The 105,000-nt window shown below is 41.6% G+C and overlaps 4 protein-coding genes across 4 annotated transcripts; all 4 read left to right on the top strand.

Annotated features, from left to right (window-relative positions):
• The first annotated feature begins 19,283 nt into the window (after positions 1-19,283).
• On the top strand, positions 19,284-32,983 carry LOC311034559 (uncharacterized protein). Its single transcript, XM_084042439.1, has 6 exons — positions 19,284-19,441; positions 25,674-25,718; positions 27,459-27,524; positions 27,630-27,777; positions 28,463-28,624; positions 29,072-32,983. The coding sequence occupies exons 1-6, from the start codon at positions 19,391-19,393 to the stop codon at positions 30,328-30,330; spliced, it is 1,731 nt and encodes a 576-aa protein (XP_083898565.1). The 5' UTR covers positions 19,284-19,390; the 3' UTR covers positions 30,331-32,983.
• Positions 32,984-39,600: 6,617 nt separating this feature from the next.
• On the top strand, positions 39,601-68,958 carry pdcd4a (programmed cell death 4a). Its single transcript, XM_084076181.1, has 11 exons — positions 39,601-40,089; positions 50,108-50,410; positions 50,886-50,983; positions 56,302-56,415; positions 56,884-57,105; positions 57,917-58,014; positions 58,420-58,534; positions 63,003-63,110; positions 63,937-64,047; positions 65,443-65,582; positions 66,690-68,958. Exons 1-11 carry the CDS (start codon positions 40,044-40,046, stop codon positions 66,739-66,741), a joined length of 1,407 nt encoding a protein of 468 aa, XP_083932307.1. The 5' UTR covers positions 39,601-40,043; the 3' UTR covers positions 66,742-68,958.
• Positions 68,959-69,655: 697 nt separating this feature from the next.
• mogs (mannosyl-oligosaccharide glucosidase) lies at positions 69,656-82,571 on the top strand. The gene is made up of 5 exons (XM_084045540.1): positions 69,656-69,793; positions 71,492-71,861; positions 72,725-72,948; positions 73,362-73,555; positions 79,765-82,571. Exons 2-5 carry the CDS (start codon positions 71,507-71,509, stop codon positions 81,533-81,535), a joined length of 2,544 nt encoding a protein of 847 aa, XP_083901666.1. The 5' UTR covers positions 69,656-69,793; positions 71,492-71,506; the 3' UTR covers positions 81,536-82,571.
• A 14,798-nt stretch (positions 82,572-97,369) lies between these two features.
• LOC311062995 (uncharacterized protein) lies at positions 97,370-99,137 on the top strand (the record flags this gene model as incomplete). Its single annotated transcript, XM_084082213.1, has 2 exons — positions 97,370-97,526; positions 97,807-99,137. The coding sequence occupies 2 exons, from the start codon at positions 97,370-97,372 to the stop codon at positions 99,120-99,122; spliced, it is 1,473 nt and encodes a 490-aa protein (XP_083938339.1). The 3' UTR covers positions 99,123-99,137.
• Between the last annotated feature and the right edge of the window lie 5,863 nt (positions 99,138-105,000).

Here is a 105,000-nt window from a genome sequence, read left to right as displayed (position 1 = left end):
CTACTTCACTTTGGCTTTTCTGACTTTTTGGACTTTCTTCTACATTTCAATATTATAGGGGGTACATACCTGTCTTGGAGCAACTGCTTGAAGTGAACTTTGTAGAATAAGTTTTTCATTTACCCTACGTGTTTACTAAGTCCCAAATGCAGTGGCAAAGTCTCACTATAAATCATAGTTTGCTGTGAATGTCACCAAGCCCCTGGCAACCTCAAGTACATCACTGTGCCAGAAATGACTTCACTACAACCCCTCGCTGGTTACTGCTCTCTTGCAAAGTGAATTTAAAACCCATGTATGCACAATGCACATAATCATTCACAAATGACAATGTTCCTCTGTTCCCCCTAAGGGAAAACTTCAATGGTCATTAGTTCATTATTATTATTTTAATTACCTCCCTCAAAGGAATTGAATGGGTTTATGTTTTCGTCCCGTTCCATTTGTGTGTTTATTTGTCATAGCTAATTAGCTAGTTAGCATAATGGGCAGAAGTGGGAATGATTGATCAGGAGGCTGCCACGAAGAGAAGATTCACTTTCGAATCGAAAAGGTCAAGGTCACAATCAAGGTCAAGGCCTGACTTTTAGCAATATAACTCGAGAACCGATGGCTGGATTTTCATGACATGAAAATTTCAGGAATAATGCACGTTGGAAAAAGCATACTCCACCCAGTTATCCAATAGCCGTTGTACCCGTTGTTAGATTACCCGTTGTACCTGTCTGTCCCTTTTTAATCCATGGAGATTTCTGTATCTGTCTGTTTGTGTCCCTTTAATGCCCCTATATGGAGTTTTGTGTCAGGCACTGCCAAATATGGAGTCTAGACCAGTGTACAACGTCATATTGACAAGCATACATACTCCATATACAGTATATATGGGGATTTGCATATTTCCATTTGGCGCATCACGCCCTCGGGTCCTATACCGATACGCATGACGAGTTTGAAGTCGGTGGGTCCCATATATGGGCATATAGTGGTCGGATCAACGGTTCTGGACAACCGGATGTCCATATATGCCTATATATGGGTGTATCGGTTGGATTGGCGGATTTGTCAACCGCCTTTCTGACCAACTCGACAGCAGGCACAGCACTCTCTCGGATCGTCTGCAACGCTCATGCTCTGAGTTTCCATACAGAGGGACACACAGGCGGACAGAGATTTCCCTCATTTAGTGTAAGAAGTAACAACTTTTTATCCAATGGAGTTGCTTAGGGAGTAGGAGATGAGTTGAGTCCATGCTCAGCCTCAGTTCTATGTTTGCAGTTTCTTAGAAAGAGTAAGTCACTTTACATAAGCAGGACTTAAGGGACTCTCGACTGTACGACAGTGTTTGACACTACCCTGATGATATGATCTGTCAAAGTCATCTACATGCATGTCAACCATTAAACGGGACATACAGTAGCTCCCTTAGATTTCTTTCTTTTTTTTCATTCTCAATCATTTATTGATTCTTTTTGGATCTCATCTAATTGACATGAACAGCAAGGGCTGTTTTGAGCCTCGGCTTGTTTCAGTGTCTTGTATATTTATGAAGCCTATTGTCTTATTCAAATAAAAGTCAAATGTATAGATCCCCAAATCTGAAATCTAACCTTTAAATATTTGTAAATTAATAATAAAAGAAAGTTAAAAAATGAATTAAAAAAGAATGATAGAGAGAGAAAAGGTTTTGCCTCGGAATTGAACAAACTCTGAGAGAAAGCAGACAAGGTAAAAATGTGTAGTTCAGTTCAGACATTGCACAGGGACAGCCTCACTTCGTCACCCAGACACATTCCTGCACTGCAGTGAATAAAGTGATTTTGATTCTGACCTCTGCCTGGGCTATTCTGGACCGCGAGCAGTCTGCAGAAGGCTGAAACTGGGCCTGATGCCCATTTGCTGTCCTCTCTACAGCTAGACACCCATCCTGGGTCGTCTGTAGTGATGAGGGTCCTCTCTCCAGGCAGCTCTTGTTTTGTGCTGGGCCTCAGACAAAAGGCCTTGTGTCAGCAGCACCAGCCACTGAGAGAAAGGCATCAGGGTCCAGGGAAGGGAAGAGGGGAGTGTGTGTGTGTGTGTGTGTGTGTGTGTGTGTGTGTGTGTGTGTGTGTGTGTGTGTGTGTGTGTGTGTGTGTGTGTGTGTGTGTGTGTGTGTGTGTGTGTGTGTGTGTGTGTGTGTGTGTGTGTGTGTGTGTGTGTGTGTGTGGGGGGGGGGGGGGGGGGGGGGGGGGGGTTGAGATGGCGATAAAAAGAGAGCGGGGAGAGAGTAACAGATTGATGGGGAGAAGAGAAGATGGTGAAAGACAGAGAGAGATGGAGGGAGGAGAGAAGGATTGGTGGAGGAATAGATAGAAGGTGATGGAGGGAGAAAGGTTCAAGTGTCAATTTATCCATTTGCAACTAAAAGACAAATAGACCCTTACGTGTCATTTGCAAACTCTCAGATTTATATAACACAGAGTATTTGACTGTGTGCGGGGTACAGAGGCCCTCAGTTTCTCTTATCCAAAGTTTGTCTAAATTCTGGTCATAGCCGTCTCTGGTCCCTGTTCTTCCACAATGTCCTCCTTTTCATTCTCTGTTGGCCTTCCTTTCTTTATGACTTTCCATTCTGTTTTCCCCTTTGTGAGCTCCCTTCCCCCATACTCTGTGTTGTTATGAATCCATGCTGTCCCTATAGCCAACGCTGATGGAACTCAATTAGCTCTGGACCCATTCTGACCCTGACTTGCATAATTTATCTGGAGATGGAGAGAATATTCAACTCCCCCTCCCCCTTTTCTATTGTATTCTATTCACTTGAACTTCTGTGTTCACTTCATACTCAGATTGTTCCCCAGTGCATATAATGAGAGTAAAACCCCCATTTAGTGTGAACCCTCACACCCTATAACTCAATATGTATCACACAAAGACAGGCACACACATGTCTTTGGCTCTCATATGACCCTAAGGTGCGGTGTGCAGAACGGCTATTCGGACCATAGTCCATACAATCTACATTGTAATTTGGTTTGAATGAGAATCAATTATGGAAGAGTACATACTTTTAGCATTTTCATATATGTCAGAAATAGTTTTATAAAATGTGCCCATAGAGCCACCCAATGTACACTTTATTTTCTCCATGTGTAAAAACCTCTAAGTTCCCTGGACCACTCCACTAGACTGGAGAGGCATGCACACAGCTTTATTACAAAACATGGACCCTTTAATTGATTTCATTAATTCCCTGCCTAACCTTTGAAACAGACAGTTTTCCTCCCTTTATGTGGATCTATTCCTCTATGCAGACTATCCTTTCCCTGTGGATATCTGCCATGTGGATATTTGCCTGTGATGTTTCTGCCCTATGTCTACCATTCTATGTGGACCTGCCAATGCGTTGCTACTTTCTTTTTGCACTTAAATGTCTAATCTCATGTACAGTACAGTAGGCCTACCTGCTGCTACGTGAACATACCAAAGTGTTTCCACTTTTTTTTTTTTTTTTTAACACATTTTTTATCCCACGATTTTGTAGCCCATTTTTTCACCCAGTGCCAATTGTCTAAGTAATCCTGGTCGCTACACTCCCTCTGCCAGCCTACGGAGAGCCGAGCTCATGCCTCCTTCAATGCATGAGAGCTAGCAAGCCGCTTCTTATCACCTGACAGGGGGGAGTTTCCCTGGTTAGACATAGCGCGTGGAAGGAACACGTTATTCCAACCAGTTCCTTTCCCCTCCATCAGGCGCCCCGGTTGAGCAGGGGGAGGCAGTATAGAGACCAGTATTACTGCATGTTTTTGTGAGGGTACCTACCCTAGGGGACACGGGGAGATCATGCAAACTCCACACAGAAAGGCCCTTTCACCAACCCCACCTACAGGGTATGGGCAACACCTTGTGTTTAACCCATTAAAACCGGGAAAGCACCTGTCATTTTTTCGTGTCGGCTGTTCAAAAATAGCAGATACACAAACTAACAGCGCGTCACTTAGTGCCACACTGCAAGCTTGTACATCTGCTATTTTTGCTGCTATACATATTTATATTTATATATATAAATATCTCTCAACATGTTTTGCTCGTGCATGTATTTCTCCCCACCTGCAGTTCCAGCTTTGGCCACTGGGGTGGCGGCTTCAAAAAACACTCTGGGGGCTTGGTTCGTCCCCCTTTTTCTTCTTCTCCCTTTCTGAAAACAACAAAATTATGAAAAGAAATTCTACCCACTTCTATCACATGTAATCCTGTGATTTGACAATAAAGTTGATTCTTGATTTTTTTATTCTTGAACTTAACCTTAATTTGAATCCCAAAACACCTCTGCAATTACTGTATGTGAAAACATGTAATTGTCTTACAATTGAAATCCCTTTTCTTAGATTTTTTTCTATCCTCTAGTATGAGTATATTTGGTTCTCGAGCTTTTGCAAACACGCACACACGCTTGCACGCACGTACGTGCTCACACACACACACACACACACACACACACACACACACACACACACACACACACACACACACACACACACACACACACACACACACACACACACACACACACACACACACACACACACACACACGTTTGAGCAGTAGACAAGGCCATACCCTCACATCACTCAGCAGGTAGGAGTATGTGTAGGGGTAGAGGCCCCTTTTGCTGCCTGCCAGAAAAAAAATGGCTTGATTATGAAGTTAAGGTCTCTGAGAGAAATGACCCAAAAAGAGTAATTGTTACGGGTCACTTATCTTTAGCAATTTATCTCTGAAAGTTCAGGTTTCACAAACCTATCAAACAGTTTGGAACTTTTTTTGTTTTTTGTTTTACATTTTATCTGTCAGTACCTTTTATTAATTTCCACTTATGTTTTTGTAGGAACAAAATGGGCAATTTCACCTTGTTTTTATCCTTTAAGTTTGGATGGTTTAGAAAGCTGAGCCAGAGTCAGCCAAGAGGACAGATGGAATTTGGTCCCAGGTCAGCTATGTGGCTCTGCAAAGCCTAATTTATAATTTGTCGCATGGCCGCATCGCTCGATGAAAATCTTTTTTTTCAGATGAAATAGGTTTCTTTTTTTGAACAAGAAGGTCGTGCAACACAATATAAATTAGCCCTTAAACATATAATGATTAGGTTGATAATATATAATATAATAGAACTGGGAGCAGCAATGGCCGACAAGAACCGATGGAAAGACGTGGCATCTAGGATCTCGACGACAGTCGAAGGATGATGATGATTATATAATAATAATAGTACTATACAACTACTACTACTACTACTATTAATAATAATAATAATAATAATACTACATGAGATTTATATACCGCTATTCAAGATACCTAAAGTCGCTTTACAAAAGCAAAACAAAACAACTGTATTAAGACAAAGGAACTAGAATAGACAAACAAGTTTATTTGTCAAAATAACATTGTCGTTACACTGTTACAAGTTATATTGCATTGACATGTTTCTGTCAACCATAAACCATACAATAGAGTTTTTGACATTTTGTGTAAATGCTTTAAATGTTCCTGATGTGCTAATCTCTAAACAACTTCCTGTAAAATTACAAGCTTGGTCACAGGGATGCAAAGTAGTAGCCATAAAGCTTCAAATTAAAGTTAACAAGGCAAACAACAATCATGCATTTAACCCCTTACGCACTATATACTTCGTCTTATGACCAACAGTGAAACTATAAGCTCACAATGTGACGCGATTGTGACACATTGTGAGCCTGTATTGGCTATTTGTGCTATTTTGAAAATGTAAAAACAAAAACCTTTTGAAGATTTTTGAAGATTTTGATACATGGCCAAATTAGGGACGCCATGGTGAAAGAGGTTAAAGGTCAGATATGTCATGACAAGGGTTTAGATTTAATTTCTGCAGATGATGCATTACACACTTTTGTACCATCAGTAACTTTAGTGAGCCACCAGGAGATAACCTTTGAAGTTATTTTTTCCTCAGGAAGTTGCTCTTCTCTGCCCCCGTAGCAGATTTGTTTGTTTCTTTTAACGGTCTGTTGCTGAAATAGACGGGCTTCTGCACTTTGTTTGTTTAGACTTTCTATGGCAGAAGCCTTTGATACTCCTTGTATAAGTATTCCTGTAAATTTCAGGAAGCATGGTGAGGTAGCATAATAACTAGCATGAACGCTTCTCACATGCTGTTTTGGTTGTTTCACTCAACAACACTGTAATCATGTGTGTGTGTGTGTGTGTGTGTGTGTGTGTGTGTGTGTGTGTGTGTGTGTGTGTGTGTGTGTGTGTGTGTGTGTGTGTGTGTGTGTGTGTGTGTGTGTGTGTGTGTGTGTGTGTGTGTGTGATGCACGGGCACACATGATGTGCTTTTGCCTGTATGCATGCATGCGCTTATGCACGTGTGTGTCTAGGTCTGTATTCCCCTCATTAAGTTAACTATGGTTGACTTGCCAAGGCTTGTCATGAGACCTCTGCCTAGGCTAATAGGCTATGGTGCCAAACATGGTGGGTGTGTGTGTGTGTGTGTGTGTGTGTGTGTGTGTGTGTGTGTGTGTGTGTGTGTGCGTGTGCGTGTGCGTGTGCGTGTGCGTGTGCGTGTGCGTGTGCGTGTGCGTGTGCGTGCGCGTGCGCGTGTGCGCGCATGCACGTGTGTGCGTGCGTGTATGAGACACACTTCTGAGGAGTATGGCCCTGTTATTTCATCCTAGTTTCAAAAAGAGAGACAGACGTGTAGAGGTGCTGTGTAGTCATGTTTGTCCTCTCCCTGCACACAACTCTTGTTTGTTTCCTTCCCACTCAGTACAGAGGGGATTATGTTTTCCACCTATGTGAAAAACATCTCAAAGAGTGTGTCAAACAGGCAGGGTTAAATGACAGCCAACACTAGAAAAGCCAGTTTTTATTTCCTTCTGTGCTTGATGGAATGCAATGTGAGCTGAAGTCAGTGCAAAGAAATATGTATTTTAAGTCTTCTTTTTTTGACAAGTAGGTCATCAGCAGCACTACCAGCAGCTCGGAATTGAGCAGATTCTGGGTGTGACCACTACACTCCTTCCTGCTTGTCTCTTTGCCTGGCCGATTGAAAATGAATTGTGGTTTATGCAAAGACAAAGGCATATATCTCCTCAACTGTGGGTTTTGAGATCTCCGGTGTCAACAACAACAAAAGCATCACCTCTGCAGAGTTCCTGCTAGCTTGTCAATGGTGCAGGCTTATGCAAAGAGACACCAACTCAGTATTTCGCAGGTTCAGTGTGTGACCTTCTTGCCATAGAACAGTGGTTCTCAAACGTTTTCAAGCCAAGGACCCTCAAATTGATATATATTTGGCCGCAGACCCCCATCTGAAAATGTTTTGTGCCAGGGACCCCCAGAAGAGAAGATTTGTGTTAAAAATGTGAAAACTGGCCCGGATCGCTGGCCTAGCGATCCGGGCTCTGATGGGTCGCGGGTTCGAGTCCCGTTCCTGACGACCTGGGGGTCCCCGGACCCCACTTTGAGAACCACTGCCATAGAATATGACTCATATTTTTATAATGGCTGTCTCTCTATGGAGCCAAATACCCCTGGACATGCATTGGCATAAACAAGATGGGCCCAATAACAGCTTGGCTTACATAGTGGTTCTTGGACGTCATGTTGATGATATCATTTTGACACTGTGATGTCATGACACTGTGACGTCTTATTGACTTCAGTTATTTTCCTCTCCTTTGACTGGCAGTATAAAGTACAAAATATGTATAAATAGATATTGCCCGAGATTTACTTTGGCCTACTGGCATCGTGCACATGAAATTTGTCTCTGATCGGTTCATTGGTTTGCGAGATTAGCTGCAGACTTACAGACACACATGACACACACCCTCTTCTACTGTAGATGTCTCGCTGCATAGGCACCACGGCGTAAACAATATATCTCACTATAAGTCACATGGTCTTTTCACATGAGAGGCCTCACTTACATTTAGGCAATTGGCAATAATCTACAGTGTGAGCTTGTACTGCCCATAGGTCTCTGTGACTGCATGTGATGTTTCCCCACACAACCTGTTTCTTGCGTTTCAACATCTCCCACTATACAGTGTGTTGACTGTTGACACTTACTCTGACACCATGGATTACAGTTTCTGTCCCTAAATCACAGCATTAAGCAACCTGGTAGTTTCCACTAGTAAGAACTAAGTGAGTCATAGGAATTGTAAGAACCTGTTAATGCCTCTTGCATTAGGGTAAGAATACATGGCTTTGCTGTCAGGTGGAAACCTGTCCAAAACCGTTACTTTTCAGGAAATGGATAAATTAACCTGCCAAACATAACTTAAATATTTATCAAACCCACAGACAGACTTAATTACTTTCAAACTGGCGTCCCTATTTTGGGCATGTCTTTATAGGTGAACATTTTCGAGAGAAAAAAAATAAGCGAGAATAGCAGATCTACAAGCTTACAATGTGTGGCATTGTGATGCAGTCATACATCAAAGTATAAAATATTGATTTATGAAAAAGAAAAAGCATGAAAAAGCATGAAAATATTAAATCTGTTTTCTGCCGACAGCAACGATAGGTAATATATATCCGACTACTACTGTCACTGTCTGAAACGCATCACTGCTGGACACAAAAAACACCCACAACTCAACACATGATCTCCTCACATGACTTAGATGAGAGGTGTCATAAACTTTAAGCTTAGAAGTACAGTATAACCGCATAGATGAATCACAACTATAGCTTTCAGTCTACTCCTCTGCAATGTGATGTATAGCTACGTAATGTGTTTTTTCCCAAAGCATGACAGAGGAGTGATTGTATTTGGCTTTGTGTAACCACTTGAAGACAATGACAAATGTTTATGATTTCTAAATTAAGCCTATGATTGCTGTGCAAACATGTTTTTTTATGTTCTCTATATCAGTAGACAGTGCTGTCTGACAGCTGTGTCATATTAGCACAGTTACAGCTGATTTACAGTGCCTCTGATAACATTCTGCACCGTCAAGCCAAGTCAAGCTTTATTTGTACGGCATATGTCATAACACAGTCAAGCTCAATGTACTTCACTCGAAAACATAAAAAAAACATACAATAAAAATTGTGTAATACTTTCAACATACTTACTTAGAAGAAGTACCATGTCTTGGGTTTGAAGATCTCTGGAAAGCTTTGCATTTTGTTTGGCCATTATAGCTTGCTGGAAATATGCAATAGATACAGCATGGAACATTTTCCATTGCACTTGTTTGGATCTAATTTCATTTTGGAACCCTATACTCCAGCACTGGTTGCTCTCCTATCTGCAGATCTATTTACCTACCCAGTACGGGTATGTATGGGGCCTCTCACAAGGGGATTAGGAGCCATGTGTCCTGTGTCTGGCTTCAGAGGGCCCTGTCTTAGCATGTTAATGCTGACCCTGGTGACTTTAGACCACATTAGACCTCACTAGAACACTCAGAGGGGGTCAATACGGCACCGAAATGATCTGGTATTAAATGAATCAGTTGTTTTACACAACTACCGTACTGTTAACCCTGCAATACTTGAATTCCCAATAACTGATTCCCAATTCCCAATTCCATACCTGATACCTGATAGTGCTATTTACCAACCATTGTAGTAGCATTGTACTACATTGTCTTGTCTGTTATTACAGCGTGGCTATGCAGGAGGCTAGCCGTCTACTGTATAATCTGGTCGGTCTGTGTGTGTTAGTGTGTCCAAAGCTATCTTGCGAACTGCTGGACAGATCGGTGCCAAATTTCATGTACACCCTGTCAGAAGTCCCAATACAGAGTATTTTTCTATTGTGATATTGGTCATTTTCCTTAAGTTTTATTTAAGCTTGGTCAGGAGGTGAACAGAGGAGGGGGTGGCTCATCAGGACACATGCCACAGTAGCCTCTTCCCATTATATACCTTGGTCTACATTAGTCCAGTGTTTCCCAAACAATGGGTTGGGACCCATTTTTGGGTTGTCAACCCATTTTTATGGGTCACAAGGAAATATCCTAATTTTAATTTCAGAAACTTAAAAAAAGATGTAACACATTGTAAGCTTGTAGATCAGCTATTTTCACTATTAAATACTGCTTAAATGGTACGTTCTTGTAAGTTTGGGTCTCGGGGAAACTGTGTTAAAGCAAGTTTCAAAGTAAACTATTTTACCAAGCAAACTTAAGACCAATCGCTGAACTTTTAGCTGGTTGTTGGACCAGTTAAGAGCGGCTGCCTTCAGGGCGCTCCCATAGCTGAATGGTTTAGTGGCCATATAATTGGTTGTGGTTGGCGGTTTGGGGACCTGTGTTGCATGTAATCCCTCTCTTTCTCTGCCCTGACTTTCCTATCTATTTCATTGCCCTAGGAGAAATGCCCAAACAAAAGTATGTTTAGAAAGAGCTGCAGTGGCGCCCCCGTGGTGTAGAGGTAAAGTTCCTACCCACAACCATGGAGACTGTGCTTCGATTCCGATTTCCGTCACAGTGCTTCTGGCTTGACTGGGCGCTCCAATGAATTGGTTGTGTTTGCGGGTGGTAAGCTGAATGGGGAGGGTGTACTCTATCGCTGCGCTAGCAGTCTCGCGTAGCCAGACAACTATTCCACAATCTCCGAATGCTATATAGAATCTGGAACTACACCTCCCGAAATCTGTGAGAGGAAGCTGGCACTTCCGTTCATGAAAAATATTTTAAAATATCTTTACAATTTATTTTTGAATTTCCATTTCTGCTTAGCATCAAGCTATATATGCTTAGATGATTTTGATTTATATTAGGATACATTTGTGCGACTGTAAAGACAAAACGGCAGTGGGGAGGAGGCTTCACATCCGCTTTATATTTTAATGATCAGAGCTTCCGAGTTCCAGACTGTATGACCGGAAACATTTGAAAATTGTGGGAGGCAACAGTCTAGCCACGCGAGACTACTGCACTAGCGACTCCTACAGGTTGGTCAGCACGCTAGTTCAGGAGGGAACGGAACTGGGAGGGATAGCGTGTTCCTCCACTCCAAGCGCATTATGCCATCCTAGTGAAACTCCTCACTGTCATCTGAAAAAAGACGCGACTGGTGACTCCATATTGGAGGAGGTTGTCTATACTCTCCCCAAGACCAACAAGTTGGGGTTTGCAGTGACTATACAATTGAGAAGTTTTTTACTGTAATTCTGAAATCTTCCTTTTATGCTGTGATTCTAAAAGAAAATAAAGAATACGAATAAAGACATTCTTGTTGCTCATACCAACCTACAGGCCCCAGGTAAGAAGCATAACTCGGAGACCTCTCCACCCAACTCTGCCCTTAACTGACGCCCTTATATCCTTTGATTACACATACACATACACATACACTGGCATTTTGAAACGTCACATATCAACCAGGAACTGGGTATAAGCTGAGAATGTGGTGAGAGGAGATAAAATAAAATAATCTGATTTGGTGCATCTAGCTAGTTTACTTGCTGCTTCTTCCATCCAGAGCGATCCAGAGAGAGTGGTTCATGTTTCAGGTGCACCAAGGGCTCTGGAGAATGCTCTCCAGAAAGATTGTGTGGGGTGTGCTGCAATAAAATAAAAAATGTATCAGGCTTATGAAACCATATACAGTAGCACAAAACCAGGCATAGTTCAGAATAGCATGGCACCTCTGTACAAGTAATAGCCGGAGGAGGTTGAATTTGTGTTGACCTGAGATAGCAGCAATGAGTTGAATGGTTAGCTGAGTAGTGATTTGTGATTGAGTCATCTGGTGGGATCAGCTGATGAGCTGTCAGATGGTTCAGCTGGACCAATCAGCTGATGCATGACTTTAGTGTTCTAGCCTGAACTAACCCATAGACATACAGTATATGAACCAATCTTGGAGTTCCATTTGATAGTTGCACGCCTTGTGCTTTTCTTTTGCCTATATGTCTCCTGAATGCCATCATTGTCAATAACCTACTCTAAATAACTACTCTAATTCACAAATGGGTTTCAGAATAAAACAACAAACAGCATAATGGGAACCATATATTGTCCTTTCTCTTTGAAAGGAGAATCTAAAGTGTAATGTACCACTCAAGCCGGATTTATATTTAGTTGCACACAGGTGTCGTGTACTGAAATTAGCATATCTACAAGCTCACAACTAACCCGCCATATTAAGATTCTGGACTTAAAACCGAATGGAACTGAACAGAAGACCGAGCTAGTATGAAACTGTGAGATAACGTTCAGTACACTATGATAGGCATATTTCCATTAGGACGCAAACAGAGGTGCATTAATTGGCCTATTTCACTGACAGAGTGTGAGCATGATGTCTCTTCCTTCTCCTACACAGATTCTGATGGGAACATCCTTTTCTGTCGCATATTAAGCATCTTATTTTTGACAGCATCACAGTTTGCCTGCCACTGATGGCATACAACTTTTCACACTATAGCTTGTGTCTGTTTCGTCATTCAGCCCCAGCTTGTCACAAGATGCAAATGCTGTCACAGAGGAGGATAAAGACAAACTCTATATGCATAGACAAGGGTGCAAGCATTCATTACGTTTTAGTAATTCATTAGCTGATGTTCATATAAAATGCTATTCAGAGCAACTGCAACAACAAGACATGCTTCAAATCCTCGATCACACAGATTGCAAGCAGTTTATAATAAGGAGTTCCAGGGTCACAGCCATTGTGCCCAGGGAATGTTCCTGTGGGCCTAGAACTCTCATGTACGAGAGGGATAGAAGAATCATTCTTAGCATTTAAAACATGTGGTTTTGAGAGTAAATGACTATTATAGGCCAGGATAGGGAGGAAGCATGTTGGAACAGAGAGCAGAACCCTGGATCATCTGAGGACAAAGGTTGTCCTGGGTGAACGCAGGCCTGATAAGTCACAGAGTTGTCACGCTCATCATAACTCATTGAAGCCAGTCTCTCTGTATGTCTGTCTGTGTCTTTCTTATCTCTCTGTCTCTCTTTCCAAAACACTACACACAAACAGTGGCGGCGAGAAGGACTCAGAGGTTTTATTTAAATAAAAGTACCAATATCACAATATAAAAAAAAATACCATACTGTTACAAGTAAAATTCCTGTTTTAAAAATTTTACTTGTGTCTGGCTTCAGAATATACTTACAGTACCAAAGTAAAATCTTCAAGATCACAACACGTTGCGATGTGACATGTTGTGAGCTTGTAAATCGGCTATTTCCGAATAGCCGAAGTATAAAATAGGGCTTAAGTGGTTAACGCCTGTTTTGTACTAAAGGAGCGCTTCATCCATTTTCAACTTTATATTTTTTCTTCATATAATTGGTCCTTACTAACGCTCAATTTGTGTCATCTTATAGTGAGTGTCAATAAGTGTTTGTGTCTACTCTACTGTGTCTCATTGGTGGTGAGCTTTGGACAGTTCAGAAAGCTGCCTACCAGTGACAGTGACAGCAGTAATAGAAACTACAGTCTTTCTCTTCCTGGATAATTAGCATGCTGAAATAGAAGCCATTGTTCTTGCATTAATACAAAAATGTGTTTGAAATGACCAAACCTCTCAAGCAATGATGTCAAGGCAAGTTTCTGAACTGTCCACAGCCCTCCTAGTACGAAGTACTTCGTTACTTTCCACCACTGCACAAAGATTTTCACAAAAACACATGTGCACGCACGCACGTACACACTTTTGCACAAAAATATATTCCTGGCCTGATCCTCTCTATTACACCTCTGTAAATCAAGTCTAACAGACACCGTATCCAAACTGCTCAAACTGTCAGTGGCTTGGACTCAACTGTAATCAAATTCCACATCAACAGCCTTGACGTTAGAATACTGTTTCCACTGGAATGGGGTTGCATATGTAATGAATTTAGATTTTTTTTTTGTAATGCATGCTTAGGTTAAAATTACATTGCTACAATATAGGCCATAACAACAACAACAACAACAACAACATCTAAACAGTAAATCCTTTGCACGCCTATCATTGGTGACAGATAAGTAGAAGACAAGCTACTGAGACAAGCTCTTCAAGACCTTGCAAAACTTTCAAAACTCCCACATGTGCATTTAAAAAAATGTTTTGTTTAAATTCAAAAAGTGCAACACAGTATGTGGTTTTTCTTTTCTTTTTTTCCTTTCTTCTTTGAACAAACCAGCATACTGGACTGCTGTCCATGCAATATGCTGTATTCACAATTTCTTTAGATAAATCAAAAGGGAAAATAGCATAACACAGCAAACCATACAAGGACAGACATGTATAGAGATCTCCATATATGGCCATTAAAGGGAAACAAGTAGACAGACAAATACAGAGATATCCATATATGGGCACAAAAGGGACACAGACAGACAGATGGTTATAACGGGTACTATGACACCGGGTATAGCAGGGTATTGCATTACAGGGTGGGGCATGCATTCCCTATTTTCATCGTTCCCAACTTGCATCGTTCCCAACTTGCATCGTTCCCAAGTAGACCGGTGCCCGACGCACAGGTCTACTTATGGTTTAAGGCTACTAATGGCTAAAACCACTTAAGTGGTTAAAACCCACCACTCAAGCCACACAATTCCCTGTTGACCTCAGGTCACAGCAACTGACCTGCGTCTGTCTCCTCTGTATCTTCACAGTATATCTCACATCAATCTGGGAACCAATTTTGAAGAAAAAAAACAGGAACTTGGTTTCGCTCCTCCCCTTTCTTTGTCCACTTCCTCCCGGGTGCACCTGTTTATTCCTACTAACAACAACATTACATGTTTAAGGCAGTGGTGCTGACAGAATCTGTCTTGAGAGATTAATTTCACATAAGAAACCTCCAACTAGTGTGGGAGTCCCATAAACTGTACCTATATGCATTGCACGTCATCACTTGTTACATGAAAGAACTGTGAGGGGGCTTACTTTTTTTTATCAACAATGATTAAGTATTCTTAAAATAAAATATGAATAAATAACTTAAAATGACATATGCCCAAAATAGGGACACCAGGTTGAAAGTGGTTAAAGGGAAATAATGTAATCAACTTTCTTAGCAAGTTGGGGTGATGTTTGCCTGCTGTTTGGAACCATTTCCTCACTGTGGGTAGAAAGAGCGGGGTGGGGGGCAGAGAGGGAGGGAGGGAGGGAGGAAGGGCGAAGGTGAAGTGTGAGCCAGAGCTTCTACTGAAGCTTTTGGTACTAGGGCCTTTTAAAGTGAGTCAAGGAGAGAGAGAGAGAGAGAGAGAGAGAGAGAGAGAGAGAGAGAGAGAGAGAGAGAGAGAGAGAGAGAGAGAGAGAGAGAGAGAGAGAGAGAAAGGGGGTGGGAGAAAGAGAAGGGGGTGGTAGATAGGAGGGTGGCTTATGGGCACTGTATAGTGTGTGTCATTTCAACTGTTGGTGGGTGAAAGGAAATAAGAAGTGCGTGCTACTGTGTGCATATGCAAGTGTCAGCATGCGCCTGTGAGTGTGTGTGTGTGTGTGTGTGTGTGTGTGTGTGTGTGTGTGTGTGTGTGTGTGTGTGTGTGTGTGTGTGTGTGTGTGTGTGTGTGTGTGTGTGTGTGTGTGTGTGTGTGTGTGTGTGTGTGCGTGTGCGTGTGTGTGTGTGTGTGTGTTTGTGACAGCTCAGTGGAATTGTGATTTTGTGTCATTGTTTGCCTTAACTAACAAGCTGAAGCTGACCAAACAATCTTCAGTGTTTTGTCAAATCACAGCACCCTGTGGCCAGAAGACCTTCTGGTTTGAATGTCTTTCTTACAATCCTTCTTGTGTGTTTAATATGAAGAATCATGGATGTTAAATGTTAATATAGTTCCAATCCCATCGAGAGCTACAGTATGATGAGTATCCATGGAGAAGATCAAGCAACACTTTGGATAATATGGAGATGAACATTTTAGTAATCTCTTCAGTTTTTGCTGCATTTGTATGACAGTTTTGATACCTGGCTTTTTCCATAGGTTTGATCAAAAAACAACATCTTGCTTCCCAGTGTCCAGGGAAATTGGATTGAGGATTGGGCCTTTAACCACTTGAACCCCAGAACCCTATTCTGGGGGGAACATAAGCCAAATGTAAAAAGTAAAAACTACAGAGCCAACTCTGGTACAGTTTACTAAGTCTAGGTACTTGCTGGTTGTGGAGAGGGTCCACAAAATTGTGAGAAAAATAGGATTTCAAAAATAGTGTTGATACATTCTGTACACAGTAGAATGTCAATAAAAAGTGTGAGACTGATAGTTATATTTGCTCAAAACACTACCTTTTTAAACTAAAATTAAAACATATTTATTCCTATTGCGCAAACATTAAAATCCGGGGGTACTTCAGTTTAACCTCTTTGAGACAGAAGTGCTCAGAAAAGGTTGAGAACCTTGTGGTCTGGAGGGTTTAAGTGGTTAACTTGAAAACCACACGGACAACCCTCCAGAGTCACAACAAGTCTTGGAGTAATTATGCACTGCAGATAAATATATCAAAGGTGTACTGTATATGCTCATTGAATGTGGCACATTGGCATGGCACAGACTGGGCAATTAAATATTTCGATACGTGGATCACTGGCTCGTTTCAGGCCTGAAAATCCATCTATCAGGAGACCACAAGGTAAACTACATTTTCCCATAGAAGGGAGGTGACATTCACTGGTGACATTTTCCCCTTTTTCTCCTTTGTACATAATGGTGTTTTGTATTTGTCGATGATATGTATTTTTGTGTTATTTTTGATTAATTGAATACTATAGGACCACAATGGAAACAAGTCCCCAGGACTTCTTTTGTGTTATCCTTTTAGACAAAATGTCTGACTGTACCTCTTGCTGTTTACATTTCTGACTAATAAAGTATTCAATCAATCAAAAAGGGTTCTATTTAGCGCTCATTAACACCCATGGGTGGTTGCCTTCTGACACCTCTCGGTAAAGCAACACGCCCTGCTTGTTATTACTGCCTTTAATCTATACCTATGACCAGGGTTGAGCTCTAGGGGGTACGGGCGGGTACGGCGTACCCTTAGTTCTGAGACTGTGGGGGCTGGGGGCTCGCGCGTGCTCCACATGCACTCACCGTCAGCGGCGGTCGTTAACACCTTAAAGTTTAAACAATAGCCTCTGAAGGTTCGCGCCGTCAGTGGCGAGACATTCTCAATAGCGTCTACCTGGCTGCTTTGCATAACATTAGGCTACTGGAGAAAAGCCATGGACTTGAATTGAATGTGCACTGCAGAGTGTGAGGGGGATTGCTTAGCAGAGCACCCAGTTCTCTGAGACAAGACAAAGACAAGGTGTCTGATTATTTTAACTGCTTATGTGTGGGTGAGTCTATGTAAAGGGATTTTATATAAAACTAAAAGGAAAATAAAATAATTGATTAATTGAAACAAAAATAAAAACAACAAATTAACAATGCAACAAAATAATAAGAAATATAAATACATTAATAATCACATGTTGAATACAGTATTAGTAAGTGGCTATGTGCACATGCCTGCGCACGTGCGCGCGCACGTGACGTCATAAAATACAGTACCCTTAGTTCAAAAATCCACAGCTCACCACTGCCTATGACATAATGGGGCTGACGCACACATTCATAAGCTAAAAATAATGAGGAGGAGTTGGCTGTTCCGCTGTTTGGAACTTGGTTGTCATGAGGGTTTCAACCAGGCACTAGATGAGGAGAGAAAAATAGGTGGGGCAGGGCAGGGGGATATAGCTCTCTCTCTCTCTCTCTCTCTCACTCACTCACACTCACACACTCTCTCTCTCTCTCTCTCTCTCTCTCTCTCTCTCTCTCTCTCTCTCACACACGCACACGCGCACGCGCACACGCACGCGCACACGCACACACACACACACACACACACACACACACACACACAAACACACACACACACACACACACACACACACACACACACACACACACACACACACACACACACACACACACGGCATAACAAGCTATAAATGAACTGAACCATAGTTCTCTGTTAAGTTGGTAAGATGAATGTCATCATTGAATAACTTTCCATGTCTGATAAAAATAAGTCAGTCAGTGGAATTTCACTGTATTTACGAAGTAGCAACAGCAGGTCATGGGTCATGGGTCATGTCATGGGTCATGGGCAAGTCAAGTCTCACAGACTTTAGAAAAACAGCCCAGAAAAAGAAAAAACAAAACAAGTCATTAACCTGGTCCTCCGCTGCCATCCAGTGGTGAACACTCGTAAAGGCACAAGGTTAATGGCACATTGTAGTGGCCCAGGTAGCGTGTTGACCATGGTTTGGACGGTTTGGTGTCACTGTGGCATTGAAAAGAGCAAGAAATAGGCCAACACACTGTTTCCCAAACAGTGGGACAGTGGATCGGCACCCATTTGTGGTGCGGGTCCATTTGTATGGGTCTCGAGTAAATATCCCCTTTATTTCCTCCATTTTGTTTTCAATCAGTTCAAAAGATTAAAACAAAATTCCCCCAAAAAACTGAACTTTTCATGAATTAAGCCCGATTTGTATTATACGTCAACTCTTTCTTGAACCTATGCTCTTGAACCACAAAACAGGCCAGTGAATGGCAGAGGTTTCTGTGTCACTCTTGCCAATTGCCATCACACCTGGCATAGTGGCGTTGTCAAATTTCCTCAGGTGGGTGCACCTCATTCAGTCGCCCCCCCCTTCCCACACACACATATGTTTCGCAAAATAAAATAAAATAAAATAAAATAAAATAAAATAAAATAAAATAAAATAAAATAAAATAAAATAAAATAAAATAAAATAAAATAAAATAAAATAAAATAAAATAAAATAAAATAAAATAAAATAAAATCAATGAATGAATGAATGCCAATGGATGAATGGATGGATGGATGGATGGATGGATGGATGGATGACTGGATGAAATATAAGACAAAGTAAACCAGACTGAAAAAGTAATCGTGTATAGTAGTAGGACCATGATAGGACATTCATCATCAGGTAGGCTAATTTACTATTTGCACTAATGACCTCTGCGGCTGTTGCTAGGAGCTCTGTCCAATCAAAGCACGCAGCTTCTCTTCCACCAACAACACGGTGACATCATGCTCGCCCCCCGCCCCCCGCCCCCGTGTATAAACTATCACACACATCCCGTCTCCTCTGTCATATCTTTACACACGCCACAGTTCCGACTCTTTTTTTTTTACTGTAATCAATGGTATCGGTTCCGTTCCATAATGTGGGTTGGGCTGCTGGGAGGGGGAATGGCGGAGAGGGAGGTCGCAGCCACGGGAAGAGAGAGTGAGTGAGTGAGTGAGTGAGTGAGTGAGTGAGTGAGTGAGAGAGAGAGAGAGACATGGGGGGCTCGGCAGAAGAATCAGATCCAGGTCCTTCTTCTTTTCTGTTGTTTTGTTTTGATTTTTAGCTCCGTGTCCAGTCCGTCTCCCTCCCTCCTCCCCGCCATGGATCCAGAGAAGACGCTGACATTCTGCCTCGGGTTGAAGGCTGAGGAGGTAAGGAAGGAAGGAAGGAGGACGTTGTCTTTTTACAACTACATGATGTAAACATCTGCACGTCACATACAAACTGCATCAGGCTGTAGTTTCCATTGGCCTGGGCTGGGAGTTGTTGGCAAACAGTTTAGCCTACCCTTATTTGCGAAGGCCTACTTCTTTACTTAAGCTGTTTTGCGAGAAGGCTTTTTTTTTTTTAAGTAATATTTGCTGCAAAGAATTGTATTTTTTGCACTCATTTGAGATTTCAGACCCACACTGGCACTGCAGCAATATATTAGCAATATGGTACTAGGACCAGCTGTGTTTTGCATTTGATTCCTTGAGGTCAACAGGCATGTAATGTGATAATCTCCTTGCCTACTGAGAATTGTGCCTACTTGCCGACTACTGCCACACTTCCACGTGAAGCTGATTTATACCCTTTATTTGCACTTGTGTGTGGATAAATTGCCACAATGCACCAAGGAATTAACCTATATTTATGCAGCCCATAATTAAAAGAGGTTTCCCTGGCAGGCGGTGGTATTGAAGCTAATTTACAGTTGAGCCAAGGAATACCAGAGGAATTCCATACTGCTGATTCAGAGATGAAATACTGTAGCACTGAGATTTGTTTCAAATGTAAAGTGCAATATAAATAAAATGTTTTATTATTATTATTATTATCATCATTATTATTATTATTATTATTATTATTATTATTATTTAAACTTGCTTATGTCATATTTGTTACATTGTACAGTCAAGGCCATGATTACTGTCATCGTGTTGTGACTCCCTGCTTTCTTTAGGTCATTTCTGTATGGGAACTTTATTGTACATTTATATTTGTCACTTTGTCTACAAGCCAATTTCTTTTCTTTTCTTTTTTGCTACTCTAAAGCATTTTACTAGAATATTTGCTTGAATTCCACACATGGCCTGCCTTCAAAGTAGGGGATAACAACAACACGTATGTCTGTATACAGATAATGTATATAGATATTAGATAATGTGTTAAAAGGAGAGTTTAAAAAAGATTTTCTTTTCCCTGACATAGATCTTCTGTGGCTACTTTGGTTATGGCCTTGGATACACAAGATATGACAAAGTCCCCCTTACCTCCCACACACATTCAGAGGCATGTGTGCAGGCAAACATGCACATGCTTTCTCCCAGTCACATTTGCATACCGTATGCGTTCGTGCGTATACGGTGGACAATCACATAATGTTCACACATGCATACCTGGCTGGCATGTGTGCATGTATATACTGTAGGTGTCTACACAAGTGCATGTATAGTTAGTGCATGATTGTATGTGCATGCATGACACATGCATAAACGCACACACGCACGCACGCGCATGCATGCACACACACACACACACACACACACACACACACACACACACACACACACACACACACACACACACACACATGCTCACATACTGTACATATTTATGGTCGCACATACTCGTACACTCACATGTGCATACATGCAAAGGTGCAAGCCTTCATGCGTTGGGTGTGAGGAAGTGAGGAAACGTGTGCTTGTGAATGTGCTGTTGTGGCTTTACCTCAAAGACCTTTGATTGGGCCCCGCCGAGGTGCTAGAGAAAAGCCTGTGGTTTCCGAGTGGTCTCCAAGGATGCCTGAATGATCATAAAACATAGCTTGTACACGATGCTGGTGGTCTGAACCACAGGAACTCACTCAACACTACATCGATGGGCTACAACAAGACAGGATGGTGGTTAGAGGTTAGAAGGGTGATGTGGCGGGTTCACACACACTGGACGCGGAAGCATTGCAAAGTGAAATTCTCGCATGAACAGGATCATGGCTGTTCACAACGGTACATGTTTGCAGACAGATTAAATCCTGGCAGTAACTGGTGAACCTTTTGAGGTGTCCTTGAGCAAGACACTGAGGAACAAGTGCCCAGCTTGGATAATGGATATTGTCATGTCGCCCCCCCCCACCCCCCCCCCCCCCCCATTTAGTTGTTATTTCAATTGATTCCTCCCCACACACATTTGTGTGTTGTCACTGCTGTTGTATCCTCACCTGCCAGTGAGGAGCACCCAATGGGAGAGTGATCTTTTTATATAACTAGATTCTGACAGGTCCCGGAAAAGACGCGCTGTGATTGGCCAGTAATCACTTTGAGTGGTAGTTGGGGTAAACGCTCACCCCAAAACATGATTTACGATTCTGTGCCTATCGGTACATAACGTGAACGGCGCTAAGCCGGCTCAAGCGAACTTCACAACGTTCGGCACAACGACTCGCTCGCTTTAGCTCGCTCAGCGGTGCCTCTCATGGCTCAAGTTCGCTTGAGACGGCGCGCCGCCGTCACGGTCCAAAACAATACTTTATCGGCAAAAATAAATTCTGTCGATCAAAAACATCTTGCACCATCTACTTGCTCTAATATTGCTCTAATTGAAAGAGTGAGTAGGATTTGTCTGTCTTGCTTCTTGTCCTAGCACTTCCCTCATACAGACTCTTTCTAGGGTCATAGGAATATTATCAGGGTTAGGGTTAGTTTGACAAATCTGGGAACTCATTTGGTAATAAAAAGGAAGAAAACTTTGTCTTTGTTTTTGCCTCTGGGGGCACAACCTCCTTTTTGTGATAAACAGGAACTTTGATTTGTCTCCTCCCCTTTTTTTGTCCACTATTTAACAAATAGCTGCGCTAGGGTGCAAATTTGTGATGGCCCAATTTTGTGTTTTCTTCCAAACAATTTGTGCTACTACTCCTGCAAATTTGGTCCAAACCTCATACAAATTGGTACACATTTATCAGTCATGTGGAACTTTTCTATTGCCCGGATCTGTATAGGGCGCAGCGGAGTAACTAAATTATTTTTCTTCATGGTGAAATATTTTACATTTTGGCCAAAAGGTGTATTTTAGATGTGAGGTGGGGGGCTCAGTGTTCCCACTTAGTAGAGTTGGCTTTCAACTCCATAAAACCGTCTTTGTTTTGGTGAGTAGCGAAAGTGCATTTTTTATTTTTTACTGCAGACGAGAGGTTGTGCAGCCTGTGGTGCGAGCGCAAAGAATCGAAAGTACCATAGCCTTAAGGAGAACTCCTTCTAGGCTATGGATAGCACGCACCATACCCTTGCACCACCTGAGTGCCCATCAGCATTTGCTAAAGATGAAGATTTTTATGATTGGCTGCACATTTCAAGAGTATGTTACAGCCATCAAGTGTGTGTTTAACCATTTTAGTCTTTATTGAAGACCCCCGGTCCATCCGAATCGTTTTTATCCACCAGCACCCTCCAGGGTCCCCAGCTGTGCAAAAACCTGTCAATGGTTGAAAAACAAACAGTTGACAACTCATCTTTTTAAACCAGGATTGATTGCAATCAGCTGAAAGTATTGCTACCAAATTGCCTTGCGTCACAAAACCATCACTTCTAAGTGAAATAACTACCAGAAGTTCTGTTCTGTTGTTCTTGTGTTTTGTTTTTATTGTGTATTCTATATGTTACCTCTATTTCTTTCTATTTGCCTTTACTCACTACTTTTCCTAAGTAGGGCTGGCTTAGATGAAGTCAATGTTTTGCTCCTGGTCACATGGGTCGGCTGTTGCTCACCACAACATCAGATCAGTTTCTGGCAGAAGGCTGACGTGCCTGTGCAGTGAGCGCTGTGCACCTACTGCTGCAGTCCCAGAGATGCTCATAGGCCTGCGTCCTGCGTCTCTGACGCACCATATTGAAAAAGGACGCATTCACGGCACCCTCGTTGCGTCCATGGGACGCACTACAATTTAGCGGAAATTACCGCGGATTTGAAGGCCATCCGTGGATTTCAAAGCCGTCCGCGGATTACAAGGCATAGTGCAGAAAACAAGAAAAATCTCGGTAAAACACCGCCGTATGGAGAAGTATTCTCTCTCTGTCTCAGGGCATTGCGAGCTGCTGCTAGAGGGAGAGAGTGAAAGTGCTGCGCAACTTACAGCCCAACTTCGAAGCAAGTTAACGATGGCTCGTTGACCCCAATTTGACCACTAGGCAATCAACACTGAACAGCACTAATTAATGGCAGCTGTGATTCTTGTGTCTTTCCGTGCAGCCAGATATCAAATAATTCCCTGTAGAGCAGGGGTCTTCAGTGTTTTCAGGCCAAGGACCCCCTAGTTGAGAGAGAGATGAAGCAGGGACCCCCTCTATATTGTATAAAATTGTGTTTCAGATACATTTTTGCTGCTCTTTTTTCCCTTTACACACCTATAACTCCAAAAATAGCCGATCTACAAGCTCACAAGTGTGAGCTTGTAGATCTGCTATTTTTGGCTAAAGTTCTCCTCAGAAAAGGGATACTAGGATTCAAGTGGTTAATGTAAAAAAAAAAATCAAGTACTACAAGTACTACAAGTACTAGTTGTCGGATTTGGAATTGTGTACTTTTCTTTCAGATACATGTTCTACATGAATATAACCATATAAGATGAAACACGAGTTAAACGCTGTGCATTTTTGTGGGACCCATAAAATGTCCCTGGGACCCATCTAAAAGACCACCCTTGCATCCCAGGACCCATTGCATTGAAAACCTAGCAACATCACTGCAGTCCCCTGATTTATTCTGATCCGCTTCATTAGTTGCTTTCCAACCTACTTTATCTTGCAGTATTGTGTGTTATGCAATACAGAACCTGCATATTAGGATATCTTGCATGTGCTCGTGAGCACACGCAAGCATGTATTTGGTATAAAGTGGTTCTCAATACAGACTAGTCAACAGCTACCTCCAAACAAAAGTGTTCCCATTATTGCTGGGCTTCAGGGTCCATTGTTAAAAGAATCTAAACTCGGTGCCCTCAGAGGCTTCATGCTAGCATTGTGTGTTTGACACTGGCCCCTGAGATAGGCATTTTGCTTTTCTCTGTCATGCAAGAGCTCTGTGTGACACTCACAAAGACGGAAGCCACGCAGTGGAGTGCGAATTGTTTCAACAGGGTGTCGCATATATGGGGATGATGTAGCGTTAACAGTCCAGCAAGTTTTTCTACCACTTTAGCCTTCTGAGATACTTGGCACAGACTGGATTAGTGATTTTTTACTGCAGACTCTTGGACAAATCGTCTTGGGATTGTGATATGACACTTTGTTCTTCTGTGTGACACAGGCTTAGCCTTGAACAGGATAGGTAGGTCTGTGCGAGTTTGACATGGCCTATCAAGAAGGAGAATTAATTATGGTGCTATGTTCCGTTGCTTGATGCTATCTACAGTACCTGTCTGTCTGTCTGTCTGTCTGTCTGTCTGTCTGTCTGTCTGTCTGTCTGTCTGTCTGTCTGTCTGTCTGTCTGTCTGTCTGTCTGTCTGTCTCTGTCTGTCTCACTATTTTATTTCATAGATTACAGAGAGATAGTGAGAGAGAGAAGGGGGGGGGGGGACGTACACACTTACATGCATGAGGTTGGCCATCCGGGATGTTTCTATATTTTGAGGTTTCGGTGCCATGTCTATCAGTCTGTCTGTCTGGTATCTTGTGAGAAGATGCAGGCTCAGATAGAAGAGTCATTGTCCTCTTGTATCCTTGAGGAGGCAGGACTGTTACATCCCCAGCCTGCTGGCTGGGGAATGGGCTTCTAAACAGTTCTCTGCATGCCTTATTACTATAATAACACAGGTAATAACTTTCTACTGGAGAAAACAGATCAGTGTTTTATAACAAGGGTTACAGACCAATAGTGTCCTCATAGGAAAAATGTGGGAGTAGGCCTACAGTATGTGATCATTTCTAAATCACTGACATTATCAAACAGTAGACATTTCTGTAATCCATTGACGTTTGTGTAATGAGGATGTGCTAGGATAAGAAATAGTGTTGCAAGAAAAGATGATTATAGAAAAATACATACCTGTATTTTAATTAAGACAATGGTATGTTAGAGTGAGCTGAGGGGGGGGGGGGGGTGGCAGCATCAATAGTGTTAGTTAGTTTTCAACCTCATGCTCTCATATCGCTCTTCTTTGTCCCTTTCGCGTTGGTGCTCCAAGTATCTCTCTCTCTCTCTCTCTCTCTCTCTCTCTCTCTCTGTCTCTCTCTCTCTCTGTCTCTCTCTCTCTGTCTCTCTCTTTCCCCCTCTCTCTATTTTCCCTTCCCTCTGCTCTCTGGTGTATGCCCGGCCTGCACCCCTACTCCCCATCCACCATTTTAAAATGTCAGCTGTATTAACAGTGGTATTAACTGTTGCATTTCCTTCTCACCTCCACAGATGACTATGTCCCTGCAGGGTCTGGATGGCACAGAGGCCACTACGGTAGGAAGGCACACTGTTTTATACATGAATTGATGATTATCTTAACTGAGGCATTTCTGCTTTGACAATAGTGAACCACTTTCAACCAAATCTTCAAATCTTCAAAATGTTTGAAAATAACCTACAGTACAAGCTCACAGCGTATCACAATGTGTCACATGACAGGAGTTAAACCTATGACGATGCAAATAAGATTGACTTCACATGGAACGTGCACACTAGCTGTCTGAACCACCAGGACAACCCTAAACGGCTAAACAACTCACACGCTAAAAGGAGACTAGTAACGTATTGGCTACAGAGCAACAATTCTGCTGTGCTAAAGCATAATGACATTAGAGTAATTAGAGGACTTATCCTAGGGCATTATGAGGTTCTGGCCTCTTCAAATCACTAGTACTAAATAATAATTCTTCTAAGATAGAGCATTGACTGCATTGTTTTATTTTATATAATTTGCTTATTTCAAGCATGCCTGTTTATGGAATGACATACTGTAGTATAAGGCTGGGTGATATCACTTCAAATCAATGTCACGATTATTTCAAACTTTAGCAAAAATAGCAGATCTACAAGCTAACGACACAACGTATTGTGAGCTTGTAGATTGGCTACTTTTTTTTTTACATGCTACCATTGTACAACAAAGTATAATACAGGGCTTAAGTGATTAATCAGACTATTATTGATTATAAAAAATCTATTCGAATTATTTTGTGTCAATTTGTTGATATACTGTATAAGAAATAACAAAACAGTCATTAAAAAACCTGCTTCTCGATTATTTGATTAACCTATATGAGCAAGACTACGTTAGTTATTGGTCCTAAATTGTAAATTGGTTCTAGATTGTAAATTTCAAATGTCCGTTTCGATATATTTATTAAGTGCCCAGCCTACTATAGTAAGCTATATATGTGTGTTTGTAAGAGCGTTACGTGTACACATGCTTTTCTGGTATGTCTCTGTGGAGCACATGGAGACCAGTCCCTAGCAACTGTGGTTGATATGGCAATAAAGTGAGTCTTGAATTACATTAGTGAACATTGCTCAGGCTCATGTATGGTAAATAAAGATGAAGATGATAATTCTTCATCACATTATAATTCTGGTTTTGCCAGTGTCTATGTAGGCCCCCCTCAACCCAAACTTAAGATCCTTAAAGAGGGATTACACTCATAATCCATATTATGTTAGTTCCAGGCTTCAGTTTAAAATTATAAATATTTATTCTACCACTGTCAACTACCAGGCGTTCTGCCTGGTCCAGCCTTCAGGGACTAATGACTCTTGATCACACTGGCATTTGTTTTCCATATTTTTATGACTAGACTTACACTGTATATATTCCCTTTTTCTTCTTTTTTTTTACCCTGCTGATTTAACATCCTTAAAGGAGCACATCACCCATTTTCAACCATATCTTCATATAATTTGGTTATCACTAATGTTACGCCCGGGACAGTCACACACGCTGACACTGGTTTAGTAAATGAATAGAAAGATATATCTATAAACTGTAAACAGCACTAGTAGTAATATCATACTGTACCAATTTGTTTTACAGCATCACATTAAGGTCTAATTCATATTACATCGCATCATGTTTTTCTGTTGAGTGACACAGTCATACAATTAAGTATAAATCACCTTTAATCCACCTTTCTGGGAGTGACTTTCCAATGACCAAACTGTAAATGTAAAATTCACAAATTCACAATTCTCAATTTCTTATTTCAGACAGTGACAGCTTCTCAAAATGATGCTGACATGGGTACAAGCTCTGACATGGGTACAATTAATAAGGTGGGTACCCCCAAAATTTCAGACATAACTGCTCTAAAATACAGTTCAACTGCCCAAGTGATTTATTTTGGTAGTTATACTGTCGTGTGGCATTTTGTCCACCAGGGGGTGAAGTTTCACGGGGGCTCTGGAAGTCAGCCTATAGTAAGTCCTAAGTACTGCCCTGGGGTCAACAACAACCCAGGCTACCTGTGTGAGACAGGGCACTGCTGTGGAGAGACTGGCTGCTGCACCTACTACTATGAACTCTGGTGTAAGTCAACTGACCATGCTTCTTTGTATAAACAAGTCTAAGCATGCAAGGGAATATCCTTTTAGTTAAGAATTTTTTGAACTCCCCCCTTTGTATGAAATACACTGAGTAGGTGCTCCATGTGAGAGAAATATCGCTGCAACCACAAGTGGTGGCTGCAGTTAGGTTGCTGTCACAAGGCATCAAGAAACAAGCAATCATGTTTCTTGACTGATTAACATGGAAATTCAGCAGATAGGCTGCGATTGGCACCAAAGGCACAATGACCAACTAAATATCTGTAGAATTGTGTGTGTGTGTGTGTGTGTGTGTGTGTGTGTGTGTGTGTGTGTGTGTGTGTGTGTGTGTGTGTGTGTGTGTGTGTGTGTGTGTGTGTGTGTGTGTGTGTGTGTGTGTGTGTGCGTGCGTGTGCGTGTGCGTGTGCGTGCACGTGCGTGGAGCCCTGATTGAACAATATATAGGAGGCTCAAAGCAACAACCTGAGCTGGTAATAATCATGGATAACAGCATCTAGCTAACTCACAGCCATTTCTCATGTAGTTTGTCATTTCCCACGGCACCGGTTACAGGGCAGCTTTATTATTGTATACAGACTGAAGCCATCGTTCATTCATTCTCTAAAGAGCTCACACTCCTGTGTTTACATTGGTTCATGTTTGGTCTTTGTTAACTGTGTTTACTGCAGGGTTCTGGTTGCTGTGGACCATTCTGATCCTGTTCAGTTGTTTCTGTGCATATCGGCACCGGCGAGCCAAGCTCCGTATCCAGCAACAGCAGAGGCAGAGAGAAATCAACCTAATTGCATACAACGGAGCCTGCAACTACCCGACCTCCATGCTCGACCTCAGTACGTTTACATACATTAGGCTCCTCTGAATATAGTGAGATTTTAGGCATTAAGCTTATCCAGACTTAAATGAAGGGGAGGTAAGGGATCAGTGTCTTCCTCAAAGATGATTGATAGGAGTCATGGGCTGCAGTGGGGATTGAACCCTGCATGCGTGGATGGAGATAATCATGAAATATGGTGGGAAAGAAGGTCAGTGAAATAAGTAAACTTAAACAGAGAAGAGGAAATCAAAAGAGAAGAGAGAGAGAGAGAAAGAGAGAGAGGGGGGGTGAGAAAGGGAGAGGGAGGGACAGAGAGAGAGTAAGAGTTAGAAAGAGAGAGCAAGAATTGCAGTGTGTGTATGAATGGACAAGTAGGAAAGGGACAGAGGGAGAAATTGTTTCAATTCCAACTTCCTGAATGGAAATAGAACCTCCCTGATCTGACACTTGTCTCATGACGCAGGTTTCTTGGCGTCCTTCAAGCTTCCCTCCTATGAGGAGGTGGCAGCCCAGCCGAGCACGCCTCCTCCGCCCTACAGCTCCGTCTTCGCCCTGCAGGGAGGCAGCTCCATGGGGGGGCCGAGCTCCTCCTACTCCCACCACCCTCACTACCACCCTCATCTACCCCACCACCCCCATCGACACCCACCCGCGTGCCCCCCCTACCTGGGCCCTGCAGCCCCACTGGGTCCTAGCGGAATGACCTCCTCCCAGAGCTCCGACAACTACACCAGCTGCTCCTGTGAGTCCTGCTCCCTCACCTCGCCCTCCAGCACCTCCTTCTCTGTCCAGGTGACGGACGAGACCTACGACAGCAGTCGCGGGACCACTCCCAGCGAGGCCGGGGCGGAGCGGGCCGTGGCGCCCAGGGTCGGGGCTTCTTTCGATGCCGCCGCCTTTGCGTCCATCCCTTCCCCGCCTCCTTTGCAAGCTCCGCCGGATCTCATACCCGCCACCACTCCCGATGTTGTGCCCGTGTTCAGGCGCCCGGTACACGGTGGCGGCGGCGAAGGAGGCGCCTCCCCAGCACCGGCCTCAGTCCTGTCTCTTCCGTTATCCGCCCTTCATCACTCTCACCCGCCTCGATTTACGCTCTCTCCCCTTGTTCTCTCCCCTTCCCTGCACCCTCCTCCTCCTCCTCCTCGTCATCCGGTCCATCCTCTCGCTCTGTCGGACCCACTGGGAGCCACCGCCGTCCAGGGCGAGGAAACGGCAGAGCGGCGTTCCCCTGTTGACCGGAGGTCCTCCCCCAGGTCCACACTGTCATCCCCTAAACACGCCCTCTTCTCCTCTAATGTAGACTTTTTCGAGCACCGCAGCGACAGAGACGAGAAGAAACAGGAAAAGGAAGTAGAGGAGGAAGACCACGACGAGGAAGATGATGACGATGAGGAGGACCACTTCCGCCATCGTAGACTAACGGGCGACTCGGGCATTGAGGTGTGCCGCTGCCACGTTAAGAAGAGAGAGGAAGAGGAGTGTCGGGAGGAGGACCTGGAAAAGGGGCTTTTGGGTAAAAGAGGAGAGAAAGAGGCGATGGGTAACGAGGCGGGGGAAGGAGAGGACTTGCTTCATGACAGCGTGGACTGCTCGCTGCGAGCGCAGACCACTGCCCTCCAGTCACAGCTGGCGGGGGACTTTGGCCACGCCCCTTCCTCTTCCTCCAACACTGCCGTCGTCTCCAAGGCAACTGAAGCCATTATCACGGTGGAGACCTCGTGAGCTGGTGTCTACATACGATGAAGTTGAACTACTTCGAGTTAGGTGACCACAAAACTTGCATTGAGTGCAAAGTAGTGTGGCGGCATTCTTTTGTGTGGCCTGATGTCGCCCTCTACTGGTCAAGACTGGAAGGTGGAGAGCCCATGTCATCTCACAGAGGCCTTGTTGGATGTACAGTATATTTTATGGAAGGAGGGCTAGAACGAGAGTCATATAGCTCATGTGGTTGTGTTTACTCTAATTCAAATGAGGAATGTTGAGAGAAGGGAACAACTCAAAGATTGGGATGGAAACGCTTTAGCTTTTTTATTCATGTGAATTGTTTTTATATTTCTAAACACCAGAAACAAGTCGTGTTCCTCTGTCTCCTTCCACCGCCCGATCTGACTGGAGCCAGTGGAATAAAAATAAAAGTTGGGCGAAGTCAGCACACGCACGCCGCGCGTCACACGTCACACGCTCACACAGCTGTGCTTGTGGCATGGTGTCTGTCCTTTCCACTATCCCTGGCTCTGCCTCTCTGCTCCCTCTTTTCTCTCTTTGCTCAGTCTCTCTTTGATGTAGACCACTAGCCGCCCACTCTTAGATGTGTTGGTGATGTGTGTAGGAGAGCCAAGACTGCAGTTTTAATTCAAAATGTGTCTAGTGTATCAAGGACAACTAATTCCTAAAACTAAAATGTTCCTTGCTCCACCCATATCACACAGTAAAATCCTTTTTCATTTGTACACTCAGTTCAATTAACACTTTTTACAGGATTTTACTGTGCCGTAGGATGTTGCTGAAATTGCTTATATAATTTGATGACAATCAATATGTAATTTGACGTATCCTTTTGAATGCTTGGGGTACAAAATAGTACTGACATAGTTAGAAAGAATCTCCTATAATCTCTGATGATAATTGTCAGTGACATTCAACTGATTTTGGTTGAGCAGGTCTCACAGTTTAAATCAACATTTCAGATATGGTGATAATGATCAAATGTTCTCATTGTCATCATTTAATGGGGCACCTGCTGTTAGAAAACTATTGTCAAGAAAGTAGAGAAGTAAAACCCACTATTGAACAGTATAGGAGTTACAGTACACATGTATTGAATTTGTTTAGATATTCCTCCTATGATCTCAAAGAGTTTGCCATCCACTCTGATAATACAATCTGGATCATAGTTGGATTCACGCTAATTTGAAGAGGGTAGAAACAAGAGCCTGTTGCATCAAACAACCCTTTGTAGAGCTACGCTATACACAATGAATGGGAGACAGATTTTGTGACTGTAGCATGGAATATGACAGTTCGGTCCAATGTCACTGATAATGTTATAGTGAAAGCATGTACTGTATAAGTATACAAAGTCCATTGGCCTATTCATTCTTTGTTGGGCAGCTGCAAATAAATGTGTCTGGATGACATGCCAGATTACATTTTTGCTACCCTGGATACTACCTGGTCATGGCCACTAAAGTCCCATGATCACAAAAATAACACAAATTCTGTTCAGGGTTGTGATCTATTTTAGAATTTGGTGGGTGACTATGGATTTGTAGGTTGTGTCCTCTGCTTGTGTCTCAAACGGAGGGAATACACATTTTGAAGGAGACAGTGTGTTGGGTGACAAAGCTTTATGATGGGAATACGAGTATCTGTGTTTGATTTAGACTGTTAAATGCATTTTGTGTACTTTCACTGTTGTGAACACACATAGGATGTGAAGTACTTTAATTCACATGTAGTAGGGCGTTTGCTGCCCCATTAGCAGTGGTTTTTCAACCTGCTTTCTCCAATGATGGACTGTTAACTTTTTTTAATAAGCAGGAACTTTAAGACTATCCTTCATCACTGATTCTGAATGTAAAAGTAGTGCTTTGGGGGGGGGGCAAATAAGAAACTGTTTACGAAGAACTTTACGCTACTGGTAACTTCTGTAAATTTGCTACCAAGACCATGGGAAATAACCTAGTCTGCTGTGTGTGACTTTGATGATGTTGGTGAAGATGGATTTTAAAATGAAGTGCCCATTTGTCATGTCAGTCTGGATCTTGTGTCCTGTTAATGTCAAGATGAAATGCTTCAAAACATGACATTTTTTGGTACTGTGTGATGATTATTATTGTGGCTATAACGTGTTCACTTTACACAAATGTGCTGTTCTTGCCTCTAAGATGTTCTGTAGTATGGTTCATTATGTTTTGTGAAGTTAACAACAGATGCCCATCTGTACGGTGCTGCATCGCAACAACATATTCTCTGCATCACTTGTTGTCTGAGTACTCACTGTGAATACAACACACATACTCAGTAATTACAATATGATGACAGTTGACTTAAACCATTGTCTCAGTAGCAATTGTACTGTTGAACAAGCTTGAGGGAGAGAGGGAGTCTCAATTCAAGTTTACACTGTTTTGGTCTCACTTTGTCTATGTATTATACTTACTCATACTCTCAGACAGAGGTATGTTTGGCACCTCTTCATGGTTGAGCAGAGGTCATGTGATCATCGCTGTGATCTGTCGCTTGCTGAATTCCTGGTTTCACAGCTTCTGTTTGAAGTCATAGTGTAGTCATGCCTTGGCTCAGCTTGATAGTTTTGGCTTTGTTTTCCTCCTTATGAAGATGGTAGAGGATTGTGTGTGTGTGTGTGTGTGTGTGTGTGTGTGTGTGTGTGTGTGTGTGTGTGTGTGTGTGTGTGTGTGTGTGTGTGTGTGTGTGTGTGTGTGTGTGTGTGTGTGTGTGTGTGTGTGTGTGTGTGTGTGTGTGTGTGTGTGTGTGTTTGATCAGCTTGATATGAATGAATTAATGCATTAATCACTTATCTGATCAGATCATATGGCTTGTATACATTGGGCTGAACAAAACAATATTGTAATATTTCTGCAGTGTGAAGTGATCCAATGTAGACTTTGCTTCATCTACATATTTTTTCCTCCCTGTTAACACGTTTCCTTACTTAAAATATTTGTATTTATTTATTAATTGGACAGTCTTATTTGTAGAGTGACCTCTCTAAAAGTGTGCCTTGTAAGTGATCACATAGGACACTGACAGGTAAATAGAGAAGCACTAAATAGAAAGCTCAGAATCTGAACATATCAGTATAAAAGACCACTGGCTATTGCATATTTTCTTCTGTTTCAAGTATGGAAACGTCTACAATTTGATTGTTTTTTGTTTTTCTTTTCTTTAGTTCTAGCTAACATTGTTTGTAAAATTGTAACTTGCATTGTTTCTTATGGTATATTGTGCCTAAATGAATACTTTGATTGCATTAGGCGCTCTCTCATTTAGTGCTGCTACCTGTGTTTTTCTGTCAGTTGTCTATTGATGTACACCAAATGGGAGAAATGTATTTTCTACCAGTACTTAAAGCAGTCTCTTTATAAAATATACATGGTACATGTGAGACTTGCAAAAAAAGAAAAGTATTTAGCAATAGTATAGTATTCACATACTTTTTCCTAATTCTAGTCAACGCTGGTTGAAAGGAAAGGACATGTGGTGACAATGACTTTTACCTCTTTACTGATCCATAACCTGTGCTGGGCAGAGGCCTCTGATTGTAGTCAATACGATGTTCAAAATGGGAAACCTGATGCGGGATGAACCCCAAATGTTAACACTTGGATTCAAAACCGGGTCTCCCACATGGGAAACCAAAACAAATATACCAATCATCCAATAATGTCACTGAGGGATGCTACCGGGGAACATACTGTATACGTGTACGTCTCAAACTACTGTGACTTAAGTGTTAATCAAATCGAAAACAAAACATTCCAGACATATCCTATGACTGACTAAAATATCTGTGGTAGAATCAACAACATTGAGGGCTGGGACTAATTTAATTGAGCAAATTCAAATGCGGTGTAGGTGAAATACCCCTTTAATCTCTCACCTTGTCGGCAGCAGTATGCACCTGTTGTGTCTGCATCTTTGTTTCCTCTGATATGTGACTGTTACCTTGTTATTATGACTTCTAACTAAGGACTTAAGGACTGTTCCCTTCAACTTAACTAGATAATATTTACTCTATATTTGTATTGACATAATTTTCTATTGCTTAGAAACAAGCAGAAGCATAAAAAATAACACGGATAGAGCCCACATCGGTTTTGTTGAACAATTGTGTGCAGAAGAAAAGAAATGATCCCTGTTGCATCAGGCTTTTTCAAGAATGTTTACGACCGTGGTAACAAACAAACAAACAAAAATAGTTTACCTTTGACTTCCATACCTGCCATGGCAAAGACAACAAGACTGTATCTATATACGTGGTAGTAAAGAGTAGCTCATATGACTATTATTTGAAGAAAAAAAAGTGTTGCTTTTTTAAAGGGTGTTCTATTGTATAATTCCTAACTGGAGCTCTTCTTTGTCTAGTACGCATGTGTGAGAGAATTTATTGTCAGCTTTATTGCTGTGGTGTTTAGCCATAGACCTTGATATGTGCCGTTCTCTATATGGGAGGAGAATTATCAAATGGTATGCAGGAATATGATGCCTGAACATGAAGTTAGTGTAGCGGTATATCGGCAGAACACACTACACTGTAGGTCATAGGATATGAGGATATGATCTACTGTAGGGAATTTTCAGAGGTCTTCTGGTAAAACACACACACACACACACACACACACACACACACACACACACACACACACACACACACACACACACACACACACACACACTGTGTGTGTGTAGTATATGCATTTTCTTTTCATTTTGTTACAGTGTACTCAGAAGATCCCCTGTCATTTTGTTCTGTGATATTTCCGATAAGCAACACCACATTGAAATGCTAGATTTCCCTAAAATTCCCTGTAGAGTTGAGCGTGATGTTCTCTCCAGAGAGAGTATGGTACGTATTCGGGCTAGTTTTTGCCATTAAAGCTTATCATGAGGCCAAAGTTGACTGTTGTTGGTATTTGTTATAACATGAAAATATCTGTTAATATGAATATCCAAGCCTTTTTACATATTTTGCCATACTGAAGTGAATATTATTTATTTTGTATTCTTATGTACTGCATGCACAGTTCATTTATGCATATACTGATGTACATGTTCACAATGAGATGCTGTCACATTGTGTATTTGTTTTGTTAGGAAATTATTTAGTTCCATACTTGACAGCATTTTTTTATGTTTTAGCTGCATTATAATTAGGTTCAGTTCAATTCTTTATTTCATCCCAGGATATGTAATTTCTTTTTCAGTTTTCAACCATGTTGGACATGGGCATCTGCCTCTCTTTATTAATCAGAGCTGTGGAAATGTTGTGTCAAAATAAATGTTACCAAGTCCTACACAATTAAGCGTGTATATTGTTTGTGTTTCCAATGCATGTTGGTTTGACAAATACATGTGAATACCCGGGGACTTAGCGCTTCAGTCAGTTTATCATCCAGTGTTGACAGGACATGGTGCCACTGTGAGAAATGAACCCAGACTTGTGCATTATGGGATGGTTACTTTAATCACCAGGCCACTCTCCTATATTAAGATGGTAATATCTTCAATTTACTCTTAAAGATCTGTAGAGTTGTCCTGGATATGATACTTGACCAATTAAACTAATCTATTCCAAGTAATGCTGTACCTAACACCATCTCTTCTGCTCTCTGTACCAAGGAAAGATGCCGTAAACAAGGCTTTTGAGTTAATTTTGTAGATTATCAATTAAGCACCAACAATGAGTACATGGGTTGTACATGGGCTTGTTACCAAGACAATATTTATGTGATCTCAGAATGGCGGCTCACTGCTCCTAGTGATTATAGGATGGGTAAATGCGGAGGACAGATTTCACGTATGTGCAGATATACTGCAAATATACTGTACAGTGACATGTACTGTAAGAGAGAAGAGCCAGTACCAGTACCAGAAGGACGAGAGCTGAGAAGAAGCTGAGATGGATTTTACCACTTAATATAAATCAAGCTGAGGACATATTTGAGTGAGCCGAGGTGAAAGACGTGAAAGGGGGAACCAGATTCCAGGGGAGAATTGGGACATGCAAAAGCAAAGCAAAGTTTGTTGTTTACCCAGGGTGTCGGACTAAGCACGAAGCTTGTTTCCAGCCGGACCCTGCATGGAAGCCTTGCTCAAGGGCTATTCAGCGGTGATTCATGATTGATGTGATGAATTGGGGAATCGAACTAGGGACCTTCCGGTATCAAGGCCGCCCCTCTAACCACTAGGCCACCGCTGCCACATGCGGTACTTCTTGAACAGATAGATGAGGTTTCATTTCATGATGCTGCTGTGCTGAAGGTCATTGGACCGTAACAGAGCCAGGAAGATTTCATTCCTGCAGAGAAGCCCAGTGTGATGGATGCATCTATTCAGAACAAATGTGAAATATACAGCAGCAATCCTGACTTTCACCCACAGAGCAGAAACAGCACTGGAGTGGTGGGTTGTGGTGAGACTATCCTATAAAGGAAACTTCACAGACATATGTGATGCACAAGACACTGAAAGCAAGCTGAAAAGAATGTGCAGCTACAGAAAACTATACCATGCTGTTTGGTGTCTTCAAATGTGCTGATGGATAGAAATATTCACCTCTACACTGCTGACTTTCCTTTGTGCGATGTAGGATGACGGCATTATGCAGAAACTTATTTTTTAGCAAATGCAGGGCCTGATTATGGGGTTACACATCGCTCATTTAATTTCACACCTCATTCGATACCAAATGTTTGGCTGAATTAAGTTAAACACCTCCAGGTTGCTCAACAGTTATTTTTGATGTCCCACAACCAAATCTTTATTCATTCACTGCTGTCATCACTCAGAAAAAACCCTATAGGTCACGTAGACACCAAAGTAATAGGGCGACAGAAAAGAACATGGCGGCCATTGAGTGGAGAAGTGGCACCCATGTATTTGGTTCCTCAAGCTATATAAAAAAACACATTACATTAGTTAGTTAATCTGACAACAAACAAAAAAAACGTATTGGTCCATTTGATTCCATTTGTATGCTCTCATAGTTAAATTAACACTATATTTTAGTTTAGTTTCACTTAAAACTAATTCAAATACCATGGCACAATATATCCGAATAACCATAAATACTTGGAGGACATCATTCAGAAATCTTGCTGTTGTGTTGTTTCATATTGCATGGCCTCAGATCTTCTACCAATTGTCAACATGTCTCTTCTCTCAGTTTTTTTCCAAAAGGCCCTGAAATCTACAGTCAGATCAAGCCTTTTAAAAAATAATAATGTAGACACATCACTAATTAACAATTATAGGCCCATATCAAACCTCCAGTTTTTTTTATAAAATCACTGAAAAAGCTGTATTTCAACAACTTAACAAATTCTTAGCACTAAACAGCTTTGATATGTTCCAGTCAGGATTTCAGCCACAACACAGCCCTGAGACTGCTATTATTAAGGCCTTCAATGACATCCACTTAAACACAGACAGTGGCAGAATTTCATTCCAATATTACTAGATCTCAATGCTGCATTCGACACGGTTGACCACACCATACAAGACCGACAGGAAAACTGGGTGGGACTTTCTGGCACAGCACTAATGGTTTGAATCATAAAGGACAGGGAGGGACTACTTTGTGTCTATGGGTAATTACTAATTACACATCTGAACAGACAAAAATGACATGCGGAGTTCCCCAATCTTTTTTTCAACATCTACGTATATGCTCCCACTGGCATATATTATGGAAAACAACAAAATGTGTTACCATAATTATGCAGACGACACACAGATTTACATAAGCATATCACCAGAGACTAAAGGTCAAATACACTAATTAAAGTGCAAATCATTGATTTGAACAAATCAATGATTGGACTAATTGAATTGTCTTTAAAAAACAAACAAGTCAGTGCTCAGCTTCAATTGATAATGTTAAAAATCACAACCCAAGCCAGAAATCGTGGTGTAGTCCTGGACTCACACCTTCGTTTCAACAGCCATATTAAGGCCCCTCGCCCACCTGGAGAAGAGGAACTCCTGTGCAAATGCTTTTCGTAGACAACAACTCAGCGTTCAACACTTCATAGTCCTCTCCAGACTTGAAATCAAACTTAGGTACCTACAGTAGGACTCAACCCCAACCTGTGCAGCTGGACACTGGACTTGCTGGTGTTGAGGTTGGGCTCTAATGCCCTCTGCCCATCTTTCTGTTTTCTGCTTCCTTTGATGAGCTTTGATGAGCAGGAGCACACATCCAATATGATTTTAACAATGCCTGCACCTCATTGCTAGCACTCTAGGCACTAAAATCTAAATGACAGACCTCTCAAAACAAACTAATCAGACTACTACTAGACCTCACTCTTAGGACTCATCACCTAACCACTGCTCATTATGCTAGGGTGGGATGGCTCTGGGTAGAGGACAGAGTACAACAACTTGCAATGGGCCTGGTTTTCAAGATACTTAAGGACCAGTGCCCATGTACCGCATAATTTCTTCTTAACTGTAAACTATTTTAACATCTTATTTGTAACTGTATTCAATTTTCATTTTAGAATGTGCTTTTTTGTCTCCGCCAGGCCGAAAGGTACGTTTATGTCTTAAATGTTGTCTATCAGCAGGGTGTTTCTGCACCACCACACTACTCCAGTGGATAAGTGCTAGTATGATGAGAGGTAAAATGTATATATTATATCTATTATATTATATATTATATTATATGAAAATACAGGGCAAAGTTACATACTTAAATGTTTTGTGTAAAGCAGTGGTTCTCAAAGTGGGGTGCGGGGACCCCCAGGGATCCTGGAGGGAGTTCCAGGGGGTCCCCATCTAAATGTGTTAATACATTTTAAGCCCTTTAACCATATTTTATGCATTGGCTATTCAAAAATAGTAGATCTACAAGCTACATCTGCTATTTTTGAACATTTCAAAAAAAAAATCTTTAAAGCTTAGAAGAATTTTGAAAATGTTGCATTTTTTGACACAAAACTGCTATACAGGGGGTCCCTTGCACAAAACATTCACAGGTGGCGGTCCTTGGCACAAACAAGTTTGAGAACCACTGGTGTAAAGCACTTTTTGAATCAACTTGCCAGTGTGTGTGGTTGGTTTGTGTGAGTGAGTGAGTGAGTGTCATGGTGGATGTACGCACTATACGTTCATGCATTATGGGACTTCGTTGTGTTTTCCTCCTCTGTGATTGGTCAGACCGGCTGTGTACCTGCCCCCTCTTCTGACCACTCCCCGTCCGCGTTTTGCACACATGACTCCTTGCAGACAGCCTTCCAAAGTTAAAAACACACTTTGTTTATCTTGCACAGACTGCTCGTTTAGAACACACAAGCTAACTCACTTCTCACTGCATTCTCATATCTTCACTTAACTCTTTGCAGACCTCTGAGAGAGCTGCAATTAATAGTCTTTTTTTTTTTTGCGTAGTCGATTCATTGTGATTTATTTGACGTTTGTATTCTTTTATTGTGTGCATTTGATTAGCAGATTGTATTTTCAGGTGCGCGAACAGGGTGTTTTTTTGTTGTTTGCTTTCCCAGCACGTGCTGTTTGTCAAACCCCTCGCCTTTCCCGTTTTATTGACATTTTTGCTCTTGCTTTTTTTTGCACCCTTTGTATTGGGTTCTGTAGCCATTATTTGGAAGAGCTCGCGCATTGTGAGTATCTGTTTCACGGTCAAAAAACAGATACAACATAATATTAAAGAAGCATTTTTTAAGAGCGCCATGGCGACCGAAGTGGAGACATGGACCACCGCTCAACAACACGACGGTGAGTCAACGACGCAAATGCATCGATAATAACAAGTCATTTGAGTGTAGCTGCATTTGGGGGGGAATCTCGAATCTGGGGGGGAGGACATGGCGTGCACCCCCTGATCCATTGTCCTGTCGTCAGGGTTGCCATGTCCGCGTATTATAAGCAACTGTTTTTCTGTCAAGTTGCTTGTAAATATTGGTAGTTGCCGTTTTGGGGCATGCTTCCAAAGTGTAGGTGCTTATTTTGGGCTTACTTCGTCTTGTTTGAACCAGTGATCTCAAATATTTTCATGTTAAGGACCCCCAAATTAATATGGAGTTGTCTTCAGAGTAGACCCCCATCTGAAAATATGTTATGACATGGAAAATGGCAGATCTACAAGCTCGAGCTTGTAGATTGGCTATGTAATATGTGTAAAGGGCGAAGGGCTCGCTTTTTTAGGGCTTGTTTACATAGACCTGGTGGCTTATTTCTCTCACAAAACCTGGCGAAAGGGATGGGCTGCAGTCAGTAGCAGCAGCAGCATGCTATACACCACCACCATGTGCTCTCACACACAGAGACCTGCCATTCAGAGCGATCGTGCTGCACATTTTGACGTCGGTCTCTGTCTGGCATGATGATGACACCGTCTGTCTGTTCGGAGCTTCGTGTATGTTTTGACTGGTGGTTGGTTGTTGTTATCAGTCGTTCGTCGTCTGGCCCGAACACGTTAACGTTTAACCCGTTCGCTCTCGTGATTGGCTCAACCACCACCCCCACAGTGTCTACTTCCGCTTTTCTTGTTGTTTGTGTGTGCTTGATTCTGTTGAACATAGTCTGCATTCTGCATGCCCTTTAGTTTCCCCCTCTACAAGATCTTTTGTTTTTGTGTCCACGATGGTCTACATCAGTGGTTCTCAAACCTTTTCATGTCAAGGACCCCCAAATTGACACTTATTAGCCCGCGGACCCCCATTTTAAAAGATAAGCCAGGGACCCCCAAGATTTTTACGGCTCTAACAGTGATTCTCAATCATTGTAATTTAGGACCCCCCAGTTTGACATGCATTAGGCTACGGACCCCCATTTAATGGCATTTCCATCTCTGGGACCCCAATTCATATTGTAAAATCAATGTTAATTTAACTATTGAGAGTGTACAAATGGTCCATTTGGTTCCATTTGTACACTCTCAGAGTTACAGATAAGGGTCCATTTGGTTCCTATAAATCATTTAGCTGGGGACCTCCTGGTATCCCCTCAAGTACCCCTGGGGGTCCCCGGACCCCACTTTGAGAACCAATGATCTACATTGTGTTTTTGTTTGACATACTACACCATGTTAACCATAGAGTTATCATATATCCGGGTTAGCTCAGTTCTCTTTGGCATGCGACACCGTCGTACTACAGTACAGAGTGTAAAATGTTGCTTTGGAAACAACACGCCCCCTTTCTGGGTGACGTGCGATCATCACAAGCCACATTCTTTTGCACCTTTTTTCTCTTCGATTATTATTTAGATTTAATTAACTTACAGGACGCGCAACATCATGCACCATATATTATGCCAGTTCACACCATATATTTATAATATATCGGTTCACACATTGTACCTACCTACCATATATTGTAACAGTTGTAACGTGCGCAAACGGACGTTTGTTGTGAATAGCACGTGTAAAGACATTATTTTATTTAATTTTAGAGTGATCATCAGTCTGTCAGTCTTTGACGTGACGTCACTAATGTAACAGTGACGCTTTTAAGCGTGTAGCTTACTTCTATAGGAGGACCAATAGAAATACCTTACATAATCTCAGTGGCCTTGCATTTAATGTTATATAAGAAATAGACTTGTATTGAGAGCAGCATTGCAGTAATTCAATGGTTTAGTTAGTAGCATGCCATAACGATCTCTCTCAGCAGCACAGACTGTACTGCTAGTGTTCACGTTTTATTTTCTGTTGTGGTTGTAAAAAGCAACAAATGACGTCTGCCCTTATGCTAAAATGTCACACAATGGATAGATTATGTTGGCCTCCTTGACTGTTATGTATCGGGACTCCGTTAACTTCTCAGGGAAAATCTGTCATGCTTCATAAAGCAGCTCAGTTGATGTGGTGGTCACACATTCAAAGACTCTATTGTGTGACTTGTTGGACACACACACACACACACACACACACACACACACACACACACACACACACACACACACACTCGGTTCTGCTTTCAAGTAGGCTAGTTGGCTCATACGGTATATCAAGAATTGGAAATGACTAAACCATACATTGAATTATTACTGCATGGACAGTAAATGGAATTGTGTTTTAAGATCTGAAGTTCATACGTTACGTTATGGCCATAATTATAATTATTGGCGTTACATATATATATACAGTACTCAACACATGATGTGACCAGAATATACAAGAAATGAAAAAAAAAAACCTGAATGATTAGGAAAACAACATGCATCTTGTATCATTGTGCACAGATGTCAGTCGTCAGTCTATCTGATATTGCACATGGCGTCAAGTGTATCAATATGTGCTTACGCAAATGGAAGTGAAGCAACAAATGTATCTGGTCAAGCAGATAAATGTTGGTGCTATTCGATGATCATATAATCATAGCAAGTATAAACATAGGATAAGACAGACATTATTGTACACTTATTCATGCCCCCCCTACACACAGCAATATTAGTACATACTGTATGTAATACAATACACAAAACAGGTGAAAGGTTGCCAAGGCACTGCCAAAGAATAAAAAGTGACGAATACCGTGATAACTACAGTGCAATATCACATTCAATGTAGCTTTGAGACCATGCTTAGAGAAGCCAGTTGACATGACTTCCATGCAGCCCTCATAGATGTGTCTGTTTTACCTTTCACTCAAGTGTAGGCTATTTTTGGCTGTAGGGATATATAGTGCTTATAGTAAGACAAACATGTGACACAAATACCCTACATCCTGTAGAGTAGATGTATCTTAAATAAGATTCTGACCTGTCACCTGCTCACTCTGTGAATGTAACTTTGGATAAGGGCAACAGCTAAACCCCCAAATATAGAAAAATGCATGTTTGGGTGACATAGGCCTATCATCTGACTGATGGCACTGATTAATACCGTAGCACACACTGATCATGTCATAGGATCGTTAACAACATTGCAGCGTCTCTACTCTTTACCTGTCTGGGCATTTCTGTGACGCTGGTGTAAACAGAGGAAAACTGGAACACACTCTGCCACAAATGTCAAGCCTGATTTGTTCATGGCCTGCTGAATACACATAATGTACGTTGAGGTCTCACTCTGTTCTTTTGTCAACTCCTGCCTCTCCCTCCCTCCCTCCTCGCAACCCTAATGCATAAACACACGCCCTGACCTGCCCACCCTACTACATGCTTTTGCAATTTGCATGTTGTTGACGACTGGGGCCATACGATTCTGGACTGGTCATTTTTCATCTTTTGCATGGCTGACCATAGGGATGTTGGAGTCCCTATTTTGGGAAGGTTTTCAGAAGCTTTCCAAAAACAAAAGATCTAAGTGTTGAAAATAGCATATCTACAAGCTCACAACATGTTGTGTTGTGAGCCTGTAGATGTGCTATTTTCACTATGTTTGATGAAGTGTGTGTGTATATAGGGTTAAAAGTGGTTAATGTTTGTACTGTACATTTCGTTTCATTGTGGGCAGGTATAGTAATGCAATGAAGTCTTGAACTTGAATTAGCAGCAACATTGGTCAACATTTTTGCTTTGTTGAAAAAGTCATTATCTGAATCTTAACCGTTTGTTATTCTAGCTCTAATCTTTTGTACCCAACTAACTCGTTGACGTTTGTATTCTTTACAATACTCGTTATCTGTGCTGTTGCACTGCAGCTGTCAGGCGGCCCAAGTCAAATACAGTCTCATGAATTAAGCTAGTATAGGCCTAACCTAATTCAATGTAGAGCAACAAGTCAGTTTTGATTAAACTGTAACATATGGAAGTCTAGTGTGGTGTATTGTTGGGGTGGTCTAAATGTTAGAGTAATGATCGTGGTGGTACAGCTACAGAACGGTGTGTCTTGCTAGAAGCGTGGCAGCTTTTATTCATATATTTTGTTCATACAACAGGCATGAACAAGCATTCACTTGTGTTTGACCATAACAAGTCGTCTTGTTTTCTGATTTGGTTCAAATTAAACCACCAAATCTTATTAGGCACTCTATTTACTTGACCATTTACCCTGTCTTACTTCGATCTTGCACCTGGTGGTGGTAAATCTTAAATACAAATTTGACAAACCTACAGAGTAGAGACTACTACTAAAATGTCAGAGTTGAGCTTGTGACCTGTAAAGCTTCTTCCACGATGTCTGTAAGAAATGACAGTTGAGCCCCTTGAGCTAAACACACCCACCCACCGCACCCTTCTCTCCCTCTGTACTTAACCACTGTTGGGCCTTGTAGGGGTCTCTTACTTGGTCCATTTCATAGTGCAGCTGTTTATTTGACTATAGAGCACATAATGTGCAGTTTACCTTTTCTACCATAACACCCTGGGGAGTGTGTGTGTGTGTGTGTGTGTGTGTGTGTGTGTGTGTGTGTGTGTGTGTGTGTGGGGGGGGGGGGGGCAGGTGTTAGTGACCACAGTCTGTTGAGCATGGTCATCTTAGACCAGGCAGCCATTAACATTTTGAGAAAACTAGGGAAATCTCATGAGTGCTCTGGGGAAAAAAACTTCTTTGCACTACTGACCCCCTTGCTAATCAGTCAGCCAATGGCATGCCCTGCCCTCTCTTCTTGCGGCTGACTGCTACACAGGGAAATGTCTCCCTTAGTAGCCCACAAACAGTATTTTTGCTGTTTTTAGAAAATTGTGAATACAAATAATAATTGCATATAATGAAATTGCTAGAATAGGGATGTCGGGGGTTAAAATAGTTAAACAGCTGTCATGAGGGTTTAACACTTGGGTTTGGGTCGTTCCTCTGGTCACTGTGGCGGTGGGTTGGTTGACCTTGTGGTCTGTGGTGGAGTGGGTGGATTGGTAGAGCAAATAGAAGGTAACTCCGCACATCACTTGCCTGTCCCCCCTGTGGTGCTGTATTGGATTGGTATGCCTTCTGTTTGGTCAGTGTGCAGTTGGCAGACAGTACAGGGTATGTTTAACATGGCAGCAGGCGAATGTTGCTCTTTCATTGCTTCAATTGGAGAAGGGGAAACAAGCTGTGAGAACAGCAAAACCATCTCCCAATACAATATGCAAAACAGAAAAAGTCTATAGGATCCGCATGATGCATAACAACATGGTGACAATATGAAAACGGGAAGATGCAGCAAGCAAGACAAAGAAAAGCAAACCCTTTTTTAAATAAGTTCAAACTCTTTCTGCAGCCATGGAACCCAACTCCTGGAATTTAAGACAATGAGATCTGCATTACAGATACCCAAAGACATGTAGTCTAGTCTTGTATTGGTAATGGTATCAAGTTACCCATACTTATTAGCTAGGTAACTTAATTGCATTTTTGCCCCTTTTGTGATGGCTGTCTTGGGCTGGCTGCATGCCAATTTTCTTCTGCCCTGCCTTTTTTAGCTGTTTCCAATGGACTGGGTGTGTTTTTGGCTGGCTGACATTGGTTGGATGTTAATTTACAGTCCTGGCAGGGCGTGTGGTCTGTACGAGCGAAAGAGGAGAAGATGACACGTGGTCAGTTGTTTATACATTTTTGCAGGCCCAGGGAGTGTTTGAGAGTAGAGCGCTACCTGTTCTGCAGCAGTTTGAGTCAGCATGTACTTGCATACAGGATTAATGGCCCTCTGCAAAAGTCGTTTAACAAACTTTCTGCCTTGAAAATGTTTAATTGAAGTGGGTGCATAAAATGTAGCATTGGATTTACAGAGTGGAGATAGGTAGTTTTTGCTAGCATTTAGTAGTTTGTGCATGATATTAGCAATCATTTTCCGAATTGTCCAATATGAATGGCTGTGTGGACTGTGAACACATTTTGTCTGCACTCACTGCATACTTTAATTTGCGGAAGGAGAAATGTGATGTTGATGTCTGACTCTGAGATTTGTTCAGTTTGAATGTAATGAAAGACTAGAATTGTAGCCTCTTGGAATTTGCAAATAGCAATAGAGTACTTTTTTATTATTGTAATGTGACAGTACTTTTAAGCATTGCAACGATTATGCGTGGGGTTTTGATTTTATATGGTCAAAATGTTATCCAGCTATATTAATATCTCATCAAAGGCTGCTTTACCAAATCATTTTAAATATAAGCTAGAAACCCATTTGATGAATCAAATTTAACAACTCCCAGAGACATCCACTCTTACACCCACCCACACACACTTGCACCTACACCATTTTCTACTAAAATGTTTTTTTTCTCTAGTATTCATACTGTGTATCTATTGTTGTATTTTTGTATAATTGTATGTATGCTGCCAAATAATTTATTTTTGTTTTTTATTACTTTGTATTTCTTTCTTGTATTTCTTAAGTGAGGTGAGATTAACCTTATAAACCAGAAAGGGTTTTCTAAATCTCACCTGCACATCCCAACACAATATTATGCTGTTGCAAAAAATGTGTTGTTTTTAAATGTGCAAATAAATAAATGATAAAATAAAATAAAATCCCATGAATCAAATCATACTAAACCACATACACAGTAAAATTCTCAGTGCTCTGAAAGTGTAAAACAAACAGACCTCAACAGGTCGTCTCAGAGTTAAATAAACACTTTTTTTTGTATGCACCATGATACCTTTCTCAGATTCTCTATTCACTGAGTTTGTAGTATAGGCTGTGTGTGTGTGTGTGTGTGTGTGTGTATATATATATATATATATATATATATATATATATATATATATATATATATATATATATATATATATATATATATATATATATATATATATATATATATATATATATATATATATATATATATATATATATATATATATATATATATATATATATATATATATATATATATATATATATATATATAATCCTGCATTCACACTACTAGTGGTGACAAAGTTGACAGACTAAAGTAATTTTCAAGGCAGTAATATGAAGCTACAAACTGATGCCTGACACTTGTTGTCACTGCATGATGGGTGTGCAGACGCACTCCAAAAGAAAGTTAAGCTGGATTCAACTTTCAGTCCCGCAATGACGCAGTGAAGCGTCAATCAATCGTATGTTTTTGTTTCACCATTTTCTCTCCCCAAAAGTCCTGCTCCCTTCGTAAATAAAAGCAAACTCATTTTTGCCGCTAGACCAGTTCCCTGTGCAAATTAACCCCTACCCTTTTCATGTTACACGTAGTGTGGCTTGAGCAACACTCAACGGTGGTTCGCCAGCAATGTAGCTGGCCATGCTTGTCTGTTTATTAGTTTTTGTCAGCTCTAGTGTGAGTGGATGCAGCATAAGAGCGAGTAGTACTAGCCTAATGGTGGGATACATGCTGCTGTATGAGAGTGAGGACTTGCAGTTGGTTTGTACAGCATAGTATACTAGGAAAGTACAGGCTGCTGAGAAGAGCGAGGAGTAGCCTAACGGTTGGTTTGGGTCTGTGGTTTGGCCAATTTCCCTCTCTCCTCCCTTGCCCTTCCCGCTACATGTCCTGTAATCTATAGGAACATAACGTTGTCAGAACCCCCATAACTTCTCATACTCACTGGCGTTTGGTAGAGGGCTAGCTGTAGAAGGACTCTGGGGTATTCATTACACCCCTCCAATGTTCATTGCCCTATCTCCCACAGTTGGGTCATGTGACTAGCTGTAAGCCCAACAACACTGCCATATGTAGTCAGACCCACGCTGTGCTGCCCTAGACAGTGCCATGAGACACCGAAGGAGAAAGAGAAGCTGGTGTCAGCATTTCTCCACCATGTGCTCCCCCTTTTTCTTCCCCCCCCCCTCCCTCCGTCCTCCTATGCCAACAGTAGCACTCTATTCCTTCCTATTTGTTGTTGTTGTTGCTTTCTGCAGAGTTCTACAGATTTTTTTACTCTTTTTTTTTTTGCTTCCATGGAACCAGGCCTGCTTTTAGTTTTGACCATCACAACTTATCCTTGTTTACAAACACTCGATAGAGCGGAATGGCAGAAGAGCACTGGAAGAGTGTGTAGTTGTTATGTTAGGAGTGCTTAAAAAATTAAAATATATATTCTAGATTGCTTTATCAGTCTCAAGAACCTGCACATTTGCAATATTAGTCTATGATAATTACCGTAATGAATTACTAATTACTTGAACATTTTTGGAGAAATCCTTGAATAGCATACAAATCAAACCTACAGTTTGAATAAATGTTCAGATTGTAGCATAGTGCAAGTACAACACATACACGCTGTGAACACATAAGTTCAATTACTACTACAGTTGCAATATTCCGCCAAATGATTGCAATCTGATATTTCTTGTAATATTGTCCTGCTGTAATGTAGCTACTTGTGCATGTGTTTTGCATGTTGCTGCAAATCCAACCCCCCGCATTTGTAAAGGTTAGCTGGATGCCCAGGTGTTGTGTTAATCTGCACAGACATTTTGGGGTGTTGCATGACCTTCAGAAGGAATGCAGAGCTCAGCTTGGACTACACATATATGCGTTGTGTTATAAATGGTTCATAAGGACTTAAGTTTGCAGTTTGCACTTGTATTGGCAGATACATGCCTCAGAATGGGGCAATAGATATCATGGATGGGATTTGTGCAACTACTACAACTTAACTCATTCAGGGGATGTTTGAACACATCTGAAATCTTCTACTACTCACTCTAGAATTTTACCCCTTGCAGTTGATTTATTGGACACATAATCTCTCATATTGCACTCATTTGAGAGTTAAGAATTTTCCCACTTATATCACAAGGCGGACCGCTACTCCATATAATTTGAAAATCAGCTTAGTAAAATGCTGGAAATGGGGGTGGCCCAAAACGTCGCTATGAATTGCTGCTGTAAGCAGATGGTTCTCAGATTACAACGTAGCATTTTAAGCCTAGTCTAGTCTAGTGTGGTTGGCCTTTCTAGGAATTCAATAACACATTTATAAACAAGTATCTAATGAAACGCATAACCTGCTGAAAACCGTTGGAGAGATTTACATGGGGGGGCTGGAACAATGTAGTTCAGATGTATTATGGCTGAAATTCCCCTTTAACCAAGCATCCAAACAGCTGCAAGTGTCTCATTAGAGTCTCACCAGTTTCTGGCGCCATTCTGTGAAACAGCATGTTCTGGATGCTTTCAGAGGGGACACACACTAAAGCCTAATTTATACTCTGTCGCATGGCAGTGTCGCTCATCAGAAATAACTTATTTTCAAGCTTCAAAATAAGACACAGTCGTGCAACAGTATAAATTAGGTTGAACAGGAGCACTGTTTTCAGACTTCACTAGACTACCTAACCTCCCTTGCATGGAGAGGTGACACTAAACAGACTATATCCAACAGCTGTTGTTGTTTGCACAGTATTTTTTTTGATAACCCACTCAGAGAGACAGACAGGCTTTGTAAGGGCAATTCACTGAGCCATTGGCTTTACTCCAGTACATCGGCCTATAGAGACATTATTGTAGCAATGGGTGCACAATAGTACTGTGAGTACTTAATACTTATTGTAACATTTTTACTTATTTTGTTTTTTTACGCATGGATATTATTTATAATATGGTGCCGGAGGTTGTAAACATTGCATCATTCTGAAATCAACAACATGCACATGGGTATAGTATAGATGACAGATAACAGCTAAGTTACAGTCATTAAAAAGTATGTCCTGTGTGTTTGTGTGATTGCAGACTACTAAGGTTCAAACTCGACTTAATCTGTGCCTGGTATCTACTGTTGACAGTACTGCTGTAGCTATTGCAGTGTCCATAACACTTTCAAGGTTATCTCCACATCCTGTCAAAGTAGAAAGACAAATTTTATACTCTATTGCACGATGGATATAAATCAAGCTTTACTGACTCTGGCCACCATTTCCCCTCTGGCTGTTCACAGGTGTTTTCTCCTTAGACGGTGACCTAGCAAATAATGACCGTATGTATGGCGATGAAGATGATGGGCTGCATGAAGTGGAGGTCAATGGTAACTGGACGCCCCAGGAGAAGGCTCTCCACGAGGCCCGGCTCAAGGCCAAAGCTAAACGTCGTCTGCGCAAGTCCTCATCCCGAAACTCAAACAGTGAGTCGATCTCTGAGTCGGGGGACTTGGCGGACAGCGACCCCAACGGCGCTAAAGCCAAAGCCAACACCAACGACCGCAAGTCACGCACCGGCAAAGGCCGGGGCCTGCCGAAGAAAGGTAAGCGCTCCTGGTTTCTTCATCTTGGATCTGTCCACTGATTGATTGATTGATTACTTTATTGATTTTTTTGCTAACAGTACGGCAGTACAGTCAAAGAAGCTCAGCTAGCCAGCTTGGGGGACTTGTTTCCATTGTGGGTTATGGTACACGATTCATCGACAACACATACAACACATTACATATCGGCAACAATCATATAACACATTGCTAAAATAGTCGATCTACAAACTCTTAGTGTGCCGCATTTTGAGCTTGTAGATCTTCTATTTTTGACATTTTTAAAGAAATGCCTTGGACATTTTTTAAATAAGGATGCCAGGGTTAAGGCAGAACTATCTTTCAAAACGTAAGCTAGGTTAACAAAATGCAAAAATAAGGTTACCAAATAATGAATGATGGCACCCAATCAAGGCTTACGCTAGCTCTGAGTAAGACCTGTACTATGCTAACAGCAGTGGTATTTTTTGGCCAGGTGGTGCTGGTGGTAAAGGAGTGTGGGGGGCAGCAGGGCAGGTTTATGAAGTTGAGGAGCCTGATGCACGAGACCCAAACTACGATGAAGCTGCACAGGTATGGGGCGCGTGTTTGTGTGTCTTTTTGTGTAGTAGTATCAACCAATGTGTTGGGTGACCCTTAGTCTCGTGTAGCCAGACAACCATTTCACGATCTCCGAATGCTATATAGCATTGGTTCTCAAAGTGGGGTCCGGGGACCCCCAGGGGTACTTGAGGGGGTTCCAGGGGGTACCCAGCTAAATGATGGATAGGAACCAAATGGACCCTTATGGGTCTGTAACTCTGAGAGTGTCCAAATGGAACCAAATGGACTCTTAACGGGTCCATTTGGTTCCATTTCGACACTCTCAGAGTTAAATTAACATTGATTTTACAATATAAATTGGGGTCCCAGAGATATAAATGCCATTAAATGGGGGTCCGTAGCCTAATGGATGTCAAAGTGGGGGTCCTGTGGTTGAGAATCACTGCTAGAGAGCCGTAAAAATCTTCTCTTATGGGGGTCCCTGGCTTATCTTTTCAAATGGGGGTCCGCGGGCTAATAAGTGTCAATTTGGGGGTCCTTGACATGAAAAAGTTTGAGAACCACTGCTATATAGAGTCTGGAACTACACCTCCTGAAATCGGAGAGAGGAAGCTGGCTCTTCCGTTCACGAAAAAAATATTTTAAAATGTCATTACATTTTAGTTTTTCCATTTCTGCTAAGCAGCAAGCTATATATGCTTAGATGATTTGGATTTATATTAGGATAAACTTGTGCGACTGTAAAGACGAAACGGAAGTGGGGAGGAGGCTTCAGCTCCGCTTTATATTTTAATCATGATCAGAGCTTCCGTGTCCCAGACTGTATGACTGGAAACATTTGAAAATTGTGGGAGGCAACAGTCTGGCCACGCGAGACTAGGTGACCCTTGCCATGTTAGTTGTCAGAAGGTTTTGGCTCTGAACTGCCCTCTAGTGGAAGTATTGCTTTCAATCCATGCCAACATAAAGGACACATGGAAGAATGTGAGCAGTGACGGTTACATCATACGGATCATGTTGTTGTAAGTAAAGGGAGCATAAATGAGCCTTTTTGGCAGCTGTTATCAGTAGATTTGATACATTTACAACCATTGCCTATACAGGCTCCTATGTTTACATTTTAGATATGCTGGTCCCATATGAGCCCGAGTGCAGCCTTGAGCCTCAGATAAGGCCCTCTTGGTTGTTCCTAAAAGTCACCTTATTACCTGGTGCGATCAGGCTTTTGCAGCCCAGGCAACGCCTGTGGATCTAAGATGAGCAATGTCGGTGTCATCTTTTGATTTATACTTTACCGTTTTCATTAAAACTATGATTTTAACATGTTGATGTGTAATGCTAAAATGATGGAGACGTGCAAACGTGTTTGTGTGAGCAGCAATGCATTGGAGAAGAAATTGAAGAGAAGCAGGAAGTGGTTCAAGGCAGAAAAGCGGACTTCACATGCTTGTCCCACCATGGTGGCTGTGCCTTTTTTTACACAGACGTTCATTCGGCACTGTGACTGCCTCCGCTGCCAGCTCCATGTCCGTATCTTTTATACAGAATGATGGTGCAACATTCCCGCCTTGAGCAGGCTGTGTAAAAGGGGCTTTTGTTTTCCCCAGTTGCCAGTGAATAAAAACCACCAGAAAAGTGTTAGCTGCTTTTGGTCAGACCACTAGTGTGGGAACAAAAGATACCACACACAAACAGCCCACTCATCACAAAGCTGAGGTGTGTGTTTAGATTACACCTCTCATGGCGCATTCCAAACAAACATGCTGATACTGAAGGGCTGCTGCTGGGGAATAGGGATGAGTATCGTAAGGTTTTATCCGATACCGGTACCAGAACCGATACTTCTCAATTCTAAAAAAGGAACGGAAAACATAGTCTGTTAGTGAGAGTAGGAGGAGGGGCTGGCTGTCGTGGCTGAGTCTCTGGAGTGACTGAAGTGCAGTGGCGTCTACGTTTCTTTATCTACAAAAAACGGTCATAGCAAGATGCATGCATAAGCATTTAGCATCTTGACATAATTTGCGCTAATTCTCTATGTGGTAAAATGCTCATCTTAACGAGGTTGACCTAAATTTCGTATCAATCTGCAAATGTGGTATTTGTTTAAAAAATATCCACTCCGTGATCAAATACACCTACTCTAATCAAATGATTTCACCAGCCCTCTCCCTGACATCATGGATTAATATAGAACAATTTACAGAGGTTAATACATTTATATTTGAAAAGCAGTTTTATCTAATCTAATATTGAGCGCCTCAGTGCGGCTGCAGAGTTGGTATCAGATGGACAGCTGACAACGTTGTCAGATGTGTCATGTCGGTAGACTGTGTAGTTTGGGCCGTTCATTAATCAAAGAAACATGTTTACATTATTAAAATGTGACGCACATTTCCCTCTTCATGCAGCGAGGGTGCCTGCAGTTGTGATCCCATCCATAGCCCACAGCTCAGGCCTACATTGACTGTCTAGGTACCGTTTTACAGCACCGAATTCTACGTCACGTTTGCACCGGTCTGGCACCAACTCAAATGGCACCGGGCCGTACTCTCATCGAGAACCGGTATATATCCCTACTGGGTAAACGACACACTGGTGAATAAAAGGGGCCTCACGCTCTGGTCAAGCCAGTAATTGTCCACATACAGACAACAAGCATATGCACACCTGTCTGTCTAATGAATCACACAATGCATTATCCTTTGTTGAAAACGATGGCACAGTGTGGTATGACATAATTAATTACTCTCCTGCTGTGAACGGGCGCTAACAGTTTAATTCATGTTCTATGCCCACGACAACAGATGGCATTAGCTGTGTTATCATCTGATCTGCGCTTCTTGCTAGATCGTTTTCTTTTTTTTTTGCAGGCCACAAAAGGCCAAAGTCCATAGGAATTGACATGAAGATTATTTATAGCTAGACTATAATTGAAAACATATGGCTCTGTGCCCACCACAATCACACTATATATTCAATCTTTAACCCTGTTATCAAGAAAAGGTTCAGCACAACGCCCAAGGCCAGTTCTATTTGTTCTCTGGTCAGCCTGACATGACACTGACGTAGTGGGAATGGAGCATCTGTCAAGGCGAATGGCCCACTTGATGATAGACTCAGAAGAGCTCAAACAGACCTCAGTCATGTCTTTTGGCCCCGATGTGGTATGGTCAGAAGATCTCTATATATCCTTAATGTCTTTGCCACTTATATCATATCACTGCCATATCTTTAGTCAAATGGTATGGTATGCCCTTTTGATTTTATTGTGTTGTACAATCAATGTTCTGGTTATCAACTCTTGTTTACTGGTGAGGAGACATGGGCAAGGTGCAACAGCTGACCAAATAAGTTGTTTGAATTAATTGCCAAGTTTCACAACTACATTATTATGAAACAATAAATCACAATTTTTGATTATTTGTGCCTCTAATCACAGTGGAATAGAATAGGGGCAGTGTGGTAAAGGGCAACCGAGGCATTTGATGTGACCAAAATCTAACGTGAAAAGTGTCATGGGCTTGTTTGGTTTTGATTTGGTGATATTTCAAAATGTATCTATAAATTGCAGTTCTGTAGCTATAGTGTCCTTTTAATATTTCCTTCTCCTAGACACAAAAAAGTTTGATAATGGTTCGATACCATTATCAAACTTCCTTAAACAGTGATCAGCGAGGAGAAAAACTACAAAGAGAAAATGGCGTTTCAGTTTCGTTTTTAGAACGGAGGCCGACGGGATCGGCAAAACCGGATCCCGGATAATTCCGTTTCCGGTGGTGCTACCGGAAACGGAAGTGGATAAAAAAATTTGCAAAAGTGCACTTAAAAAAAGAAAAGAAAAAAGACCAGTTGGCACGTGGCGGCTTTAATTAGGTTCGCGTAGATCTACGCGATTGGCAGTCAATGAGTAGAAATGGCCTGGTGAAAATCCGCCCATGTTATACCACAATTTATTTGCAGTTGTAAGAGTAAAGTTGCTCCAAGTGGATAAACAAGCAATCATGTATTATTAATGGCATGCCATTTATTATGTTGTACAGAAATGCCTGTTCAGCAATTGCCTTTCTTTATTGGGGACATTTTGAGGGATATATATCCTCACGTATGTTGGGAAAGGTCTTGTTTCGACTCCCTTCAGTTAAAAAAGGGGGGGGGAAACAGTCAAGGATCACTTCTCAAAACAGGAAAATGAGTCAGAGTAATGGGCTCGAAACTGAGTCAGAGTAATGGTCTGTCACCCAGAATTGTGTGTGTGTGTGTGTGTGTGTGTGTGTGTGTGTGTGTGTGTGTGTGTGTTCCAATTCCCATCTAAATATAGACAAAATATCATACCCCTAGTGAAAGATTACTTTTTATCTCTTCTAGTTGGTGTCAAGATTGTTGTCACTGAAAGTTAACAATTGTTCTCCAAACCTACCATGTTTCACACACACCGGAAAGTGGGTCAATCCAGCATTCACTGGTACTCTTGACAACAACTGTACACAGGAATTGAAGTTTCAAGTCACATGTAAATAATGCATATGTTCCAGATAGTATTTGTCCAAGCTAGGGTATTTAAAGACAGGGTGCCGTGATTTTTAGTGATCCCCGTCCCCCCACCCCCGTAAAACATAATCATCAGGTATTATGGTTATACTAGGAGGAAGGTTTTTTCCAAAAAAGTGTACCTCCTTCTCCTCGTGCCCACACCTGTTGTGTTATGATAATGAGGGGTAGGGTATGTTTTTACTATGTCACTAAAGCGTTGTTTCTCTATTGGCACGTTTGACCCTCAAGGTTTCAGCCTCCAGGTAGAAACTCAAAATAGTCAGAGAAGACATAAAACACCATAAAAACACCACCATGGGGCTTAATGAAGTTCTATCAACCTCATAGACACATGAAAAAGTGCAAAACCATGGCACCACCTCTTTAAGTAAGTAATGCTAGATATTGACTTGATCATTTGATGGAAGTTATAGCAAGGTAAAGAAAACATGATGCAAGTGACATGTGAGTGTTCATGTTCTCGCTTTGTCTTTCCTTATCAGAATGAGAATTGTCAAGTGTGAGGTACATGGGAAGATTCCTTTACATCAGGTGCATTACGATCAAACGGAGCTATTAATGCAGGACTACTGAGGGTACATGGACATGTAGGAGCATGAATACAATTGACCATATTCATACAGAGGCCGTTTTGCTCTTACATCATACTCGTCATGTTCTAATGAGAGTGATGAATGATGACCACTGTGTGAATATGGCCAATTGTAGCAGTACATTCAGAGTGTAAAAGCCTAAGTGAAAATCCTAGCGGTGATGTTTCTATTTCAGATGATGTGAAACAGTTTGTTCTTTGACAGGGGGACACAATTTATGCCACAGTGGTGCCAGAGTTGGATGAAAAGGAGCTCGAGAAGACTGTCAACCCTATTGTACAAGAATACTTTGAACACGGAGACACAAAAGAAGTCCAGGTAAGTGACACAGCACGAAGACACTTAAAATCACGCAAAACCTGAGATGCACTGGTAGTCGACAAGATAAAACGCCAACGTCTAATGGCTAAAACTGATACAGAAATGAAAAAGAAAAGTGGGGGATTACGCTGTATAGGGTGCTTTACAAGAATGCTTTTCTGGAAGAATATGTTTTAAGAAGCCATTTAAAGGATGTGATAGTATCCGCTTGTGGAATACTCTTGGGTAGGGTATTCCTTTTGGGGCACTAAAGGAAAAGGCTCGTTCTCCCTTGGTTACGAGGGTATTTTTCATCTAGGGACCTAAGGGCACAGGGAGGGTTGTAAATAATACCCCACATCCATGAGCCATCTTTTCCTTTTTTAATCCATTTTTGGAAAGCTAGGTTTTGCTGTTAAAGGGCATCACTGTTTTACAGATGACTTTCCCACATTGATTTGTAAAAGAATGTTGCCTTTTGTTTAGATGTTGCTGAAGGAACTGAACCTGGGCTCCAATAAGTATGAGTTCTCCTCGCTGGCTGTCTCCCTGTCCCTTGAGGGGAAGGCCAGCCACAGAGAGCTTACCTCCCGCCTGCTTTCTGACCTGTCCGGCAAAATGATGTCCCAGTCAGACATGGCCCGAGCCTTTGACAAGATAATCCGAGAGCTACCAGACCTCATTCTGGACACACCAGAAGCTCCACAGGTAGGCCTGACTAACTGGCAGTGGTGTCCATGTAAGCACCCTCATAGGTCAAATACTTGTTCCATCCATGAATCTTAATTACCATAAAGTAGTTTGCCATGCAAGTTGGTGATCATCATGTATGGGCATGTATGGTCCATACAATATGGGCAAAATAAAGTGATTGAAGAAAATGAAGATGTTTATGTAAGATGCCTCATGTGCAATAAAGTATGACTCATTTAGATTAATTAATGGTTTAATCACAATATCCAACAAAAATCATTTAGATTTTTAGTTGCGTTATGCTGCTCTGTTTAGTTTATTTCAGTCAATTTTTGTGGTAACATAGTTCAAATTTCATAGGTAATGCAAACAAAAAAAACTAATTGAGAAAATAACCACATTTCTTACCAAGAAGTAATGGGCTGAAGCCATAGCTTATTGCGCCTACGCCTATGTCCATACCACCATATTACATTTAGACAGTGTTGCATTGCTGAATTGGAACGTGGTTGCACTCTATTTTAATGACGTGACGCGCACGTCGCTTAACACCTACACTACAGGTCACACAATAGACAATTGATATGCATCTAGGCTCATTTCTATGTTAATTCACCTGGTATGAGTCGGGAGCCTTTGTAAACTTTGTTGAGGTGTGAATTTAAAGTTGTTTTAAATCTATGCATGTGTCTGCGCATGCTCCTGTTCAAATAGGTTCCTGCACGGCGTGCAAGGCCGTCCCATGAGCAATGCAACCCTGCCTTTAGATGAGGAAATGGTTGTGTGACACAACAACAAATAAACCTTTCTGTTCTGTCGTCCTCAGATGTTAGGTCAGTTTATTGCCAGAGCTATAGCAGACCATGCCCTCCCCATGTCATTCTTGGACCGCTACAAGGGCAAGGTGGACTGTGACTACGCCAGGTGAGCAGAACTTGATTGATGCAAATTAAAGACTTTAATGCAGTTGTTTCGCAAATTTCCCAAAGCCTGTAATTTAATGTCGGGGCATGTTGAACTGGCACGCTGAACTGAATAATAAAGTTAAAAGATTTATAGAGACTGTGTGGTCATTCACAATCTTACAAATGTAGATTACACAATTGGCAGTTTCACAATCAGAAGTATTAGAACTTCCTGAGTTGAAACTCCTAAAATGATGATAAATTCACTCTGCCTCCCATGTAAGTAAAAACCAATACATTAAGGTCACCATGCCTTCATCAATGTTTACAAAAAAAGATGAATCCGTTTAGAGAGTACTTGATTCCTTTCCTTATTTTGCATGTTTGTCTATGTTGTATGTCTGGCATTGTTCTCTCACTGCAGAGCGGCGCTGGACCGTGCCGCTGTGCTCCTCTCCATGAAGAAGGAGATAGTCAGGCTGGACAATGTGTGGGGCGTGGGTGGTGGCCTCAGACCTGTCAAACACCTTGTCAAAGAGGTAAGCTCCACACACATTGATTGCGCCATGTCTTGTTGAAGTGCCATTTGTACTAGACACTTAGACCCTAACTGCTCAAGTAAGTATATAGTATAAAATGTGAATTAAAAAAAATCACATTGATGAATAACTGCAATACACAATAGAATATGTAAGCACAAGCCACGTGCTTACATATTGTAAAAGAACGGAAGAATGTATGATTGGCCTCTGTTGATGTTGATGTAATGTTGAGCTTGTTGTACAGATACAAATCACCATGTACAGTACCTGCAACCAGCCTTTCTCTGCTCTTACATAACATCAACAGACGGCTGAAGTGCACACTGGGTAAAGAGCCACAGGCCAGCCCTGTACTTGCTTGCTGTGTTGGCAGAGCAACCTTCCCCTCTGGGAATTTGGATTTGAAAAAGAAGGAACAGATATCTGTCAGTACGGAAGTCCGGTCTCAACCTAACGTGTGCACTGTGCAGCTGGTCTTGCAACTTGTTGGGGGGTTTAATCCTGGCTTTGATTTGGTTGTTTTGCAGGGAGACGTTGGAAATGCTTATAAAGTGTTAACATCAGAAAGTTGCAAAAGTGTATTATAAGGATGACAGCTTATTTATCAGTGCTTCTGTGTTTTTACCATCATGCAAACAAATTAAGCCAAACCACACTCATGTTCGTGACACGCCCCCACACCCCCGATGAGGCGTGATCTCTCTTAGCATGGCTTTGTGTGGGATTGCTGTTCCCTGGATGAGACGGTTGTGTTTGGCATGTTACTGTAAAATGTACGTGCTATAAAGATCATTTTTGTGTACATTTATGTAACTGTGTGCATGTGTTGTACAAGACTGCATTATAGCATGCATTTTTGTATGTTTAGGAAAGGAAGTGTGATCTCACCCTGCCCTGGGTTCTAGAATGTTACATAACCCCTCTGAAGAACTCATATCACTGTCCAGTTTTGATTTCCTGCTTGGCTGTATGCAGCTGCCTCCCAGGCAGAGCACAGTGGGCTTGCATTGGGCATGGGGTCTCTTCACTGCTCTCAATTGTGTCTCATCGATTCTTTATCCTATGCACAGCTACAGTAAATCAATTTAACTTTTTAAAAACACTTCAGAGTTAAATAAAGACTCTGGAATTCACTGTATGTGACATCTTTATCCTGCCAATTTGTCAGTCTTTCTATTATTTTCCTCTAGATTCTGTTACATTGAGTTGAAGCCAGAGCAGGCCCCACAGCATCCCATAGCCTCACAAGTTAGTTTGCTTTTAGCCGACAGCACTAACAGATGCTCGTGGGAAGTGCTGGCTAGCTCTTGTTGCTAAGCAACTATTGAAAATCGTGGTTGAAGCACAGCACTCCACCTAAAAGTTGAATATTTTCAGATTTTGGGGCCTTGGAGAGTCCTAAGAACTGTTTAGAAACTGTGTATTTACATTAACAAAAAGAAGAAAAAAGGGAAGACAAGCTAGACTTAAAGGGCAAGACCACTTTGGTAGAGGTTTGCAGGGCCGGAATTATAGGAGTTGAGGCCCCTGGGCATTTTTGAAGCCCCCCCTGCGCGCTGGCTTTTTTATTTTTATTTGGGGTTTTTGTTACTTTAATTCGGTTAATTCGGTAGGGTTACTTTACTATATATATATATATATATATATATATATATATATATATATATATATATATATATATATATATATATATATATATATATATATTAAAAAAAATAAAAAATTTGAGGCCCCCCTCAGTTGGGGGCCCCTGGGCTGTAGCCCACCCTAGCCCAACGGTAAGTCCGGCCCTGGAGGTTTGGCTTGTGTAGTTACCGTAACATGATGTAACTCCAAAGGTGGACAAGAAATCAAACATAATTGCTCCATTGATTAGAAATTGAGAATTCAAAATATGCTCCTCATTGACTTACATTGTGCAGTGAAACAGCTCTCAAAGTCACTCTTTTCGTACATAAACGAACATAGAAAATCACCAAACCCAGTAATGATTGTTTTTTTAATAAACATGTTAACTTCCTGTTAATTTTGCTATTTTTATTAGGAAGAAAACCCGGACTGGATTCGCAGATCCGGATCTTAAATAGTAAAATCAGCAGGAAGTTAACATTTTTATTAAAAGAATAAACAGTACTGGGTTTGGCGATGTTCTACATTGTCAAATATCACTCTCTGGCCTGGCTTCCCTCCCCTGAACAAGGCCAGTTGTGTTCGTTTAGACGCTTGGCAAGCCGGATGCACTGCAGTGGATTCAAACAACTATATTCCGGCGGTGGGCAGGTAATATTTACCCTGCACCACCCAAGCGCTGTGCAATGATACTTGAGACCCCCCCTCTTCTGGACTCGTATACACCCATGTTAGCACTGGATCTAATTCTTTCCGGGCCCTCTCCTGGCTTCCTATACTGTTCCTCTGCTGTTCTCATTTAAAGAAAAGGTACAAATTAGCTGGCGAGTGGACTGCCTACTCTCCTTTTTCAAATAATGAAAAGGGAAAGCTTGGGTTATGGCCTGTTTGAACGTCCCATTGAGTGGCTTGAAATTATACTGTGGCTCTGCTTAAAAAAATGGAAACTCTGTGTAGGTCAGACTTTGCATAATGGCAGTACAGTAGCTGTTTGCTGGGATTCTGAGGGAAAAGGGTAAAATTAAAGCCACCCCAATTATGGTTTACATTATTACCACACCCATTCTGAACTAAATTGCTCTGCCATGGAAATCACAATCACACTTAAAAACAATGTGCATCTATCTGTGTGTGGCTGTAGAGTGTAGGCTTTTGGAAAACAGACAATTTCTTGAAGTCATGGTGAGGTTAGGGTTTGATGGTGAGGTGAGCTACATTGTGGACCCCCAGCTGAGGTGTGTGCATCCGTGTGCACATTTGCACCTGTGCTCCTCTCTCTTGCCATGCAGTACAGTGCTCCAAGAAAATTCCATCGGAGATTGCACTGGACAGACTTTATAGGCTGATTTCCCTTGCTGAAATGCTGTGGTCTGTTCAAAATTCCACCGTGTGAAACACAGTGGATAAAAATGTCTAAACGAAATAAATAAAAAAGGACAAGATCCTATTATAAAAACAACAGGGAATTAGTTGTTATATTCAGTTCAACTACAGTAGCACAATGTGTTCCCGGTTTGTACTCAGCAGAGTTTAACATTGTTGCTGCAAACTATATCCAGAATTTGGTGCATAGACTTCATGCCTCAGACATGTTGAGAGGAAACTGATGAGGCGTGTTTGTTGTTCATAGTATTGCTATATAAATTGTGTGTGTATGTGTGACTCCTCCCTTTTCCCCCATAAACTTCACTTGAAAGTTATAAATGCTAAAATGTATAAATGCAGCTGTTTGCTTTGATCCACTTTGACCACCGGGGACCACTTGAGATGGACAGAAACAAACTGCTCTAAGGAAGTAGCGAATATTAAACCAACAGTTGTAGATAGATAGATAAACATACTAAACAACATGCATAAACAATCTATCCCTAGTATTGTGGATAGAGAGCAGGGATGGCTCCGGTGCTGCGGGCAAGGGTGGAAGAAGTACTCAATTTTTTTACTTAAGTAAAAGTAACAATACTGCATTGTACAAATATCAATACTGCATTAAGTACCTAAAGTAAGAGTACTCTTTGTGCAGAATGTCCCATTTCACTGTTCAAAATGTCTTTTGAAAATCTTTTGAAAATGGCAGATCTACAAGCTCACAATGATGCGACGCATTGTGAGCATGTAGATAGGCTATTTTCAAATGGCTGAAATATATATAGGGCTGAAGTGGTTAATGTCTGTTTTGTAATAATAATCCAAATCTACCAAATAACTAGTAACTAAAGTTTTCATATAATTGTAGTGGAGTGAAAGCACAATATTTTCCTCTGAGATGTAGTGGGGTAAAAGTATTGAAAATAATGAAGAATGTAAAAATACCTCAAAATTATACTTAAGTACAGTACTTGAGTACATGTACTTAGTTAATTTACACCACTGGCTGCGGGTGCCCCATGCAGCTCTGGCCAACTGCTCTGCCCAGCCAGTAGAGCTGTTGGCATGGAGGAGATGCATCTCTGGCAGCTTGTTTGTAATCAACCTGTTAATTTTAGGCAGTAAATAGGTCATGTAGATGTTCAATCTTGATTACGGTAATTTCACATCAACAACTGCTAGTTTAAAACTTGGTTATCAAAATGGCCTACTTCCATACAGTCTGTTTCTTCACGCTGCTGGTGTGAATTCAATGTCTGTTTTTAGTTGATGTTTAGTTAGTTTTTAGATTTTTGCTTTACTATTATTTCCTTGTTGCTTTCTTGCTACATGTTTTTTTTAAAGCACTTTGTAACCCTGTGCAAAGCGCATGATAAATACATTTTATTATTATTATTATTATTACTACTACCTTTTTTGCACACAAAATCGCTTGTCACACTTTTGTGTTTTGTTGTCTGTGTTTCAGATGAATCTCCTGCTGAAGGAGTACCTGATATCAGGGGTTCTGTCGGAAGCAGAACATTGCCTACGTGACCTGGAGGTGCCACACTTCCACCATGAGTTGGTCTATGAGGTTTGACTCCAATCCTCCTCCTATACAATTATTTAGTTATTAAAGGAGCCCTTTTATTTAGAAGTTTAGTCTTGTATATATTGTATCCAACTGGCCCTCTATGTAGGCCTGGCATACTGGTTAATGACTTGGACCTCCATAACTTATTCAGATCAGTGAAAGGAGATGGTATGGTCTTTGCAGCTATTTTGGGCCCTTTTCATTATCTTTCTTGGGACTTGCACAATATGCTCTGTGCATTACTGTAGTCCCTGGTTTCCAGAAGGTGGGATACATGTTTCCCATTCCCGGTTCATTTTCTCATAGCTTTGTTTGTTTGGCTCAGCAGCAGATTTGAACCAGAAAGACATATGACATGTTCATAATGTGTTTCCGGTTCAAGTCTGCTGCTGAACCATCAAACGAAGCTATGGGAAAATGAACCACACGTGTGTTTGTATACCACCTTCTGAAACTCTGGACTACATGCACAGAGCCTATAACAAACCAAGATACAGCACTGCCACCTTATGGTAAATCAGTAAAACACAGTTGATTATCAGTGATCATAACAGACTTAGTTTAACTAAGTTTAGTTTAATCTAAACTGTGTTGACCTTTTTATTGAATTTGAAAACGAAGAGATCAGAGTTGCACATTGCACTCTCAAGTGTCCTTGAACAAGACACTAAACAAAAATCCATAAATGATCATACCATGGGTCATGTCAAGATGCATTTATGAAACTGCATATGCAATCAGAATTGCATATGCCCTATTGTGGAAAAACAAAAGTCAAAGTTGTAGATGTTTTATATTCTCTCCTTTTTTGTTTGTGATTTGATAGGCCGTGGTAATGGTCCTGGAGTCTAAAGGAGACACAGCCGTCCATATGATGGTAAAGCTACTTCAGACCTTCGGAAAGAGTGGCCTCATCACTGTGGACCAGATGAACCGGGTCAGTCCCACTCTAGGAAAATTTGGTTCTTGGGGTGCCTGGTGGCTCAACCAGTTAACCAAACTGTTTAAAAAATGTCTTGAAAAAAACCCAAAAACTAAACTACGTCTAGATATCTAAAATATTTTAAATTTATGCTCTGTCGCATGACAGTGTCAAATGCGAAAATAGCAGACTAACGAGCTCACAACGTGCGTTGTGGGTCTGCTATTTTAAATGCGTGACATTGTCTCATGACAAAGTATTAATCAGGCTTTACATCAGACTTTGTTGTGACTTTATTGTGACAACGTTTCAACCTTCACTGCCTTCCACTTTTTAACCTGGAGAAAAGACTGCAAAGGTCGAAACATTGTGTCACAATAACATTTGGAACATTAAAAGCCAGTGAGCCCTTTCTTTTCTAAATATTTTTTAGGCCACTGCACGGCAGTGGCCCTTGCAGTTTGGCTCAGCACCAAAATAAAGAGATTAAAATGAAAATGGATGTTTTTGTAAATTAATGCCCTACTTGATCATGCTACAGTGTCACACACAAGTATCAAAAGTAGCAGATATATAAGCTCAAAACGAGGCACGGAATCCTGAAAAGTAACTGTTTTGGACATATGAGGTTTCCACCCGACAGACGATATGTAAATTATATACATGTATATCTACACACGCGTACACAGTATAATATGCAGTATTATAATATACTCTCATTTCCAATTGCCGCCCTCTGGTACCCCCCCCCCCCCCCCCCCCCTTGAAAACCTGTGAGTTGTGCACTGGCCACGTGCTCCTTGTGAATTGCGAGGACCTGACTCCTGGTGTCTTCTCTCGTGTGTCTGTCCTCTCTCTCTGTCCATGGTTTCCTGTCTTGCTACACTCTCCTGTCTGAAGAAAGCAGAAAATGCCAAGAAAATGTATAAATTAAAAAATCAATTGAATTAGAAAACCGATTTATTCATGTTCGTAGGTCAGAGATTCTGCATGAAGCAATCTTATGTTGTTTTCTTTTAGATACTGTTGCTTGCAATCTTTAGCAATTTTGGAAGGCACAGTAAATAATGCTTTAAAAAACATGTTGATTACAAAGAATTCTAACATTTTATGTTTTTATGTTTAATGTTTTACAAGTTCAACACAATACAACAACTAACAGAAAATTGTACATTAACTCGAGCCATGATAATCAATTAAATAAAACACCAAAAGAAAGAATACAGATAAATTATAAAGACAAAGAATTTAAGATTAAACATACATAAAAGCATGTATCCACATCTACAATCTCTCTCTCTATATATTTATATATATCAATTATATTTCCATCTTCATATTCATACTGTATGTCTTACATACATATATTTGATGTTGTTCTTTTTATATGGCCCATTGTTTCTGCTCCAGGGCTTCCAGCGTGTGTACGATGCACTCCCAGAGATCAACGTAGATGTACCTCACGCTCACTCCATCATGGAGACGTTTGTGGACCTCTGCTACCAGGAATCAGTCATCACCAAACAGCTGAGAGATGCCTGCCCCTCCAGGTCGGAGCCTAGATAGAAGTACCCAGTGCCATCTATTAGAGAGTTACGCCAGCTCCGTTCACTTCTTCGGGCCAGGTCTTCTACATACACATACATTGGATTGAATAGTGACAAATCCCTAAACCGGAAGTTCATGGAATGCATTGAAGTCGACGGCTCCTTGTCACTATTTCCAGCTACATGAACCACGTGACCGACGCTGTTTCTGACCCCTCATTGGCGCAACTCTCTAATAGAAGGCTCTGGAAGTACCTATATGAAATATTGCTGATATGATGAATGCTCAAAGATACAGATATACACAAATATTACAGTAGTAAACTATTAATATATAGGTCAAGGATATGGTTAATATATGTTTCATACCTGTTATACCAACTAGAATTAACCTATTATAAAACTATTGCTGGCCAAACACCAAAACATTTTGGCATTTTCCTTTTTCAAAGCTCCAGCCCAGGACTGTTTTGAACATAGGGCTGAAACAGATTGATTGGTTGATTGAAAACATGTTCAATGTTGGTCTATTATTGCATAAGAAAAAAAGATTAAAGGTCTGTCAATGTTTACAAATGACAACCTATTGCAGCCCCAAAATACAGCAAATGCATTTTAAAACCTGATTTATCTGTTGTCCGATAGTCCTGCTATGAACACAGGTGGTGAACTAGACTAGAGAATAAACTGCTATTTTCTTTCTTTTTTTGTTGTTGTGGGGCTTCCCATGGAGCACCGAAGTCTGACGTAATTTACGCATCCTGCCTGGGTCACGTTTTTTCCCCCCATTCTGAATTCCCATAGACGTCATATAAGAACTGTGTTACAAAAATAAACAAATGAGCATGCCGGTTTGACTCCTATGGTTATAAAGCATCAACTGACGCCAAGAAAACGTTACCGCCACCAAATTAATTAAATCTTCGCCAGAAACCTACTGTATCAAATTACTTCTGTGACCCAGGGGATGAACGAGTGACGTCAGGACTTCGGTACTCTTATTGTTTTTTATCACTGATTGGGCCTTTAATACCACTCTGATTTAGCATTTTAATGCTCAGAAATGTCAATCTGTGTCAGCCTCTTAACTGTTTTTTCTTTATCCACTAGAGGGCGGAAGCGCTTTGTCAGTGAGGGAGATGGCGGCAGGATTAAAAACTAATGAAGATGAGGAGCAAGTGAATGTGGGAAGGGAGTCGGCCTTCCTGAAGTTCGGCAAACTGGCGCTCTAATCTCACTTTTTTCTGCTCCTGATTTGTGTCATCAGTAAACACAAAGCCACACATAGTTTAAAGCAGCCCTAAGAGAGACCAGGGCGTTGAGTTCCTTTCACGTTTTTCCATCTCTCTGTTTTTCTTTTGTTTTATTGAAAGGTTTGTAAATGTTCTTTATTTCGGAGGTTGCGGCCCCACCCGCCTCTTTCCTCAGTCTTTGTACCTGTCAGTCACGGGTGATTCATGTGGAAGCTTGAGAGAAAGTGGGTCGAGAGGGGGGGGGGGGGGCGGGGGGGGGTTCACTGGGTTCAATGGGAGTTGAATGTGGGTGATATTTGGCGCTGGGGATGAAGGTTGTTTTGGTCGTGCTTCTACTGCAGCTTTTTACCACATTTCTCCTCTGTTGTATCATTTTTGTTTTTGCATGTATAAGCGCTTAAGCTACAGTATGACACTTAAATGAGGTGGGAAATTACAGCATTTTGCCTTTTCTCAGCAAGCACTTGGTTATGCATCCCAGTAAGGACCATGGCAATTTATTTTCTGCCTCAGATTTATTTGTAATTTCATTCAAAGATAATGTCTTTGTGTTCTTTCTGGCGCTGCTGGTTTCATGGCTTTTGTTCTTGCCACCTCAGCCTCTCATCTCAACCTAGTTAATTTTGTAAAGTGCAGCCGTCAAAGCAAAAGTCTTTGAGAAGTGCTCAAATGAAACAGACTTCAGGGCAGTGTGCTTGTATTCAGATTCTTTCTCAGAGTAAGAATGGAATTGCCCAACTGTTTCTAAGAGCTGAGAATCTGTCAAGCTTTATTTTTTGTTTAACTTTTTGCAGACACAACATGGGAAAACTGCATTTTTTATTTCTTCTTTTCTTCAAATTACTTGCTGACACAGTAGCAAACGCTGACATTTGGGTTTGGGTCATAACATCTCTGTGTTAAACTGTGATGTGGATTTTCCTGCTATGGTTTAGTTCTACTTAGCCTTTTATAATGGTTGTGTATGTATTAATGGTTTTGGCATTTACCTTACTTTAGAGCGACCTTTCATTTTTTTTAACCCATTAAGACCGATTCTACAAATGCCTTCAAAATAAGTAGTTCTCAAACCACGAAAATGATATCTATTTGGCTGTGGACCCTCATCTGAACATGTTTTGTGCGAGGGACCCCCAGAAAAGAACATTTGTGTGGTAAAAAATGTTTTAATTAAAATCCCCCCCCCCCCCATTTTTTTTGACAAGCTTGCAGCACAGCACAAAGTGACACGCTGTGAGCATGTATATCTGCTATTTTTTAGAACGATTGTTCTAAATCCTAAGGGTTTTCTGAAATACTTATGTTGCTATAACGTATGTTGCTAAAATCTAAATCTAAAATGACACAGATATTTTCCCGGTTTTAATGGGTTATGGTGAGGCAGTTCAGAATGGATGGGTTGGGGTTGGTCTTTTTTTTGTTGATTGACAGTGCCTATCCAGGAGTCAAGAGTGGCCAATGGAGTGGTTGATAAGCCTCCTCGGCACCTCTTTTAACAGTCCTAAATCATGCAGGAAAATACACACCACATCTTAATAGAACTACAAGACCCCTGTTTTCAGTAGTCCCCTCATTCAGTGAGGCATTTGATTTGCGACAATTACTGACTTTTTTTTTGTTCTGCTCCTGTATTGCGTTACTCTACCCCCAGTATCAAAGTCAGTTCTGGTCAATGTGGATTTAACAAGATGTGATTGTGACAGTTGATGGCCAGAGTTTCACTGTTAGATTTGACCCCTAAAGAACACACCCTGAACCCATTTATGGTACATTGACTTTAAAACGTATAGGATATCTGGCAATGTGTGTTATTGTTGCACACTGTAATGCAACCAAATGTAAATAATTGATTTAGGGGGGTAATCCTTTCTAAATGTGTAGATTTGTAACAATTTATGTTTCAGAAATATCCAGAGCTACCCACACACCCTCATGCATACAGCTGTCAATTTTTAAGTAATGTGAGGCATTTTTTTGGTGTACATTTCTGTACATACACAGAGTCATCTTTTTATTGACAGAACCTTCACATTTTATTTTTCGATTTAGCAGATTGTTCCCAGTTTTGTGTCTCGCATAAGCTCATTTCGAAGTTGTATTTCAATAAAAACAACTTATTCCCCACTTCTTTATCACATTTGTGTGATTTTGAATTGTCTTTATCTTGTCATCACAACCGTGTGTGTGTGTGTGTGTCAGGTGTACTGTGTATAGAGGATTTATGTGTGGTTAATAATGCCGCAGGCCAAAATGAACAGATCTGCTAGCTAGCCTGATTTATACTTGAGTTGCATGCCGTAAATAGCAGATCTACAAGTTCACAACGTGTCGTGAGCTTGTAAATCTGCTATTCACTGAGCACGACACCGGCACGCAATTAAGTATAAATCAGGCTTAAAGCTTGCTGATCTGTTCTTTTTCCCCCTAAATAATCTGTCACATGTGAACTTGAGATCCCCCACCCTGACAAGCACTTGGAATGTAGGAGTTGAAGCATTACATTTTGTTTGACTCGTTCCACAGATAAATATTGTGAAAACAACAGATCTACAAGCTCACAATGCTTCGCATTTTGCGAGGCGTTGTGAGCTATTTTCACAATGTTTGCCTCTTTCTTAAATTATTTGACAATTTGGCCAATGTTTGACCAGTTATTATAGTATACTCAGTTTACTTTTGATGCAGAAATTGTCTTTTTTTTATATTAAAAGGGTCTTAAATGTCCTTAAATTGTCACTACATTGTCATCTGGGGACCCCTCAAAATCATGTGGGGGTCCCGCCCCACAGGTTGAGAACCACTGGACCACGCAACCAGCCAGCAGTCAACACATGGGAGTAACACGTCAGTGGTCGTGGTGAAGTGGAGGCGGGGCAGTAGGCTTACAACCAGGAAGTAGCTACTAGTGCATTAGCTAGCAACGGATATAATGAACAGTTGAGAATCTGTTACATTGGACAGGTGAGTTACAATAACAACACACCATTACTAGCATATGTGTGAACGTTCCGTCACTATATAACGTCTAATACTCGTAAACCAGACTCATTAATATTAGACACTGAAAACGATGCAATGTTGCATCGTGCTAGTTGTAGGGCTCTGTCATAGCCCTGAAACATGGCAGTCATATCATGACAGTCATGGAACCACTCGTTCCTGGTTTGAGAGTACTTTACATTTACAACCGCTACATATACATAAACGTTCAGATTTCAAATATAAAGTGCTTACCCCCAAGCCACTGATATATCAAGTTAAAGCGGTCAGGCCTAAGTACCCGTATCTTCCGTATTGTTGAATAAAAAGCATTTTAATCGGATTGGTGGCCATTTTCTCCGAATTTTCTCCATATGCTTTCAACTACGCGCCCATATGGGTTGGGAGATGTATTGCACTCTGATACATTAATTGTTATTGTCTTGAAAATGTCCGCCGATTGGCTTAAAATGCTTTTTATTGAACAATACGGAAGATACGGGCACTTAGACTGGGCCGCTTTAACTTGTTACATCAGTGGCTTGGGGGTAAGCACTTTATATTTGAAATCTGAACGTTTATATAGATGTAGCGGTTGTAAACGTAAAATATTCGCAAACCAGGAACAAGTGGTTCCATGCCGACGAGCGTCATGTGAACTATGGCTAGGCTCAGTCAGGGCTGCCTGTCACCGTGTCATTCCCGTGGGTTCAGTTCAGTTGTGTGTTGAAAATGTGCGTCTTTTCATTAAGCCCTGTTTCCGAGGTAAATCCTTCCAGATTGAGATGGAATGTATTATAATATACTGTGAGTTAAAGTACCTGACAACGTTTAGCTGGCTAGCTGACCTGACTGACCAATCACAGAAAGCTGCCCCCGGTCTGCCGCTAAGGTTTGATATTCTGAAGACAACATTATTATGCAATTATATATATATATATATATATATATATATGTATATATATATATATATATATATATATATATATATATATATATATATATATATATATATATATATATATATAAAAATAAATACAATATCACTACTAAAGCAGTACCTTTCTCAAGGGACAGTTAACAGCAAAACAAACACCATTAGTGCTTTCTTGGGTTTATCCTTTTAGCATCCTTTGTATGAAACTTTACCTCTGTGCCTGTTTTGCAAACTGTTAATAAAGTATTCAATCAATCAATCAAAAAGCAATCATCACAAATATCAAATTGACAATGAATGGCATAATATTGTAATGACTGGGTGGGCAGAGGATTCATAGGAAGCAACATCACAACTTCTGAATACAGGAAGCAGGTTTATTTGCAGCCAGCCAGGTATACTTCTACCTAAGATATAAACAGAGGGGGTGTTCTGTCTGCTTTCCTCTCAAAGCCCATGCTTCTGTTACAGAATGTGTCCGTGAAAATAATCAAACAAACAAACACACAATGATCATTATAAACATGTAACCCAATTCCTAACTGAAATATTTTGGGCAGTATACACAACAGTGAATAAAGTCAGTGTTGTGCACCCTGATGCATGCTGGGTGGGAAGTCCTTTGTCCAATCGCATTTGTCTCCTTTTACTGGTGTCCAAACAGACATATCGGAACAGAACTATTTGACTGTAATTACTTGTTACTATTTCATTTGAGTTGAAAAAGCTGTCCCTTTTCTCAGCTCCAGTAGGGCCGGATGGGCAAGCAGAGGAAGAGGGTGGGGGCTGGGGAATCCGCTCCCCTAGCCCTACCGCGGAAAGATGAGAAGCCCACTGTGTTGCACCGCAAGGAAAAGAAGAAGAAGCTTGACATCGGCAAAGTATTCATCAACATCTCCATTGGCCTTTGCATCTTCAGCCTCATTTGGTTCTTCTATGCTCTGTACATGCGATCGGCCCTGGCCAAACGAGTGGTGACCCTTCACCCTTCACCACGTGTCCTTGATGCCAACAGCACCAGTGCTGAGGTCTCCCCTGAAAGATTCTGGGGGTCATATAGGCCTCAGGTATACTTTGGCATGAAAACCAGAAGTCCCAGGTCTACTGTCACAGGTAGCTTGCCACTTCTTTGTTGGTGTTCTTCCTTTATGTCAGATGTCTGAGTGTGTGCGCACCAATCTTTCTACCCAGGATAGGCAGTATAGCACCTTTAGTTTTTTGGGGGGCATTTGTCACTGCACATTTGCACATAATGAGAAATTTGTCTCATCCTAACTGTTATGAGCAGTGTGGTGCCATTAATTCGGCACCCCGGGAGCAGTTAGGGGTTAAGTGGGCTAATAATCTCATTTAAAGGGCAAGTTCACCCAAAATAATTATTTATTTCTATGGTTTACTTTACTCCATGTCTGATTTTCATTTGTATTACCTTCCTTTACGGTGAATGAAGAATCTAAAGTAAACGGATGTCGATATTAACAGCAAAATTATATTAAAAATCTTTTTATAAACTTTTCCGCGTGATAAATACACATAAATAGTATGGGAGTAGACCAAGAATTCCTGAAGAAGATCAATGTGATCAAAACGTTAAACAGAAAATAAACAAGTGGAGCTGAGAACCAGTGTGCAGACTTTATTATTTTTAAAGCAGACCAACAATTGCCTCATACTATGTAAAGGTGTAGGCTACCAATGTCCGTTACTGTCATACTGTCAATTAATCAGTAAGAGTAGTCATAGTTTTTGTGTGTGTAGGATATCCTGTAAGTCACTGGAGCAAGATGCTTCCTGTTTACATTTTTCTAATAACACAAAAAGTTTAGTTTTCAGCCAATATATACCCAGAACCCAATTATATTAAAAGGTTGGGTGTGCATAGACTACAAACAGTGCTACACAAGAGAGAATTGAGTAGCCCTAGCTAATCTGAAATCCCATACCAGCAAAGTCACATAGCCTTTTCTATCTCCCAGGTCTGATGTGGATGCGTCAGTTCTCAGACATGGATGTGAACCTGAGGCACACCTGTGAACAGGGAGATCGTCTGCTAGGCTATGGCTGGCAGATGCACGATGGCCTCACCTTCGGCGTCCAGGAAGTCCGAGACATTGACTTCACCCTGACCACAGAATTTGTCAAGAGGGCCGGCGGGGACCATGGTGGGGATTGGACCTGGAGGATCACTGCCAACCAGCATGTGAGGATTTAGGAGGAGGATAATCTGTATTTACTATTTTACAGTAGGTTGAGGTTCAAAGCATGTGTTGACTTTGAGCTTTACTTGTTAATCACACTGTCCAGTCAGACAGCAAGTATACAGTATTGTAGTAGTATAAAGAGTACAGGCAGAGGGGAGTGTTCGTATACTACATGTGGAAAAGTGGAAAAGGAATGCAATCCACAAATTAGCTTAATTGAATAAGAACATTAATGTCAAATTTCTTCATTCTTCTATATAAACTTAATTTTTCAGCTTGTTTTTATGCACCATTATAAACTGTCCCAAAAATGACCAAACATTGCTTTACGTGATGGTATTCAAAGCTTTCCGTCTCAAACAAATGATAATCACAGGTTGTCACGGGTTTCCTTTGACCTTTTTTCCATCAGAGTTCTGCCCCCCAGGCGCCAGTCATCTCTCTGATGTTCTATGCGGCAGCAGACACACAGGGCTCCGTGGAGACCCACGTAGAGAAGAGTCGCCTGAGTTCCATCACTGGGTTTTCTGAGGAACTTGGTAACTACAAGATCACCTTCCGCAAGCCTGTCACCGGCGGGGAGTCATCCAGTGTCAAGTATGCCAGGTATAATAATAATCTTAGTATCCTACTATAAAAAGAAAGAACCTCTGTCCGTCATTCTGTCTGATCCACATTTTTCTCCTCAGTGGGTTGCGCAATTAAGCTGAACTTGTACACAGACATTGACCGTTAGCATATGAAGAGAGTGACAAAGCCAATTTGTCACTGTTCCCAAAAGTAAGTTGTTTATTAGCGTTTTTGTGAACTGTCCTCCCGTGCTATGGGATTTGTAGTTGTGGGTTGTAGAGATGACATCATTAAGAATCGCCATTTTAGAATGGTATTGTAGTGGTAGCCATTTTACCTGAGTCCTGCTGAACTTGCTGTAAGTGGGAACCTATGGTAAGAGGCATTATGTCATCTTTATGAACTGTGTACTCTTCTACCAATACATCAGTACTGATATTCAAAGTAATAAGGGACACCTGTGCCTGTCTAGAATGAATACAAATGATTAATTGACAATTGATGAATTTGTATTCTAACAGCTTTAAGGCCTAGGCTACACGTATATGGATCTTTTTCTAAACGCACATTTTGGTGTGCGTTTGGGCCTTTAAGCCACACGCAAACAGTGTTTTTGGCTGCTAAAACGGATAAATAAGTGAAGGTTTTCCAAAAGATCCGGTTCAGTGGATCTGTGTGGACACGTAATCCGGAGGTTTTGAGAAACGATGACGTCATCGCGCATTCGCACATGGTCATTATAATAATACATAATAATACTACATAAACACCGGACCGCTCATGGTCATTATAATACCAAATGGAGAGATGGAGAGAGCAACACTTAACAGTCTATGAATCAAGGCATGCTCATTTATGGCAAAATAACTATAATTAATAATTAGACAGTGGTGGAAAAAGTACTCAAATGTTTTATTTGAGTAAAATAAAATAAAATAAAATAACTACTCTGTTACAATTAAAAGTCCGGGTAATCAGTCCGGTTTAAATAGGGTTGAAGTGGTTAATGTATGTTTTGTATTAATAATCACAATCTACAAAGTAACTAGTAACTAAAGCTGTTAAATAATTGTAGTGGAGTAAAAGTACAATATTTGCCTGAGATGTGGTGGAGTAGAAGTAAAAATACCTCAAAATTGTATTTAAGTAGCCTACAGTATTTGAGTACAGTTACTTTACACCACTGCAGATAGATGAGGAGAAGTCACTCGCGCACTTTTGATGTAGCTGCACAATGAACGATTGGCGCTTGCGCTTGGTATTAATTACGCACAGAATAAATTATTGAATTTCACGTGCAGGCTGACTGTACACATACAGTAGCTAATAGGCTACAATATAATCAGGCTGTAGCTCAAAGCACGCTCACACCCTGGCCTGTACTGTACACTGTTGCTTATATTACAGTCAGGCAGTGAGAGAAACCTCACTGCTGTTGGTCATAGTCAGATCCACATCACCAAAGCGCATCAGACGAACATCATTTTCTTCCAGAATTGCTGCGCGGTCTTTTTGACCCATTTCCAAACGTTGTATGGTAAAGCCAACCACACGTTTCCACATGTGTCTTTAGTAAAGATGGCATGATACAAATTTAAGATTGGTTGTAGGCTACATTCGTTTTCTGACGACTTGTGCCGAATTTCATAGATGAGCGTTCTTGATCTAGCCATGGTTCACATAACGCTCGTCTGTCACAAGCGTCATGGCGCTACTTGTTCCTGTTTTTTGAACATTTTACATTTACAACCAGTACATCTCCATAAACGTTCAAATTTCAATAGGGGTATTTGGCCCCTCATATGTACAATAAATGTAAATATAAAATCTGATATGAAATTTAAACTTGCAGCTGATCAATGCGTTTCTGCGTTTACGTGTGGACAGGGATTTTTTTTATCTTTGTCATGTGGACAGGGATTCTTTTTAAAACGGAGGACTAAAAATATCCGTTTACAAAAAGATCCATATACGTGTAGCCAAGGCCTAAGAGAACAAATCTCACTTCTAGGCATGGACTATTTTTTATGTGCTATACTGAATATCATGATAAGACACAAGCTAAGATGGCAGCAAGTGAGGTTTATATATGTTAAGTGATTGCATGATTGAAGGAGCCATTTACCATTTGAAGGTGGTTAATTTTGGATTAGTCTAGATGTGGTGTATATGTGTTAATATTAGGTGTGACTCCTCAGATAGACTGATTGTGTGGCGTGTGGGTAAGCTTGTTATTAAATATTACTGTAGTCTGTTAGTTTATATGAAATTAAAATGTTAGCTGGTTATTGTTGTTTTTGCAACAATAGCCTCACTTCTCTGTTTAGCTAACAGATCAATGCTGTTGAGAGCTATCAGCAACTAACTGTAATGTTACCTCGTTTGCTAAGTTTTTGTAGTTGTAGTTGATATGTAAAAGTATCTAATCTACGCTATATTGACTTGTGGAAATGATGCCTGCCTCCTGGTGTATTTTGTCAACAATTAAGCAAAATTAATGACATAATATTTCTACTGATTATATATGGATACATATTCGAGAAAATGGCAAAGCCATGTGTGAATAACTGAATATAGAGCATCCGTCTAAAGAAAATGATTGTGGAAATAGATAAGGCTATAATGGCAGGAATATATTATTTGTCAATGCCAAGAAAAACGTGTAAAAGGCACAGGGGTAAAGTTCCTGTCTACCACCGGAGACTGTGGGTTTGAATCCGCCACGGCGCCTTCTGGGCGTCCATACGAGCACAATTGGCCATGCTCGCGGGAGGGAAGCCGGACGGGGAGGAAAATCTGTCGCTGCACCAGTTACTCCTACTGGTTAGGCAGGGAGCCTGTCAGCAGGGGATGTTGAACTGTGAGGAATAGGGTGTTCACCCGCTCACGCTAACGTCCTCTCGGTGAAGCTCCTCACTGGCAGGTGAACCAGTAGGTGGAAAAAAGCACTGACAAGGCCACACACACAAGTGTGTGGGGAATTGGCATAACGACTAAATTGGGAGGAAAAGGGGAAAAATAATTGGCTGCTCAAAATTTATATATATATAAAACAGAACTTGTAAAGATTCAAAATGAAAGCAAATGAGCAATAACACTGTTACAGTCTTGGGTAATGTGCAATAGGAGTGTTCACCAGAATGAATTGTGTAAAATGGTGGGCTTTAATAAAAAGCAATGAAGCGACAGCAGGGAGGCAATGTGTGGAAGCAGCATGACAGGCAGTACAGAGGACATTTTCAAGTGTGTGTAGTACAGATGGCCTGTCAAATTGTAATGAGTGCAAGTTCCTTGCACAAAACCAAAAACAATGTGTATCGTATGTCGCCTGAACTGCTTATCCAAAAATAAGATGGTAAAGGAACATGCAAATAACATGTATGTTGCATATAGGTCCTGTTCTAGAAGGATAACAGTTACAATGGAATATAAGATCATCCACAGTTCTATTAATAAAAAACACATAATAGGAAAATGGAGTCATATCTTTGACTGAATACAAAGTGGAGGAAAACCGTTTCCAAACAACTGTCAGATGAAACACCAATATTGCAAAGTTTCACAAAGGCCAGAGAAGACTAAAGCAGACAGAGAAATGGCACGGTATGCACTTATCATACTGTATGAATTATGTGAACTATTGGCATAAAAAGGAAAGGCACTAACAATGTATTTGTTATCCACCATGATATGGCTGGAAACTGCACTACAGCTTTGTGTTATATGAGACCGTGTTTTGTCATGTTAACAGTTTAGCCTCGGGGCACATCAAGGATCAATACACAGCTAGCATAGATTTGCTACTTGTTTGATAGCAGTAAACAACTTAACACATACTGTAAGCTTTGACGGACTGCTGTCAACAGAGACAGGCTGATGCTATTTGAATCATATTTCCCTTATTATTGTCTCCGAGAGAGTATGTTTTACCCTCCGTCCGTCCTTCCGTCCGTCCGTGTGTCCGTGTGTGTGTGTGTGTGTGTGTCCTGTCTGTGTGTTACCAGCTAATCTCCGGCACCGTTGGTCCGTTCGCTCCGAAACTGTGCACACACACTCCCTGGATGCCAATTCAGAACCTCTGCCCCAATTTTTTCACATGGGCCTGTTATAGCGCCACCAGGAGGCCGATTTGTGCAAAACACATTTTTTTACATTACTCCTACAGATTTTATCCAAATGTCATGCAAATCGGTACACAGTATCTCTATAGTCATGAGATCAACACGGATCTGTCCGATTTCTCATTCCATCCTGATTGCCTATGGTTGGCTTCCAAAGTTTGCAGGATTGGTCCGTTTTGAACAAAATGCCTCAAACTATGCATGCAGCTTGCGATTTCCGTGAAATTTCACACACACATTCCCACTAGGCCGAGGAAGAAATGCCACCCTTTTCACATTGGCCTGTTATAGCGCCACCAGCAGGTCTAATTTAGCAAAACACATTTTTGGAACAAAATGCCTCAAATCATGAATGCAGTGCGTCTGATTGCCGTGAAAGACCTAAGAATAAATGGCACCCTTTTCACATTGGCCTATTATACCACCAGGAGGCCAGAATAACGTACCTGACCTGGCGGAGACCTGTGCTCCGAGGAGCACTTTTTCTAGTTCATTATGCATCGATTGTTATTTTTCTAGTTATGTTTAATTTTTGCTGGTTACCTTTCTGTTGTTCTTTCTTCTATTGAATTAAGCTGGTTCTCAATTTCTACAAGCTCTAAATGCTCAAGTTTGAGGTCATGCAATCTTATTGGCTAACTGCTGGCTAACCTCCCTCCCAGATCTTAAAACATATATAACTATATAGCATAGCATGTCCCACAAAATTACATGTTTAAGCGATAACGATCATCCTTCCATAAATGTATAGACCCTGCTAGGGGCTCAAACTCTAGATGTGAGCCCTGCGTAGTGGCCGGAACGTCTAGTTTTCTATATTGTCCCTGTCATTTCCCTCCCCTTCTCTTGGTCTGGGGAGAGTCGACAACCACATGTCTCCTCTGATAAACATGGAGTCGCCAGGTGCTTCTTTTTACCTGACTGTGAGGAGTTTCACCGGGAGGGCATAATGCGTACAGAGATACATGCTATCCCTCTCAGTTCTACTCGTATTATCAGGCTCCCTGACCAACCTGATAAGAGTCACTAGTGCAGCGACAGAGAGCACCCTCCCATACCTGCTTCCCACCTCTGAACACGGGCAGTTGTCTACATTGAAGCACCCAGTCAAGCCGGAGACGCCATGGAGGAGTTGTATTTTACCCCACGCCACCAGGGTGCCCCAAACAAATAAGTTTACCTTATATTTAAATGTAACCATCTATAATGTAATGCCTAAACACAACTATGTTCACACATATTGTGGGTATGATGTATTGATATGGTCCAGGAGCCACTGCCTTTAACTGCTCCCTCTCGGTTCTGGGGGCTTGGTTTTGACGTGTCTCAATCCAAAGCCCACACCACCAAGGACGTGTTTTGACGTGTGCTGGTGTTTTCAGTTTTTACGCTAGATGGCGCTCTTCGCTAACATATGAGTCACCATTTGACCCTCAGTGGAGCAGGGAAGCAAGAAATCACGTGATCGCAAAAACACATGCACCGTCCATTTCCTTGTTATTTGATTAGGAAAAAAGCCTTTTCTCAGCTCCCTGCTTTTATGGAGAGACAAAACTGTAAGGCCTTGATGAAGAATAGAGATCTAGCCACACAAGGCATAGTACTGATCTGTCATTCTCTGCTGTGGACTGGCGCCTTCACACAGTATAATAACGTATATATAATAATGACAGAATTAATTAAAAGAAAACCCTAGAGGCTGGAGCTGAATTGGAAGAAATGGTGATTGAAAAGATACTAATACAAATATTGATTAAATGTTGTTGTATGCTCACAAAGTTGTATTACTTTACCAGAGTATGACATTAAAACTATGTAATACAGGTCTACAACATGCTCTAGGTGTCTAATGGTTAACCATCTTTTGGGAGTTTCTGCAATACCATGGATATATTTCATACCGTTTATCTACGTTTGTGGCTCTGACAACTGCAAACACAGTTTTTTAAAGCTAACCCTGCCATTGGGATTGAGAGAGTCTGGCAGGGGCTGAATTATTTATTTATTTACTCCGGTAGTCAATGAGTTAATGTGTTAATGTCTTACCATTGTGCAAACATACTGAAGTATACTGGTGAAGATGTCCACGCCAAGTGACAGTGTGATCAATGCTTCTCTTTGCAGTTACAACTACCTTCAGACGGTCTCTCCTGGCTTGGAGAAGCTGACTGACATTGTGAAGAACAGTCTAAACCGCAGGTTCGTGTACAATCCCCCTTCTGGTGAGAAGAGGCATTACATTGGCCTGGACTCCTATAAGCCGCCCCACCACCAGCACCAACAGAAACCCACTGACACCCGGAAGGAGAGTGACTTTGTGGTTCACCAGGTGACCATCCAGACTCCGTTCCAGATTGAAGTCCTGTTTGAGTCCGAAAGCTTTCATGACCGGCCCAACCAGCTTGTGGGTGCCACCATGACGGAGGAGCTGGAAAAGAGGAAAGCTGCCTTTAATGCCAAGTTTGAGAAGACGTTTGGCCTCGAGAGCAAAGGCTTCAGTCAGGCTCAAGTTAAATTCAGCAAGGCAGCCCTCAGTAATATGTTGGGTGGGATGGGCTATTTCTATGGGCAGTCGGTGGTCCAGTCACACTACAACGAATACCCTCTTCTCTACCCTGATGGTACATTGTTCACTGCTGTACCCTCGCGCTCCTTCTTCCCAAGAGGGTTTCTGTGGGATGAGGGTTTTCACCAGCTGTTGCTGAGCAAGTGGGACCCCCAGGTGTCCCGTGAATCCATCTCTCATTGGCTGGACCTTATTAACGTTGAGGGCTGGATCCCCCGTGAGCAAATCCTTGGTGATGAGGCTCGAAGTAAGGTCCCCGCTGAGTTTGTGGTCCAGCGAAATGAGAACGCCAACCCACCCACCCTCTTCTTGGTTCTTCAGGAGCTCATTGAGCAGTACTCTTCAAACCCAGATGCTGTGTCATCTCAGAAGACCTTTCCGTTTCTCAGAAGGCTGTACCCAAGGCTCAAAACTTGGTTTGAATGGTACAATACCACACAGTCTGGGCCCCTGCCCAACTCGTACCGCTGGCGCGGACGTGACAAGGATACTAATCTCTTCCTCAACCCCAAGACGTTGACATCTGGGCTCGATGATTATCCACGAGCCTCCCATCCCTCAGCAGATGAGCGGCATGTGGATCTACACTGCTGGATGGCATTGGCATCGGGTATCATGGCTAGCATTGCACAGCTCCTGGGCGAACCGCACCAGGAATATGAGCGCACCCACCGAGTGCTGAGCAACAACAGCCTCCTCAGTGAGCACTACTGGTCCGAGCAGCTCCATGCCTTCAGTGACTATGGTAACCACACCCAGGCAGTGTCCTTACAGCAGGAAAAGGTGTATGTGCCTCCTGGGCAGCCACGGCACCAGTTCCCTGTGGCACGACTAGTGCGCTCAGTCCGCCGTGCCCCCAAACTGCAATATGTAAACGCTTTTGGTTACGTTGGCTTGTTCCCTTTCCTGCTGCACATCCTTGAGCCAAACTCGCCCAAGCTAGAACACATCCTGCGAGATATGAGGGACTCGGACAAGCTGTGGACTCCCTACGGCCTCCGCTCGCTCTCCAGGGCTGACCCCATGTACATGAAGAGAAATACGGAGCACGACGCCCCTTACTGGAGGGGCCCCATATGGATCAACATCAACTACCTGACCGTGAGAGCCCTGCACCACTACAGTAACCAAGAAGGCCCATATCAGGAGAAGGCAGCTGTCCTTTATCAGGAACTCAGGACAAATATTATCAACAATGTTTACAGGCAATATGCTGAGACAGGGTATATCTGGGAACAATACAACGACGGCACTGGCAGAGGCCAAGGAAGCCATCCTTTCACAGGCTGGTCAGCCCTGACAGTTTTAATGATGGCTGAACAGTACTGATACGTTAGATCTCACCTCAAGTCTTTCGAAATAAAAGATATTGGTTCTCATTTGTCATACAGACATGTTTTGCAAATTAAAGTGTTGATGATTAAGAAAATGGATCTGATTGGTCAAATGTTCCAACCCCTTTGATATGAAAGCAAATCCCAAAGTCAGAGTCATGTTGTCAAGAGCATTGTTCATTTGGTATTAACCTCTATTTAATCTAATGAGACCCTCAGGTTCCATGCAGGCATCTTATGAAATTATGTTTTATTTAAACAATGATTGTAGACCAGCTTTTGTTTGCAGATGTTTGTTTTGAGAAGTCTGGTATTTCTGAATACTGTGTGTGTGTGTGTGTGTGTGTGTGTGTGGGATTGTGATACATGTTGAAATGGCCATTTTGTTTAATAGGAAAGGATAACGGTAGCATAATGTGTAACATGATGTACAGTATAGGCCTATGAATCTGCACTATTATGTGGTTCAGGATGTGTCTGGGAAGATGTTTCTCTCTGATGGAAGAAATATATTATTTTGGAAAATGTAGAAGACGATATAGTGAGTGACCCCCCTTCCCAGTTATTTGTGCAGCCCTATTGAACACACAACAATATGCGGTTAATGTTACATACCGCTGTGCAGAAAGACTAGTACACTCATTCACAACAGCAGATCAGACCATGGACTTATTTGACAAATGAGTGCAATGAGTGTTCTTTTTCTCTGAACTCCTATTCATTCCTGATTGGTGATCTTGGAATGAAAACCGTTTGTATTATAGTCTGTCAGACAGTCAGTTCCGTGTTTTTTTTTTAATTCAAGGACGCCCATAACTCTTGAGTGTACAAATGGAACCCACTCAAGGATACTGAGTGACCCTGGACCCCACTTTGAGAACCACAGCTGTACTTTGTTGGTTAGCTTTGACTGAATTGTCTCGGGAAGCACGAGTAAATTGGTGTGACACAACTTGTGGGTTAAGTGCCAAGGAATAATATGAAATCTGATTGTGGAATTGTTTTGTTAAACAATAAATGATCTAATTATGTTTCTTTTTGTGTTAGTTTAACATGTTTAATATACATAAATGGGATTTTACCTTCACTGAGCATAGAATAAAATGGTAAATATTTAGTGAGTCTTGGTACGGCAAATTTCAGAATGAGAATCTGTTTATTGGCCAAGTAATGTATGTTAACATATCAAGAATTTGGCCTGTGCATTGCTCTCATGTTCCTACAAAAGATCTGGCCGGTCCTCCCAATTTCAATACAGGATACATACAGTACTATAGGCATTGTACTACAGACAGTTTTTCCATTGCTTGATTCAGTATTTAGATATTTGATATTTATTTTATCAGACACGCCCTCTTCCTATACAGACCCATTGCAACTTCAAACTCCAATTTAACTATGATAGATTCATCGAAAACACCCGTCCTTGGTTCTGGTAACTCATACTGCCCCCCTACGTATTAGAAGGACAATATCAGTCACCAAAACCAAGGACAGGTGTTTCTGATGAATCTAACATGTTCAAAATGGAGTTTGAAGTTACAATTGGTTTGTATAGGAAGGGGGCGTGTCTGATAAAATGAATATTAAATACTGAATCAAGCAACTTGAAAATGGTCCGGGGTGCTCCCAAAAGCCTGAGTAGACGATAAAATGACCCAAAATGTTTTTGAAAGAGAAATATCCCTTTAACATGCAATTGCAAATGCGCACATATAGTCTTACAGTCCAATGTTATAATCCTTGTATGTATTTAATTTGACTGCACAGTAATTGACTTTCCATGATACTTGCAATTCAAAGCACCCTAATCGAGTATTAGATAGGTGCATTGTGTTTTGATCCTGCAGGTCAATATCAGCAACTTTTCACCTTTCTGTGCAATCTTATTTCCCAAGTGGTATAGCTTCTGCTTATCATTGGTAATGGATGAAATCCCACTAGAAGCCCTTTTTTCTCCTTAATTCTCAGTCTTCCCAATTGTCCAAATGTACTTTCTAAAAGTAGTTACCATTACACAAAGCATTGTTTGAACAATATAACAATATTACAATATTGTAATGAGGACGATACAGTATTTACATTAGGTCTAATTTGAACTGTTATGATATCACATGCAGATGGCAAGGTCAGCATCAGAAATCTATCAGAGAAAATATCACAGATGCAAAGTACATAGCTTAGCTTTGAGTTCTGGAAGATCATTTATTTGTTTTGCTGTTTACATATTCCTGTTGTATAATATAGCTGGGCTTTCATGCAGCAATATTATGGACACAAGATCCCTTATTTAACTTAGTGAAAACATCTGTTGAAGTCATCCCGTGACCACCAACACTTAAGGTGTTCTGCAGAAAATCTTCCACCATCCAGGAGGAAGACGGTATCAACATCCTGAGCATACTGTGACCTTAAACGCTGCAGCTTGGCTCTTTCTCCTTTTGTCAGACCACAAACCGAAGGTCACTAGCTGACGTCAATCTGCTGCAAATTATTTGTTTTTACCCTCACGGTTTCCATGGCACATCATTGTTGTGAGCACTTCGATTACATCAAAAGGCACGGAGAGAACACGGAGGGATGGCATTTTCTTTTCACTCACTGACATGCTGACATACATTCTCACACTGAGCCATACAAGTAGCCAGGTTTCTTATTAATACTTTGACATGACATAACCAGTGTCTCGGTGCAGGGAGCACTGATGTTGGCTCTCAGAGAGAAAGAGTGAGAGAGAAAGAGAGCTCTCTGTGTGTGTGTGTGTGTGTGTGTGTGTGTGTGTGTGTGTGTGTGTGTGTGTGTGTGTGTGTGTGTGTGTGTGTGTGTGTGTGTGTGTGTGTGTGTGTGTGTGTGTTTTGGTTGACCACTGAGTTCTACAGTCTTTCATGAATCCTTTCAATAGGATACAGTAGATGTGTAGTAGCTTAGTTTAAGGTCCAGCATGCTGCAGTAAGCTTGCAGGGCTAAATATAGTGCTCGACTAACTGCATTCTGGTTGTGAAGGCACAGATTGGCAAACAAAATCTCAGTAGCTTATATAACAAGCTCCATCCACAGACATTATTTTGTTCATCAAAATGTCAAATAGCAGAAATTCTGTTTATCCAGCGTTGCCCTGCACATTGCAGTTGCAATGGATCTGAGACTTGTCCATTTGTACCAAGTACATCACTATGTACTTACAGTACATCACTTGTTGTGTGTTGAGACGTTCCTGCACCAATGTGACCAAGAAAATGTCATGTACATTTGTTGTAGTCAGTGAATAAGTAATGAGTCAAACATTCATATCAACTCAGAATATGAATTCAATTAGTGTTAGAGTGTTCATTTGAAGATGACTTCACGTTTAAGCAGGTGCGATAAGGAACCCTTTACCGGATGTTTAAAGATGCCTTATAGGCTCAACCAGTAAAAACACCAATGTTTCATTCCGCATCCCATCCATGGCACCATTGCAAAAGACCATAGCTCTTCATTTACCCTTTCCCTGGTTAAATAAAAGGTTTCTATGTATGCGTGGGTGGGGACATATGCTGCACATCACCCAATTTGTCATGTCAAAATACTAAATATAAATATGCCATACAAATAGTAAAAAAAACAAAAACTAAACACAATACTTGGTTTCAGAAAGATAGCAGAGCCCTCACAAGTTGTTTACCAGCAGATGTACCATCAGAAGCCTGTGCGATCAATACCTCCCAGAGACCCAAAGCCCATCGTTCAACCTTTGACCTTAACACAAAAGACATCATCATGGGATTTGAGCGTTGGTGAGCCATATCATCTGACTTTTTTTACTGTTTCTCTCTGAGGAAATGGATGCTGCATCCCCTCAAAGCAAACCACTGTCAGAGGGAAAAAAATGCATTTATTCCTTTGAAGAGTATGGCTGTTCTGTGTGACTAAAGCACTCTCCACAATCCAACCCCCTCACCCAAGACCCCTTTTTTCCATGGTGCGATGGGATAATAGCCAGGCGGCATCAGATCTAACTAATGTGACTGCATAATAAACAGATGAGTCAGGGAGAGGGTCCAATTTGCATATCATCTCACCCTATCAGAGCTTTTCCTTAGAGGAACATGTTGGCTATTTTGCGACTTCCCTGTAACAACTAACAGGCTTGTGCATACAGCACACATACAGCTGTGGAATATTGCCCTGAAGAGTTTGTTTATGTGGTTAAAATAAAGATAAAAAATGGACATTTCACAAGCGTTCGTAAAGTTGCCTTAATAGTGGATTACGATGCCTTCAGCGCTAGCTACACATTATCATGTAATTACTGAGAACTTATGCTAGAGGGAGCTAATTAATAAGGCATTTGAAAGGTTGATAGGGCCCTTATTTGAATACAGCTCAGCTATCATTTCACTGACAATAGAGAGCTGCATAGCATTGCAGAGGTGTAAGTGGATAATTTTGTTAATAGTTCCATTTGGGGCTTAAGATATGATGGCAGGCTGTATTTGTAGGAAATTGCTGTTCATGGATCACCTATACATTCCTCACACAGCTTCTGTGTGTGTACTGTACATCTGGGCTTTATATGTTCACACCATCTGGGAAGATGTTGGCAGTTTTGAGGTGCTATAATAGTGTGTGTGTGTGTGTGTGTGTGTGTGTGTGTGTGTGTGTGTGTGTGTGTGTGTGTGTGTGTGTGTGTGTGTGTGTGTGTGTGTGTGTGTGTGTGTGTGTGTGTGTGTGTGTGTGTGTGTGTGTGTGTGTGTGTGGGGGGGGGGGGGGGGTTACTCTCATTTGATTTTACATTTACACCCAGACAAATAGACAAGACATTTACCATTGTTTTCATTATGATCATGCTACAGTATGATGCTCATGTTGCATCATGTTACATACAGTATGATGGTCATGTTACGTAAATGGTTACCTCCATCCATAGAGCTATATAAAACCTAGTGGACGGATGGAAAATCCCTTCCCAATCATTTCAATGAAAGTTGCTCACCCAGGGCACGCTCCCCCGGAAGCACACTCTCCTTCCGGAATAGAGCAGGCGCACTAGGGTTTCAGGCCATAGAGGCATGCGCAGTTGTGTGTGTCCGTAATGCGCTAAGCTTGTAGTATGGGATTCCCAAGTTCTTGAATATTTTGGACACAAAATTACTAGATTCTTGTTGTTTGGTCTCAATGTGACTTGCTTCCTCTCTGCAAGATTTGCTTGCATCTGCTGGTTAGCTGGGGGTGAATTAGTCACTCAAATCCTCTATGTCAACTGGGGAACAAAAAAGGGTGAATAATGATTATTAATGATAATCACTATTTATATTTCTCTGATCGAATTTAGAGTTCTTATCTGCTTGCTTCTTCTTCTTGGAGTTAGATATGGTCGCTTATCTTCCTCTTGAATATAGATATAGTCACTTATCTGGATATTCTGAATATAGTTGAGAGTTCTATCTGCTGAATCTCTTATCATTATCATTATGTTCATATTTACCTCCGTCACCACCACCACCACCACCACCATCATGTTCAGTTTTCATAATTTCTGTCAACCCAGTCATCTCCCTCATTATCATTCCCATCAACATATTTTTTCATGATCATCTCTTCATACTCATTATCTTGTAATATCAGTTTATCAACGTAGTACGCTTTGCATCCCACGTCCCTCAGACACAGGACCTTTTCCCCCTCCAGAAGCTCGCTGTTAATGTTTGAGCACCCAGGTTTCCTTGGCCAACACAGGCTGCTGTGTCTGTGTGTGTGCATGAGCTGGAGTGATTGTGTGTGTGTGTGTGTGTGTGTGTGTGTGTGTGTGTGTGTGTGTGTGTGTGTGTGTGTGTGTGTGTGTGTGTGTGTGTGTGTGTGTGTGTGTGTGTGTGTGTGTGTGTGTGTGTGTGTGTGCGTGCGTGCGTGCGTGCGTGCGTGCGTGCGTGTGCGTGCGTGTGCGTGCACGTGTGTGTATGTGTATGTGTTATGTAAAGCCCACTATAAATAGTCTCACCCTGGATCTTTTGTCTTTACCTGATTCGCTCTTAGCACCAACATTTTTTATTTCTGGCCAGAGCTGTGGAAGCTAGTGCAATGTAGAGCTGGCCGTTACCATAGTTACTTTTGTTAGCTGCAAGCTCTCTCTCTCTCTCTCTCTCTCTCTCTCTCTCTCTCTCTCTCTCTCTCTCTCTCTCTCTCTCTCTCTCTCTCTCTCTCTCTCTCTCTCTCTCTCACACACTCACATTCACTCACTCTCATTCGTTCATTATCTCTTACTTCTGTGTGTGTGTGTGTGTGTGTGTGTGTGTGTGTGTGTGTGTGTGTGTGTGTGTGTGTGTGTGTGTGTGTGTATAAGTACACATATACATACAGGAGTGATTATTTGATAGGTGTACATTGTAAAGAGAGTAGGGGGGTGACATGCATCAAATGGTCCGGCCAGCCGGGAAGTGAACCCAGGGACTTGCTATCGGGCATTGGTGCCATTTGGCTACCAGGTCGTCCCGACAGGTGAAAAGGAAAAAAAAACACAAATGAGTGGACAAACTCATGCTTCCTATACAGGTTTACTGCATGATGCAATTAAGCAATTAACATCCTATCATGCTCTGTGGCATGTATAGGCAGGCTGAGTTGACCTCGATGTTGAATCAAGATGGCAAGAAAAAGATCTAAGTGATTATGAAAGAGGGTTTGTTATTGGGGCATTGGATCAGCGTTCACGTCGCATCTTCCGTCAGCACACTGGTTCGCCTAGGGAGACTAAATTCTAAGAGACGATACCTGAGAGCCAAGTAAAAAAATCCTAGAAACCCAAGCCGAAAGCAGCAACAACAAAACCAATCCATGCAGATATCCTCAACCCACTCACTGCTCGACTTCCATCTAGATTCTAGAAGACCAATTTGGAAGAATGCCCCACCAGCTGACTTCACCATCCAATCAGCTTGGGAAAAGGAACCGGAGTCCAAGGAGGTCCCAAACAAACATCTGGTGTCAGACCCCACCCAGCAGGTCCCTGGCATCAACCTCCCAAGGAGACAGTGGTATACCCTGAATAGGAGAGAATTCAGGACCAGACATGGCCCCTGCTTGGCCATCCTTCACAAATGGGGCCGTAGGCCAAGCCCACCCACTGTGTGCTTGTGGAGAGGAGCAAACAATGGAGCACATCATTGAAGCTTGCCCTCTCCAAAGTCTAAAAGGAGGACTAGTCGCCCTCCATACTGCAGACCAGGAGGCAACTAGCCTCGTTCCCAGCCTTCTTTACTCATCTGCGTAGAGAAAATCCTGGTCACGGCAGTACTTCCGCCAAATTCCGGTACTTCCGTTTAGACACTCAACTGGCTAGGTCTTGCCCAGCGTGGGAGGTAACTACTTGGCTGAAGGACTTTGCATTCGCTAAATAAACACTTCTATCCTTATTGGGTCCAGGATGCCATTGCCCCCATCCACAGGGAACGAAGGGTCACTGAATTGTTTGATGAGTATCAAAATTATGTGAATCATAGATTTATTGATTTATTGATTAATTGATTTATTATGGCCTTTGCAGGCACCAGATCTTAACCCTATTGAACACAGCTTGTGGTGGCCCAAAACCTTACAAAGACACTTTATGTTGGTCTTTACTTTAATTTGTCACCTAAACTTTTTCCTGCATGTGTTTGTTTTAAGATGTTTAAATTGGTAGTTTTTGTGTCTCCATGAATAAAAGCAAAGCTAGGAAACAATGGGTTCTTCATTACCTTTTCAGGACCCGGAGTTCACTGTGTATTTCTTGACACATTGTTATTGCATGAGAATGAGAGAAACTGGCAGGAGCGTATGTGTGATAATAGTGTTACATCCTAATTGATGAAACGAATCCTGGCAATCGTAAAATTAGCTAAATGTGTCTTTGATTAGTCCCGTGTTGGAATTTTAATGGCCTACAATGTTATTATTATACAGTCTTTGCATTTTTGACACGTACGTGCTACTCCCTATTGTACCATCAATTGAAGTGGAATGAAAGCATGCCACAAAATTAACAAAGTGCTTTACTAAACAAGATAAGAAGTGCAGTAAGATAATAAAGCGCTAGAACTGCAAGGTAAAAAAGCCCTATGAGGATCTAAGGCTGCGCTCACGCTCATATGGTACCGGCATATCATAACTAAACTGAAACTCACAGGCAACTAATGAAGAGCAGCTAGGATAAGAGCGATATGGTTGAGTTTTTTAGAATTAGTTAACAGTCTAGCTGTACCAATCGGAGATGGGAGATAACTGTTTTACATACAGTGAATTACAGTAGTCTAGGCATGACAAGAAACATGATCGTTGTTGTATCTTGACCATCGAAGCAGAGGTCTGACTGGTTTGTGTTTTAAACAGCATATGTTCTATGGTGCTAAATAATATTTAAAGCATTAATACCTGACATGAGATTATGATTTAATTGTCACTTTTTTATCTATTCATAATTTCAAAACAGATAACAGCAGGTCGCTCAGGCCCAAGAGCAGCTCTGTCAAAAGTGCCTGCAGAATTCTTATGGATCCTGCAGAGAAGAGGGCCAAGGTGGGGGAGCCATGTTAGCACAGTGCTCTGTGTGGGGGAGTCTGGGGGCATGGCTGAAGAATCACTGATGCCCTCAACCGCAGTCACGATTAGTGGAGAGCGGAATATATGATTCTAACCTATCCCTGCTGGAGAAGCAGAGAGTACAGGCGGCTGGGGACCGAGGTGGGCGATGTGGGTAAGTATTTTTGGAACGCAATGGGAAACCTGCCACTGCCAACAGTGATCCAATAGGGGGCCAGGTACCGGGCTTCCCTAACCCACTCCCACATTGAGCGAGAGGGAGAATGCGAGAGATGGTTTCTTCAAAAGAGAGAAAGAATTATGCTTCCACTCTCTCTCTCTCTCTGTGTCTCTCCCTCTCACTTCCTGCATTTCTTGATTGTCCAGCATTTGAATGATATATTTGTAACATTGCATTACCCAACATGAGAGAGAGAGAGAGAGAGAGAGAGAGGGGGGGGGGGGTAGGGGGAGAGAGAGCATCTTGGCAGCTGAAGCGAGTATCTTATATTTATAGCAAGTTGTGTTTCCGGCAGAGGTTTCTCTGCTCTTAGCACTCTCAATCCCTTTTTTTGCGGTTTCTTAACCAGCTGCATTGTGTCCAGGCTTTAAAATGCAGCGGTTTCCCTCATCTATTGCCTGGGGAGGGAGGGGGCTTAAGATGTGACATGTTATCACATTGTAATTTTTGGGAGGGGGTAGGGTAGACACATTTCTCTGGATCTTATACCACCACCCTTTGCTTTATCGTGGGATTGCTAGAAAATAATCTGCTATGCATCTTGGAAAGTTGGAATAGCAATAATGGAAAGAGAACACCCGAGCTCTTGACGATGAATTTAAATTAATATGCATATGAAATGAATGGTATTACCATATGGAATGCTCAGCAAAGCATTTAAGTCTTAAATGTGTGTTCCCATATCTATGTAGAATATTGTTATTCTTTTTATGCATTGGCATCTGGCATTATTATGCGCCTTAGTTAAGATCAACCAAAAAGGTTGCTCAAAAAAAGTGATGTACTGAATTATAGCTAAAATGTTATTATTTAAATCAAAGGCAACTGCAAGGTTTCTCTTCAAAATGAATTAAAAATATGGCAATATTTAATAATAATAATTATAATAATTATAAATACTATTATTATTATAACAATATCTACTACTATTACCTATTGGTATTGGAGAGTCATTGACATACTAATCCAACCCATTTCCTCAATCAGTCAACTAGAATAACATGATCAATTATGTCAATTACAGTAGGTTTAACACCAGTAACAAGATGCACATCCAGCATGCAGCATTCATTAAGAGACCATTTGTATCTCTCAAGATGGCAGTTTGAGTAGTGTATTGTTAATCCATACTGAATTGTATTGCTTTTCACCACATCTAGATGGGGTATGAGATTCTGTATAGAATAAGACTTATTACTTGAGTTGTTTTTATTTACAGCCAAAATGAATGTGTTCATATAGTATACAAGGTATACTATATGTAGTATGACAAGGTGTTCTTTAAATTAGAGACCATTAGAGAACCTTTATGAATGTCTTTATATCTCCATGTCTTGCTATTGATTGCCATTGAATGACTTCTTGAGGTGTAGACCTAATCCCACTTTACAAAAGTGTGAAAGTAGCATATTCTGAGATTGATTTAGGTTTAAATTAGGTTAACTAGGTGTGGTGAATGATCATTATGTTGAATTGTGAGGGTCAGAATGAAAATCTTCCCTATAACCGGCTTACATTGTTGCACATAGTATATGTATATGTACTACAGTCTCCATTTAGAGATTATTGGCTTCTAGGAGCTCAAAGGAATAGCCTACATTGGTTTTGGCTAATTAATAAGGTAGCCTACTTGAGTCCATGACAATATCAATGCATATTTCTCAGTTCTACTTTATTGAAATGATCCATTCAGAAGGAGTGCTTAGATGTCCTTTCATTATAACAATATGTTTCATCTTCCTCCCATGGCCAACACTTTTGAAGTCAATGTTCTTAGATCATGGAGGTAAACTTTCATTAGTTTCACTGTCTAGTCTCGAGATCTCAAATGCGAGAAACGAAAGCGCCCCCTCGATTTTCCCTTTTCCCCCACTCACTCACGCAATTTAAATAAAATGGCAAACAATAAAGGCATTCTTTTTACTTTTACAGGTGCTATGCGATTGCCCTTGTGCTATAATGTCAGTAAGTGGTAACATTACATAAATGCTTTTACTTTGGTCCTGTGCTCTGGCATTTATGGGAGGAAAGAGAGGTTAAAGCCGCAGCGCCGCGGTCATCATAATAGCGTCTCGTGACGTGAACTCCCTGTGATCCAGTTGGTTTTTGATAGACTGAATTACTTTAAAGGCAGTTCCGTGAGACTAAACATCTCGGGGCCCTAGAATTAGAGGGCACATCAGAGGTGAAAACAATTTGTTCCCGGAGAATGTCAACGCCGCAAATGAAAGAGCGTATATGCTATTATCATACGGTAACTTCAAAAAGATGACTCAATGCTCATTTGTTAGAGCTCCTGCTCATGAGTATTACTGTACTGTATAGATCCTATAGCCTAGCACAATGATGTAGAACAGTGTTTCTCAAAGTGGGGTCCAGGGAGTCCCTGGACCCCACTTTGAGAACTCCTGCCTTCCCGCCTGCCAGGGACCCTCAGGGTTCCTTGAAGGCGTTCCATGTGTAGCTACACTCTCAGAGTTATGGGGGTCCTTGCAATTAAAAGGTTTGAGAACCACTAATGTAGACTGATTGAGTTTATTTTGGGACAACTGGTCCTAATGGCATAGGTATGTTAGCCTAAATAATAATTAAAGAATATTTCAGTAATCGCTGGGGCTATATTTCACTGCATGTGCCATGCTGTCTAACTACAGTAGCTTATATGTTGCGGGTTTCTTTGTGGACATAGGTGTATTCCGATATTGTAGCCTACAATGTTATGGTATGATAATGATACGCACACACACGCACACACAAACACACACACACACACACGCACGCACGCACGCACGCACGCACGCACGCACGCACGCACGCACGCACGCACGCACGCACGCACGCACGCACGCACACACACACACACACAGTAGTACAGGCATTCTATGATTAATAAGGGGTTAACCTTGAACAAATAGCAACTTTCTTTTCCATGAATATATTATAATATCAAAAGTCCTAAAAATCCCAGTGGTGGAACATATTGAAAAATGCTGTCACAATTTTCCATTGACGCCCATGTTCAAAAAATATTTAAGCTTGTTTAAGCTTCAACGGTTCAGTACTGTCCACAATCAACTAGAAACTATGTTGGATGCAGTACAGTGCTTGTGCAAAACATATGTATATATATATATAATCTTAACCCTTCAAGTGCCATTTCTGTATATTATGCATGTTTATGCACTCGGATTTCATGTTAATTTCATATACATTATTATGTGTAGTACTGTTCAAGTGCTTTTGTTGATGGAAAGCACTGCATTTTCTGTATGAAAGTATAATTATGTTTATTATTATTATTATTATTATTATTATTATTATTATCATCGTCAGACTATTTAGTTTTCGTATTACTGAACCCCAAAATAGGAACCTTTGATTATAACTTTAACTGTGTGGTATAAATGTACTGTGGACCACATCCAATATGTCAAATAGTGGCACCATCACTCAAGCTACTCAAGAGGATCTGATGTATCGTCAGATGTCCAGCATCACGTAGCCATGCCTGGTCTCTGGTCCTACGTCGAAGAGGTAGGCTTATGCGGGTGGTCCATATAGGAAACAGGTGGTAATTGCATGTTTAGCAGTCTGCTCATCCTCGCCACACTGGCATTCTGTGCTGTTTGCCAAGCCCCACTTCTTCATTGATGATTTGAAGCATTCAACCCCAGTGGGTAGGTGGTTCAGGAGGGTCCATTGCCTTCAACTGCGACAGCATCAGCTGTCTCCCACTCCTGGGTGGGGCTTGCTTGAATTCCAGGCGCTGTCAACAAACAAAATGTTTGATTTTACCTACAGATGCCACCTCCGGAGGTAGGCTACCAGGGTGCCCACGTCTTGGTTGAGACCGTCTTCCATCACCTTCAATAATTATTAGTCCTGTTAGATCCCATGGGATCTAACAGGACTATAATACACCTAACTGATGGGTTTTCAGTTAGGTGTATTGCATAGGGACACCTCACTAATTAGTCGAACCTGGGACCTTCTGCTTCTGTGGCAAGCTCTCTACCCATTCAGCTACAGCCACCCAGTTGGTGTTTGCTTCTATGTTGGTGATCACAGCATGATGGCTAGGTCGTCCACGTAACTGTATTTAGATGTTGTGTCTGGTATGTCATGTAGATGTTAAACAGATCATTGGGGAGAGAACAGACCCTTAGGGGACACCATTCTGCAGTCTTCTGAGCCTGCTGTGCTGGCCATCGCTATATGGTCTGTAGAGTGAAGCTGCAGTTTGACAGCATCTCCAGGATGAAGTTCACCATATGCCGATCACGGATTGTCCTCAGCAACTTAAGGTAGATTCCATGGTGCCAGACTCCATGGTGCCAGGCGGTGCTGTATGCGGCTGTCAAATTGACTTGGATGTGGTCCACAATAAATGTATACTTGTCAGTTATAGTTAAGAATTAAAGGATACTACTTTGGGGTTTAGTAGCCTAATACAAAAAAGATATATGTTCTGATATCAATTATTATATATTTTTTTAAATAATACTAATAATAATAATTATCATTATTTATCTCACTTTCATACAGAAAATGCAGCGTAAAGTGCTTCACATAATAATGTATATGAAATGAACATGAAACCGAGTGCATAAACATGCATAATGTACAGAAATGGCACTTGAAGGGTTAAGATTTTTGATAGTTTTTTTGGCACAAGCACTGTACTGCATCCAACACAGTTTCTGGTTGATTGTGGACAGTAGCCTACTGAACCTTTTGTATGGAAATTAGACAAGAAAACATGCTTAAATCATTTTGGGCGTCAATGGGAAATTGTGACATCACCTATTTCAGTATTTTTCAATATGTTCCACTACTGGGATTTCTTATGACTTTTGATATGTTATTACTAACATATTTCTGAAACAAAAAAAGTTGAAAGAGTTTCTGTTGCAATTTGTTCACGGTCATTTTTCATAATGTCTATATTGGCCACAACCCCATCGGCTCGAGTCACCACCACACTGGCGCTCTCCGTGGTGCTGAAACAGCAAGTTTCCACACAGAATTACACAAAATACGACCAGTTCTGCGTGCATCCGGAAACAGGTGTGAAACTGAACATGAAATAAAAACGCCTGGGAAATGTCAACCATTGAACACCTCAGGGGTGGCATCGACCGACCCCTGAAAGGCAAAGGAGAGTCGCCCTAAATGTGAGCAGTCACGTTCTCCAGCGACCTAGCGGTATTGAGTGGCTGACAAAAACAGAGCAGTTGCATAGGCCAGTGGTTCTCAACCTGTGGGTTGGGTCCCCACATGATTTGAGGGGGGTCCCCAGATGACAGTGAAGTGACAATTTAAGTAACCCTTTTATACCTAAAGAAAGCAAATAAAAAGACCAGTACTGCATCAAAAGTAATCAAAATACTATATTATTATTTTTTTAACTGGTCAAACATTGGCCAAATTGTCTATAAGAATGAAGCAACAATTGTGAAAACAGACAATCTACAAGCACACAACTATACAAATGAGCTTAGATCTGCTATAGATTATCTAGATCTTGTAGATCTGCTATAAATTAGCTGGTACATCTGCTATTTTCAGTTCCACAGCATGCACATGGCTTGATAAAATCTGCACTTTTGCCACTGCTATCCCCCCTTCCTTTGTCTTTCAGTCAATACATTATTCAATCCTTGAGTTCCCGCTGACAATCATTTGAACAGTTGTGATGATGTGTCAGATTTGTCCGTTCCCCCAGGTTTCACTTTAGTTCACATGCTGTGATTGTTACATTCTTGGGGAGTTTAGATCTATATCGAGATCTATCGGACATCACTGACACTGTAGTGTTCTTATGAGATTATTCAAATGCTCGCATTACTGTTGACATTAAGTTTTTCCATCCTTGAACGACGTAGTGAACGGTGGCTACTAGAGGTCTGCAAGTAACAGGTGGTATAATAACTATTCGAAATGACTGCACTCAGCCTCATACAGGGGGTATAGGGGAAATAATAGCTGTGTGTGTGTGTGTGTGTGTGTGTGTGTGTGTGTGTGTGTGTGTGTGTGTGTGTGTGTGTGTGTGTGTGTGTGTGTGTGTGTGTGTGTCTGTCTGTCTGTCTGTCTGTCTGTCTGTCTGTCTGTCTGTCTGTCTGTCTGTCTGTCTGTCTGTCTGTCTGTCTGTCTGTCTGTCTGTCTGTCTGTCTGTCTGTCTGTCTGTCTGTGTGTGTGTGTGTGTGTGTGTGTGTGTGTGTGTGTGTGTGTGTGTGTGTGTGTGTGTGCGTGCGTGCGTGCGCGCACCATTTCTTATTTTGATCATGAGACCCAATTACTGCATGTCAGTCTCCAGGTTTTCTTCAGAATATGTACAGTATGACACTATGTATGGGACATTAGGAGTTCACTAGTCTAGGACAGTGGTTCTCAAACCCCCACTCTCAGAGTTACAGACCTGTTCTGGTCATTTAGGGCTAGCTCTTTGTGTTTGTTTACTCATTTTGTATGTCCATGGCAAAAATATAATTTTGACAAAAATGTCCACCACAAGCAATTTTATTTCTTCAGATAATCAGAACATGTGTGATGTTGTTTACATCACAAATGGTTACTGTTCAATCGCTGATTCTCAGACATAACAGACTTGGAGTGGCTACCAAATCACGGCCACTTGTTGCAGGCATCAAATCCATCGCTCCTTTTCGGGGGGAAGCCCGTCACATCCTCTGTCCATGTATGGGCATGAAGTTTACACGCAGCGGGGAATCCTCTCACTGGAGGTGATGAATGGGGAGGAGGGCCGAGAGAACAGCCAAGGTGTATATAAGGAGAGACAACGGTACTCGCTGATCTGACATTCACAGCAACAGATATCGACGGACCAGCAAACCCGACACGCAAATTAACTGGACGATAAGGAATTGTTTTGGGGTTGTTGTTGTTGTTGTTGTTGTTGTTTTTTACACCTTTTGACATATTTACACTCCTTGGATAATTTGTAAACCATCCGTGGTGAAAGAAGAATTTAGCTTTTTATTTAGTTTTCTACCACTTCCACCCACATTGGAGATACGGACTTCTAAGCTCGCAATTATGTTGAACAACATGGATTTGAATGCCAAGGATTCTTTCTACCCACATTTTGACAGTTGCAACAGTTCTTCCATGGGAATGGAAAATAGCGTGCGGAAAGACAGCAAGGAGGTCTACGCGGATGCAGAGCGGGGGGTACCTGCTCAGTTTGGCCATGGTGAGTTTGCATTACTGCAACAGCAGCGCACGAGCTGTGAAATGTGCGTGCGTGCATGCATGCAGTGAATCAAATGAAATGTGTCAGATGTGTGGATTTCAATATCAGCCATAGCACTTAGTTACTTAGGCTATACTTGGCATCTATAATAAGGGCGATAAGGCATCACACGTGCATGTTTATGTAACGGTGCACCCTTTTTCGTTTCATATGCACTGATTGCTTGTTATCAGAATAAAACATTAGTGATGACAAAGTTGTCTTTTTTTTTATTCTGCAGAGGGAGCCCCCGTCACCCTCAAAACCGAAGCATCCAGCTCAGAATTCGCTTTTAACTCCTGCGAGAACCCAAAAGACAGCTACACCACCCCCTCCTCTTCTGTCGCCTACTCCGGCAGCTTCTATGTGGAAGCATCTCAAGGGGCGTCGTGCTGCACAGAAACGCTGCTCAACATGATTACAGAGATTGTTGGTATATCTACGGTGCCAATCACTGAAGTAGGCCTACAGCAGAGTAATGGCAGCAGCCATGGAACGTATCCATCACCCTCGCCAGTGGAAAACGGCCATGACGATTTTGGGGACCCCGGTGCCAAGAGGCATCAGTCCTTCAACTCCACCGCTCCTCCCGTGTACTCTCCAGAGCAGACTGCAGGCCAGGCTCCAGATACGGCCTGCCCACAGCTGAACTTTTGTGCCCCTCAGGTCCCAGACCCCAAGACCGTGGAGCCCAAGTCAGAAGCCGCCTCTTTCCCCGTGGTGGTCAAGAACGAGTTTGAGAGCAGCTGTTACGAATGGGGTACTTTCCCCAAATCTGAGTACATGGACACGGGCTTCCAAACCGAGTCCTTCCCGATGTCGAGTGACTTCCCCCCCGAGCAGCAAATGGATGTAAAGGAACTCTTAGACACATTTTCTCCTATTTGCCCCAACCCAGAGATGGAGTTTAACGTGGAAGGGGGTATCAAACAGGAGCCGTGTTTCTCTGAAACGTGTTCTCAGAGCTACTCCAGTCCTATATACAGTAACTACCCAGCACCAATGGGCCTGTCTTCTAACCTGAAACCAGTCACGTTCCCAGTTGAACGTCAACTGCCCACTAATCAATGTGATTCCTCATACACGCCATCTGCTGTACCGAGCACCATAGACTCCATTCTGTATTCTTCCTTATTGCCAGATTCCTTTGCCCAAAGTTACACCACGCGTGTGCCGAAAGCCCCTCGCGCCAGAAAAGCCCCAGCCGCCGGTAACGGCCAAGCCAAAGAGAAACCGTTCACCTGCCCCATGGAGAACTGCGACCGGCGCTTCTCTCGCTCGGATGAGCTCAACCGGCACATCCGCATCCACACGGGTCACAAACCCTTTCAGTGCCGCATCTGTTTGCGCAGCTTCAGCCGGAGCGACCACCTGACCACCCACACCAGGACTCACACCGGCGAGAAGCCGTTTTCCTGCGATGTCTGTGGCAAACGGTTCGCCAGGAGCGACGAGAGGAAACGGCACGGGCGCGTGCATCTGAAACAGAAGGAGAAAATGGAACTTAAGCCACAAGTGATCAACACGTGGCCGTTCACTCTTCCCGAGGGAATCTGAGGAACCCAATGACGTCCACAGGCACAGAACAATAGCCCTGTGTGTCCACATTCTAATCTTTCCGTCTTGGAAGATAAAGCGAGCTGAATCACTAACACTTTGTCAGTGTCTCGGCGTTTGTGGTGTGACACGTTTGTGAAGGTTTTTTGCGAGAGGGGCTAGAGTGGGGTTAGAGAGGGGTATTGCTGTCTAGTCTTTATTGTGATCTGCTGTTGATGCTGCTGACTCTATGCAATATGCATAAACTGTTAAAAAAAAAGTGGGTTAATAGCACATCAACAGTGACTTGTTGCTGTTCCAGCGAACAGAAAGCAAACCCCCGTGCGGCATTGCATGGCTACTGTTCAGCACCGCTTTAGCTGGACAGCTCCAGCCTCAGCAAGAGAACCTTTACCATCCGCCTTGTTAAACTGAGGATGGATTGCACTTAACACTTAAAAAAAAATATTATTACGTTTCCACATAAGATTATTTTATTTTGTGCTTTTAGAACTTTTAGAGCAATGATTTGGAAAATGGTTTGTAAAATGCATGTTTATGTCAATGTTCTTTTTTTCTTTCAATGGCGTACAGGCCAGTCGTTCACTCCACATTGAACGAGACTGACAACGTTTATGACATGATTGTAGGAGAACATTTTATTGGCTTTGACCATAAGCTGTCAATCTTTTGCCAAGATTTGGTGTTTGTTTAACTTTTTATTATTTGGCTGTCATTGATATTTTTCGTCATTTAGTCCCCTGTGTTGTGTTCCAATTGTATGAATTATTACATTTGTGGAAAAATATAGCCTATCATAAATGGGAAATAAATATATTTGTAGGAATGTACTTCTTTGTATTTTTATAGCTAAGTGTATATTTTACATCAAACACTTTTGAACTCCATTTTTAAAGGGACAAATTGCATTCTTACTCATTAACAATATGGGTGCTATTGTTCAGCACAGCAGAGTATTTTAAATATTACGAAATTGATATATTAAAAATATATATATCTGTTCACTTCTCTGTTGACATGATAAATTCTTATTTCAATGAACTACTATCTACCTGAAAGGGACCACACACAAAGTACACTTAGACTACAGTTTGGTGTTATTAGTTTTCTTCATGATGTGGTTTTACTTTATAGTATGTACATTAAGTAATGTATAATCAAGCTGGAGATAACTAGCAGAGCTAGAGGATACAAACATTGCTTTGAAGTAATCAAGTAGCGCACATTGCTGCGAGTTTGTGCTGTGGAGGTTTTTACCTTGGGTGGTTGGGGCTCTCTGGGTATTATTTCCCTGGAGATATATTGTGATGTTTCACTTTAGCAAAAACAAAATGGTGAGAGTTTGGTGAAATTGTCACTAACAGGGTATTGCAAAAAAAAGTGATTGAACTCGCCTTAAGTTATATTAACTTTTTAAATAAAGAGTTTTTGTATATAACAGTTTCTACATTATCTTAAATGAATATTGATGTTGTTATTTTTATGAGAGGAAAAAAGGTTTATGAATAAAAAGTAATTGTTTTCTTGAACCAGCTGAGCGACTGCTCTTTCTTTTTTATCTTCAGCTCATTCCTCATTTCATAGCTCGGTCCCGATGACTCACATTAGGCATTTCACTCAAACACATTGAAGCTCCTCACGGCTTATTCAAACATCACATTTTGGTAAATTAAAAACCTAGTGAAAGGTAGAGAAAGTCAAGAACTCTTCTACCTCCCACATTCATTTTCAATTCACTGCCATGTTTTTCGGCCATTTTGAATTTTGTGGGGAAAAAACCTTCTCATGAACCATAGCTAAATCCGATTGAGATTAAAATCGCTGGGCAGGTCCACAGGGTATGCATGAACAGTTTGAGAAAGGTAAGAGATTGGTCAAAATGTGACGAAATTATTTGGCAATCAATTTTCAACAATTTATTTGGGGGAAAGGCTGTAAAATCATGATGTAATGATAAACCCACTTGAAATGTGCCACAGAAACCAGAAACATGATAGTAAACATGTGCCATTTCAGCTTTTACCCAGCGCAAAGACAGTTTATTTCCCATAATGTCTATTTGCCAATGCACAGCTTTGGCAAATAAAGTTAATTAAAGTTAATTGTACAGAATGTATGGGCAAAACTAAAAGATCATGACAAATGACAGACATTGGTCCATAGGGGGCGTTATATAAGCAGAGTCTATGGCCTAGCCTTGTACAGGCCTACCTATTATTTAATAGAGCGGTGACACTTTGTTCGGAATCATACAGTAAGTGCCTGCCAAGTGAACCCTGCCTTGTGTACTTTGTCCTAGGAAAGTAACATCTCCTTCAGCAGCTCCATCATTACTGTCCTTCGCCAGGTGTTCTTTGGTTTGCCTTTCTTTCCTTTCCCAATCGGAGTCCATCTCAAGGCAACTTTGGATAACATTTCAATGGGCATCTGTATAATGTGTATATTATGCAGCGATTGTAGAAGAGGTCAACCTTTCTCATATGTTACTCCCCACAGCACATTTTGTGAAAATAGCCGATCTACAAGCTCACAACGCCTTGCTATTTTTTTTTCTTTTGTCTCTTTCTTATATTATTTGACAATTTGGCCAATGTTTGACCAGTTTTTTAAAGTATACTGTAGCTTGATATTACTAGTCAACAAACCATATAATAAAAACTGTTTTAAAATCTATAAAAACTATATATATCTTTTCTTTTTTTAAGGTATTAAAAAGTCCTTAAAAACAAGTCCTTAAATTGTCCCTTTATTGTCACCTGGGGACCCCCCATCGACCCACAGATGTAATGAATGAATTAAGGACACAGACATTATCATTGGGGCATTATCGTTGCACGAAGTTGTCCAACTGACAATAAATCAGCCTGAGCCAATGGCGAGGGCTGTGTCTAAGGTTGGATAAGGAGGGCACTGCATAACTGACGTTAATTATTTATTTTTAAAATATTAGTTTTTGTTTATGCTTTATTTCACATACAGTAGGTCAGTGTAGGGAGGCAGGAAAGCAAGGGTAGAGAGGTGGAGGAGAGCATGCGAGACAAGATGGCTCAGATTCAAACCCATTCACAACGGGCATAATGGTCTGTGCACTAATGGTCTGAGCCACCAGGCACCCCCCATCACCTTATTTATGCACAAAGACAACAACAACATATAATTGTATCAATACTTTAAACAGCATTACACATTCTGTAAATGAGGAACTGCCCTGGCAAACAAAATGGTAGTCCTGCTGGAATTCCCCGATCTCATGGGGAGGGAGTTGAGTGAAAGCATGGCTGGTGGTGCTGGCTGCCAGCCTCTGCCTTACGCATCACCTCTGAACTGTGGACCATCAAAGGATACTGTCTGTTTGTGTTCTGTGTTTTGGTTCCTTTGCACGTAGGCAAGTGTCACCCAAGCTGGGAATCTTACCACATCTTCCGCAGAACTATAACAGAACAGGAGCTACGTTTTTACTCTGTTTCACTGCTCATCACTTCCTGCTTTTGGCAGAGTATGCAGCAGTAGATAGTTTGAGAAAAAGTATTTTATCACATGAAAGTCAAAGTGGGATCCTAACACGCACACACGCAGGCACGCATGCACACATACACACACATACACATACACAACAGTTTCTTGCAATCTGCCATAGTGAGGCAGGCCAGCGGGTGGCCGGCAGGCGGGCAGTAGCAGGGACTCCTTGGCACTGGTATGTATAGGACACCTATGATGTTGTGACGCAGCCGGTTGGCAGAACACCCTTCTTGCTTGCCCACGGCAGTGCGTAAGCATTTGCGTTGTCTTTAGCTGACATACAGTACCAGCATGAAAATGCACGCACATGGATAGTGTGCTGTGAATATATTCTCTCCTGTCCATCACTCACTCATCATCACTGACAATGAAATAGGGCTCCAATGATGTTAATGCGTGCATGTGTGTGTGTGTGTGTGTGTGTGTGTGTGTGTGTGTGTGTGTGTGTGTGTGTGTGTGTGTGTGTGTGTGTGTGTGTGTGTGTGTGTGTGTGTGTGTGTGTGTGTGTGTAGGGGAGGGGGGGCATTCAGTCCCTTATGCATTGTGTTAGTTGGCTAGCATTGTCCAGTGAAGGATGGTTGAGGTTTTGAATTGCATGCTGTGCAGTCACAGTGACCATTATCTAGACACTTGAAGAGTGAAGAGTTATTGAACTGTGACTGCTGATGGAATCCTGCATCGGTGCGACTGAAATACTCATTTGCATACTGATAAAATGGCTCTTGATAGATCTGTACATGGAGTGCTGTTTGGACTTTTCATCAGCTGTGTCGTCCTTTTTGAACATCTTTGACCAGATGAAGCTTTTATACTCACGCTCCAACATACCACAACCCACTTCCTTTCCGCTGACTGACATTTATAGGTGCGACCACTATACGATGTGTGTAATTGTAGAGGCCATTAAGTAATTGTATTGGAAGGGCTCATGACCCCTACTGAGCACCTATGATATCTCAGAACGTGTGACCCTGTCCATCTGCTGTGAACAGTAGCCCATCAAGTCCATTAGACCCTTTGCCATCACTTTACTAATGCAAACATGTTAACCTTACTGTTTGCATTGGTATTTTACCCACTTCAGTGGTTCTATATGATTTAAGTATTCCATGTTACCAGTGAGGGAGCTATATCCAAAATGCATTTTGACTCTTTTATTGTCTCATCCAATTAATCGCATGAGTTGGGATTGCATCTGGATAAGTCAATGGGTCTATTTATCTGCTGTACCAAATGAGGCTTTTGGCACAGGATTAAATAAAAAAAGAATCCCTCTAAATGAAACAGAGAAGGGGATTAGATGGGCTTGAAACCGTTGGATCAGCATCACAGCAGAACGATGTGTCCTTACATGTACGTTTATGAAAAACACAAACATAGGTTTGCAGTAGCATGTGAATAAAGTTTGGCTTTTGTGTTGTTTAGCCTATTTAGATTTTATTTTGGATATATACTGGATTTTAAAACATAATATCCGGTGTGCACACTGTCTGCTGAGGGCACCAGGTTGGTTCATGGTGAAGACCAGGTAGTCTACATCTGTCATGTCAGGTATTTATATTGTGGACCACTTTTTATTTCTCTGTGGATAGCTGCAGTAAATAGTAGGTCTCACATTGTTGAAACAGTCATACCTAAAGGTCATGAGACATCATGGAATTTTGCAAGTGGCTTAGTGAGTGGAGACACTGAACTTTAGCAGCAAGGTTACATGTTTCAACCCCACAACAGCCAACGTGTCCATTCTGTCAAAGTGGTTTTGAACTGTTCGCTCATTCTGAGTCAGTCTGGAGAAGAGCATCAGCAGAACACCTGTAACGCTTAGGCCATTGTAATGTCAAATGGTGTAATTGCAAGTAAGCCACCATGCAGTTTTTTCAAAGTGCAATCAAATAATTGCCTCCAGTAAGCCCATATAATATAGGCTTCTAGTCCTAACACTCTAGCCACTTAAACGTCAAGCTATCCTCAACTGTGGTGCTGCTTAATGCCTGAAGCCTATCTTAAGTCGGACAAGTATGGCCCTAGTGGTCCATCAAGGGCCTAGCTTCCCTTTTATCCATACTTGAACTCCAAACAATTCTATCTCTACAACAATAATCCAATAATGACTTTCAAAATGTACGAAAAATGAATTTATTTGCTTAAATTACGGATCAAGGGACATCTTGACGGCTCAGGCCTCAGGTATCAGGTCACCTCAAGTACCTATTAATAATCACGGTCCTACTTGAGACATGTCTATATGGCCACATTCGCCTCCGAATTGATCTATTGTGGGGTAATCACCGCGTAATTTTATGCACAGTTGCGCACCTTTTAGAAAGTGCGCGGTGGTGTGCCATGGTCCGCAGGGTGA

Source organism: Gymnoscopelus microlampas, assembly GCF_963454915.1.
Source record: "Gymnoscopelus microlampas genome assembly, chromosome: 2".
Classification (NCBI taxonomy): domain Eukaryota; kingdom Metazoa; phylum Chordata; class Actinopteri; order Myctophiformes; family Myctophidae; genus Gymnoscopelus; species Gymnoscopelus microlampas.
The sequence above is the reverse complement of the archived record's forward strand: the minus strand, read 5'-3'. Positions and strand labels throughout refer to the sequence as shown.

Coding starts and splice junctions, on each gene's coding strand:
- LOC311034559 (XM_084042439.1), top strand. CDS start 19,391: ATGGATCCAGAGAAGACGCTGACATTCTGCCTCGGGTTGAAGGCTGAG. Junction 25,719..27,458: donor ATGGCACAGAGGCCACTACG/GTAGGAAGGCAC, acceptor TTCTTATTTCAG/ACAGTGACAGCTTCTCAAAA. Junction 27,778..28,462: donor CTACTACTATGAACTCTGGT/GTAAGTCAACTG, acceptor TGTTTACTGCAG/GGTTCTGGTTGCTGTGGACC.
- mogs (XM_084045540.1), top strand. CDS start 71,507: ATGGGCAAGCAGAGGAAGAGGGTGGGGGCTGGGGAATCCGCTCCCCTA. Junction 72,949..73,361: donor GGATCACTGCCAACCAGCAT/GTGAGGATTTAG, acceptor TTTTTCCATCAG/AGTTCTGCCCCCCAGGCGCC. Junction 73,556..79,764: donor TCCAGTGTCAAGTATGCCAG/GTATAATAATAA, acceptor TTCTCTTTGCAG/TTACAACTACCTTCAGACGG.
- pdcd4a (XM_084076181.1), top strand. CDS start 40,044: ATGGCGACCGAAGTGGAGACATGGACCACCGCTCAACAACACGACG. Junction 40,090..50,107: donor CACCGCTCAACAACACGACG/GTGAGTCAACGA, acceptor GGCTGTTCACAG/GTGTTTTCTCCTTAGACGGT. Junction 57,106..57,916: donor ACACACCAGAAGCTCCACAG/GTAGGCCTGACT, acceptor TGTCGTCCTCAG/ATGTTAGGTCAGTTTATTGC.